This window comes from Xenopus laevis, chromosome 9_10L, assembly GCF_017654675.1.
Source record: "Xenopus laevis strain J_2021 chromosome 9_10L, Xenopus_laevis_v10.1, whole genome shotgun sequence".
Lineage (NCBI taxonomy): Eukaryota > Metazoa > Chordata > Amphibia > Anura > Pipidae > Xenopus > Xenopus laevis.
In genome coordinates, this window is record NC_054387.1 from 46,955,017 (window position 1) to 47,099,195 (window position 144,179).

The following is a 144,179-nucleotide window of genomic DNA, read 5'->3' on the forward strand; positions in this document are numbered from 1 at the left end:
TTTTATCCGCCTGTCCCGCTGTCCCGGAATGTGGCCTTAATGTCCCGCCACTGGGCATGAGGTGCGCACTCCTTCCCCGGCTCTCCGCCCGTAAAGTCACACCAGTAAGGCGTAATCTGTCAGCGCGGGGATATTAGGTCACGCGTATGCGCTTCAATAGGACGATTAAACCTGAGATTAAACAGAGGCCCAAACAGCCCCCACCAGCCCACTAAATAGTGACTTTTTATGGCACCTTATAGCAGCCCCTCTGGCATTTGCCAGAACCCACAGATTGCCAGTCCGGGCCTGCTTCTCTGTATATTTGTATTAATACATGTGGGTAGGAGTTGCCATATTGTTTCCTTAGACAGTACAGTATGAGGGTATAGCTTATTATGTGCCCAGAACATTCCTTCTCTGTATATTTGTATTTATACATATGGGTAGGAGGTGCCATATTGTTTCCCTTAGACAGTACAGTATGAGGGTATAGCTTATTGTGTGCCCAGAACATTCCTTCTCTGTATATTTGTATTTATACATATGGGTAGGAGGTGCCATATTGTTTCCCTTAGACAGTACAGTATGAGGGTATAGCTTATTGTGTGCCCAGAACATTCCTTCTCTGTATATTTGTATTTCTACACGTGGGTAGGAGTTGCCATATTGTTTCCTTAGACAGTACAGTATGAGGGTATAGCTTATTGTGTGCCCAGAACATTCCTTCTCTGTATATTTGTATTTATACCTATGGGAGGAAGGTGCCATATTGTTTCCTTTAAACAGTACAGTATGAGGGTATAGCTTATTGTGTGCCCAGAACATTCCTTCTCTGTATATTTGTATTTATACCTATGGCAGGAGGTGCCTGCCTTTCATGGGATAGTAACAGAGTACTTTATGATTGGAAGAACAACAAAATCATATATTTAAATATTCTGCTTCTATATGTCTTCAAACAGTGACTTATTTGGAGCAATTTCAGCCATCTTGAAAAATACACATTTTGGCACAGTCTGGTGAGTTTGTTGTTGCAGTAATGTTTATTTTAACATGTTAAATAAAGTTGTACCAAAACTATAAACATCTGTGTTGTTGTTTTGTCTATGTTGTTAAAGATGCCCTGCAGTAAATGTGCTGTTCTGTAGGGGAGCATGCCCTCTTTCCTTTCAGCAGAAGTTTGCATTGCTTTAAACTGGACATCGTTTTTATCAACATCAGGTATTTAAAGGGGTGGTTCACCTTCCAAACACTTTTTTTTTTTCACTTCTAGGGCAGATTTACATAGGGTCGATTATCGAGGGTTAATTTATCCTCGATATTCGACTGCCGAATGTAAATCCTTCGACTTTGAATTTTGAAGGAATAATCGTTCGAATCGAAGGATTTTAATCCATCAATCTAAGGATTTTCCTTCGATCAGAAAATTGTTAGGAAGCCTATGGGGACCTTCCCCATAGGCTAACATTGGCCTCGGTAGGTTTTAGGTGGCGAACTAGGGGGTCGAAGTTTTTTTTAAAGAGACAGTACTTCGACTATCGAATGGTCGAATAGTCGAACGATTTTTAGTTCGAATCGTTCGAGTCGAAGTAGCCATATTCGACCATTCGAAATTCGAAGTATTTTTTCTTCTATTCCTTCACTCGAGCTAAGTAAACGGGCCCCCTACTGTTTTCAGGTTGTTTAGCAGAAATAAACAGGTTTTTTTTACAGTTTTTTCAAAATCTAAGTTAAGTTGAATGTCCTTGTCTGTGGTGCTTCAGTCTTCAGTAATTCAGGTGCAGACTCTGAACGGTTACAATTTTGAAACATTTAGTTGATACATTTCTCAGCAGCATCTCCGGAGTATTAGCAACTATTGTATCAATTCTAAAAGCCACCCCGTGATTCTGCTCAGCAGGGACAAAGATAAGAAATGTATCCACTAAATGTATCAATGTAAAAGAGTTTAGAGGACCGGTAACCCCCCCCCGAGCTGCTTTAGAAGGTGAAAAATACATAGAAAATAGAGAGTAATTGTCTAAAAATGTCTATTTCTGATGAACAATCTGAAACCAACTGAACTTAAAAAAGTCTTGGAAGTTGAGCAACCTCTTAACCCTTTAAGTGCCACAGATCGTAAAATATACGGTCTGTGGATCAAAGGACCAAAGTGCCACAGATCGTAGATTCTACGTTCTGCAGCACTTCCGGGTTTGAGAGAGTGGAGGAGCGGCTGTTAGATCTGCTTGCTCCGTTCCTACACGATCGCCTGCCCCTAGGCAACGAGCAGAGCAGGGGATCGAGTGGCCCACATCATGTGCAACACTTTTCAGCTACTTTTCCAGGTTAGTGCAACAATAACACACACAAACACACCAACACACACTTATTACAGTAATACGCACTTACATTCACACTTACACACACACATACATTTTTGGGGATCAGGGGGGTCACTCACACTCACTGCACTCACACACATGTACACACGCACATAACATGTAATTTACCAATTGTACACGCGCACACGCACATACATGGCTTTGAGGTTTTTTTGGTTTTTTTTCTTATCGCATCGTCTCTTTTTTAGCTGAAATTTTTTATTATTGCCATTATGAATAGTGTATTCGCTAATCCTACTGTGCAATACCTTTTGTATGTTATTTCGGTTATTATACTGCAATTTTGGGAATTTTGGTGCATTTTTAGCCGTTTTATTAAATTTTTTGCCATTTTATTGCATTTTCAGCTTTGCATATGTTTTGTTCACTTGTTTCTGTCCGTATAACCTATTTGGCCCTGCTAAAATATTCAAACTGTGCTTCTGACAGCCGATTACACTAGTCTGGGAAAAAAAACGTTGATTTTTGTGGTTTTATTGGATTTATTTGCGTTTTATACTTTTCTGTCTTATTTTGTTTTGCCTTGTAAATTTTATCTACTATATATTCATGTAGTTTGGTATATCTATGCATATTGGGCATCAAAGTGTTCAGTAGACCCCTGGCGTTCCTATCTAGGATGTTTTATGCTGATACGTTATGAAATGTGGGGCATATAATTGGGTAAAATTCAAGCTTTCTGACGATTTTCAGAAATTTGATAAAAACCGTTACGTTCAGCATTGTTTTGCAGTTTGTCAGTTTGCAGTAGAAACACATATTAACGCATATTGGATTCGTCAGAATGTGTACTTTCTGTAAATATATGGTTTTCTAGGGTCTCTGTACTGTTAAGGGGTCTTATGTCACATAATACACATACCTGGGTGCTTATATTGCAGCAGCCAGCGCGTCAGCCGTGAAAATTTATATACACTTTTGTCATTTGGGCGTCTTCGTGCGCCAAATAGTTTGGTATATCTATGCATATTGGGCATCAAAGTGTTCAGTAGACCCCTGGTGCTCACATTTAGGATGTTTCATGCTGATACGTTACAAAATGTGGGGCATATAATGGGGTAAATTTCAAGCTTTGTGAACATTTTCAGAAATTCCTGGTTTCAAAACCAAGCATAATTTCATTTGCTGGTAGATGTAGCGCTGTATCATGATAACTGATGTTAGTTATGACCTGTACCCCAGCAATTACTGATGGTTTCACAAATCTCACTAACGGGTCCCTATATAATGTCAGCATGGCTGGATGCAAGACATGTACCATTTGAGCTTCTGTTTGCAGAAGTACATTAAATGTATTGAATACTGCAAATACAGAATGCAAAAATAAAATGCAAAATGCAAAAACTTGAAAACTTGTATTGTCTGGAGAATCCTTTTCTCTCTGGCACCGAGATGAAAACTTTGTTCTTCCTCAAATGTGCTGATGATGGGACTTCCGGGGGGCGTGCCCAAGAGATGGCTGCTTTTTAGTAAGCGCTCCTTGCCGCTTAAGCTTTATAATATCAATAACTTGACTGATTACAGCTATAACATTCAAAATGGAGGATAAACCAAGGGGATAAGAGAGCACGCTGCATATCGGCTACCCCTCAGCTTTGCAACCCCAGAAGTCTCCGCTGCTACATCTACATCGTGGACCTGGACCGGTGAAATTTGAGTGGGCAACCTAGTCGGCAAAACAGCTTACCAAGATAAAAGCTGCCAGACACAATCTGTCTCCACAACTGTAAGTCCGGTCACGGGAGGGCGATCATTTAGGGCAGGCAGTGGCTCCCCAGCAGGAAGCGCACAAACACAGCGGGTGAAATTGCGCAACTTCGTAGGCCTACCTACCAGAGTCTCCATTATTCTGGCCTATCTTTAAGACTGTGCGCTCACAATATTTAGTGCTCATAAAATACCAAGAGGGCTATATTGGCGGTTGGGCTGAAAAGGGGGAAAATAAAAAGCCAAGGCTAACACATTACAGCCCCAACGAGATATATAACAGGATTAACTGCGCAACCAAGGCAGACCCACCCACCAGAGACACCATTACTCTGGCTTATCAGTGGGACTGAGCGGACATAATATTCAGCACTCACAAAGCACCAGAAGTTGTTATATCGATTTTTGGGCTGGAAAAGGAAAAACTAAAGGCCAAGACAAATTTATTATAATCACAAGCTGGGCAGTGGACTATTAACACGCTGTTGGACAAAACAGCTATTATTGTGACTTATTTACACTGAATGGGAAGCATTCTACTGGCGGGAAAAATACTCTGATGAGTAAAAGACTGCTATTTTGTTAAAAACTGTCAGTTCTTTATCACACAGCAAAGAACATGTAAAAGATCTACAATACACACCCGAGGTCTCGCCCTACAAGTGATCTGAGTTGCACCATTAATATATTATCAGGCACCATTCAACCCTGATTGAAAACACAGAGAACAAGATATCTCTGCTGGAACTCAATAGTTCATCTTATCCCTCATCTTGAAGTAGGGACATGGATAAATATTTGGGCCATAACACAACTAAACCACAAAGAACAAACAGGACCAAAACAGGACACCAAAAAATCTGAAGAGCAATAGCAAATGGAGGAAGAATCAGATTCGCAACATTCTCAGGTAGACCCTCAACCTTCTACCACATCTGGTTCATATCCTTGGTCCTTTGCTCGATCAAAAATTAGCCCCAATAAAGGAATCCATAACGGAGGTCCTACAAGAAGTAACTAAAAATTCACAAAGGCTAACAGAAGCGGAGGACCACATATCATCTTTGGAGGATGATCTGAATAAAGCCCACAATACCATTGACACGGAACAGAAAGAAATTATCATCTTGGCAGATAAGGTTGAGGACATTGAGAACCGCAGCAGGCGAAACAACTGGAGACTCATAGGGGTTCCAGAAACCATTAAAGGCAAAGAGCTGGAAGATCTACTAACAGACTGGCTCTACAAAAAAAAAATTCTCAACAAAACCTATGGAAAAACCACAATTTTTTGAGGATCCGGATAAAGCGCTGGACTATATAAAAACTCATCAAAATGTCCAAGAGGGCTGATTTTTCAGTTCCAGTGGAGACATTGTTATTCTTCAGATATAATTCAACTGATAAGCTTCTGTTGGCTGGGAGCCCACTCAGTCATAAATATTTGCTTATCGATAGATCGTTTTTTGATGTCTAGATCTGGAGCTCTGGAAGCAATCGAATCTGACCATAAAGATCCAGCTTGACCCACCTATGAGAACAATCATAGGATATATCTTGATGGACTCAATACCCAGGAAACCATAAAAACATTATCTGGATGAGATCCAAGAATTTTCATTCGAGTTAGATCTAGGATCAGAAGGGCAATTAAGATGAGTAACATCTCCAATGGGAAAGGCTGGACTCAGAATACAATAATTGCTATTTTGAAATCAGACAAGTTATTTTACTTATTTTGTTACAGATGGGATAAAATAGATAACTGGTTTAACGTACTATATTTATCTAAGAATTATAGAAAATCTAGATTTCCCTTGAACGACTGATTTCCATGTTTCTGCTATAGTTGAAAAAAATTAACCAGTTAGTTTAAAGGGATACTGTCATGCGAAAAAACATGTTTTTTCAAAATGAATCAGTTAATAGTGCTGCTTCAGCAGAATTCTGCACTGAAATCCATTTCTCAAAAGAGCAAACAGATATTTTTTATATTCAATTTTGAAATCTGACATGGGGGTAGACATATTGTCAATTTCCCAGCTGCCCCAAGTCATGTGACTTGTGCTCTGATAAACTTCAATCACTCTTTACTGCAAGTTGGAGTGATATCACCCTCCACCCAGCAGCCAAACAAAAGAACAATGGGAAGGTAACTAGATAGCAGCTCCCTAACACAAGATATCAACTGCCTGGTAGATCTAAGAACAACCCTCAATAGTAAAAACCCATGTCCCACTGAGACACATTCAGTTACATTAAAGGGATCCTGTCATCGGAAAACATGTTTTTTTCAAAACACATCAGTTAATAGTGCTACTCCAGCAGAATTCTGCACTCAAATCCATTTCTCAAAAGAGCAAACAGATTTTTTTATATTCAATTTTGAAATCTGACATGGGGCTAGACATTTTGTCAATTTCCCAGCTGCCCCCAGTCATGTGACTTGTGCCTGCACCATACCTCCCAACTGTCCTGCATTACGCGGGCCAGTCCCGATTTTACTCGCCTGTCCCGCGGTCCCAGATAGCAGGGAGAGATGTCCCGCGGCGGTTTGGATTCCTGCACTCCTTGTCGACTTCCGGGTTCAGCACTTCCGGCGCAGCAGAGGGTCCGGGATCAGCACGTGAAACCCTAACGCTTTGCTGGTATTCCCCTGGTAACTAACTTGGTGCAAGACTCTTCTTTCAATATGCATAATTAAAGGTGACAAGCAGAAGTTTACATTTTTGTTTGTGTGGGTGTCCGTGGCATTGTTTGTGGAGTTGAATTATTTTACCCTAATTTGAATGACTTAGTTGTGATTTCAAAGTGATATTTAATGATACACCTAAGACTATCATTCTGCATCAGTTCCAGCCTCATAAATATGGGTCAGTGAGTGGGACATAGTTGTGTTCCCAGGTAGGGGACCATGCTCCCTTCAGATACACCATTAGACTGTCTAACCTCACTGGGTTACAGATTCAGCCAGTGCAGGGCGCGCTCCCCGCAAATGAGGGCGCCCGCGCGTAACCGTGCGCAAACAAGGGGCACGAGCGGAATTAATGGCACATGCGCGTAACTAGGCGCATATGAGGGCGCACAAGCATAATTAATGGCGCCCGCGTGTAACCGTGCGCAAACTAGGGCGCGCGGTCTGCACAAATGGGGCAGTGGATGTGCGCAAAAGAGCGCTGCTCTCTTTGTCGTCAAAGAGCTTAACCTTTGTCAGTGGCGGACTAGGGGTAGGCTGCTAGTGAGGTATGTGGCTGGCGCCACACTGGGTGCGGTTCCTCCCAAGGCTTATTGTAATATGTTATTTATAAATGTAATTGGTTTTGAAAGCAGAATCTGTTTATAGTCTGTTCGTGTGTGTTAGTATGTGTGTGTGTTAGTGTGTATGTGTTACTGTGTGTGTGTTTGTGTTACTGTGTGTGTTACTATACTGTGTGTGTGTGTGTTAGTGTGTGTTACTGCATGTGTTACTGTGTGTGTGTGTGTGTTAGTGTGTGTGTTAGTGTGTGTGTAACATACCATACAATTTGTAAAATGAACATGGTAATTAGGGGGTGTGGCCACAAAAATGGGCGTGGTCAAATGTCCCTCTTTTCATTTCCAAAATGTTGAGAGGTATGCTGCACTTTAGGAGAGACATGCTTTCTGGAAGGCTGCTGTTTTTCCTTCTCAATGTTACTGAATGTGTCTCAGTGGGACATGGGTTTTTACTATTGAGTGCTGTTCTTAGATCTACCAGGCAGCTGTTATCTTGTGATAGGGAGCTGCTATCTGGTTACCTTCCCATTATTCTTTTGTTAGGCTGCTGGGGGGAAAAGGGAGGAGGTGATATCACTCCAACTTGCAGTACAGCAGTAAAGAGTGATTGAAGTTTATCAGAGCACATCACATGACTTGGGTAGCTGGGAAATTGTCAATATGTCTAGCCAGATTTCAAAATTGAATATAAAAAAATCTGTTTGCTCTTTTGAGAAATGGATTTCAGTGCAGAATTCTGCAGGAGCAGTACTATTAACTGATTCATTTAAAAAAAAAAAATGATTTTCCCATGACAGTATCCCTTTAAAAAGGAAAAACAGCAGCCTGCCAGAAAGCATTTCTTTCCTAAAGTGCAGGCACAAGTCACATGACCAGGGGCAACTGGGAAATTTACAAAATGTCTAGCCCCATGTCAGATTTCAAAATTGAATATAAAAAAAATCTGTTTTGAGAAATGGATTTCAGTGCAGAAGTCTGCTGGAGTAGCACTATTAACTGATGCGTTTTGAAAAAAAACATGTTTTCTGATGACAGGATCCCTTTAAGATGTTATACCTAGGCTAACAGGGGAGACAGTCAGGAATGTCTTACATTGTGGACTAGGATGTGGACAAATTTAATGATCGCCTTATTCTCCTTTGCTGATCTAAATTCACTACTCTAGTACACAGCAAGACCACGGGTGTGGTACACTAGTGACAGCTGGACAAGCTGTCGCTAAACTCTAAGTCATGTAAATATTTCATGTTTTTTATGTTTTATTTTGAAATTTGGAATCTAAAATCTTTCTAAGCACAACACATTCCCCCATAACCTTATTAGGTCCAGGACCCTGGTCTGCTCGCTGGGACAGCCAGACTGGGCAAACTGTTAGAATCAATTCATATGTCTTCTTCCTAAAAGGTATAGGATAAATTAAAATGTCTGCCGGAAGTGATAATATGGATTATACATTCGGTAAAAACCTTGAAAGCATAAAAATTATCTCATGGAACGTGGGGGCTTAAACAGGCCTATTAAAAGACGTAAGGTACTTGATCATCTTAAACGAGAGAAAGTACATATAGCGTTCCTTCAAGAAACTCACTGGCGTAGACAAGATACAGTCTCTATGCTGGATAGGTGGATAAGTTCAGTAACAGCTGCTTCTTATACGTCAAAATCTAGAGGAGTGGCAATTGTAATAAATACTTACTTAAATAGCAAGATGGGGAACATTTATAAAGATAAAATGGGCAGATACTTAATTATAGACTTAGATATTCATGGGACAAAATATACCCTTGTAAACATATATGCTCCTAACAATGAAAACCAATCCTTTTTCACGGAATTGTTTCAGCGGCTAGACTCCTGGGGGGCTTCGAACCTAATTCTTGGTGGAGACATGAACACAGTGAATGACCCATATATGGATAAATCAGGTACATCGCTCATACACACTCTGAGATGGATCAAACCACTTCACACTCTTTGCAATCACCTTCTATTACAAGACGTCTATAGATTTTTATTTCCTGATACTAGAGATTATACCTTTTATTCCGCAGTTCACAACGCTCATTCAAGAATTGATTACATTTTTCTCTCTACACAACTCCTTGCCTCGGTAGAAGACTCTAGCATAGGCAATTTAGACATCTCAGATCACGCGCCTACGAGATTGATTCTAAAATTATCCAAATCACAACCCTATTCATTTGATTGGAGATTTCCAGCATACTTGTACCATAATGAAGACTTTAGAACATACATCAAACAACACTGGGCTAATTATATTGATGATAATTTAGTACACTGGGATGAAATGTTTATTTTATTGTGGGCTGCTGCCAAACTGGTACTACGAGGTCACATAATAGCCTATCTGATTAAATGGATAAAGTAATTCGATGAAAGGTATAGGTTACTACAAAAGATTACCCACTCTTAGAAAACTTTCAAACTTACTAATTCATTAACAGCAAAAAAAAAATACACAGAAACAAAGGCTCTTTTCAACACTTTATTGACAGAGCAAATGCAACATAAATGAAGTCACACGGCAAACAGATATTACCGCTGAGGAAACAAATCAGGGAAACTGTTAGCAAATATAATCAAAAGACAACAAGGCAACACTTTTATTCAGAAACTTAAAATACCCATGGGGTGGGCGCGCGATACATAAGACATTGCCACATTAATGACAACACATTTCAAAACACTTTACCAATGAGTTTCTGACTCTCCTGAGGCCGGTCTCCGATTTCTTCAGGAAGCCCATCTGAACAAACTCACTGTCCAAGATAGGGAAATTTTAGATGCACCTATTACTGAAACAGAAGTCTCAATGACCATCACAAAATTTAAAAATGGTAAATCCCCTGGTCCAGATGGATTAGGGGGGGAATTTTATAAGCTATTACTACCAGAAAAGGCACCACTGCTTACGTCACTATATAACGACATATTACAAGGTAATCCACTATGGGACAAAGCGGCTGATGCCAGAATTATTTTATGACATAAGGATTCATACTGATTCATCTTCATACAGACCAATATCACTGTTAAATAAAGATCTTAAAATTATGGCTCATATATTACAAAAAAATCTCCCTTCTATACTCACCTCTAATCAGAAGGGCTTCCTCAAGGATAGGCATCTGGTTCATGCTATCAGACAGGCTATTGCCACAATCTATCAGTGTAACCTAGAAAAAAGAAGACAAGGATTATTGCTAAACTTAGATGCAGATAAGACGTACGATAGGATTTCACATCCAACATTTTGGAATCCATATGCTTAATCTTTTCAAAGCCTTATATGATACTCCTCAGACTTTTAATGGTTACAATTCGGATTAATTTGAAATTCAACAAGGGACTAGGCAAGGCTGCCCCCTCTCACCTTTATTATTCAACAATGCTTTGGACCCCCTAATAAAACATTTACTTTTAAACAAAACATTTGCAGGCATACCCCTTGGACACATAAGACATAAGATAACAGCCTTTGCGGATATTTTATTAATCAGCCTCAAATAGAACTAGCTACAATTCTGGAAACTATACAGGTTTTCAGCACTTTCACAGGCTTCCGGATCAATCTAAATAAATCTGAAGCACTGGAACTCGGAAACCAAGGGAATACAATAAATAGAAACACTGATTTCCCCTTCAAGAAGGTGCAATCTCACATAACGTATTTAGGTATTAAACTAGCGAAGAAACATACAGAGATATACCCACTTAATATTCGACATACTATTGACAATATTCAACAAGATCTTAAAAAATGGGACACACTAAACTTAACCTTTTTGGGGAGGATTCACCTGATCAAAATTATCTAATTTCCTAAACTACTCTATCAATTACAAATGCTGCCTTACAGCATAAAACCATCAGATTACAAAAGGTTACTTAAAATGCTAGGAAGTTTTATCTGGAAACAGAGACGTCCAAGGATAAGTCTGTTCAAGTTGCAACAGACCAAAGCCTTGGGTGGGGTTAACTTTCCAAATATTCGGGAATATAATGAGGCAACGTTACTACGCTTTGCAGGGGACTGGCTATACAATAGAAATATATACACCTCAACAGAACTTGATCAACTCTTAACAGGAGATATATCCCTCAACTTTCTTCTGCATTCTCCATTAAAAGATATTCCCCGGGATATCTATGAACATCCCCTGTTTATAGACACTTATAGAACATGGAGCTCAGTAAAACGCAGATTTAAACTGACACCTTGTTACTCCACTTATTTTACCTGGCTTGGTAATCCAACATTTCCTATGGGGAAAAATAATAAAACTCTAGCGGAATGGCATAACCAAAATCTGAAAACAGTTAGACATCACCAGTGACACCTTTACTGTATTAACTAGGGAAAAGATAATTCAGAAATTCCCATTTTTGGTGAATGATTATATGCTGCTGAGCCAAATTATCCATTACGCTACAAAAGTGTTAAGATATCTTTCTCAGGCAGATAAAGATAATTCATTAAATGCATTGTGGCCCAGACATAATGCAGATAAAACTACATCTCCGATTTATCGTACCATTAGGACCACATTATCAAACACCAGATCCCTTTCTACTCAAATGGACCTCTGTAATCCCACAAATGGATGCCTCCCAAATACTTCAATACCATGCAAAAACAATGCAAGCTATCTCTGTCAGCAAATATCAAGAAATGGCTCTACAGGTAGTACTGCATAGCTCTTACCTTACCCCACTTAGGAGACATCACATGGGTACTCTAAACTCAGATAACTGTTTGAGACGTCTTCAATCCCGGGCTGACCTCATGCATTGTCTTTGGCTATGCCCTAGTATTCAACAATTGTGGGGGGAAAGTTCAGGAATACTGGAAATCTCTAACGCAACAAACAATGACTCAAAGACATTTAGCCGAAAGGTTAATGGCTGCAAATAGGAAAACCATTCTACATCATTGGCTTTCTTCATCCACACCCCCACTATCTCTGGTCAAACAAAAACTCCACCATATTTTCCATATGGATTGGGTGGAATCCACTACAAACAAAGAACAATTCACTGACAAGTTCTTCTCAACATGGATGAGTTACATACAATTGCTCCCAATACATATGAGACATCTTACATTCTATACATTTAGACATACTACATGGTAGTATTTATTACTACCACGTACTTAACAATACTATTGTCCAAGAAACAGACCAATACCTGTATATTCAAAATCTACATCAACCACAGGAACAGAGGCCCAGGAGCCACCATATAAATCAGATTTTAAGAACAAGGTATTATTAATCACCTACTTCAAAATATGTATGAGGGAAATAATGTTGTGCAGCATAATGTTTTATGTTTTAAAATTAACAGTTAACAGGACGCTAGTATTCTTCTATTATTAATGTATGCTGAAAACATACTGGTAAAGGAATCCATTTATCTTTTTCTTTTGTATTTCCAAATTCCTTTGTATTTTAATTTTATTTTGTTTGTTATAGAAAATTAAATAAAAACATGTATTAATAAAAAAAATGTGCTGATGATATAGGCATTCCATGTGAGCAGTGTCTGTTCCACTGCTTGGGGAAGTCAAGTTATATATCTATGCTATATGTCAGTCATGCTGACAAACTTTCGCATATCATATTTGTACTCTGTTACACCACATATTCACGATTAAGAACAGCCCAACTACTATTATAGATAGAGGCCATAACTACAAAACTTTGAACCAGGTTGAGGTTATATTTAAGGGGTTGCTCAACTTCCAAGACTTTTTTCAGTTCAGTTGGTTTCAGATTGTTCGTCAGAAATAGATATTTTTAGAAAATTACTCTCTATTTTCTATGTATTTTTCACCTTCTAAAGCAGCCCGGGGGGGGGGTCACCGGCCCTCTAAACTGTTCTACATTGATACATTTAGTGGATACATTTCTTATCTTTGTCCCTGCTGAGCAGAATCACTGGGTGGCAGTTAAAATTGATACAATAGTTGCTAATACTCCAGAGATGCTGCTGAGAAACGTATTAACTAAATGTTGCAAAATTGTAATCGTTCAGAGTCTGCACCTGAATTACTGAAGACTGAAGCACCACAGACTTAACTTAGATTTTGGAAAAACTGTAAAAAAACAAACAAAAAAAAAAAAAAGTTTATTTCTGCTAAACAACCTGAAAACAATAGAAGTGGAAAAAAAAAAGTGTTTGGAAGGTGAACCACCCCTTTAAATACCTGATGTTGATAAAAACGATGTCCAGTTTAAAGCAATGCAAACTTCTGCTGAAAGGAAAGAGGGCATGCACCCCTACAGAACAGCACATTTACTGCACGGCATCTTTAACAACGACGACGAAACAACAACACAGATGTTTGTAGTTTTGGTACAACTTTATTTAACATGTTAAAATAAACATTACTGCAACAACAAACTCACCAGACTGTGCCAAAATGTGTATTTTTCAAGATGGCTGAAATTGCTCCAAATAAGTCACTGTTTGAAGACATATAGAAGCAGAATATTTAAATATATGATTTTGTTGTTCTTCCCATCATAAAGTACTCATGTTACTATCCCATGAAAGGCAGGCACCTCCTCCCAGATGTATAAATACAAATATACAGAGAAGGAATGTTCTGGGCACACAATAAGCTATACCCTCATACTGTACTGTCTAAGGGAATCAATATGTCACCTCCTCCCATAGGTATAAATACAAATATACAGAGAAGGAATGTTCTGGGCACACAATAAGATTTACCCTCATACTGAGCTAATCCCAGCAGCAGCAGCAGCAGCAGAACACAAGAACAGCTGGTCAGACAGCACATCAGCAGAATAGAAAGCCATAGGGGCAAATTCACTAAGATGTGAAGTTGCGCCAGGCGCGACTTCGCCGCACTTCGCCAGGCGTAGTTTCGTCAACGCTTCGCAAATTCACTAAAATCCGAAGTTGCGCACAGGGGTAGCGTATGGTTGTGGAGTTGCGCTAGCGTTGTTTCGCTATATAAAGCGAAGTTGCGCTAGCGAAGGCTAATTTGCATACGGCGCAAAATTCAAATTTCAATGGAGGAACGCGTATCTGCACTACAAATGCCTAGAAAACCTTCAAATCTTCAAATAAAATTTTTATTTTGCCCTACACATGTGCCCACTGTCTAGGTAAGTTGCCATGAGTCAGGAAAAGTAGGGGGGGGAGGAAGGGGAGCCCCAAAAAATTTTCGATCTTTTTCAGCCTATCAGCCATCATGTAGAAAACACGCCAGCGTTTTTTGTGACTTAGAAAAAATTTTGACTTTTTTTGAAACAATCCCTATCTACTCTATTGCGCTTCGCCATGTCTGAGGTGGCGAAGGAAGTCTAGCGTAAAAGGTAGCGTTCGCTACACTGCGCAAGTTAGTGAATTTGCGTAGTTTCGTTGCTAGCGAAGATTCGCCTGGCGTAAGGTTGCCAAGTAACACTAGCGAAACTACGCCAGCGTTCGTTAGTGAATTTGCGCAGTAGCGAAAATGCCAAACGCTAGCGAATTAACGCTAGTGTTCGGCGCTTCGCGCCTTAGTGAATTTGCCCCAAAGAGAGGACCGAGGGAGTGATCATCAATCAAACTGCTGGCACATCCTCCAGAAAGACGATCCGATCGGCTGTGAAGTCTTGATGCAGAGAGAAGACTGACGTCACTGAATAAGCACCACCCACCGGAAGGAGAGAATCAATCTGCAGCGTGAGCGGAAGAAGCAAGCAAACCGGAAAGAGCCGAAGGGGACAACTGCTTCCCCCTCCGCCGCTCCGGAAACTGCAGAGAAAACCCGGAAGTAGCAAGGAAGATCGGGACATCTTCACCTGCTATCCGGGACAGGCAGGTAAAATCGGGACTGTCCCGCCTAATGCAGGACACTTGTCAGGTATCCGTGAGTAGAGACAAAAACACCCAGCCTAATAATAAAAGCCGCCCCCAAGACCATCAGGAGAATATATACCTTCTGTCTAATTTGTCAAACCGCAGTAAAAACGCCGTTCCCAGGTTCATTCTGCCCTTCTTCCTGTTACCTTCGTCAGGGCAGAAGTGACGTCACGCTGCTGTGCTGCTCATTGCCTTGTTTGTGTCCTCCATGCTCCAGACTGCCTTCGGTTCCCTTTCAGCAGAAAACTTTGTCGAGCCAATCGTACTGCCTAGGAATGCATTCATTCCCCCAGGGTCTAACCTGCAGGTAGTCCCCAACTGGCCTTCAAGTCCCTCAGGACCCGGATCTTCTTTCTATACTACCCCATCCTCAGGTAGGACAGGGAAATAACATGCTGGAGGAGGGGTTAAAGGCTGACTAATAATTGTTTTATGCTACCTGTCAGGAGGAACTGGAGTTTAACCCTGTGTGTGCTGGCTGTAGGACCAAATGGAATGCTCATTATTTAGGCTCTCATGGGGCCCTGTACCTCTTTGGCCCCCTGCAGCCGCAGGGTCTGCTTCCTCTGTAGTTACACCCCTGCCTGATATTATATATAGTTATAAATAGTTGCCTTGCAAATTGTATAGTAATCTAGGAGCCCCCATGCTCAGTCTTTGGCCCCAGTCCATGTAGTACTCAGGAACACCTTGCAAGTGTAATGCCCCTGCTACATTGACAGCCTCTTCCCTCCCTGACTGACTGTCACTGCTTAGTGTGCATTTAGTAGGGCGATTGATCTCCATTTGGCGTCATTTGGAGCAGTGTCAGGCTGAGAGGAGTTTTGTTTATTTTTTTTTCTACCACCTTTTTCATTGTAGGACATAAGGGACCACACGTCCATGTGCAGGAGGCCTTATGTGAGTGATCCCCAACCAGTAGCAACATGTTGCTTTCCAACCCCTTGGGTGTTGCTCCCAGTGGCCCCAAAGCAGGTGTTTATTTTTAAATTCCAGGCTCGGAGGCCAGATTTGGTTGCATTAAAACCAGATGTACTATCAAACAGAGCCTCCTGTAGGCTGCCAGTTCATATTGGGGCTACCAAATAGCTTATTTGGAACCCCAGGAACTTTTTTCATGCTTGTGTTGCTGCCCAACTCCTTTTTACATTTCAGTGTGGCTCACGGGTTAAAATAAGGTTGGGGACCCCTGCCTTATATTATAGAATGCAATTTAGAAAGTATAAAATGTAATGTTCCTGTTTCTAGAGTTTCAGTCTGGCAGCTCTGTGATCCAGGTGCATCTAAACTGTTACAATGTGCTTCATTTAATTGACACAATTAGTTGATACATTTCTGAGCAGTATCTGGAAAATTAGCAACTATTGTATCAATTCTTTTTTTTTAAAAAAAAACATGTTTTTATTTGTATGACATAATAAAGTTTGTTTTCATTATGCAGTTTCATACAGAGTAAGAATAATGAATACGGGTTCTACAACTGTTTTTTAACAATATTTTTAACAAGATATAGTAATATTATAAAATTTCCAGCTCAAAATAAAGTATATGATCCTACTTAGGATTTGGTGGGTATATAGCCAATAATCTATTTATTTGATGACTCCTGGAGGGTGCGAAATCCAATCTTTCTTGTTCCTGTAGCCATGTATCTAGGTATTGAGATGACTCCATGATAAGTGGGTGTTCTCTAAGGGTTTCTTCCTCATACCATATTGTTTGTCTAAAGATATAAACCGTTATTTATCTGATGTGTTGTGTAAGTGACGTTATGTATGTTATCCAAGTGTTAAAGAATGTTGTTGTGTTTTGTTATTTTCTGATTATTGCTTCCAACCAATCCATGTGAAATAGGTGATGTAATTTTTGTTTTACTATTGATATAGATGGCGAGTAAGGGATTGTTGTAGTATCGTTTTCCGGGCTGCTGCAGCTAGTCTCCAAATAATGTTTTTCTCTGGCTTTGATAGTTGGGTATAGTTTGTGGTTTTGCTAAATAGTGCCCCTTCAATTTGCGTTTGGATGGGTTTCCCAGCCATCTGCTCACCGTATGTGGTTACTTCTTTCCAGATTGTTTGTAATTTTGAACATGACCAGATATTGTGTATTATATCAGCTCCTGGGGAGCAGCATCTTAGACAGTTATCTGAGGAAAGATTTCCCATTCTGTATCTTCTGTAGTTAAATATGAATTATGAAGTATTTGAAGAGCCATCTCTTGATATCTGCTCGCTGGGAGTAAGTTCATTATTTTCATGTGTTGTTTAAGGATATCTGATTTTGTTGTGTTAAGGTGGCCATACACGGGCCGATAAAAGCTGCCGACAGACCGTGTTGGCAGCTTATTGGCCCGTGTATGGGGCCCCACGACGGGCTTCACCGATCAAGATCTGGCCGAAAGTCGTGAGGCAGAAGAGGAGATTTGACGCTTTTCTGTGACTTATTCACCTTCCTATCAAAGTCCTGGCTGGATTCCTCCAATTGCTATTACTCTGCTGTGTCTCTCTGTAGTTCCACAATCAGTTGTAACTGCTGTCATGTGCAAACATGTTCTAGACACCAAACACTGTAAGAATAAAGCCCCTCCTCTGCCAAGCACACCATCTCCTCCCTCTGAAATTCCTCTGAATTCTTTGAAACCGTGTTTACCTGCAGCGTTTTGGAACTCATTACTATGCTGCATCACCAACTGCACTGCTTGCCTAATTTTTAAGGTCTCTCAAGGGTAAGCTATACTGACACTAACCTGGGCTTCATCTATAGTTGACAGTACAGTATGAGGGTATAGCTTATTGTAAAACATTGCTTCTCTATATATTTGTATTTATACATATGAGATGGAGGTGCCATATTGTTTCCAATGGACAGTACAGTATGAGTGTATAGCTTATTGTGTGCCCAGAACAATCCCTCTCTGTATATTTGTATTTATTCACATGGGAGGGAGGTGCATAATTGTTGGGTCAGGCAATATGTTTTAAAACTATAACCCCAAACCCTACCTTTCTCAGTAGGTGAGCAAAAACTGCTAATCATGTTAAGTGAAATGCTTGGTTCTGATTTATCCTGAGCTTTTGTGCAGCTAGCACTGGGACTGTATGACATATCACCATGGAAACAGATGGTATTGGGCATATGCACAAGGCCTTATATATATTGCATTGCTGCAGCCATTGTAATACTTAATGCTGTATATAAGGACAGAATCAGGGACTATTCTTGGTCTGTTTCATAGCAGTCAAACTAAGTGCCATCTTTATTTATAGCAAAGCCCCAGAGTAAAGTCGACTTTTCAGGGCCCCATTATTTATACTGTTTGACCTTTGGCTGTTGGGTCACACCTTCCAACAGAGCCACCATCAGAAATGTTGGATTCCAATACACATTGTGATCAGCACTGTGGTTGCTTTGTAAGTGCAATCTGGGCCAAAAATGTTTTGAATGAGGAACATCCTGATATCTCTAAATCAAAAATGGGGGGGGCAGCATTGGTATCCTTGCTCCTGTCACCCTCAAATCCTTGTAGAATTACTCTGTCCATGCTCTTTGCCTATTTCTATACTATGTGTATTCCTATGTAATACTCTCACTGTCCTTTTAGTGCTATGTCCTTGCTCCTTCCACCTCTGACCTCTGTGTCTGTACATGACACTTGGCATTTTCTGCCTTGCACAAAACCGATGGTTATATTTAAGTCTTAAATCTCTTTTCTTCTTCTCCCCATGTACCAGTGTGCAGTATAGGCTGTTGTCCCAGCCTTTCTGATCTGCATCCTCAGAACCCCTTCTCCTTTGGTTCATAGATGCCAACGGCATCACCGTGAGACCAACTTCTGTACATGAAATTTCCAGAGTGGCTGGTGTCATGGAGCCGAACGAGAAAATCCAGGTAAGAGCACAGACAGGGCCAAAGATGTTAGCTTCTTAGGCTCATGCCTCACAAGGAGTGGGTTCATAGTTGTATTGCATAATGTAATGTGGTTTTGTTTGTTTTTTTCCCATTTATGCTTAAGGGGTGGTTCACTTTTTTTTCAAAAGGTAGGTCTTATTGTTTTACCAAACACAAAACAACCCAAAACAATTGACAGTTGTGATCAGTTACAATTATGTAGATTTGTTGTTCACCTTAGTTAACTTTTAGTATGGTATAAAATGGCTAATTCAAAGCAACTTTTCTTTTCTTTCCATTTTACAAATGGGGCTGTCTGACCCGATCTAAAAACAGGCTCTGTAAGGCTACAAATTTATTGTTAATGGTACTTTTAATTACTTGTCATTTTCTCAGGCCCTCTCTTATTCATATTCCAGTCTCTTACTCAAATCAGTGCATGGTTGCCAGGGTATTTTGGGCACTAGCAACCAGATTGCTGAAATTACAAACTGGAGAGCTGCTGAATAAAAAGTTAAATAACTCAAAAAAACACTAGTAATAAAAAATGTCTCAGAATATTGCTCCCTAAGTACCTCAGAATATTGCTCCCTAAATTGTACTAAAAGTTAATTTAAAGGTAAACAATCCCTTTAAATTATATGTATATATATATATATTGTTCTTTGATTCAGACAAGATATCACAATATTAATACATTTCTTTGGGTTCCAGTCTCACTTCTAGCCTTAACTCCTCTGTTGTTAGTAAAGCACCACTATGGCTTTTCTTTCTGAGGAAAGCAAATCTCCCCCCTTCTTTACTTGCACCATGTTAGTCCACATATGGGCTACCAAATACCAAGTACAGCCCTTACTGGACACCCCTAGGAACTTTTTTAATGTTTGTATTTTGTGCAATAGTTTTATTCCTCAAACTGTAAGATTTTCAAATGAACAGTTGCTTTTTTAATCTTTTCTATTTGTTTCATTAGTTATTATAATTAACATGTATTTATAGAGAGCCAACATATTGCACAGCGATGTAAAGTAAATGTGTCACATGAATTACATATATAGAACATACAGAGTTACATACATAACGACCAGTACAGAACGTGAGGAAGGCCCTGTGCAGAAGAGCTTACAATCTAAAGGAGAAGGAAATGATACAAAAGGTGTGGGATAGGGCATTATCAGATTGTTCTGCGCTGGTCGACAAAAAGTCAGCCTGTGCCTAACCTTTGCACGCCCTCTCCCAACCTAAAACAAACCCAGTGCACAAACATTACTTATATAGGTCTGTTATCCAGAATGCTCGGGACCTGGGGTTTTCCAGTTAACAGATCTTTCTGTAATTTGGATCTTCAAACCTTAAGTCTATTAGAAAATAATGTAAACATTAAATAAACCAATAAGGATTAATTATATCTTAGTTGGGATCAAGGACATGGTACTGTTTTATTACTACAGAGAAAAGGGGAATCCTTTTTAAAAATTAAGATTTGGATATAATGGAGTCTATGGAAGATGGCCTTTACGTAATTCGGAGCTTTCTGGATAAAGGGTTTCAGGATAATGGATCCCATACCTGTATACCCATGCCTTTAATGTGTCTGAAGGGGTGGAGTAAGTACAAGAACACAAATATTATACAAATAAGCAACATTAGAGGGGAGGAGATGGAATGCAGATGTTACAGGTGGAATCCGGCCATGAACACACTTTGGCCTATGACCCCGCTAAAAAGTGTTGCTTCAGCCTGAATCCTGCCTGCAGGTCCACATGTTTAAGTGTAGCCTCCACAACACTATTGTACATTAGGTTCACTATGGCCTATGGCAAAAAAAGGCTTCCCTGCCTATAGTTTTAGTTACCATGGCTCTTCCCGAGAGCACTGCAGCAATTAAAGTGCCCCAAACACTTCTCTCTTTAAAGGGCAACTGTACTCTATTTATAATCTGAAGTTATTCTAATGATCCATTGACCTGTGTCCATCCAGCTTTTCCTTTGCCTTTTTTTTGGCACAGCTTGATACAAGCTGGTGTATAAAAAAAAAAAGTCAATCCTGTGATTCTCAAGCATGTGCACAGATTAATCTTGAGGAGAGAGCTCTGTAGTGGACAGTGCAGAGTGGCTACTGAGCTATTTCATCTCTTTTCCTTTTGTTATGTTTTCGTATCTCACAGGATGGACTTGGCTCATGTGTGGGACTCACCACCCACCAAGCACTGTCCCGTCTGCAGGAGCAGCTGTCTGTGGAGCTGTCCAACCACCAGAGACAGAGGAAGATCCTTCCGTGGAAGGTCAGAAGGTGTCACCTATTTCATCATTTGTGTCATGTCTAATAATGGACTGTATTCAAAGGAGACATCTGTGCACGTGACCAGGCCTCCAGTCTGTACATTTCCTGGAGCCTTTTTAGGTTTTATAAATAGCCACATTACTTGCTTGTTTCCTAGGAGGAGGTTACACAGATGAGAAAGACACAAGGGTGAATGGTACTTGTGGTGTTTTGACCACAACTGTCTTTCAGACAGAGAACAGTCAATATGCCCCTGTCCACCTTTAACCACTCCTAAAGTTATTTAAAGGACAAGTAAACCTTTAAAATAAGGGAATGTGAAATTGATGAGGGAGCTATTCTAAGCACTTTGCACTTTTGCAATTTACATTGATTATTTATTTTTAATTCCAAGATATTAAGGGATACATGTAATGTTAATATGAATGACTTTTGTTACACCAGTGCCACTTGCTGGTCAGTTTCCCACCATTCTGACCACCAAGTAGTCAAGGAAGTTGTCAGAAGAAAGAGGCTGCTTTGATGTTCTTCTGCTTAGGAAAGACGTGAGAAAGGTTTATAGTTGTTTTTCCTAAGCAGAAGAACAGAGCAGACTTTTTTTCTTTCTCCTGACAACTTCCTTGACTCCTTGGTCAGAATGGTGGGCAACTGACCAACAGGTGGCGCTGTTGTAACAAAATTCATATTAATAGTACAAATGTATGCCTTAAAAGAACAGTAACACCAAAAAATAAGAATGTTTTAAAGTAATGAAAATATCATGTAGTGTTGCCCTGCACTGGTAAAACTGATCTATTTGCTTCAGAAACACTACTATAGTTCATATAAACAAGCTGCTCAGTAGCAATGGTGGAAACTGAAAAAAAAAGGCTATATGGCACATGATAAATAGTGGATAACAGATAACACCATTATGTTCTACAGAGCTTATCTGCTGTGTAACTTTAGCCTTTTCTCCTTTGAATAGCTGCCCCCATTGCTACACAGCAGCTTATTTATATAAACAATAGTAGTGTTTCTGAAGCAAACACATCAGTTTTACCAGTGCAGGGGCAACACTGCATTATATTTTTATTATTTTAAAACAATTTCATTTTTTGATGTTACTGGTTCTTTAATATCTTGGAATAAAAACAAAATAAATAATAAATGCACATTGCAAAAGTGCTTAGAATAGCCCCTCATCAATTTTACATTCACTTTATAGGTTTACTTATCCTTTAATGACAAGTGCCCTGGCCTGCATAAATGCCCTCAAAATGCCTTGTTTTTGCTGCTATAACAGTTAGGCTTCTGAGTATGTGAAAAACATTCTAAAATATCCTGATTATCCTTTCTCACACAGAACTGGAGGAGGAGTTTTTTGTATCACAAAAATCGTTCTTCCTGCTTCCACTGGCCGGGCGCTGCGCTCATGTTGCTCGCAACTTTAATGCTTCTCTTTTGTTTTGGCAGTCAACCACAGGGGAGGTGAGTTTAATAAATAATGAAATACTCTGGAATTAATCATTACTCCTATCTACGGTGACAACACATTTCTTGTGCCGTATGTTAAAGGCACATTTCCCCTCATTGAATGAAAACATTAAAGCTAAAGATGAAATCAAATTTGGGCATGTTCTATGGCTATCTTAGAATAGTTATTTACATTCTATAGTTATACTAGAACTCTGAGTATAAACTAAAATGTGGTGCCCATGATTCGGGGGTGGGCTCAGCTAACTTCAGACTCAACATGGCAGCCAACTGGGAGTCGCAAGCAACTCCTTAAGTTTCTTATAAAACTGCATTGCTTTTAGAGAGGAGATATACCCACCCATGCTCCTTTTTTGAGCACGTCTGCAATTTACATTGATTATGTTTCTTTTAGATTTCACAGTAGTGGCACTTGTTCACTGCTAATATCCTGAATGTGTAACAAGAGCGCCCTCTAGTGCTAGGGCAGGCACTGGACAGAAAATTAATTAGTGCCACGAGACGCTTCCTGCTTCAGTTTTGTTTGATATTTTTGTTACATATATAGCCATTTTAGTCACAATTTCTACTTGGATGTGCCAATCTACTGAAAATCGTGTGACCGAAATCAATTTAAAAAAAAATAATCAAAAAACAAAAACCAATATAGATCAGTCTTACGTTGTTCTAATTGTCATTCTGCGCTCACAAACTGTAGTCAGGGCAACCACGAGTCTTTTACTGGATGACTCACTGGCTGTATTCAACAGCAAATATAGTCACAATTAGATGCATCTGAAAGCAAATATGCTTCTTTGTTTTTGCTGAGCTAATTTTGTTTAAAGGGGAAGTAGCATCAATTTTAAGCTTTGTAATGAGATGTAGCAGCTTGTAATATACTGGAACTGGATTTTCCAATCACTTACAGGCAATACAAACTTCACAGAACCTACAGTTAGGTCCATAAATATTTGGACAGACAACTTATTTTTCTAATTTTGGTTCAGTACATTACCACAATGAATTATAAATGAAACAGCTAGGATGCAGTTGAACTATAGACTTTTAGCTTTAATTCAGTGGGTTGAACAAAAAAAAATTGCATGAAAATGTGAGGAACTAAAGCCTTTTTTAACACAATCGTTTCATTACAGGGGCTCAAAAGTAATTGGACAATTGACTCAAAGGCTATTTCATGGGCAGGTGTGGGCAATTCCTTTCTAATGTCATTATCAATGCAGATAAAAGCCCTGGAGTTGATTTGAGGGGGGGGGGTGCTTGTATGTGGAAGATTTTGCTGTGAACAGACATGAGGTCAAAGGAGCTCTCCATGCAGGTGAAACAAGCCATCCTTAAGCTGCAAAAACAGAAAAAACCTATAGAGAAATTGCTACAATATTAGTATTAGGAGTGGCAAAATCTACAGTTTGGTACATCCTGAGAAAGAAAGAAAGCTGTGGTGAACTCGGCAACACAAAAAGACCTGGACGTCCACGGAAGACAACAGTGTTGGATGATCACAGAATCATTTCCATGGTGAAGAGAAACCCCTTCACAACAGCCAAACAAGTGAACAACACTCTCCAGGAGGTAGATGTATCGTTATCCAAGTCTACCATAAAGAGAAGACTGCATGAAAGTAAATACAGAGGGTGCACTGCAAGGTGCAAGCCACTCATAAGCATCAAGAATAGAAGGGCTAGATTGGACTTCACTAAAAAAAAAAAAAATCTAAAAAAAGCCAGCACAGTTCTGGAAAAACATTCTTTGTACAGATGAAACCTTTGGACAGATGAAACCTCTACTAGAATGATGGCAAGAAAAAAGTATGGAGAAGTCGTGGAACAAACAGCTCATGATCCAAAGCATACCACATCTCTATAAAACATGGCAGAGGCAGTGGATGGCTTGGGTTTGCATGGCTGCCAGTGGCACTGGGACACTAGTGTTTATCCATGATGCGACAGGACAGAAGCAGCCAAATTAATTCTGAGGTGTTCAGAGACATACTGTCTGCTCAAATCCAGCTAAATGCAGTCAAATTGATTGGGAGGTGTTTCATAATGACCCAAAACATACAGCCAAAGAAACCCAGGAGCTTAATAAAGCAAAGAAGTGAAAGATTCTTGAATGGCCAAGTCAGTCACCTGATCTTAACCCAATTGAGCTGCATTTCACTTGTTGAAGAGTAAACTTCGGGACAGAAAGGCCCACAAACAAACAGCAACTGAAAGCCGCTGCAGTAAAGGCCTGGCTTTAAAAAGGAGGAAATGCAGAATCAGTTGATGTCCATGAGTTCAAGACTTCAGGCTGTCATTGCCAGCAAAGGGTTTGCAACCAAGTATTAGAAATGAACATTTTATTTTCAGCTTTTTAATTTGTCCATTTACTTTTGAGCCCCTGAAATGAAGCGATTGTGTTAAAAAAATAAAATAAAAAGGTCTTAGTTCCTCACGTTTTTATGCAATTTTTTTGTTCAGCCCACTGAATTAAAGCTGAAGTTCAACTGCATCTGAGTTTAAAATTTATTGGATTATGTACAGAACCAAAATTAGAAAAAAAAGTTATCTGTCCAAATATTTATGGACCGAACTAATAAATAAACCCCTAAGTGTTTATATACAAAGTCCGAATGCCAAAAAAATCGAGTTTTTCGAGATTTATTATACCTCGAGGATGAAAAAAGTCAGAATCTGAAAATCTGGCATCATAGTCCTACCGAGGTTGTATGTAAGTCAATGGGAGAGGTACCTGTCCTGTTTGGAAGTTTCTGTGGTCTGCACTGGAATTAGCCTGAAAAAACTCTGAAAAAACATACGATTCCGATTTTCACTCTATTTTTCTGTGTTTGTCCCCGATCCAATTAAATTGTGCTATTTTTTTTTCCTTAAATAAATAAGGTCCAGTTGTGGATTCTAGTTTGGTCAGACTTTTTTTTATTAAAATACTATACTATAAATTTGGATTTTTATAAATATGCCCATAAGTAAAGAGCTCTATTCCAATGAGGAATTGAGGTTGTCCCCGTCACAGATTGTGTAATGCACTGCTTTGTTCTTTACAAAGTCAACCTAAAGTATCAAATCTAGTTATAAAGTTATTCTTTGAACTGTGGTTCCAAGGGAAGAAAACCATTTGATATATTCATGAGACAAATGGCTAAACGCACCACAAAGAGTGGAGTGCCGCTCGAAACGTTGCATTGTGCTGCTGTCCTACAAAAAATAAAGACGGTTTTATTATAATTGGAGTGCTGTCTATTGGGAAAGATTTATAAATGCAGCCCATACATGGTAATCTCATACGTCACCCCTGGTTTGGTACCTGGCTCTTTGCAGTGGTGGTAATCATCATCATTTCATGAGGACATTTGATTTTCAATGCTTGAGAAACATCAAGAAGTTTGAAGCAGTACAAGAGAATTGTGGGGCTCCTAGTGCACAATGTTATCTCTTTGTACAATTTCATCACTTTCTATTCTGTCAGGGATACAAGAAACCCACATTAGAAGGGTCTGTGTTTGTGAATAGATGCAGGAATCCTTATTTGACTGCAAAATGTATCTCGCCAATCTATTTCTAATGGATGTCCGTCAGTCTAATGTCAATACCAACTTACATGCCATATTGGGAGAAAGGCATGCAGGTCATGAATATAGTATTGTTCTAATAAGTGGTGATAACAAAAGAAGAACCTTGGGAAATGCCACTCCTCCCATAGGTAAGAATTAAAACAAGATGAGGATAAATACATGAGCATTGAGAACCCAAAACAGTCCGATGTTTGCAGACGAGCAACTGCTGAGTGGGTGCTGTGGGTTATTATATTATATTATATAACCTGAGCAAATGTTGCACCTTTTTATTACATTCCCTGCCATATGCTATTTTCAAGGACTTTGTGAAGGACAAACTGAGTTGCAATGCTCCTTAGTATCTCATGCTGATGTAGAACAAGGAGCAGGCAAGATGCAGTTGGATTGTAAATGGAGACTTGTTAAACTGCCTGTATTTCTTCTCCAGCCAGGGCTCGGAGGTGGGTAATGCCTGTGCCCTGCTAATGCTGCTGCTTCTTGATCTGTTCCTGATGAGGCGACTGGAGATCCTCAAGCAGCAGGAGGTGGAGAGGAGACTGATAAAGATCATCAATGACATTAAAGGTCACTGCTGCCTAGGTTTTAGTTTCTTTTAGAAAGCAGATATTACAATTAACTTTGTGCCTTCAAAACTGCTGTATACTACAGTTGGCATAACCAAACTCTTGCTCTGCAGAATCAGGGCATTATTAAAGGGCACCTATCATAGGAAATTTGTTTCCCCCCACCAGAGGTGCTGGATTATAGAGCCTGCACAACAGTTGGGGGGAAACTACTATTTTGAGTATATAATGCTTGTAGGGAGCATTCCTTGCTTCCCATGCTTGTGGGAGCTCCTAGTGTAGACTACTGTTGGGACACTAAGCTAGACTCCCAGTTAGCTCATTTATGCACGTTTGTGACATCACACGCTGTGCACAGTGAGAAGGTGGGACACTCTCTTATTATTTGCATGTGTCGCCAAAAATGGGCGTCTGCACCTGCATTGGGCAATAGTATTGTTTTTCACCCAACAGAAGCGTGAGCTCTACCTGCTCACACCTCCAGTGGGAGGAACAATTTTCCTATAAAAGGTGTTTTTTTTAGGGAGGTCAGCAGGAGTAATTGCATCCCTCTGCACTAAGAGCAGTAAAGCAGGAAAAGAGCAGTAAAGCAGGAAAAAAATTTAAGTTGCATGTCAAAGAGTGGACATGTAGATAATTTATAGGTATGTTGCAAAAGAAAAAAAAAATCATATTTCGTCTTAAAATGGAAATCTGATGCATCCAGTGGCGGCCATGGAAATTATGAAATGCTAGCTTAGCATTGCAAATTATCTCATACATGAGAGTATCCTTTATCCAGGCAGTAATAGCCATACAGAAAATTTTATTTTGTAAATGTATAATGGCTCACTAAACTGTCCTTGTTATACTGTGCTACTGAGTGGTGTAGGGTGGAAAGAAAAAATGCAGCACTGTGGATTGCTAGAGTCTCTTTATTGCCCATAAATGGAGGGGTACAGCTGGTTGGCCTGAGCAAGTGTCTCTGTTAAGTGGTCTTTCAGCCATTTCTGGAGAGTGGTAATTGTGTATGAGGCAGCCACAATTCTGGCACTAGATTACTACCCCATCATTCATTATAATCCCCACAGCCTGTAATGCACCAGGGCACCCTTGGTAGTGACAGGTAAAAAGGAACCTTTAATGTGCTGCTCTGCAGATTTCTGGAGTCTGTAGTGAGAATCTGATTAGTACAATGATTTCTACCTATACAGATATCCTTAGGAGAGGACTTGTTTGGGGGGATGCTCTGTATCCTGATCTCTACATGCCTTCAGCCCCTTCATGGTCCCTGCATTGGGCTTATCGAGATGGGCGACTTGTGAACTTACCGGTCAGCCTGCTGGTGGATGGAGATGTGATCGCCCTGCGACCTGGGCAGGAATCGTTTGCCTCTGTGAGGGGCATAAAGGTAACTAGATCTTTAACTCTCCTTTGTGCTTGATTACAGGGGAGCCCCAATTTGTAAAGTAGCATATATCTAATCCAAATCCTCTTCTACGTCCATTCAACAGACCTTGACGGAAAAATTATGAATCTTGGTTTTAACAACCCAGAATGCAACAGTCTAAAGCTAAAAGCCAGTGATTTTGGTTATCTTGCTGCAAATTTAATCACTGACCTATCTGCATTTTTTGTTCCCCATGTTAGGATGATGAACACATAGTCCTAGAACCAGGTGACCTCTTTCCCCCTTTCACTCCTCCGCCATCACCCAGAGCTGAGGGCAAGAGGGTCCCTCAGGATCCACAGCAGCATCATCTGTTCCGTGTCAGCAAAACTCCGGTTCTGGACAATGTCAGGTAAACCTTCCAGAATTCATGAGGAATTCTGGTCAGAAGTGATAGTAAATACATTTGATGATTGTATTGGCATACAGTATGTATATGAAAATCAGAGCGAAATCTTTTCCTCCTACTTTCTGGGTAGGGAACTTTCCAGGATGTGGACATCTGTCTGTATTGGCTAGTCACACACAATATAACCCCTTCTTGTAGTCTGTATTTCCCCTTTAAAGTGCATTTAGCTCATGTCTTTTTGCAGTCAGTCTTATATGTATTCTTTAGATAACCTGGGGATGTTGACTGCAGCAAAAGGATAAAATCTGTGCTGGACTAAAATCAAGAGCTTTAAGTGATGAGGGGGTTGGTGTCACTTTAAATACACGTAAAAAGAGTCAGAATTTCGTAGGCACAGAAATACATGGCATGTGACCTCCCCTCCCCCCCAGTAAAAATAAAACACTTGGTTTGTGTATGATAAAGCCATTCTAGAGTGACACTTCTAACTGCGTGAAGAGCTATTGAGACTAACAGGCAGTACAAATACCTGGTTATGGGCCGCAGCAAGTTCTAGCACAGCCTAAGGCTTCTTAATGAGCTCATTTGTGCTTTTACATTGTGGCAGGTGAGGTGTGAGTACGTAGGGCAAGTAGCAACCAGAATTTCAAGTGCATTGACAAAGCAGCTGTGTACAACCATCACTCCGTGTCCAATGATTTCCTAAGCTCTCCCTGAAGCAGGATTTGTTAGAATTACTCAGCCACTTATTACAGAAACCTGTTGCAATGTTGACGTCTGCTGCTGCTGCTGGCAGTGGTTTAACTAGGCATTACTGGACCCGGAATTTTCTCCTCTTCCTCATCGCTGTTTATTTATGTCCAGAATTCCTTTAGAATCTCACAAAACATTGGGCCTTTCAGAACATGATCTCCGATCCTTAGTCTATTTTACACAAATGTCATCACTGTTTCCCTTGGAGATCACTTTAAAGGCTACTATTTCAATCTTTTCATAGTCCCCAAGAAGGGTGGGTCATTCTGCCCAGTATTGATCTTTAACAATAGAGTCCCTCAGGTTGGTCATAGTAGCCATGATACCGGACAATTCGTTGTGGCTCTCGACATAAAGGATGCATATCTACACATTCATACTCTCCATCAGAAGTACTTAGAATTTGCGTTCTGGAACAAGCAATATCAGTTCCCAGCACTCCCATTTGGCCTGACATTGGCTCTGCGAGTCTTCACCAAGGTGATGGCAGTGGCTACTACTGTCATGCGCAAATCTTTATCGGCTAAACCTGTTATTGGGCCTGGCATTTTTACCAGCAGTGGTATTCTAACTTTCACTGGGACTTTAAGGAGTTTTCCCTGCCTTACATAATGAGTTTGCTGCTCTCAATGTGACTCTCCTTGTGGTCTCTCAAATCTGGGATTTCGTCCGTTAGACGTCTTTCAAGAGCTCCTGGCTGTTATTCTGGATGCTAAAACCTACAAGGGGTAGACTTCCTTGTCCTTTCTGTGAGACCTGGTTCTACGAGCACTCCGAAGGCATCCTTTTGAACCTATGACCTTCATGCCTCTCCCTTGGCTTGCCTGGAAAACTGATTTCCTCATAGCAATTACCTTAGCAAGGCGGGTCTCTGAGCTCAGTGTCCTGTTATATAAGACCCATTTCCTGGTCTTTCATCCTGACAGTACTATGCTTTGCCGTTTATCTACCCAAGGCGATGTTCCCTCAAATTCCTTCTCGGCTACAGTATGTGCACTAAAAAAAGTATTTTGTGCCCACATATTAAACTTACGGTATGCGTGCATTTTTAAAAACTGTATGTGCAGGTCAGCATAAATGCAAAATTCTTTTGTGCGCACCTCAATTTATTGTGTGCACTGGGATCAAAATTTGTGTGCTCATGCACAAGCGTACAGCTTCCAGGTAACATTGTCCCAAGGTGTTATCAGTCTTTCATCTAAATCAGGAGATAACTTTTCTGTCCTTTTTTCCAGCCCCTCGTAATCTGAGTTGGCCCTTCATTTGTTGGATCCCTCAAGGGCCTTCAAGTTCCTCCTACATTAGACCGTCAATTCTGACTCAATGGGCTGAAATGAGCTTGCTGAAATATGAAAAGCCAATTTCAGCCCCTTTGTATGTGCTGTAGTCAACACAACGGTCGCAGATGTTAAAAGAAGGGGAGGCTACTGCCCTCTGAAATTGGCCTGCTTATTTCAGCCCCCGTGTGGCACTAGCCTTAATGCATCTATCTTTAGATATATCAAGGAAGCTATTCAGCATGCCTATATTGCCCATAGGTGAGGCCCTCCTTCCAAGCTCTACTTCCCGCTCCACTAGGGGTGTGAGCACTTTCTGGTCCTTCCAAAATCAGGCTTCAGCGGAGCAGCTTTGCAAAGCAATTCTCATGGACGTCCGTCCACTCATTTTTTTAATTTTTATCAGTTTTAAGTTTTTTACAGTATCTGACACTCGCTTTGGCAGGAAGGTTCTGTTCTGCAGGCTGCATTGAATACTTCCACGTCCCCCAAGATGATGTTGGAGCAAGGGATATTTTGTGTATTCACCATTAAATATCTTTTTCTTCAATCACTTGGGGGCCTCCCTGGATTTGAGGCCTTTGTTATTTTTCTTTCTTGTTCCTTTTGCTACTGGTTACCTAATTTCCTTAATTTATCTAAACTCCTTTTACTTTGGTACAAAACTGTTACAAGGTCTGCATGACTTGAAGGGGAGCGGGTTGATCTAGCGTAGAAGAAGCTAAGTTCTTTCATTTTTGCATCCTGCCTACTAGTGTTACAGCTATACCCCACTGTTCCTGTGTCCCCCAAGTGATTGAAGTGATTGAAATTTAACTGTGAGTACAGACGATATCCTTTGTGCTTTAGGTCTTGTAACAACAAGCAACCAATCAGCAGACCACATTTTCTAGTATAATTGTTTGCTATTGGTTACTAGCCGCTGAGTAAATTTGGCGTGTAATTATATTACCCTACAATTAATGAGTCTTTCAACTCGTTAAGCTGTCTAAGTGCTTCTTTGTCCCTAAACTCATGGAAGCCTGGATTTAGTTTCTACTTTAGTCCTAGTGACCCTGGGCACATTATGCTAGTTCACCTAAAAACAAATCTTAAAGCATTTTGAAGAAAGAAATAATGTACCGGTTCCTGGGTATAATCCTCATATTCTCTTCGGTTCATATTAGGAGCTGGTTGGATCAGGCCTTGTCTCGGCCAGTAACAGCCTTGGATAATGAGCGATACACCGTTCAGTCAGTGATGCTAATGCATGCTGTCCCCAGCATTGTGGTAAGTGGTAGATATAATGTGCTATTAAGTTACAACACTGATTTTCCTCCATGTGTTAAGTTGTGACTGTCTGTTTTGTCACCTCCAGGCTGCCTTCCTTATCACCAATGCTTTACGTCTTATCTTTAGTGCTCCCGGCATCCCACCATGGCCCTATGCTCTGCTACAACTTCAGGTAATAGCATTTACTTTTATGGGCTTTGTCTTAATTGTTGGTAGCATACTAGCATATAGGGAAATAACCACAGAGAATATACAATGTTAAATACTCATATAAAGAGTATAGTAGGTGGGCTGGAAAGGCTCAATGGCTGGGAAACCTCTCTGCAGATTCCAGCACATGGAAATCAAATGAACCAAAGGAATAAACCAGACTGAATAGCTGAATAATTTGGGGTCAGGGAATTCTCCTCTGCAGTTTCCAGTAGGCACCCACTAAAGGGATAACTAATGAAATAAGCCATCATTCATAGCCACAAAAAGTGGCTGGGTAAATGTGACTGCTTAAAGCTGCCAAGTCTGCCCCTTGGACGTACTGTCCAATGTCTTGCTGGCTTGAAAATCCTGTATTGGTTTGTATTGATTCAGTTCTCTACCAGTGTGGCTCCATGGCCTTTAATAGGATGTGATTGTTGGCCTAGGCCCAGTGCGTTGTTAAAGATCTGCTTGTTTGCCAACCTGCTGAATGAGCAGATCTTACCATGTATGACCAATTTTAGGCACTGGGTCTCTCTGCAGTTACCAGAAATCTAACACACAGCAACCTATTCAATGTTGGCAGGTAAATGCAGTTCTCCCTGTTCTGCCACTTCTTTTCCCCGTCATGTGGATCCTGGTCACTGCACTTGGGGAAGCACGAGCACTGGCACAAATGAGCATGAACTCTCCCACCTCCCTGGTGAGCCTGATTGTTGTTAATATTTGTTATTTACTGCTCATTTGTTACTTCCTCTTTCTAAGGTATTAGTATGGCACTTCTCACCCCCTGCAGATAGCCAAGTTTTCTGAAGATACCCTCAGCAGCTATACAGAGGTCGTGTCTACACAGGTGAGCACCAGTCAGAGGAAACCAAGCAGCCAATAGGTTTAAGTTCTTATCTCAGGAGACCCTTTTTCATGAGACATATTTTCTTTCACAGGAAATGATGCGATGTGTGTGTTCCCACTTCCTGCAAGTCCTAAGAGGCAAAAGCGAAACTCTGGCCTACACATCTAGCTTGTTGCATGGCTTGGGATCTGTCACAGTGAGTGAGAGAATCTATTTTGGTCTGTTTGTGACCTACATTGAATGTGATGTTTGTGCTGGTGTTGCACATCAGGTCGGGGCAAGGCTGAAAACTGGGGGCCACAATGTTAGAAAAAAAGCAGATGGGGTCATCTTGCACCTGAGGGGTGCTGGGTTGTGGTACGACAGCGTCAGGGTCTCCCTGCACGATTAGCAGCTGATTGAGTGCCATATTACTAGGGCTACCCTACGTGATCAGCAGTGGATTCCGTACCAAACTGCATGATGAGCAGCTGTCAGGGCAATATTACCAGGACTTCCCTGCATGATTAGCAGTTAATTCAGTGCCATATTAATAGGACTTCCTGCATGATTAGCAGTTAATTCAGTGCCATATTAATAGGACTTCCTGCATGATTAGCAGTTAATTCAGTGCCATATTAGTAGGACTTCCTGCATGATTAGCAGTTAATTCAGTGCCATATTAGTAGAGCTTTTCTGCTAATGGTCCGTTACAAATGGCTCAGGGGTTATAAATGAGTACTGATGCTCTTCTAGGTTCTGTGCTGTGTGGATAAGCAAGGGGTGCTTTCTTGGCCCAACCCTAGCCCAGAGACTGTCCTGTTCTTCAGCGGAAGGGTTGATCAGACCACTGACAGGCATGATGATGGCACTGATCAGATGTCCCTAAGATCCTACTGCCAGGCTGATCTTGAGGAGGAGGTGAGGCGATGGCCTAATATTCTTAGTCCTTATGTGATGCTCATAACTTATATATATGTGCCTTTTAATTTATTATCCCCTAAGCCACAAGAGATGGTGGCTCTGTTGGCAGACACGGATGCTATGCAATTTGTGAATGAGCAGGAGACCCCAGAGAAACAAGGGGATTCTAAGACTTCTGACCCTACACGCAAGGGACACAGCAGGACCAAACACACTTCGGGGTCCAATGTCAGCTTCAGCCAAGAGACAGCAGGACCGGTGAGATGAACTAGGAAACCATGGCCTATTTAAATGCCACCAGGGAGGTCTCTATGCTGTTGGACAGTGCCTCTGATTATGTTTTACTTTTCCTAGGGCAATAGTGAAATGGATGATTATGTGTGCGACTGCCATCTAGAGATGCTGCGCCTTTCCCAGGACCAGCAAAACCCACAGAGCATCCAATTTGATGAGTCCAACTGGCAACTGCACCTTAGCTCCCTGAAACCATTAGGACTTAACGTACTGCTAAACCTCTGTAACCCAGCAGTGACCGCCACTCTCTGCCGTTTCTCTGATCATCTGAGACACATTGCTCTCCAGGAGATGCACTGCTCGGTATTGCCGGGGCATATTCCTTGGGGCCTCTGCGATTTTTCCAGATTGATTGGTGAGATGTAGTAAATTCTGTTCCCAATAGGGCTTTTATCATGTTTAGCTAATTTGGTTTTATAGTCATTTTTGCATTTGCAATTATTTGCGATGTACCGCCTCTCTGTAAACCTGCCCCTCAGAGCCCTTGCTCTTTATTGGAGATTCCGTTTCCTTGATGTAGTGCCCTTGCTTCTTCCTAGAACATATCCACTCTGTGAATTCTCCCCTACAGAACCTATTATCTTTCCTTGGAGAGCTTCTCCACCATGCACCCTTTCTCTTGATTGAACGCCTCCATTCCTGGACATCCCTTTGCAGAGCACTTCTTGCTCTCTGAGGAGCTGCACTGTGAATTATAGTGATAATGGCATAATGTGCCTTGCTCCAGTAACCCACACCAGCAGATTTACAGTTTACTTTCATTGGTCTAATTCAAGAAAAATGTTATTGGTTGTGATGTTTTCCTCGGCCGTTGGAGAATTATGACAACTTGACTATATAATTGCAAACTTTTGCTTTATGTCATCTCTCATCAACAATTCATCTTTAGGATTTACCCCAGGAGCCAAGGACCTTTTTAAGTTGGAGAACCATGTTGCTCTCTACCATCTACCGAGCGACGAGGCTGTGAAAGACAATCTGCTGTCGAAGCTGTCCACATCAGCCAGGCGAAGACCCCCTCTTAGTCACATGATCAGCCTCTTTGTCAAGGATGTTACTACTAGTGAGTTCCTTGCACCCAGTTCCCTAATGCCCCCAACCACACCTGTTACTGCTATGAGTTTTGTCTTTGTCCTGCTTCTCACTTTGTCTGTTCTTTCCCATATATTGTGGTAATTCCCCCTCAGACACCGAGCAGATGCTGTCTCATGGATCTGCAGACATTATCCTGGAAGCCTGCACAGATTTCTGGGATGGAACTGACATTTATCCTCTGTCTGGCTCTGACAGGTAAAACCTCTTAAAACAGCTAACTTTTTCAAATTATTTTAATAAACCCCGCCACATCCAACCTTTTGCCACTCATTGTCACGTCTCCATATTTGTGTCCAGACCATATCCTAGCAATGAGCAGAACTATGCCTATATTTAGTAAGCTGTAGAAAAAATGCTTGCTATCTTCATTCTCCGTGCACTTCGCCGCTGATTGGCTGCTTTGCCTCTTTGTGTGCCTATATCTTTCTGTACAGTGCTTTCAGTTCTGCCATTTTTCCTGTTTTAGGAAGAGGGTGCTGGATTTCTACCAACGAGCCTGTCTGTCTGGCTACTGCTCTGCTTTCTCTTACAAACCCATGCACTTCTCCCTTTCTCCTCAACTGCATGGAAAGTGCATAGAGTTACTGCATGCCCCGGGGCACAATGCCCTTTCTGCACCATGTGATCTTGTTGGCAGCATCGCCCTGAAACCTGGAGGCAGACATGACAGCTGGAGCTCTGATGGTAAGTGTCTTAGCTTCATACTGCATGAGAGCAAATGCTCCCCCTGGGATCTCATTTGTCTCTCTTACACCTTACACAATGCCTGACCATTCTGGCCTTCTGCTCTCGCTAGTTCCTCATTGCCTCCTCTGATTCTCTCTTCATCTATCCCTTATTACTGCTCTCGTTTTCCTGTACACTCCCCGTACACCCAGAGGGTATTGGGGAAGTGATAGAGGATTTCACACAGGCTCTGAGTGGCCAGATCTTCATGGGAATGGTCTCCTCACAGTATCAGGCTCGGCTGGATATTGTTCGCCTTATCGATGGGTTAGTAAATGCCTGCATCCGATTTGTATACTTCTCTATGGAGGACGAGCTACGGAGCAAGGTGTGTAATGACATACTGTACATATAGGGCCTTTTTTGTGAGCTTGATGGATTTTGTGACATCATGAATTATTTTCTATTCTTGTTCTTACTGTCAGGTCTTTGCAGAGAAGATGGGTCTGGAGACAGGATGGAATTGTCATATATCTCTGACCCCAAATGGGGACGGACCTGGGTCTGAAGTGCCCCCATCTAGCCCAAGCCATGCAGGCTCTTTGCGGGATGATCTGCACCAGGGTGAGTAATAATTCCTAGGTTGTTCTCTCCTAATTCCGGGCAGAAGTGCCAGCCTTAAGGAGGCTATACATGGACCAATCATGTACTCTCTCCAGCCAATCAGCCCACAGATGAAACAGACAGAGAATGTGCAAGGGCTCATACACCGTATAGTTGCTTTTTTTGTTCTGATTGTTTGAGAAAACATCCTAGTAATCAAATGAAATGTTATACTTAAAAAAAAAAAAAAAGTTTGGGTAGATTTTCCCATTCTTTCTATTACACCTGACTACCTTGTCTTTAAGGAACAAACCCCCCACTTATGCTCAGCCATGGAAAGAGAACAGCTTTATATAGAAAACTGGAGATTAAGTAGTGGGATGAGATTGATTTAGGACAATGGCAGACAGGGTACTTTGTCTTCTGTGGGAACAAACTGCCAGAAAAATACATTTACATTGTGAGGCATGGGAATTGCCCGCTATCAATTTAAAAGCAACAATCTGCACAACAATACTTCCCACATGTATGGTATCAATTAGTAAATTAATAGCACCTCTTACTTAGCATCTGATTTATATGGTGGCTCCTGGGGGCGACTGTGGATTCTGATTCTGTGGACAGTGTAGATTTTGGATATATTGTTCCGTCTCTTGAACAGTAGTATTATTTAGCAGTATTTCTGTATCATACCATGTAGTATGTCTAAATGCATACATTGTAAGATGTCTGATATGTATCGGTAGTGAAGATATGTAACCCATCCATGTTGAAAAGAACCTATCAGTGAGTTGTTCTGTTTGTAGTGGATTCCACCCAATCCATATGAAAGATGTAATGAAGTTTTTGTTTGACCATAAACTTCTTTCTTTTGCTGATGAAGAAAGCAAAAGAAACTTTTATCATTTTTTTTTTTTTTTTTCTACTAACCCCTTACTAATGCCTCTCTACTTTTAGCCTCTCGAGAGGATGCTGAAGGGCTACTTCTCATGGAAGATGAAGGTCACTCCGATATGATAAGTTTCCAGCCTACAGACAGTGATGTCCCAAGCTTCCTGGAGGATTCTAATAGGGTTGGTGAACAAAGGTTTCTCTTTAGGGGAATGTTGCTCCACTAAGCTCCAATTTGATTGAACACCTTAAGATCTGCATTAGTTTTATTCTACATAAGTAATCAGTTTCTATGCGATATCAGCCCATGTACAGAACTGTTGTCTCGTTCATGAGCTTCTCTCTTTCCATTTTTCAGGCATTTGGTAAGGGTCTTGTCCTTAATAAGGAGGAGGAGGTTTGGGTTGGTTTTATATTGCACTTTGTGTGCGGTGCATAGTTCTGCTGTTTTATAGCCCATATAATTTAATGTAATTATAAAAAACCCCAGTCAACACTTTCAGTTGGGCTGCATCAGATTTGTATACTTCTCTATGAGCTCTAACTGAGCTCTGATGGGGCTATTGCAGTGATACTTTCAGCTTTTCTACCTTTAAAACAGAAAAAATGTTTATGGCCATGATGAGTAGAATGGCTGTGGAAAAACATAATTTCTTTGCCGTAGAATTGTTAAACTATGTCAGTATAAGGGGAAGCATGGTGATGGTACTCTTGTGTAAATATTTCAAATTCCTTTTGCATTTAGGCAAAGCTTCCTCGGGGAATCCACCAGGTTCGACCTCACCTGCAGAATATTGATAACGTGCCTCTGCTGGTCCCGCTGTTTACAGACTGCACACAAGAGAGTAAGATGACTGAAGAGATGGATGTGACTGGGTGGGGATCATGGTCAGGCTGTTTGTAATGTTTCTTTTTTTTTGTTTCTTCTCAGCCATGTGCGAGATGATCCAGATCATGCAGGAATACAGAGAGGTGACATGCAGCATAGGGAGCTCGGCAAGTATCCGGAACAGCGGCCTGTTCTTAGAGAGTGATATTAGGTCAGCTATTTGTCTTATCTTGTTATTTTCCTCATTTACCTGCTTTCCTTGTGTTATTGCTTCAGCTCTATCATGCATTTTATTCTTATTTATTCCCCATTTATGTCCCCAGAATTATCCCCTGTCAATTCAGCCCTTAGTACAATTTTGGGGTATTTTCCGTTGCACCCTGCATTGGCACTAGTCATTTATCCTATTTTCTTTATACTATTTACAGTTAAGTTGGCCACATGCGGACAGATAAAAGCTGCCAACTAGGCACTTCCAGACTTGACAAGCAGAAAAATATGAGTCTCACTTTAATATAAAGTTCTTAGCTTCGCATTGGAGAATGGCAGCCTAGAAAGATAATACAAAACATTCTCTCTTCATGACAGCCATTTTGGTAGTTGCTCCATGCAACAACAACCTTCCCTCCTGTACTGTGCAATGTGTATCACTGGTCTTGGCCTTCTCTGCGCTAGAGCTACAATCTCACCCCCTTAACTGCCCTTTTATAAGTCTGTCCGCACCATCATTTCTCTGACTGATACGTCTATCCCTTGCAGTATCTGTTTGGACCCTTTGTATCCATCTCGTTGTTCTTGGGAGATGTTTGGGTATGTAAGTGGCCCCCTACAGACAACAGCTTCAGAAGAACTTTCCCCCCTTCAGATTTCTGCAGCCCTGAACTGCCTGCCCTGCTCCATATCCTTCCGGCAAGAGGAGTGTGTGGGCATTATCCGGCTTATTGAACAGGTCAGATGCTTGTCTGTTATGAATCTTAACTACTCTCCTTTTCCAATCTAAGGCTTTAGTTGTCTCCACTGTATCCAACCATGTTCTGAATGTTGGTGCTTCTTCTGCCTTTTCTAAATGTTAAAAAATGAGACATATAGTACAATTGAAAATCTCTCCCATCTTGTAGGTGAAGATGATAATGAACTATATAGGTTACTGGTTTCACTTTGGGCTAAAAATGATCATCTTCTTTACAAATGGCTTCTTTATTGGAACCATAGTCCCTGCCCGTGTTTCATGTTCTAATGGTCCTTGCCAGAAACAGTAGAATGGGAATAGCCAATCACAGCTCTGCAGTCACACAAGCAAAGACAGGCTTTAGTTCCCCATCAGGTCAGCCTAGCTGCTGGTTGGTTCCTATCAGACAGTGCAGTGTGTTTAAAGGGCATGTAAAGGGAAAAATATAATAAAATCCAATTTTTACTTTCTTTAATGAAAAAGAAACCTATCTACAATTTACTTTAATTAAAAAATGTGTACCATTTTTATAAGAAACCTGCAGTGAATTTCTCCCTTCATTTACTGCTGTGGACAGGAATTGTCAGATGGTCCCTAACTGCTCTGCAGGGAAACAATCATACTTATGAACAGCAGGGGGAGCCCTGCCTTACTTCCCAGCCATGCAGAACTCGAGCAGCTTTGTTGAGGGCCAGATGCTGACCTCTAGCTGATGGAAAATCAATCCTGCCTAGGCGTCCCCCATACATGGGCAGATTAGCTGCCAAATCAGTCTGAAGGGCTTAAAGGGCAAGTCAACCCCCAAATAAACATTTGCCTAATATAAGAAAACATTATAAGCATATATGTATATTGCAAGATTTAATCTGTCCATGTATTGCCACCTTTATACACAACCAACAATATGTTGCATAGCAAATTCTGTGGACTGGCAAAGTTTTGTACAAATGTTTTTCTAATTTATATGTGTATTATTATGCTTATTTGTGCTTTGCATCCCCCAGGCACGCCATTCTACGTACGGTATCAGGAAATGCTTTCTGTTCCTTCTACAGTGCCAACTCACCCTTGTTATTGTCCAGGTAAGAAAACCTAAGCCTTGGAACAATCCTTGCCTGTCAAAAGGGAAAAAATACTAGACAACGCCTATCCTTCAAATTTAGGTCTGCCTCACTGCAATGTGTATGACCTTCCATATAGAACTTTCATACACAGTGGCAATGTCCATAACAAACTGCCAGCTGACATTAAGTGCTGCCTCCAGATTGGTTCTCACCTTTTCCACATCTAATCAGCAGGGATCCCTAAACAGAAAAAAACAAATTCAATAGATTCCACGATTCCACTGACCCTAAACATTCTCACTATGTGGCATTAATGTGTTTGTCTATTTTCTCTTAGTTTATGGCTTGTTTGCTACAGCTGCCTCCTATTCTTAGTACTACAGACATTCTCTGGTTGTCCTGCTTTTGCTACCCCCTTCTCAGGTGAGATGAGTACAATGAGAGTTTGTTTATTCACCGCGCATTGTGTGACCACACATGTTATCATGTTTTTTTTTACTTCTCTTGTTGCAGTGTGTCTTTGCTCGGGAAGCCTCCAGATAATTCTATAATGGGTGTAGCCACTGGAAAAAACCTTCGTTCAATCCCAAAAAAGGTAAAAGTACCTTCAGAGATAATAATCAATGCAGACATTTTGCCAAATAGATTCTAGTATTGGTTGCCTTAGAGCACTATGCCCAACTAGTGGCTTGTGAGCAACTTACTCCTTTTGCTCCCAATTTCACTTCAAACAGCTTCTTGTTGGTTAGCAGTCCACATGAGGCAAACAGCCAATCATAAAGCTTATTTGGCAACCCCCAACATTTTCTACATCTTAATGTGGCACCCAGGTAAAACATTATTGGGGGCTCTGCCTTAGACAACTCCATGGTGAAGCTGCAGCTACTTTAGTATCCTTTCAATGTATCCATACCCACATTTTTTCCCTTGGATTTTGAGAATCCACGATCATTTGTATGACGTGGGCATTTTCTCTTTCGATAGACGCAGCACTACTTTCTGCTCTGCTTCTTGCTCAAATTCCTTCCTTCCTGTTGCTGCTGTTTGGCATGCTTCTGGTTCTCACTGCAGAGATTTTGCGAGATCTCCTCCCACAGCAACTCCACCAATTGCTCAGGAATTGCCACATACAGGTAGGAGAGGGCAGTCATGGTCTCATTTAGAAATTTTCTGTTTAATGGAGTGTTTGAGTTCTTGTGTCTCATATTTAACTTAACAAAAAGCTCGACCTATCACCTTGTCCCTTCCTGCAGTTACTCTGCCGTTGCCCCGGACTGGTTTGGTTCCCTTTCTGGTGCTCTGCTGCTTGCACAGAAGCTCTCCGCTTGTCTCATTGTTTTGCACATTGGTGAGCAAAGATACTTACAGTTTGAAAAGTTAGGGCTTTATCCCCACAGATATTCACAACAGTATCTCCTCTTTCTCAGTATTTATCTCCATCAGTCACGTGCATCGTTCCAAACCGCTGTGGAAGGGAAGCCCCTTCAGCAATTGGTGGTGGAGTGCAACTATTCTTGTGCTGTGAGTATGGAGCTTGCAGAAAAATGGAGTAGGTAATAGTCGCTTTCCCAAGTCTGACCAACTCTTGCTCTTATTTAGGGTTCTGGCCCAGGGACTACAGGCTGGTCTTGACCTGCAGCTTTGGACAAACAAGGACACACCCCTGACCTTTCACCTTTGGGACATCCCTCTTTTGACCTGGCTACTGGGGACTCTTTCGCTGATTGCTATCCTTGTCATTAATGAGTTGGTCAAATTGCATGAAATCAGGTACAAGTCTGTCTTTACTATGACCTTGTTTATGTTTCAGTTGTTTTACTATAACACCCAGCACACAATATTAGCTATAAGATGCTGTAAGTTCTAAATCAACAGCAGGTGGACACTGCCTTTGTCCTTTTTACAAGCTCAGACTTTGTTGTCTTTTCCCTCAGGGTACGAGTGCGATACCAAAAGCGGCAGAAGCTTCAGTTTGAAACCAAACTTGGCATGAATTCTCCGTTCTGATCCTTTTTTCAACGTGCTGTCCATGAGGAATACTTCTCGACCCCCTTGACGGATGAGGAAGGAGGCAGAGAGAGCTGGTATTGTTTAATTCCAACAATCCTAGAAGATGCAGCTTTTCTTTCACCAAAAAGCCAGCCCTCACCACCTGTGCCTCCTTCCCACCTTCTGTGCCTCTGCACTCTCCCTGCTTGTTTACAGACAGTTGGCAGCTGGAGAGTTGTCTGCAGCTTTTCTTTGCCCTAGCGCAGTCCACGACCCCTTTGCACTGATAACTTGAGGGGAAGATAGCATTTCCCTCTTTTAACCCTCCCAACAACCTGCAGCATGGATTGTAATTGTATTGCACAGCGACTCCTACCTGTGCCACATGCCTGCATGGCTTATCTAGTGAAATATGAACTTCAGTGTCCTTTAGAACCACTAGACCTCACCATGGTCAGCATGAATTGAACAGGCTACTTTTTTAATGATTAATATTTTCTATCAATTGTGGATAATGTGCTTTGTATAAAAACTACTTGTAAATAAAATATATATATATATATGTGATTACACACGGGTGTTGCAGATTGAGCTACTGAATGCTTTTACATACCCCGGGCCACAGCCACTGTAAAATTTAGAACTGTTAAATAACTCCCAGCATCCCTAGTCTTGCAACAAAACTTGCTGGGTTAACCAGGGCCTGATTTACTTAGCAGGCGTCCCTAGGCCTGCTGCTGTTCATTGCCCCTGTCCCCTTCCTTTGTGCACATGCGCAAATGTTCAGCATCAGGTCCGGGCATTGGTGCACAGGAGATTTTAAAGACTATTGCATCTCCTGCAAATCGCCCAGTGCTTCCAAACCAATGCATGTGTGGTTGGGTGGCATGTTGCCTGCCTAAAATTCTGCTGCCCTAGGCCCAGGCCTTTCCACAAATGGGTCTTCCAGGAGGAAAGGATACTAAAAAAAGAAAAAGACAGTCTGCAACCCAGTTCTTTGATTGTCCTCATTGGAGGTGGACACTGCTCCCTTTCTGTAACATACTAAAGGTTAATGTAAAGGTGAACCACCCCTTTAAGCACCTCTTATCCAGCGTGAACAACCCCAATTTGGCCAGTCTTTCCTCATAGCTAAGATTTTCCATACCTTTTACCAGCTTAGTTGCCCTTTTCTCTAGTCGGCCCTCCTGTCAGTGCAGACGTCAGGGTTTTGTCTTGATTCACCTCTGGAGGCAGGACAGAAAGATTGATGCCTCTTGGCTCCTCCTCCTCCTTAATATAAGTGCTGGCTCCACCATCTTCCCTCATTTCTGGGCCCTCTCTAATTCAATAATGTCCTGTTTGAGCACTGGAGGCCAAAATTGTACGGCATATTCGAGGTGAGGCCTTACCAGTGCTCTGTACAGTGGAAGAATGACCCTCTCCTCCCTTGAATCAATGCCCCTTTTAATACAGCTCAAGACTTTATTTGCCCTTGATGCTGCTGACTGCCATTGCTTGCTACAGCCAAGTTTATCATCTACAAGGACTTAAGGTCCATTTCCATAATGGATTTACCTAGTGGCTTGGATATTTTTACTTCCCAGGTGCATGACCTTATATTTATCAGCATTGAATCTCTTAACTGATGGATTCTAATTCAGGAATAATCAGCTGGAGTCCAAAGGACTTTGTTGGGGTCATTTACAAATTTTAGGGAAGGGTGTAAAGTACAGACAAATGTTGCTATGTGTTTGCACATTGTACCCTTCCCCATTGTGGTCACTGGAGTGCAAGGGTCTGAATAAATACAGTGCTGCTTGCATTTAGCAAGGTTGTCCACTCCCTAACTTGCAAGTCATTCAGATGTGGAAGGGAGAGCTGTGGTGTGTACAAAATATAAAGGAGCACAGGGCTGCCTTGTTCCTGCTAGCACTGCTCTCTGCGCTCGATTTTAAATGTCAAATAAAAAGAAATTCTGCATAAAAAAATAAATACCTAACTCATATGTTTACCTTATATATTACACTGGCTTAAAACAAGGCAACAGATAAGACTGATTAGTAACCATATTTATAGATATGTAAATATAAAAGCACTTTTAACATAAAATATTTTCTTAACAAAAACCACACGTCTTTTTACAGTTTTCCAGATATTTGCATTCAAGCGTTAACATTGAGCGAAATGCAAACGTGGAAAGCGAAACAGCAGCGACTGATAACTGTACTGTGAAAAAGGCAGCTATTAACAAGCACGAAATAGAACTTGTTAGTAATCTAGAACCCCCCCGTGACACCCGGATACTGAGCACTGCATTACCGCAGTGGAAATAACTTCTCCTTTAGGCACGGTCAGGGTTTCTGGCAGTTATATTTATCTCCGGCCATATCCGGAGCCATTAACTGACTTATGTCTCTGAGCAGAGTCAAGAAATAAAATAGGCCTCAATCCAACATGGCTTCCAGTTGCTCAGCTAGGTCGTCGAACATGGTGCTGATGTCGTCAAGGATGTTCTTGGTTAGTTGCACAGTTTCCCTGCAAGAACAAACAAACTGTGAGTGTTTCCTAGTGTTCTTATTTCATGTTTATTTTTCATCCAGCACTTCGGAATGAACGACACTTGACCACAGTTCAAACCATTGTACTCGCCACAGCTTACTTGGTAAGTGCAAATGTTCCATACAGTATCTAATACTCAGGCTCTATGTACTGGCTGTGGAGTGTGCTTCATTCTAACAGGAGGAATTCTTATCTAAGTGCTGATCACTTTCCAGAGGTAGCGCACAAGTGGCCAACACTCCAGAGAAAATAAATTGCACAACTAAAGTAATGCTGGCAGTAAACCAAAGCTAACAGTACCTAAGATATCAATAGAAACCTTACATAAACTGCAGCCATTGCAAAATAGTGCAGGACTTATGGGTGTAAGCTTGTTTGGTGCTTGTAAAGGTGGCCATACAATTAAGAGATCCGCTCGTTTGGCAAATCTCTCCCCGATATGCCCACATTGACGGGGGAGTTATCAGGCTAGTCCGATCATGGGCCCTAGGGTCCAACGATCGGATCATAATGCAGGCAATACGGGCGGTTGGATCACAAAACCGCATCAACGACGGGATTTCTAACCCTGCCTGATCGGCATCTGGCCTACTTTCGGGCAGATATCGATCAGGGAAGCCCATCTGATGGCCCCACGCACAGGCCAATAAGCTGTTGACTCGGTCTGTCGGTAGCTTTTATGGGCCCTGTGTATGGCCAGCTTAAGTGTAGCCCCAAAACTATTCAGCACCCTTGGAACTGACCCAGCCAAACAGAGGTACATCCGAGACATTATTAAGTGGCCTTCTTTCTACAGTAGTTTGAAGTTACTGGAGATCAGAGTAGAATAGGAAGAAGCCCTAAAGAATCATGTTGTATTGTGACCAGGGGTCCCAGCAAGAAAAGTTTTTTGTGAACACAGCAGACTGGTTTCTAGCCAGTTCAGAAATGGTAAGAAGGGGTTCTATGCCTCCTAAAGAAGAAAAGACGTATAATGGATCCCCCAGATCTCACCTGCAACTTTTTTCCCTAGGGTCTTGTAGTTCCCCTGTGTTCTGTAGCGAACTGGTAAATACTGGAGGTCCCTGGTCCGAAATGGAAATGCTCTGCTGAGAAATGCAAGTCCGTTCCCTGCTTGGGGCCACTGACTCTTTATCCCATAGAATAGACCCGGCAGGGAGCAAAGGACCAGTTACTGCTCTAGAGGGTTTCTGTAAAACTTGCTGGGGGCCAGAAATGACAAGATGAGTCTGAGAGACGGAGATACCTACAATGACAAGACACGGTTAAAAGGGTTGTAGGGTTTCAAAAGAATGTTCATTAAAGTGCTCTAGCTGCCATACCTGTGCTCCTTGTATTTATTCCACTTGTTTTCACTGGATCCTCCACTACCTCAAAGCTCAAGAGTCTTTTATCTATATCTGCTATTTTGGCCCTCAAAGTATCTTGCGTCAGGGGTTCTTGTGGTGGAATGAGAGATGAAGAACTGATTGCCAGTGCTGCCTTGGGACTCTCTTCTTCCTTTTCCTTCACCCTTGGCCTCCTCTTTACTGTGTCTGATTCTGTAAGGTTAAAATCGTGCTCCACATTCTTTGGTGTAGATGTGGCTGGCGGTGCCCTGGCCCCTGTATCTGGCTTTGGCCCAATTTGGGGTTTGGCTGCTATCTGAGGTCGGGGCTGTGGTAAGGCTACAGGGACAGGTTTAGCGAGAATGGCAGAGGTCTCTGAATGAAGCTGAGTCTCAGCAGACTGTAATTGTGACTCTTGAGTGGAAATGAGTTCTGATGTGACCTCTTGCTCCAACTTGGCCCCAGGAGGTTTGGGGCGCTGTTTAATGGTGAGATTACCCTCTTCTGCAAAAGGAATGCTCTCACTAGAACTGTTTTGTGAAGAAATAGGCTCCTCCTTCCTCTCCTCATCTTTTTTTGTGGTCAAAGGGAGGGAAAGTCTCCCACTGTGTCCAGCAGCAGACTCACTCACAGTCCTTCTGCGTGTTCCAGAAACATCCAGCACTTCTGTGTGGGGGGCTTTGCTGGTGCTGGCAGAAAATCCTGTCCCGCTTCCCATATCCTCTAGTTGTGCAGCAATGGTCCTTACTGAGCTCTGTCCTTCAGGAGATTGTCCCTCTACACTGGACATGGAACTGAGTCTTTTTGGAGGTGGCGGAGGAGGCCCCTTTCTACGTGCTCTAACCGCAAATGATTGGCTACGTTGAACCTTTTTCTCCGGCTGCCCATTAGTCAAGGAGCTGCGCCCAGGACGCCTAGTTAAGGTGGCGTATGAGCTAAGTGTCGCTGTGCCAGGTGTAGCTATTTTCTTCTCCTCCTCTTCTTCTGGTTCTCCATCAGACAATGCATAACGACAAGCACTGAGAGAACGCTTTTTAAGTGCAGGCTTGGGTGGGGGTGCAGGTGGCTCTGGCTGAATCAGACATCCGTTGGTCACCTGGTGGTGATGAAGGGTCTGGTCTGTCCCTTCCGGGTGATTCCTTTCTGGAAGGTTTACATCTACTCCTTGAGGGTGAAGAGGCAGAACAGGAAAAGAGGAAGCGGATTCCTGGGAATGGCCGGAACCCTGAGAACGAGAGCTAATGCTCTCCTGGCTGAAAGACCTCCTTCCTGTACACAACGGTTCATTCCCCCGAGTCAGGGCGCTTTGCAGCTCACGGCTCAGTTCTGCTCCTTGAAAGGTCAGCAGCTTGGGTGTGATTGGGAAATCTCCATTTTCAGGTGACTCCACAACAGCAACAGTGTCTTGGGACCCTAGAATCCTCCGTCTTAGTGTTCCCCCGATAGGGTAACCCTTCTGAAGATCAAGCAAGCGTTTCACGCCCAAAAGAAGCTTCTTTTGATGCCCTGTAATCAACAAAAAAAGATGCATTAGGGTCCTAAATTCCCTTGAAACCTCATTGATAATGTTCATTTTAATAATATTCTACTTTTGAAAACCACTGCCTACTTGTTGACCAGCAACTGGAAGATAGAGATGGACTATACATCCCAGAACCCATGTTGGAAAAGTACTGGTACTTCAGTAATATATAATAAGCTGTCACTAGGCAGAACTTATCTACACTAGCGATCACTGTGTTTACAGCATCTACTGCCAAAACAAAGGTCAGCTGTAGAACAAGGTCTCGTGTTGGATTCTTCTGTACAACAGGTATACAGCCATGCCTCTTTATAGAGAGGTTAGAGCTTTAACACATTCTTCCTATGTGTCCCAAACAGGTCGGGAGAGAATAGTGCATACCTAATCTGTGGATCCCAATCTCCTGCAGTCCCTCCCATGTTAGTTCTGTCACAGTGCTCAGAGATTCATAGCCATTTTCAGATAGTTGCTTGTGGTACTCTGGCAACCCCAACTGAGAAAGCCAGTCCCATAGGTCCACCTAGTTTTGGATAAGGAGATACATTTTTCCGGCGCAAAAAAAGACAGGGAGAAGGTAGACATGATATAAAAGCAAGGTCAATATGAACTTGGGACTGCAGAACTAAGAGAACATATATACTAAGCAGAACTTCTTAAACTAACAAAGGACCCTTACGGGTGTATGCTGGGGTAAGCCATCTGCTACTATCAGCTTGCCGATCTCGGTGGAAATCTTTTTCCTGTGTCCTGGCTTTGTCACTCCAATGGCTGTCAAGTCCTGGGGAAGGTGGAGAGGAAGACAGTGAGATCTAAGAAATCTAAGGAACAGTAACACCAAAAAAAATGAAAGTGTTTGAAAGGAATGACAATATCATGTAGTGTTGCCCTAAACTGGTACAACTGGTGTGTTTGCTTCAAAAAAACTACTATAGTTCGTATAAACACGCTGCTGTGTAACCATTCGGGCACAGGTTACACAGTAGATAACAGATACTGCCTGAAAATCCCATTGTATGCTACAGAGCTTATCAGTTATCTGTTGTGTATCCTGTGTTTGGAATGGCTGCCCCCATGGCTACACAGCAGCTTATTTATATAAACTATTATAGAGTTACTGAAGTAAACAAGTCAATTTTACCAGTGCAGCACAACAATACATTATATTTTAATTACTTTTAAAAGACTTTCATTTTTTTGGTGTTACTGTTCCTTTGAGGAATATGGGGTAGTTGGGCAGGCTAGTTCTCACCTCTGGGGTCACCCGCATGATTGTTGGAAGGTCATAGCCGGCCGAAATAAAGTTTCCCACATATGTTTCCATCTGGAAGCCACGTAGCCAGCAAAATATCTGCTCAGCATCCTAAAGATCAGGAGAAAACAAGAGGATACCACTCAGCCATGGATACAACTCTGATTGGGGTCAGCATTTAATCCTCTTGTTTAAAGTGAGGCATTATGTGGCTCCTCCTAAGCCTAGTGAGGTTATGAGTCAATGTTTACACAATGCACTTGTATTTTTATTCCCAAGTTCTCCCTTTACGTATAGTTACATATACTTGCCTTTCCTTGTGGATAAACCCAAGGGTCTTTCTCTACTGGTAGAATGGTGGACAGGTGGAGTCCTAAAACAGGGCCTTAAAATCAAAGTACTAGGTCAGTGTTCGTTGTATAAACCCTTATAGGCAGAAAGGACACAGATCAGTGACATTTGGTCTCCTCACCTGGGAATGTTTGGCAGTTCTGCAGATTTTCTGAGCCAAGGTGCATCGTCTGCAGGAAACAAACGGAAACATTAGCATTAGAGTGATGTTTTACAGCAGCAGAACACAAGGATTCAGAAAAGAACATGTTCACTCCCTAAACACCATCCAAGAGAAGTCTATAGTGGTGGCAATCAGGGATAACTGATTTGGTCCTACACAAATGGTCCAAAACAGCAAATTGAAGGAGTAGAGGGGATAGCAGATAAAGTTAGGACTGATGACAGCAACAATACAACCTGCGTCACTTCAGTTTCTTTAAAGGGATACTGTCATGGGAAAAAAGGTTTTTTTTTTCTAAACATAGTTAATAGTGCTGCTCCAGCAGAATTATGCGCTGAAATCCATTTCTCAAAAGAGCAAACAGATTTTTTTTATATATTTAACTTTGAAATCTGACATGGGGCTAGACATATTGTCAGTTTCCCAGCTACCCCAAGTCATGTGACTTGTGCTCTGATAAACTTCAGTCACTCTTTACTGCTGTACTGCAAGTTGGAGTGATATCACCCCCTCCCTTTCCCTCCCCCCCCAGCAGCGAACAACAGAACAATGGGAAGGTAACCAGATAGCAGCTCGCTAACACAAGATAACAGCTGCCTGGTAGATCTAAGAACAGCACTCATTAGTAAAATCCAGGTCTAACTGCGACACATTCAGTTACATTGAGTAGGAGAAACAATAGCCTGCCAGAAAGCAGTTCCATCCTAAAGATGGCTGCCTACACACCAATATTACAACTAAAAAAAAATACACTTGCTGGTTCAGGAATTAAATTTTATATTGTAGAGTGAATTATTTGCAGTGTAATTTAGAAATAAAACATCATACAAATCATGACAGAATCCCTTTAACAACTTCATTGGTTCTGCAAAGACTGTTGGTGCTGGGTTTAGAGTTATATAGGCCACCTTTTCTGGAAAAAAATACCGGCCTTCCTATATATCTTTTTTCCTTTGGGATCAGCCATAATTTTTACTGGCCAGGCCTGTAAAATACCGGCCAGGTGGCAACCCTAGCTGGGCCCCAGCACAATTAAACATAGCCCCTATCAGAGCTGTAGCCTCTACACTGTAATACAAGAGAATGTCTTTGAAGCAACAGATACCTGTGCATTTTCTATGAGCAGCGCTGTGTTTACCAGCTGTCCCTCGCAGCTCTGGCCACTGCCCGCACTCCGTACACTGCTCTCACTGCCCACACTGTGACGGTCGCCAGCTGAAAAGGAAAAATAATTGGTCAGACGGGGGAGCCCACAAACTAGTTTTCTGTCATAAATAACTGCAGGCACATGGGCATGGCTCATCCCTCTATCACTCACCTATTGATGTTTCAGGGTTAATGCCAAGCTGAGAACCTGTTATTGGACTGTGCTGAATTGGCAGAGTGAGGGCAGTCTTTGCCACGCGCTGATGCGAAGGCACGGTGATGTTACGAGACAGTGTAGAGCCTATGGGGAAATTTGTATAAGATAGGGACAAGTCAGTTGCAGCTGTTCGGAAAGTCCTTATTTATTCAGGAAAGTAATTGTTACATACAGTAGGACTGTCTAACCTAGTGATCCCCAACCAGTGGCTTGTGAGTAACATGTTGCTCTCCAACCCCTTGGATGTTGCTTCCTGTGGCCTCAAAGCAGATGCTTATTTTTAATTTCCACGCTTGAAGGCAGGTTTTGGTTGCATAAAAACCAGTTGCACTACCAAATGAGTATCCTGTAGGTTGCCAGTCCACATAGAGTCTACCAAATGGCCAATCATAGCCCTTATTTGGTACCCCCAGGAACAATTTTCATGCTCCCCAACTCCTTTTACAACAGAATGTTGCTCACTGGTAAAAAATGTTGGGGACCCCTGGTCTAACCCAAGATACCTTAAAAGCCTATTAGTCTTACCCAGCCTTTTGCTGATAACCTCAACAATGGATGGAGGAAAGAAACCAACACGGTCAGTTCCTTTCTGAGGATCATGAATGTGACCCTTCCAGCGGCCATCAGGGTGCTGCTCCAAGACCTGCACCAGAAAGCAAGAAGTTGCAGTGAACAAAATTCCAGTGTGTATTTTCATAGGAAATAGTAGAATGGGGTCAGTGTTTGGATAAAAAAAAGAAGGAACAATCACCGTTATCAGATCTCCAGCTCGGACGTTTAGGGCTGTTGGGTCATGAGCGTTCCAAAAATCCTTCAGCGCTCGGACCTTCAGTATGCCAGATGCTTCTGTGGAAAGGAGGGGAGTAAAAATAAGAGGATTCCAAAGTGAGGTACTACCATCACCTCCCATAATGCAATAGGCTGTGCTTGTGGGTACCTCTGAGAAGCTGCTTGATGTCAGTACTGGCGTGGGTTGTAGTAAACTGATTGACTATATCCAGTGCTGTCTGATTGTATGTGTTCCGAATATTCACATCGACGCCATTCTGTAAAAGGGGAAGAATTGATTACGTTCCAAGCAGAACAATTTATTTCCCTCATTCAACAAAAACATAAAGAGGGATCATTTTTTCTGGGGTCATTTATAAGGATATGTTGGCTATCTAATAAGGTCAGTGAACTGCCTAAAATGTCTGTAGGTGTAGTAAACGCTTTTGTATACTTTCCATTGTGCCCAGCAGAACCGGACCAAGAAGCCTTGAAACCCAATGCAAGAGTGGCAATCTGCACACCCCTGGGGTCCTTTTACACAGCGTAGGAGAGATGACACAGAGAACTAGCAGCTCTTTCACTGCCACTCACCTCTATCAGTAGCTTCACCACTTCAGTCTTTCCACAAAGGGCGGCCTCGTGCAAAGCAGTGCCCATCTTGGTCACCTTGTTAATCTCAATGCCTGATTTGAGCAGCAACCTGTAAGAGCATACCATGGATGAGTCCAGCTCACCTGAACCCCAAATTGCCAGCAGCAAATGTCACATCTAAACAGCCAGCTTCACCATTATTAACGTGAACACGCAAGTACCTGATTACTTCCAGGTGACCATTTTTTGCAGCCAAGTGAAGCGGTGTGGTGAAATTTGTATCTGTTGGATCTTTAGTAGTGCCTTCCAAGAGAGAGACGCACAGGTGACTGTTTAACAGCAGATGAACCACCTGGTAAACATTAAAAATGACAACAGTTATTCTAATTTTTTGGCTTTAGAAACCCGTCTCCACCAGTGCAATATTAGGTCATCCGTTCTATCTGTCAACTGTTACAGTTTCAAGAAGTTCTGGTCAGTGCAGTTCTTACATTTCAGCAATATCTAGAACAGGGATCCCCAACCTTTTGAACCCGTGAGCAACATTCAGATGTAAAAGGAGTTGGGGAGCAACACAAGCATGAAAAATGTTCTTGGGTGCCAATTAAGTGCTGTGATTGGCCATTTGGTAGCCCCTATGAGGATTGTCAACCTACATTGAGGCTCTGTTTGGCAGGACACCTGGTTTTTATACAATCAAAACTTGCTCCAAGCCTGGAATTGAAAAATAAGCTCCTGCTTTGAGGCCATTGGGAGCAACATCCAAGGGGTTGGAGAGCAACATGTTGCTCACAAGCTACTGGTTGGGGATCACTGATCTAGAACAAAACTCCCCAATTGAACTTCAGGCTGGGTCCCCTTAGCTCATAACAAGGTTACAGATGGTAACAGTCACCCTGCTATAATTCCAGGGGTACCCAGGGCACAAATAAACTCTCACCCCAAATCTCAATCTAACTGGCTTTCATGCTGGGTCCCCATAGCTCATAACAAGGTTACAGATATAAAGAAACATTGGGGTAACACTCACCCTGCTATAGTTCCAGGGGTACCCAGGGCACAAATAAGCACTCACCCCAAATTTCACCCTAACTGACCTTCAGGCTGGGCTCCTTAGCTCATAACAAGGTTACAGATATATAGAAACATTGGGGTAACAGTCAACCTGATATTATTCTAGAAGTACCCAGGGCAGAAATTATACTCATCCCAAATCTCACCTTAACTAACCTTCAAGTTTGAGCCCTTTATATTCACTGCCATAGGCCTACTCACTGCTGTTTGCTAGTAAACTGTGAGCAGGGACAAGCAACCATACCAACTTCCCTGCTTCTGCTGGTACGTGCCACTAAGAGAGCCCAGCTTGGTCAATACATCAGCATCACAGTTGGCTGCACACTGCATAATTAGTCACATTTTGGTGACTCCACTCTGCATTTTAATCACTGCTGGAAAACCGCCATGTGACACAAGTGAAGTATCATGTAATTAAAAGGGGAGAGAGAATTAACAAGGTAAAAGCGAGCTGCACCCAACCCTTTCCAGCTTACTTTCACTCTTCCGAATTCACAGGCTAGATCCAAGGGGGTTTTCTTTCCCTTGTTAACATAACAGGGGTTCGACTGGTGCTGCAGAAGAGTCTCCGACTGTTGGGGAAAAAAAGTTAGAGAGATAATTTACAGGAAGTGAACTAGTGATTTGCATGACCAGTGCCATTATATTTATGTCTGTATATGGTTGCTATTCAATGAGCCATGACAACAAACATGAGTAACACTCACCACTTCATAGTGACCATACTGGGCAGCCAAGTGCAGTGGGATCTGTCCATCATTGGATGCAGCATTAACACTGGCAGAGGCTCGAAGCAAGAGGCGCACAGGTTCTGGTTGGCCCTGCCAAGCTGCGTAATGGAGGGGTCGCATTCCTGTAGAGGTGGGAAACCCCCTTTTAATGGCATCAAAAAAGGCCTGGCCCACCCAACTTTCTTACACTAAAGCCTGAAAGTGAATATGTGTGTCAGTGCTGGTACTATTACAGTGAAGAACTAATGATATAAAACAAGGATGTTGAGCTGGAGGCCTGTAGTCCAGCAGTGACCCTCCAAAGGACTTTTATGGTTCCAACTCTGCTCTATAGGCTTCTACATAGGACATCACTATGTAAATATAATCCGGCCCTCGTCCGGTTACAATTTTTCCAATGGACTCTTACTGGCCTGCAGGGGTGCTGAATGGCGACAACATTAGGGGAGGGAAATATGACATCATTGGGCTGATCTGTGATGTCATGAGACAGGAAATGAAAGTGGTTGAAGGGTAGCAGGGCAGGCAGGGGAGAAATTGATAGTCATTTACTGGACCCAGCTCTAACCTGTGCTTTACTAGCTAGGCTGCTGCTGCTATAGGCCCCTGTAGTAGTAACATCTGTATCCTCTGGGACAGTAGACAGCTGAGACAACCAAGGTGTGGTACTGAGATTTCCCACTCTCTTTATACTTAAAATACCTGCTTGGCTATACCCAGGCTCAGGGCAGTCCCCCTGGCCTGGATATTAGAAAAAGTATCTGGAAGCTTAAATTAAATTCTCACCGTTCCCATCTTTGATGTCCACGGAAGCCTGCGTTTCCAACAGCAAAAGGAGAAGCTCTGAGTTTCCAGTGAGGGCAGCATGGTGAAGGGCAGAGAACCTGCACAGTGAACAAGAACACAGGTAAGAAGAAAGGAGGTTTTGGGGTCTTATCTTCGGAAATGGGAGAAGACTACAAAGCTTTCCAGGCCGTGGAGTAAAAATAGTTAATCTAGTCCTACAGTTTAAGGAATTCTCCTCTCCCAGCACAAACAGTCTGGTTACATGCATATGGGGTTTCTTAGTGATGCCCTAGAGTAGCTGCCAGGCAGATTTGAATGAGTGCTGTGTTCTGAGGGTGAGATCTGCCTCCCACCACCGCCTCCTCCCCCAAATTTTATCTGAAACAGAACAGAGCAGGCAGGGCTCAGAGAAGTTGGCAGCCTGAGAGAGAAAGAGCAAAGGAAAAATGGGGACAGAGTGAAAGAAATTACTTTTTTTTTATAAAGATAAAATCTCAACCATAAAGCAGGACAGGACTGTTGCTTACAATGGGGATCAGATAGGATCTGTGTCACTGTGACAGAATGCTCTGTTATAAAGATAGCTAGAATCTCAGCCATAAAGCAGGGCAGGACTGCTGCTTACAATGGGCATTAGATTGGATCTGGGCCAGGTTAATTGGGATAACCTTAACAGGTTTTTGACATTTTTGTTCTAAAACAATTTGCTGTTGATCTTAAAGTGATAATGACACTAAAAGACTAGTCTTCAGAATATTAATACTTATAGGTCATGTTGATCACTTTTACTGATAGGTCTTTTCTCAGTAATTGTACTTAAAGTTCCTAAACCTAAAAATGGCTAGCCGATATCCCAGACCTCGAAAACGAGGAGTGGGAGGAAGCAACAGATAGAGGTTATAGTCATCTCTACTCTATACGTGACAAATTGGTTCAATTTAAATGGCTTCATCAATTCTATATCACCCCTGTGCGATTAAAAGCCATGGGAAATAACCCAACTGCAAAATGCCATAGATGCGGGGCTGAAGGGGCCACCTTTTTACACATGGCTTGGTCGTGCCCACCAGTCTCCATGTTTTGGACCGAAGTCATGGATATCTTAGTGGAAAAGTTAGATTTCCCTAGGCTGCTGACCCCCCCATTAGGAGTCATAGATGAAATCATTATATACGCTAATCATGCCAGAGTTAGATACCGTACACTGCTGTACTATGCTAAGAAATTAATTGCTATGGCATGGATGGGTCCCCAACCACCCACGGTACAAAACTGGATAACGTTGGTGAATTAGAATCTGCCTCTCATTAAAGGAATAGTTCAGTGTGAAAATAAAAACTGTGTAAATAGATAGGCTGTGCAAAATAAAAAATGTTTCTAATATAGTTAGTTAGCCAAAAATGTAATGTATAAAGGCTGGAGTGAATAGATGTCTAATAAAACAGCCAGAATTCAACTTCCTGCTTTTCAGCTCTATAACTCTGAGTTAGTCAGCGACTTGAAGGGGGGCCACATGGTACATTTCTATTCAGTGAGTTTGTAATTGATCCTCAGCATTCAGCTCAGATTCAAAAGCAACAGATATGACCCATGTGCCCCCCCCTCAAGTCTCTGATTGGTCACTGCCTGGTAACCAGGGTAACCAGTCAGTGTAAACCAAGAGAGCTGAAAAGCAGGAAGTAGTGTTCAGACCGACATGTTATACATGAAATCACTCCAGCCTTTATACATTACATTTTTGGCTAACTAACTATATTATAAACATTTTTTATTTTGCACAGCCTGTCTATTTATCTAGTTTTTATTTTTACACTGAACAATTCCTTTAAACTCACCTTACTAGCCAGAGGCTCACTGCAAAGATTTGAGAAAATATGGAGTCCATGGTGGGAAGCGGGACTTGGGGGTCAGGGCTCCCGAACGTGAAAAGAAGTGTTTATTTATACTGTAAAAGGCAGAAATCCTTGATTCTATCTAGTCACTGTCCAGTATGTTGATGATAGAAATCTTGGAGGCAACACTCACATCTCCCTGTACGACTGTTTGAACTGTGTTTTAATTCTTGAAGTGTATCAATCACATTACTACACAAATTGATATGTACACGTTTTATTTCAAGCTCTGTAATGGTACCTCAACTGCATTTCCGGCATACGTATATTTTGTTTTTTTGTTTTTTATGTTTTAACATTTTACCTTTAACCTTTTAAGTGCCAGCAGAATTTCACATTTTGGTTACGCGAAATGCCAGCCGTTTTTGAAACATTTTGTGCTCTCTCACTTTAGGGGCATTTTCTGAGGGGAAACCTATAGTTTACCTAGGAAAACTATACATAGTTTTTTTCGGTAGAAACTGAGCTTTCTAAATCTGCCTGAGTTTTCATGTATTTCCACCTGTGAAAAAAAATTTATAGTGCTAAATACCAAAAAAAAAAAGAAAAATTACCATTTTTCATCGTATATCAATTTATACCAGAAAAATATTTCATTTTATGGAGGAAAATCCAACTGATTTGGAAAGCCTTATGTCTCTCGAATGTGCCAATACCAGATATGTATAGTTTTAGGGAGATTTAGGACTTCTGTACCTCAAAAACTCCCGGCAGTATATTAACGAATTTTGAAAGCACTAAGGCAGAAAACGGCATGCTTTAGATTCCAAGGCAAAAAATCCTGAAACCGTAGGTTTACCCCAGAAAACCATACATTTTTGAAAAGTACACATTCTGCCGATTACAAAATGGGTAACTATGTCTCTCTACTCCCAACTACCAAACATAAAAGCTTGTCTGAACATTTTTATGGTTTTTCATAAAAAAATTCAAAATTCTGAAAAATCATTTCAAAGGTTTTATTTTGCTGCTCCGCATATCCCAAACTATATTAGGTACCAAGAAAAAGCACCTGAAATATGATTGCCAGGGGTCCACTGAACAGTTTGATACCCATTATGCATAGGTTTACCAAAGTATCTGGCATTTAGAGACACCAATATGAAGTTAGCACATCCAAATTGTTCAGGACTTTACTTCAGCTACTGAGAAATCAACACATTGACTGCATTTTTTGTGGGGTAAAAACACAGAAATATATGTTTACCCCCCAAAACCCATATATTTTTGGAAAGTACACATTCTACTGAAGCTAAAATGGGTACCCATGCCTTTCTGCTCCAAACTACTGAGTCGCAAGGCTTTCCCAAAATTGTCGGTTTTGGTGAAATATCTGAAAATTGCCTCAAACCTTCAGCTTCCCAGCACAATATCGCCCATGTATCATTACGTACTAAGAAAAAGCACCCTAAATATGATTGCCAGGGTTCCTCTGAACATTTTGGTAGTCATTGTTCATAAGTTTACCAAAGTATCTGGCATTTAGAGGCCCCAAAATGAAGTTAGCTCATACAAACAGTCCCATGGGTAACTTCAGCAAATGAAAGATCAACACATTGACTGCATTTTTGTGGGGTAAAAACACAGAAATATATGTTTACCCCCCAAAACCCATATATTTTTGGAAAGTACACATTCTACCGAATCTAAAATGGGTACCCATGCCTTTCTGCTCCAAACTACTGAGTCGCAAGGCTTTCCCACAATTGTCGGTTTTGGTGAAATATCTGAAAATTGCCTCAAACCTTCAACTTCTCAGCACCATATCACCCATGTATCGTTACGCACCAAGAAAAAGCACCCTAAATATGATTGCCAGGGTTCCTCCAAACAGTTTGGTGGCCATTGTTCATAGTTTTACCAAAGTATCTGGCATTTAGAGGCCCCAAAATGAAGTTAGCGCATACAAATAGTCTTGTGGGTAACTTCATCTAATGAAAAATCAACACATTGACTGCATTTTTGTAGGGTAAAAACACAGAAATATATGTTTACCCCCCAAAACCATATATTTTTGGAAAGTACACATTCTACTGAATCTAAAATGGGTACCCATGCCTTTCTGCTCCAAACTACTGAGTCGCAAGGCTTTCCCAAAGTTGTCGGTTTTGGTGAAATATCTGAAAATTGCCTCAAAGCTTCAACTTCCCAGCACCATATCACCCATGTGTCATTACGTACTAAGAAAAAGCACCCTAAATATGATTGCCAGGGTTCCTCTGAACATTTTGGTGGCCATTGTTCATAAGTTTACCAAAGTATCTGGCATTTAGAGGCCCCAAAATGAAGTTAGCTCATACAAACAGTCCCATGGGTAACTTCAGCAAATGAAAGATCAACACATTGACTGCATTTTTGTGGGGTAAAAACACAGAAATATATGTTTACCCCCCAAAACCCATATATTTTTGGAAAGTACACATTCTACCGAATCTAAAATGGGTACCCATGCCTTTCTGCTCCAAACTACTGAGTCGCAAGGCTTTCCCACAATTGTCGGTTTTGGTGAAATATCTGAAAATTGCCTCAAAGCTTCAACTTCTCAGCACCATATCACCCATGTATCGTTACGCACCAAGAAAAAGCACCCTAAATATGATTGCCAGGGTTCCTCCAAACAGTTTGGTGGCCATTGTTCATAGTTTTACCAAAGTATCTGGCATTTAGAGGCCCCAAAATGAAGTTAGCGCATACAAATAGTCTTGTGGGTAACTTCATCTAATGAAAAATCAACACATTGACTGCATTTTTGTGGGGTAAAAACACAGAAATATATGTTTACCCCCCAAAACCATATATTTTTGGAAAGTACACATTCTACTGAATCTAAAATGGGTACCCATGCCTTTCTGCTCCAAACTACTGAGTCGCAAGGCTTTCCCAAAGTTGTCGGTTTTGGTGAAATATCTGAAAATTGCCTCAAAGCTTCAACTTCCCAGCACCATATCACCCATGTGTCATTACGTACTAAGAAAAAGCACCCTAAATATGATTGCCAGGGTTCCTCTGAACATTTTGGTGGCCATTGTTCATAAGTTTACCAAAGTATCTGGCATTTAGAGGCCCCAAAATGAAGTTAGCGCATACAAACAGTCCCGTGGGTAACTTCAGCTAATGAAAAATCAACACATTGACTGCATTTTTGTGGGGTAAAAACACAGAAATATATGTTTACCCCCCAAAACCCATATATTTTTGGAAAGTACACATTCTACCGAATCTAAAATGGGTACCCATGCCTTTCTGCTCCAAACTACTGAGTCGCAAGGCTTTCCCACAATTGTCGGTTTTGGTGAAATATCTGAAAATTGCCTCAAAGCTTCAACTTCTCAGCACCATATCACCCATGTATCGTTATGCACCAAGAAAAAGCACCCTAAATATGATTGCCAGGGTTCCTCCGAACAGTTTGGTGGCCATTGTTCATAGGTTTACCAAAGTAACTGGCATTTAGGGGCCCCAAAATGAAGTTAGTTCATACAAATAGTCCTGTGGGTAACTTCAGCTAATGAAAGATCAACACACAGGAGAAAGCTCTCTGTTTAGTGCTGAATTAAGCATTGAAATTCCTGTTTGAGACAGGATTTTTTGTTATCACTTGGTGTGTGAATGTGTTGTCCACTTGGTGGGTGAAATTTGGGAAGTTTTGAGTTGATTTTCTTTACTAAAAATCGATTTTTCTTTTGACCCTGAAGGTGAGTGATTCTTAGCCCAGTTCCCTTCACTTGCTCTGGGCTACAAACTCACTGTTAGATCCCCTACCCCTCCCCCGCACCTGGGGTGTCAGTTTCATTTGCATTTTTCTCTTGTTTCAGCACAAATTGTTTAATTTTTGTACAGATTGAGTGGATATTTTGATTTTGCACTCAGTTCTGTGAGGAGAGAAAGCTAAAGGGAGAAGGATTTAATATAAGTATAAATATAAAATCTTTTCCAGCAGCAGCAGTGCAGCTCCCAGGCACCTGCTCACATTAACCCTCTCCCTGCCACAGCTTCTCAACTTAAAACTTACTTTTTTGTTAATCAATAGTATAAAGCTTTCTTTTTGTGTGGTGTTGTGTAAAATAATGGGAGGGAATAAAAAGGAAAGTTATAAAAAAACATCTCTTGGTTCTAAAGCAAAAGGACCTGAAAAACCCAGCTGTAGCTCTGCAAGGAAACACCAGTCAGAGCCCATGTCAAAAAGCCCCACTGCCTCTACTTCTGCTGCTGCAGCCAATGTGACCCCTGCTAAAACATTTGCACACGCGGTAGCTACTGGCAGCAACCCTAGCCAAGTCACTGCTGGGGTAGAGAAGCTTACAAGGAAGCATGGGGTCAGATGCCTAATGTCAAGCACTCATGGCATAGAGGCTTATATAAAGGCTGCAGCTGAAGTGGTGGGCCACTCTGCAGTAGTGGCAGCAAGTAAAATGTATGGGAAAGCCATAATCTTTGCCCGTACTCTAACTGCAGTGCATACTCTGGTACAGAGGGGTATCACAGTGGGAGGGAGTTATGTCCCTGTAGAACCCCTAGAAGGATTGGGCACAAGGGTGGTTTTATCTAATGTGCCCCCCTTCCTGCAAGACCACTTATTGTACCCCCACCTGCAAGCCCTTGGGGAGTTAAAATCAAATATGTCTAGAATTCCCCTGGGATGTAAGGAGAGCAGACTGAGGCACGTCCTTTCCTTTAAAAGGCAGGTGCAACTACTTTTACCTCGGGGGCAAGACACTATTGAGGGGTCTTTCGGGGTTCCATTTGAAGGGGTGCTGTATAAAATTTTTTACAGCACAGAGGAAGTGAGGTGCTTCCTTTGCAAGAACCTGGGGCACACTCGCCAGAGTTGCCCCAAAGGGCAAATTAAGACCACAGCCCCTGTTCCTGCTCCCAGTGCCTCAAATAAAACATCTTATCCTGCTGGGACTATTTCAGCAGGGTCCTCAAAGGGGATATCTCCTTCACTAGAGGAGGTGGCTGTTACACAACCCACCTCTACAACATCCAAACCTCCTCCTTCTTCACTGAAGACATCTAAGGCTGCAGCATGTCTTACAATTGCGGCAAAAGAGAAGGGGGGAAAACATGTCAAAGCTTCCCCCAGGGTCACAGTTGTTCCTACCACAAAAAAGTGTACCCCTGTTATGGGCACCCCTGAAGGTGTGGGGGTACCCATGATTGCAACACCTGGTGGGGTTGGGGCAGATAGTGGCCTTTCCTCTTCAGATGCCAAGAAAAAGAGGAAATTTAAATCAAACTGGCTGGTACCTGAGGAATGGGCATCAGTGGTTAATGATGGAGCACCCCCATCCAAGGGTAAAAAGGGCAGCAAAACTTCTGCTCCTCATGTGGTGACATTGTCTGGCCCAACTGTTGGTCACGATCAACCTGTGTCAGACCATGCACTCTTGCCTCCAGACCAGGTGGGGAATAATGAGGTTTATGGTCTGCATGGCCTTGAACATGGCAGTGTTGGTTTCCCCACAGAGTCAGGGGTGCAGTATCTGCCTCAAAATCATTTGGAAGATCTTCCCTTGGAGTGTAAAGAGATACCTAATGAGACTCCTGCAGAGTGGGCAGTCAGTGTTCCTGAGGTGCTGATATTTGGCAAATGCAACCAGCCTCAGTTTTTAGTGCCTCAGGGTATTTCACTCCAGGAGGGGGAGAATATTGGGCTAACCCCCATACAGGACCCTGCAGATAAAACTGCTGGGAAGGATGGTGAGGGTGGAGTTGTAAATACGGTGGAGGGTAGCCAGACAACCTCTACTGTTCATGCTAAAATCTCTCCTCCCTTGTCTTCAACTGACCCAAATGTTATTGCCATCCAGAAAGCACAGGAGGTAGTAGAGAGGGCAGAGGCTAACCATCGAGCCTCCAAAGCTCTACCGGTTGCTGGGGAGCTAGTTGGTTCTGTTGCTCCTGTGTCAAACACTTCCAAATGTGTTTCAAGTGAAGTTGAGGGAACACCTGAGCCATTGCAGGGTCTCCAGAAAAGTGATTCTGATACTTTTCCTGTAACAACTTGTGGAGAGATTCTCAAAGCTCTAGTGGAGAGGGGAGATTATCAATCCCTTAGCCAGGAAGAGCTCATGGATGAGGGGAACATCGAAGACGAGGTTGACATAGGAGTGGCAAATCCTTCTACCCCAATCATCCCTGCTGAGGAACTCAAAAAGTTTCTTGAGAGCACCCTTGGTGTTAAATTAGAGAAGAAGATGCACATGGCTCTGGAGAAGTGGCATGATTTGCCTTTAGTTATCAATTCTGTGAGACAATACATTAAGGTCATAAAAGAGGCCAAGAACTATGGAACAGCGGAATATCTCCGTATAATGAAGTTTCACAAAAAATGTTTGTCTCATCAGACCTTGATGAAGGTTAAAGCACTTCCTAAGACTCAGTAATGGCCTTGAGTATAAGCACACTTAATACTAATGGCTGTCGGAATCCTTTCCGAATGTTTCAGGTACTCTCCTTTCTTCGTCAAGGAGGGTACTCTGTGAGTTTCCTCCAAGAGACCCACACCACTCCAGAGCTTGAAGCAAGCTGGAATCTGGAGTGGAAGGGAAGGGTCTTTTTTAATCACCTCACTTGGACATCATGCGGGGTGGTGACCCTTTTCTCAGATTCCTTCCAGCCAGAGGTCCTGAATGCTACCTCTGTCATCCCTGGCCGTCTATTGCATCTTCGGGTCCGGGAGTCAGGTAGAACATATAATCTAATGAATGTGTATGCTCCTACTACCGGACCAGAGAGGGCACGGTTCTTTGAAAGTTTGTCAGCCTACATGGAGACAATTGACTCTGATGAAGCCTTGATTATAGGGGGTGATTTTAATTACACCCTTGATGCTCGAGATCGCAATGTACCCAAGAAAAGAGACTCGTCTGAGTCCGTTTTGCGAGAACTAATTGCTCATTTCTCCTTGGTTGATGTCTGGAGAGAACAGAACCAGAGACGGTTGCTTTTACCTATGTCAGGGTGAGAGATGGTCATGTTTCTCATCCCTGGATTGATAGGATATATATATCGAGCCATCTCATGTCACGAGCCCAGTCGAGCACCATTAGATTGGCACCATTCTCAGACCACAATTGTGTATCCCTGAGAATGTCAATCGCACCATCTCTGCCAAAAGCTGCTTACTGGCACTTTAACAACAGTTTATTAGAAGATGAGGGTTTTGCAAAGTCAGTCAGGGATACATGGAGAGGCTGGAGGGCCTTTCAGGATGAATTTGCCACATTGAACCAGTGGTGGGATGTAGGCAAGGTTCACCTAAAGCTCTTGTGTCAAGAGTATACCAAAAGTGTGAGCGGGCAGCGCAATGCAGAGATTGAGGCACTGAATGGGGAGGTGCTTGATCTTGAGCAAAGGCTATCAGGCTCTGAAGACCAAGCCCTTCAGTGTGAATATCTAGAAAGGAAAGAAGCGCTGCGTAACATGGAACAACGACAGGCTCGTGGTGCCTTTGTGCGAAGCCGGATGCAGTTACTTTGTGATATGGATCGTGGTTCCCGATTCTTCTATGCTCTGGAGAAGAAGAAGGGGAACCGAAAACAAATCACATGCCTTTTTGCGGAGGATGGAACCCCCCTTGAGGATCCGGAGGCTATCCGGGACAGAGCCCGGTCCTTCTATCAAAACCTTTTTTCTCCAGATCCCATCTCTCCAGATGCCTGTGAGGAGCTATGGGATGGGCTTCCAGTGGTCAGTGAGAGGAGAAAAGAGAGGTTGGAAACACCAATCACTCTAGAGGAACTCTCTCAAGCACTCCGTTTAATGCCCCACAATAAATCTCCTGGGCTTGACGGACTGACCATAGAGTTCTTCCAGTTCTTTTGGGATACTCTGGGCCCTGATTTCCATAGGGTCCTAACTGAGGCCTTCAAGAAAGGTGAGTTGCCACTTTCGTGTCGTCGAGCAGTGTTATCACTACTTCCTAAGAAGGGGGATCTCCGTCTTATTAAGAACTGGAGACCAGTCTCACTGCTTAGCACAGACTATAAGATCGTGGCCAAAGCTATCTCACTTAGGCTCAAATCTGTGCTGGCAGAGGTGATTCATCCTGACCAGTCCTATACAGTCCCCGGTCGGACAATTTTTGATAATGTCTTTTTAATCCGAGACTTACTACATTTTGCGAGAAGGACTGGTCTATCTCTTGCTTTTCTCTCTCTGGATCAAGAGAAGGCATTTGACAGGGTGGATCACCAATATCTTATAGGCACTCTGCAAGCCTATAGCTTTGGCCCACAGTTTGTGGGCTACCTGAAAACAATGTATGCCTCTGCAGAGTGTTTAGTTAAAATCAACTGGTCTCTGACTGCACCTCTGGCCTTTGGACGAGGAGTTCGGCAAGGATGCCCCTTGTCGGGACAACTGTACTCGCTGGCCATTGAGCCCTTCCTGTGTCTCTTAAGGAAAAGGCTCACGGGACTGGTGCTCAAAGAACCTGACATGAGGGTGGTTCTCTCAGCCTACGCTGATGATGTAATTCTTGTGGCCCAGGACCTAGTTGATCTTGAGCGGGCACAAGAGTGTCAAGAAGTCTACGCTGCTGCCTCATCTGCCCGGATCAACTGGTCCAAGAGCTCAGGCCTTCTGGAGGGTTCTCTAAAGGTGGATTTCCTGCCTCCTGCTTTTCGTGACATCTCGTGGGAGAGTAAAATCATTAAATATTTAGGCGTCTACCTATCAGCTGAGGAGTATCCTGTCTCACAGAATTTCATTGAACTTGAGGAATGTGTTCTAACGCGCCTTGGAAAGTGGAAGGGTTTTGCTAAAGTACTTTCTATGAGGGGGAGAGCTTTGGTGATTAATCAGCTGGTGGCCTCTCAGATCTGGTACCGGCTGATATGTCTTAGCCCAACCCAAGAATTCATTGCTAAGATCCAGAGAAGGTTACTGGACTTTCTCTGGATAGGAAAGCATTGGGTTTCTGCAGGTGTCTCAAGCCTCCCGTTGAAAGAGGGAGGGCAGGGAGTCGTGTGTATACGTTCTCAAGTGCACACCTTCCGTCTCCAGCAAATACAGAGATACTTGTATGCAGATCCTTCTCCACAGTGGTGTACTCTAGCATCGAGTTTTTATCGCCAGGTACGAAATATGGGATATGACCGGCAATTGTTTATAATTGAACCTGAGGTTTCCTAAGAAACCTTTCAACCCTGCCGGCTTACTACCAAGACACGCTAAAAACCTGGAGCATGGTATCCGTGTTAAGGCAAGGAGCCATTGAAGGGGAAGACATTCTAAATGAGCCCCTACTTTACAATCCATCTTTTAAGACTAGGATGTTAGAATCCATCAGCATCCGACGTCGCCTTTGCCAGGCTCGGTTAACCAGAGTTGGAGATCTCCTGGATTTTGAGAAATCAGATTGGGTGGACTCTCAAGCAGTTATGCAACGCATGGGATTCCTCACCACTAGGGTTCCACACCGTCTTCTCAAGGAAATCAAGGACACAATCTCTCCTGATTCTCACACCTTCATTGATGGGGTTTTACATTCTGGAGAGCCACGTCCACCTTGGAACTCCTCACCTCCAGACATAATATAGCACCTAAAACCCGTCAATCCCCCCAAGCACCTCCTTCCCCCAACTTGAGCCAGTTGGAGAATTTTCCATTGACACGCTTTCATGATATAACAAGAAAGCTGTTGTACTCTCTAATGCTTCACACTGTACACTTCCTTGCCCTCATCTCCCGATATGATACCATCTGGAGACGTGTGCTTAATGAGGGTGAAAGACCTCAGTGGCAAGCTCTTTATTCCAGTTTGGTGCCTAGACCAACTGGAGACTTGAGTTGGAAAGTGCTGCATGGTGCATTGAGCACAGGAGAGTATTTAGCTCGTTTTACAGACTCCCCAGCTGCTTGTCCATTCTGTGGCAAAGGAGAGTCTGTGTTTCATGCTTATTTTACGTGTGCCAGACTGCAACCTCTATTGGCTCTTTTGAGGAAGCTTTACCTGCAGTTCTGGTTACACTTTTCCCCTCATGTTTATATTTTTGGACGCCCAGTATCCCGGGACAATAAAGAGAAAGACCTTCTCTCCAACTTGCTCCTGGCTTTAGCTAAATTAGTCATCCATAAATCTAGAAAGCAATGTTTGGAAGGTGGGAATCCTCTGCCAGCAGAGGTCTTGTTCCGAGTGCTGGTGCGTTCCCGCATCCGAGCAGAAGTACACCCAAGCAGTGTTTACTGGTCGGTTGAAAGAATTTGCTGACCAGTGGGCAATAGATGGGGTACTTTGCTCAGTATCCCCAGACCTGGTTTCTGTTCAGACAATTCTCACACTCCATATTTAAGTGCACTTTAATTTAAGTGACAGTTGTATTTTAATCAGTTAATTATCTCCTTTGAGATGTGATTAACTTTGGTGAGCAATCACTCACCTGCAATTTGAATAATATATCAGCTAATGAAAGAAAACACATTGACTGCATTTTTGTGGGGTAAAAACACAGAAATATATGTTTACCCCCCAAACCCATACATTTTTGGAAAGTACACATTCTACAGAATCTAAAATGGGTACCCATGCCTTATTGCTCCAAACTACTGAGTCGCAAGGCTTTCCCAAAGTTGTCGGTTTGGTGAAATATCTGAAAATTGCCTCAAAGCTTCAACTTCCCAGCACCATATCACCCATGTGTCATTACGTACTAAGAAAAAGCACCCTAAATATTATTGCCAGGGTTCCTCTGAACATTTTGGTGGCCATTGTTCATAAGTTTACCAAAGTATCTGGCATTTAGAGGCCCCAAAACTAAGTTAGCGCATACAAACAGTCCCGTGGGTAACTTCAGCTAATGAAAAATCAACACATTGACTGCATTTTTGTGGGGTAAAAACACAGAAATATACGTTTACCCCCCAAAACCCATATATTTTTGGAAAGTACACATTCTACAGAATCTAAAATGGGTACCCATGCTTTTCTGCTCCAAACTACTGAGTCGCAAGGCTTTCCCACAATTGTCGGTTTTGGTGAATTATCTGAAAAATTGCCTCAAAGCTTCAACTTCCCAGCACCATATCACCCATGTGTCATTACGTACTAAGAAAAAGCACCCTAAATATGATTGCCAGGGTTCCTCTGAACATTTTGGTGGCCATTGTTCATAAGTTTACCAAAGTATCTGGCATTTAGAGGCCCCAAAATGAGTTAGCGCATACAAAACAGTCCCGTGGGTAACTTCAGCTAATGAAAAATCAACACATTGACTGCATTTTTGTGGGGTAAAAACACAGAAATATATGTTTACCCCCAAAACCCATATATTTTTTGGAAAGTACACATTCTAACCGAATCTAAAATGGGTACCATGCCTTTCTGCTTCCAAACTACTGAGTCGCAAGGCTTTCCCACAATTGTCGGTTTTTGGTGAAATATCTGAAAATTGCCTCAAAGCTTCAACTTCCCAGCACCATATCACCCATGTGTCATTACGTACTAAGAAAAAGCACCCTAAATATGATTGCCAGGGTTCCTCTGAACATTTTGGTGGCCATTGTTCATAAGTTTACCAAAGTATCTGGCATTTAGAGGCCCCAAAATGAAGTTAGCGCATACAAACAGTCCCGTGGGTAACTTCAGCTAATGAAAAATCAACACATTGACTGCATTTTTGTGGGGTAAAAACACAGAAATATATGTTACCCCCCAACCCCATATATTTTTGGAAAGTACATATTCTAACAGAATCTAAAATGGGTACCCATGCCTTTCTGCTCCAAACTACTGAGTCGCAAGGCTTTGCCAAATTTGGCGGTTTGGGTGAAATATCTGGAAATTGCCTCAAAGCTTCAACTTTCCAGCATCGTATTGTCCATGTATCATTACCAGCATAAAGCATCCTAAAAATAAACATAGGGGTCTACTAAACAGCTTTGATGCCCAATGTGCAATAGATATACCAAACTATGTGGCGCTCAGAGACCCCAAATGACAACATGTATAGACATTTTCACCGCTGACGCACTGGCTGCTGCAATATAAACACCGGTGTGTGTATTATGCGACATTAGACCACCTAACAGTACAGAGACCCCAGAAAACCATATATTTTCAGAAAGTACACATTCGGACGAATCCAATATGGGTAAATAAGTGTTTCTACTGCAAACTGCCAAACTGCAAAGCAATGCTGAACATAACGGTTTTTATCAAATTTCTGAAAATTGTCACAAAGCTTGAATTTTACCCCATTATATGCCACACATTTGTAACTTATCAGCATAAAACATCCTAAATATGAACGCCAGGGGTCTACTGAACACTTTGATGCCCAATATGCATAGATATACCAAACTATGTGGCGCACAGAGACCCCAAATTACAATAGTGTATATACATTTTCACGGCTGACGCGCGTGGCTGCTGCAATATAAGCACCTGGTGTGTGTAATATGCGACATTAGACCCCCCTAACAGTACAGAGACCCCAGAAAACCATATATTTTCAGAAAGTACACATTCTGACGGATCCAATATGGGTAAATATGTGTTCCTACTGCAAACTGCCAAACTGCAAAGCAATGCTGAACGTAACGGTTTTTATCAAATTTCTGAAAATCGTCACAAAGCTTGAATTTTACCCCATTATATGCCCCACATTTCGTAACTTATCAGCATAAAACATCCTAAATATGAACGCCAGGGGTCTACTGAACACTTTGATGCCCAGTATGCATAGATATATCAAACTATGTGGCGCACAGAGACCCCAAATGACAATAGTGTATATAAATTTTCACAGCTGACGCGCTGGCTGCTGCAATATAAGCACCTGGTGTGTGTATTATGCGACATTAGACCCCCTAACAGTACAGAGACCCCAGAAAACCCTATATTTTCAGAAAGTACACATTCTGACGAATCCAATATGAGTAAATAAGTGTTTCTACTGCAAACTGCCAAACTGCAAAGCAATACTGAACATAACGGTTTTTATCAAATTTCTGAAAATAGTCACAAAGCTTGAATTCTACCCCATTATATGCCACACATTTCGTAACTTATCAGCATAAAACATCCTAAATTGAACGCCAGGGGTCTACTGAACACTTTGATGCCCAGTATGCATAGATATATCAAACTATGTGGCGCACAGAGACCCCCAAATGACAATAGTGTATATACATTTTCACGGCTGACGCGCTGGCTGCTGCAATATAAGCACCTGGTGTGTGTATTATGCGACATTAGACCACCTAACAGTACAAAGACCCCAGAAAACCATATATTTTCAGAAAGTACACATTCTGACGAATCCAATATGGGTAAATAAGTGTTTATACTGCAAACTGCCAAACTGCAAAGCAATGCTGAACATAACGGTTTTTATCAAATTTCTGAAAATCGTCACAAAGCTTGAATTTTACCCCATTATATGCCACACATTTTGTAACGTATCAGCATAAAACATCCTAAATATGAATGCCAGGGGTCTACTGAACACTTTGATGCCCAATATGCATAGATATACCAAACTATGTGGCGCACAGAGACCCCCAAATGACAATAGTGTATATACATTTTCACGGCTGACGCGCTGGCTGCTGCAATATAAGCACCTGGTGTGTGTATTATGCGACATTAGACCCCCTAACAGTACAGAGACCCCAGAAAACCATATATTTTCAGAAAGTACACATTCTGACGAATCCAATATGGGTAAATAAGTGTTTCTACTGCAAACTGCCAAACTGCAAATCAATGCTGAACGTAACAGCTTTTATCAAATTTCTGAAAATCGTCACAAAGCTTGAATTTTACCCCATTATATGCCACACATTTCGTAACTTATCAGCATAAAACATCCTAAATATGAACGCCAGGGGTCTACTGAACACTTTGATGCCCAATACGCATAGATATACCAAACTATGTGGCACACAGAGACCACCAAATGACAATAGTGTATATACATTTTCACGGCTGACGCGCTGGCTGCTGCAATATAAGCACCTGGTGTGTGTATTATGCGACATTAGACCCCCCTAACAGTACAGAGACCCCAGAAAACCATATATTTTCAGAAAGTACACATTCTGACGAATCCAATATGGGTAAATATGTGTTTCTACTGCAAACTGCCAAACTGCAAAGCAATGCTGAACATAACGGTTTTTATCAAATTTCTGAAAATCGTCAGAAAGATTGAATTTTACCCCCATTATATGCCACACATTTCGTAACGTATCAGCATAAAACATCCTAAATATGAACGCCAAGGGTCTACTGAACACTTTGATGCCCAATATGCATAGATATACCAAACTATGTGGTGCACAGAGACCACCAAATGACAATAGTGTATATACATTTTCACGGCTGACGCGCTGGCTGCTGCAATATAAGCACCTGGTGTGTGTATTATGCGACATTAGACCCCCCTAACAGTACAGAGACCCCAGAAAACCATATATTTTCAGAAAGTACACATTCTGACGAATCCAATATGGGTAAATATGTGTTTCTACTGCAAACTGCCAAACTGCAAAGCAATGCTGAACATAACGGTTTTTATCAAATTTCTGAAAATTGGCAGAAAGCTTGACTTTTACCCCATTATATGCCCCACATTTCGTAACGTATCAGCATAAAACATCCTAAATATGAACACCTGGTGTCTACTGAACACTTTGATGCCCAATATGCATAGATATACCAAACTATGTGGTGCACAGAGACCCCCAAATGGATATATAGTATATAAAATTTACAAGGCAAAACAAAATAAGGCAGTAAAGAGTGAAATGCAAAAAAATCCAATAAAACCACAAAAATCAATGTTTTTTTTCCAGACTAGTGTTATCGGCCGTCAGAATCACAGTTTGAATATTTTAGCTGGGCCAAACAGGTTCTACGGCTAGAAACAAGTGAACACAACATATGCAGAGCTGAAAATGCAATAAAATGGCTAAAAATTCAATAAAATGGCTAAAAATGCACCAAAATACCCAAAATTGCAATATAATCACCGAAATAACATACAAAAGGTATTGCACAGTACGGATAGCGAATACGCTATTCGTAATGGCAATAAAACATTTTTTTCAGCCAAAAAAAGAGACGATGCGATAAGAAAAAAAAAAAAAAAGCCACAATGCCATGTATGTGCTTGTGCGTGTGTACAAATGGTAAATTACATGTTATGTGTGCGTGTGTGCGTGTGCACATGTGTGTAAGTGCAGTGAGTGTAAGTGACCCCCCCCAATCCCCAAAAATGTATGTGTAAGTGTGTGTAAGTGTGAATCTAAGTGTGTATTACTGTAATAAGTGTGTGTTGGTGTGTTTGTGTGTGTAATTGTTGCACTAACCTGAAAAAATCGCTGAAGACTGTTGCAGGCGATCAGGAAGAGCCCCTGGAAGACATCTGCCTCGTGGTTCCTGTCTGTGTGCTGTGGGGGCGGAGATCGACGATCCGGTGCAGGCTGCAGCAGCAGGACACGTAAGTAACACGTGCCTGCTGCTGTTTTTGGGCCCCTGGGCGATCGCGCCCCAGGGGCCACTCGATCCCCTGTTCTGCTCGTTGCCTAGGGGCAGGGGATCAAGCAGGAACGGAGCGAGCGGCTCTAACAGCCGCTCCTCCGCTTCTGAACCCGGAAGTGCTGCAGAACGTAGAATCTACGTTCTGTGGCATTTCAAGTACCTTTGCCACAGAACGTAGATTCTACGATCTGTGGCATTTAAAGGGTTAAAAAAAAAAAAGTTCCTAAACCTGACTGTTTCTCCAACCTGACTGCCCCTTCTCAACCTGTCAGATAGAGATTCTAATGCTATTGGACTAGTGCTGCACAAATATGGCAGCCTCCTCCTAGAGGAACATGGGGTATCAGATGGGTAGTGTAAAAGCATCGGGCAAATACTTTTATGGAAAAATGATAAAAAGCATACAAAGACATTGTTATGATATATGCATAAAGTTTTAATTTCTGGTGTCAGTATCTCTTTACATTTTCTTTATATTTTTGTGATATAGCAGTTTAGCTACATTATTCCTTGGGTCACTAAGTCTAGCAACTGGACAACAGACAATGAATAAAAGAGAACCCAAGCAGAAAATTAAGTAATAAAGAAGGGTATACTTTAGCCACATGTTCAATGGGTTTGCAGTTATTTGTAAAATGCAATTGCTACAGAAAGCTGTATCTTTTGTCACTTGGTACTCTTTACACTGTTGTTTCTGACTACTGCAACAATGTAGCCGAAGCCAGCTCATTAACAGATCTGTGGGAAATAAAATGATAACAGTCACTCACCCGTCGGTATCCTGGTGATTTACATTCAGTCTTTTGGTTGACCCCAGGAGCTCTGAAGAATAAAAACAAAAAAAGCAATTATTCCACAGTGCCCAACTACTGTCACACAGCAATAGTACCCCAAGAGCTTGCACTCCAAACCTGCTATAATGCTGGGCATACAAAAGTAAAGTTAGCAAAGATAAAGACAAATGAAAAAAACCTACGGTGTCTGGATACAGTGCAGAGTAAAACCTGCCCCATGTGGCCAAACTCAGGATAAACAGGAAGAGGGGAGCCAAAGGATCACACGATCACCTACACAGCAGCTGTAGTGCAGCGAATGGTCCAGTAGACAGTTTTCTGTCAGCAAATCCCCATTTATACTCCCCCCTTAAAACCCTACTGTTTTTGTCCCAGATCTATTCCCTTAGCCAATGCCCTGATATTTACCCCTTATTGTCTATTCTGCATTCTTTACCCTCAGCTTGTTCTATTCACCCTTATTTCTTCAAACTTGTTTCCCTAACTCCCTCATTCTGTGCCGTTATTTACCCTCACTCCATAATGATGTGCCTTACTATCTACATATTATTGCCAGTATGTGCCCTGCTATTTACCCCTTAATCCTTCAAATGTTTCCCTGCTATTTACCCCTCTTTTTGGTATCAGCTTCCTATTCCCTCAGTGTGTGCCCTTCGATCTACCCCTTATTCAACTTGCTATCTGCTTCCTATTCCCTCAGTCTGTGCCCTGATACTTACATCTTATAGCTTCAATCTGTGCCCTGTTATTTACCCCTTATTCCTCTAGACTTTTTCCCTGCTATTTACCCCTCTTTTTGCTATCTGCTTCCTATTCCCTCGGTGTGTGCCCTGATACTTACCTCTTATAGCTTTAATCAGTGCCCTGATATTCACCCCTTATGCCCCACTGTCTGTGCCCTGATTTTTACCTCTTATTATTCCCTCTTATCTACCTAACCATCTGCCTCCTATTCCCTCAGTCTGTACCCTGCTACTTACCCCTTATAGCTTCAGTCTATACGCTGTAATTCACCCTGTATGCCCCACAGTCTGTGCCCTGTAATTTACCCCTTATTTTCCTCAGTCTAGAACCTGCTATCTGCCAACAATCCCCTTGGTCTGTGACCTGCTATTTACCTTATTATTCCTTCTGCCTCTGCCTTGCTGCCTGCCTCCTAATCCCTCAGTCTCTGCTATACAATTTAACCTTTATTCCTTCCAGCTGTCACTACTACCTGTCTCCTCTGGCCTCTGTTTGTGCCCTGCTAACTACCTCTAATCCCTCAGTCTGTCATTCCCCAACTTCGCTTTCTCTCTTTATGCCACTGGCCTGTTTTTGTTCTCATTTTCTTCCCACAGAAATTGGTGACATTTTCCACACACAGAGACAGTATTGTTCAGTGGGACAGCCTAGCACCCATGCCAGTGTGGGTCACATGTTCCTACAGAGACAGAGCCAGTGGTGCAACTGTAACTAACTGGGCCCCATATACATTATATATCAAGCATATCATCCCATAGCCTACAGTATATAAAAGATTTGTCCTCTAAGATGGTGGCCATGTTTATGCTTAAAGGGATACTTTTCAAAATGCATGAGTTAATAGTGCTGCTCCAGCAGAATTCTGCACTGAAACCCGTTTCTCAAAAGAGCAAACCAATTTTTTTATAATTAATTTTGAAATCTGACATGGGGCTATACATATTGTCATTTTACCAGCTTCCCCCAGTCATGTGACTTGTGCTCTGATAAACTTCAGTCACTCTTTACTGCTGTACTGCAAATTGGAGTGATATCACCTCTTCCCTTCCTCCCAGCAGCCTAAAAACAGAACAATGGGAAGGTAACGAGATAGCAGCTCCCTAACACAAGCTGATAGATATAAGAACAGCACTCAAACGTAAAAATCCAGGTCCCACTGCGACACATTCAGGAGAAACAATAGCCTGCCAGAAAGCAGTTCCATAGTGCAGCACTGGCTCTTTCTGAAAGCACATGACCAGGCAAAATGACCTGAGATGGCTGCCTACACACCAATATTACAACTAAAAAGAATACACTTGCTGGTTCAGGAATGAAATTTTATATTGTAGAGTGAATTATTTGCAGTGTAAACAGTGTAAACAGTGTAATTTAAAAATATAAAAATACATTTATATAAAAAATAAAATACATACTAAAAATCATGACCGAATCCCTTTAATTTCTCCTGAATTCCAAACTGAAATGCCTAAACTGCAAGGCCTTAGTGCAGTGACCTTAGTGGGATCAATAATAGAACTAAAGAGCCAGTATAAAGGCAGTGTGCCAGTCCCCACAGATCCCAACGACATGTTGTCACACTGTTATGTTCTGCCAAGGACCAGACTCTCCCAGTTCCATTTAGGAAGTGATTTCATGGCTCCACATTTAGAAAAGGAAATAGAAGGAGGGGGTGACACTTCCCAGCTTCCCACTGATTATGTAACAGGAAAGGCAGTCTCCAACTGCGAGATGCGGGAAGAACAACTTCCCCACATAGGGGAACCCAGATAAAAAGAATAAGGAAGGAATGTTGTGAGGTCATAGGAGCATATAGTTCAACTATATAAATATAGTTCAATAGGATTGGAATGTTTCATGACACCATGGGGTCATATTTATTAACGCTGGAGACGAACATCACCGAAGATATTGCCAACAGTAACCATCTTTGCTTTTGTTTTCTAACTTGAAATTGACTTTACAAATTAAATTGCTGATTGGTTGCTATGGGCAACACCGCCGGGTAATAAATAAATACATTAATAAATACACCCTCTAGTATAATGTAATATTCAGGTATGGCATCCGTTATCCAGAAACCCATTATCCAGAAAGATCCTAATTATGGAAAGGCCGTCTCCCGTAGAGTCCATTATCCAAATAATCCAAATCTTTTAAATTATTGTCTTTTTTTCTGTATTAATAAAACAGAACCTTGTACTTGATCCAAACTAAGATATAATTAATCCTTATTTGGAAGCAAAACCAATCTATTGGGATTTTCTATTAGGGAGGAGACACATTCTCAGATTTGGGGAGATTTAGTCGCCTGGCGATAAATTGCCTCTTCTTCAGGGGAACTAATCTCACTGAACTGCCTCCCGCCGGCTAGAATCAAAATTGCCGGCGGGATGGCACTTGGGGCACTTTGTTTATCGAAGTGGCCCAAAGTTTCCTCGTGAGGCAACTTGGGGCGACTTCGGAAAACAAATCACACTGATTGCCATCCCGCCAGCGATTTACATTCTAGTCGGCGGGAGGCAGTTTGGGGAGATTAATCGCCCCGAAAAAGAGGAGATTTGTCACTGGGCGTGTCTCTGCCCTTAGATTTAAGGTATGAAGATCCAAATTATGAAAAGATTGGTTATCTGTAAAACCCCAGGTCCCTAGCATTCTAGATAACAGGTCCTATACCTCTATTAAGGATTCACCAAATCAATTTTTTTCCAATCAAATCCCAAACCAAATTTCTAATATTTTACATATACAAATTAGACTAAGCAGGGGTAGGGAATGTGAACACGTGCTGCCTGGAAACAATTTTTTGCAATCATTCTGAACTAAAGTCACGTGTTTTAAGGGTTTGGTCCAGCCAGGCACAGGGATTCGTTCGAGTCCTGCTGAAAAAGGCTTGAATTTGGCAGACTCCTGAACTGAATCTGAGAGGAGAGAGTTTGGAGGGGATGAATTTACCATTATTAGTCTATACTTTATAGGTCCTCTGCTCCCTCTTTTCTATTTACACCCCAACGTACAAAGAATGGTAGAAGTATCCCTAAATTCCAAGTGTAGGCATGGAAGAAGCTCTGAAAAGGATCAGAGTGAATAGTGTACGTCAGTACAGTACGTAAGTGGTGAAGAATGCGCGGGAGAGTCACAAAGAACTAATGTATAAAGCAGAAGGTGCTCAGTGCTTTGCATGGGAGAGGGGGTGCACGATCAGGGTGGGCTTAAAGCAACAGTAATACTAAGGTAGTTGGCTTGTATATAATCCTGTCACAGTATAGGTTCAGATTTAATTTATAAACTATAATTTAAAGCTTCTCAGCCAGAGCTCTTCTGTCTCTAAGTGACCATAGACATAACAATTACAATCTTTCTTGAAAAAGATCATTCCAAGAAAGATTGTCAGTTTCAATACACACGTGTAGAGCTGAATCGTCAGATATACAGGTTGAAACAATAGAATTCTACCTGTATCTGACAATTCAGCACTAACAATGGGCGATGTTTGGGTGCCTTCAAAGGCATCCGGCCAAAATTTTCTGTCCAGCCCGATCTACGAACCGACCGATATCGAAGTCTTCTGCCGATATTGGTCAGCTCTTTTCCCACCATACACGCACGAATATTGTACGAAAATTTGTTTTGTACGATATTATCTGTGCGACTATGTCCACCTTTACTCTTAGTTTAATCTGTAGGCATCATCTGTCAGCATCAGTATCAGACACCAGCCCTGATACTGATTTATAGCTATGATCCCAGCCATAGCAAGGCTAGCAAGGCAAGGCTGGACTGTGGTTATTGGGCAGGAAGGAAGGAAAGACTGTTACATGAGTACCAGAAAATGCATTCCCCCACAAAAGCAAATGTATCTTTTTTCCTAGTTGAAGGCTATTTTCCCAAGTTATACTGGATTATGACACAGGACAACGAAAAAAAACAAACCAAAGATCAGATATTGAATATTCAAGGAATGTGAATCTGTGAATATAGGAATATGCATTTTCCCATGCTGTGTTCAAGCAGCAGTCCCCTATAGCAGTGCATATGTTGGTGACTTAGGGAGGAAGTGTGCACGGCTGTTTAGGGAGGAGGTGTGCATTTGTGGTTCCTGCTCAGACTTGCAGAGTCTCTCCAGAACCAGTTCCTGAGCATTCCTCTGCGTGCAAAATCCTGCACAGTGTAGATGACCGGATAATGCATACTGTGTTTATATGTGTATCACCCGCGTGCCTGCCAGCTGGGCAAGGAGGGGATTGGCACAGCAACTCAACAGCCTGGCACAATCCTTATAAGGACAAAAACCCTTACATTCTTACTAGTGCCTGTGAAGGGCTACGGGGCTTTAGCAGGCAAGGTTAACACTGTGAAAGGCTGCAGGGATCTAGCATGCAAAGGGTTATACTTTAAAAGGGCTGTGGATTCTTGCAGGGAAAGGGACAGGGTTATACTGAAGGGATGAAGGGTGCTAGAAGGAAAGGGTCATGCTGTAAATGGCAGAAGGACTCAATCAGGGTAGGGTTATACTGAAGGGCTACAGGGTTCTAGCAGGGAAAGGATTATACTTAAGGGATGCAGGGTTCTAGCAGGGAAGGGTGATGCTTTAAATGGTTGCAGGGCTCAATCAGGGTAGGGTTACACTGAAGGGCTGCAGGGTTCTAGCAGGGAAAGGAACATAATTATACTGAAGGGATTCAGGGTTCTAACAGGGAATGGCGATGCTGTAAATGGCTGCAGGGCTCAGGCAGGGTAGGTTACACTGAAAGGCTGCAAGGTTCTACAAAGGAAAGGGACAGGATTATACTGAAGGGATGCAGGGTTCTAACAGGGAATGGCGATGCTGTAAATGGCTGCAGGGCTCAGGCAGGGTAGGTTACACTGAAAGGCTGCAAGGTTCTACAAAGGAAAGGGACAGGATTATACTGAAGGGATGCAGGGTTCTAACAGGGAATGGCGATGCTGTAAATGGCTGCAGGGCTCAGGCAGGGTAGGTTACACTGAAAGGCTGCAAGGTTCTACAAAGGAAAGGGCAAGGATTATACTGAAGGCATGCAGGGTTCTAGCAGGGAATGGTGATGCTGTAAATGGCTGCAGGGCTTAAGCAGGGTAGGTTACACTGAAGGGCTGCAGAGTTCTACAAAGGAAAGGGACAGAATTATACTGAAGGGATGCAGGGTTCTAGCAGGGAAGGATGATGCTGTAAATGGCTAAAGGGCTCGAGCAAGGAATTGTTAGGGCTGCAGCGTTCTAGCAGGAAAAGGGACATAATTATACTGAAGGGCTGCAGGGTTTTAGCAGGGAAATCTAAAGAATTATACTGAAAGGATGAAGGATTCTAGCAGGGACAGGTGATGCTGTAAATAGCTGCAGGGCTAAAGCAAGGTAGGGTTTCACTGAAGGGCTGCAGGGTTCTGGCAGGAAAGGGGTTACACTGCGATTAACTGCTAAGAATGTTGCATTCCAACAAAGCAGCAGGGAAAGGGTTATGCCATGCACTTCTGACCTTGCCCACTAGCCACATGCTACAGACCTGTCATCCTGAGATGTACAAGTGAGGTGGGACAAGAGAATCCGGCAGGGGGTAGGACCCCCACTGTGAGGATGGCTGAATTATCTCTCAGAATAGCATAGAATGGCATAGGTCCACAGTAATACAAGCTGAGCCTTGCTGTATATCAGGGATCCCCAACCTTTTGAACCCGTGAGCAACATTCAGAAGTAAAAGGAGTTGGAGAGCAACACTAGCATGAAAAATGTTCTTGGGGTGCCAAATAAGTGGTGTGATTGCCCATTTAGTGGCCCCTATGTGGATTGTCACCCTACATTGAGGCTCTGTTTGGCAGTACATCTGGTTTTTATACAACCAAAACTTGCCTCCAAGCTAGGAACTCAAAAATTAGTACCTGCTTTGAGGCCACTGGGAGCAACATCCAAGGGGCTGTAGAGCAACATGTTGCTCACGAGCTACTGGTTGGGGACCACTGCTGTATATAAAACAACACAGTGCAAGAGTTTACCGCCAGCCCCACAGTTTCTGTTAGTTTGTGCTAGTGAAAATAGAGGTATTGTCACCCAAGCATGTATTCGCTCCAGCAAAATGAACAGAACTGTTTTTAATTCATTGCAAATGAATTGAACTGGATCAACCGATTAACACTCAATAACAGTGACATCCACATTTTCAAGTGCACATTGAGGATCCAGGAGATTTCCAGGAAAATCATATCCACTAATAATACGATTTAAAAAAAAATGAATATGTATAAATGAAAGTAAACCATATAGGGAAACACAATACATTTATATAAAAGGGCAAGTTGTACCTTCAGCTTTATGGCACAGGCCTGTTGTATGCCTGTGTTGTAAGGCCCACTGAGACATGGTTACACCCCTGCTCTAACACACAACATACCCCATTATGCCACAACTACCACCCCCTCGCACCTTGGCATCTCTTTGGATCCCTCTTTGCCACAGGGCCTTTGACTGGAGTAACTCCCTGTCCCCCTAATGGCAGCCCTGAAGCAAACATAGTCTGCCACCCTGGGGTGCAAGCATGCTTTGATCCAAATGCCCCTAGGCTGGCACACTTTATTTACTCTATGCCAATAGAAACTTCAGGACAGCTTTGCCAGGGTATGGGGAATGCCTATGGCAAAAGACCAAAAAAAAAATGCAGCGACCGTAGTCTTTCCAATGTCTTCTAATTATTTGGATCAAAGGGAGCGGATTTATAGCATTAATTCCTTGGTGACACCCCAATTTATACAGCAGCGCAGCACTGAGAATAATCCACACTCAAGGAAGAACTGGGCGGATGGAAAACATAGGAGTGCCTGCAGATTAGACAGCATATAAAAGCCACAAAGCAGCAGGTGTTTGAGCAAACGTGTTCCCCGGGTAGCCCCAGCCTTTCAATGAGACATCCATGTTTTTCCAGTCTTTTATTGTGTGTCATTACGCTGTATAAATCTCTATTTACATTGGACCATTGCTCCCCGCCTCTTCCCTCTGTAGTGGTTACCTGCTCTCAGATGATTGTGTTACTGCGGCCTTGCAGGCTCTAATGTCACGACAATAAAAAAATATGCAGCAGCTATGGAGACAAAGCAACAAGCACGCACGGAGAGACAACGGTGACTCAGAGACAAACATACAGACACAAAACAGACGCACAAAGAGAAAGAAATACCGGAGGTGGATTCCTGGAACAAACGTTTTCTGCTCTGGTTAACGTCAACTGGAATATTTAGGGGGAAATTTATAAGGCCCATGGTACACAGCCATTATACAAAAAAAAATACCCATGTGTCACTGGCCAGATTCCGGTGCTTTTGTTTTCTCTGCATCAGCCTAGGTTTCTTATCTCTCCCATTTGAATAGTCACTGACAGCCAGAGTGCAGGAGATATAACACATGGCCAAAAGTATCTGGACTCTCTATCTTCAAAGACATGCCCTCAGTTGGAACACTCTTTTCTGAGCTCCAAACTGTCCGCACAAGAACTATTCATACAGGAAGTGGTGTTTTTATGGCAAATCCTAACATAACCATAAGTAAAGCTTTTGTTGGGACAGTGTAAATGTCACCACCATTGGACAGAAGAACTTAACTGGCATGGATAGAGCCCTGGCCTCAACCTAACTCAACACCAATAGGATGAACATGAACCATAATCAAGCCTGATCCCCATCAGTGCCCAACCCTTTCATGCATGAATAGAAACAAATGCCAGCAACAATGTTCCAACATCTAGTAGGAACATTCCCAGAAGAGAAGGAAGGAGCTGTTATAGAAGCAAAGGGAGGGGCTACGTCATGTTAATACCCCAATGATTTGGGAAGGAGATGTTGGACTGGGAGGTATCATACATGGGCAGCATAGTGGCTCAGTGGTTAGCACTTGTCTTGCTGTGCTGAAGTCCAGAGTTTGCTCCTGATAAAACTGCCCCTACTCTGTGTGAATGTGATATGGACCTTATATTGTAAGCTCTACTGGGGCATTGACTGATGAGCAATAGTCAGATGTATAATCTCTGGAAAGTGCTGCGTAAATGTGTCAGCCCTATATAAATAATAGCTAAAACATAATAATATATAAAGCTTGGCATAAGATTTAAGATCTGCTTAATTGCCATGATCTTAAACCCTATTTGGCCACCCACATACTGTGCCAAACCAAGATGATCTGACCAATTGAACCCAGGCTAACGATTAAATGATAATGGAGGGGCTGTGGAAATAAATTGGGAGAGGAACAAACCAATTTCTGACTAGATGATGGTTGGGCAGTAGTAAGGGCCTCATACAGTATGTGGTCCAATATGATTCTGATTCAGTCTGCTTCTATTGTCCCCTATATAGCCAGTTTAAATGACTACACCAGATAAAGACCAATGAACCTCGTGATATTTGTTCTGATCATCTGCATATATCTAAAACATCTGACATAAAGCAAAGCTATATTGCTGTTTTAGGCCAGAAAGGAAAAAAAAGACAGTCACATCATTACCAGGTTTTATATCCCCTCCCCCCACAGTCACAGACAAACACACAAGGACAAAGTGAATCACATTTTTAAAATGTATTTTCACTAGTAATGCATTAAACAGGGGTACTGCTGTAATCACGTGAGTTGACAACTCTCCTTAGGCGGCACCACCCTGCAAGTTACATGGGGTGGCAAAAAAAAATCAGAATTTCAGCTATTCGAGTGCAAAGAGCGTACTTTGCACAGGCAATGCATCCCAATCCGACCACATGAGTAAAAAAAAAAAAACGTATTGGGGGGGGGGCGTCATCGACTTGGCTGCTTTACTGAGCATTGAAATGGCACTGTAATTAAAGTGTCATTTCTGACATTTCTGTCCAACCATTTGGATGGCTTTCTGGAATCTGATGATGCCCCTTCCTGCTCAGTGTATCATCCCACTGGCCAGATAACTCAAGGTCAGCCTATGTCTGGCTAAGATCACTGACTGAGCCAAAACAAAGAAAACACTGTACTTTTAAAACATATATAATCTGAACCTCTAATGTGGTGGAAAAAAACTATAAAATAATCCTTAAACTCTTAAAGAAGAATATGGCTACAAATGTTATACATTAAAGTTAGTGCCCCGGCTCAGAAGTTCAGCAGCCCTATAACAATAATGACCCATGTCTTTAACTGACCTCAGGAGCTCCCCATCTTCTGATCTTGTTAGGCCTTCTTGTGAGTGTCAGTGGCACTGCACATGCTCAGTATGCTCTGAGCAGCTGTTGAGAAGCTATGCCTAGGGGGTTGTTGGAAATCATCATGCAAAAACTGAGGCTTGTTTACAGTGCCGCACTTCCACCTCTCCGGCACCGCACTTAAAAAAATCAGCATCTGAGCGGGTCAAATGGGGACAGCGTCGCTAGTGCATTGAGCAAAATGGAGCTCTCTGCACTAGCAAAGCCGAATTTCCGGATTAAAACACGGAAGTTCGGCTCTTAAAGTTACAAGAGGCGGCTTTTTGCCGCCCCTTGTAACTGGCTGCTCGCTGCCGCCTGAGGCAAGGTTCTCACCTTGCCTCATGGCAGAAGTGGTCCTGTTTGTTTATCATCAAACTGAATAAAACTGTGTATTATCAGTCCCTAAGCCCAGGTACCTGACAGTGGCCCAGTAGGGTTGCCACCTGCCCGGTTGTGACCCGGACAGCCTGTTTTTATTTTGAAGGCTGCCCAAATCAAAACTGCCTGCCCGGGTCAAAACTGCCTGCCCAGTTTTCCAAATTAGGAAAACCGGGTAGGATTTCCTATAATTGACGCGGCGACCGGCCAATGGTCACTGTCCCGTCCCCGCCGTATCACGGCCTCATCCCCTGCCCGGATTCCTCAGGGCGAAAAGTGGCAAACCTAGGTCCAGAGCATGTGCTGTGAATCAGCAGAAAAGAAGATGGGGAGCTGCATATTTGGAGGCACAGTTCTTCCCTGCTAAAGGGCTGTTGTGTGCCGGGGCTGGTAAGAAAAAAAAGATTGAAAAGAATGAACAAATAAAAGGGGCTAATGAAGAGATGACATGATTGCCATTAGTCATACACACCCACAAAATACAAATTACCAGAGGAAAACAAGCTGTAGACAGTAGTGCAGTGAGAAGGCTGACTGGGAGACAGAAGGGTGCTCCCTCACATAGAAAATCATTGTCACCCAGGGAGAAAAAGGCTGTCATTGACACTAGCAGCACAACACTTCCTGCTTGGCTGGATACTGACGGTCCAGGCTCCGGTAAATGTTTAACTGTTGTTCTGGTAAAAACTCAGTTACTCAGGTGACAGTTGTGCGTTACGTGTGCCAGGGAGTGCGTGACACTGAGAGCGTTGCTCTTCATCTGCCCGGGAAAGTACTTGGGTTTCAGGAACACCTGATATAGAACTTTCACCTGTTTACGTGTCCAGCCCAGGGACTTTGGTCACACAAACAGGTTCTTTTATTAACACTGCGGAGAAAAAACTGCCCCTGTTTAGCCTCCCATAGCAACCTATCAGTCTGCTGCAGTTGAAAACAGATATCTGATATCTGGTTGCTAGGGGTTACTGCACCGAAGATGTTTTGCCAGGTCTTAGTGTAAAAGAGCCCCAGACCTGCTTGTTTGTCCCCCTTAAAACATGGCTGTGACAGGCACTCTCCAATAGTATATCCAGGCATTCAGCCACTAACTGGCCTTCAGCCTGGCCCCACCCCAATTCACTGCCTTCGACTCATTGGGGGGCACAGTTTTGGAACCACTGATTTACATAGTACTGCATGCAGGAACAATTTAAAGTCTTTCACTGCTTTCATATGTTTACATATTAAAGGGGTCGTCCACCTTTAAAATAACTTTTAGTATGATGTAGAGGGTTATAATCAGAGACAATTTTTAATTTGTTTTCATTTTTGATTATTTGTGGATTATAAGGTATTTAGCGGCTTTCCAGTTTGCAATTTCAGCAATCTGGTTGCTAGAGTCCAAATGACCCTAGTAACCATGCATTGATTTAAAGGAGACTTATTATGTAAAAAAACAAGAGTGTGCCAGTGCATTATACTCTTTTAGATATAGAAGGAATGTGCTTTAAAAAAGCTGTGTTTGTGAAAATTTCTGGAAAACCCTACTAGACCCATCCATCTGTCCCACTTCCTGCTGCCTCTTTCCCAGGCTGACAAGCAGGCAGCACTCGGAACACTGCACTGTAGAACAGGAACCAATCAGCAGCTAGCCTGACCTGATAGGGAACTGAATCCTGTCTTTGCTTGTTTGACTGCAGGGATGTCCCCTTCTAATGTGCTTCTGCCGGTGACTGCTAGGACACGCTCACTCCTCATTGAGAACATCTATGAGGAGCTCGAATAAAGGGAGCATTTTTAAAGGCAATATTAATTTACCCCCAAAACCAGCATCATATAATATACATTATTGCCTACAAAATTAGGATTTTTTATTTATCCTATATGTCTCCTTTAAATAAGAGCCTGGAATGTGAATAGGAGAGGGCCTGAATAGAAAGACGAGTAATAAAAATAGCAATAACAATAAATGTGTAGCTTTACAGAGTATTTGTTTTTTAGATGGGGGTCAGTGACCCACATTTTAAAGCTAGAAAGACAAAAACAAAAAATAAAACAATGAAGACCAATTAAAAAGTTGCTTGGAATGGGCCATTCTAAAACATAAAAGTATTTAAAGTAAAGGTGAACTGCCCCTTTAAAGTTGGAGCTACCATAGTGCTTGCCCTGACTTAGGCATTCTGTATAGATTAGAACAGCACAATATATTCTTGACATATAGAAGCATGTTTTTCTTGATGGCTACGGAACATCTCACTGCTGACAAAAGCAATGAGGCATCTCCCTCCCATATGTATAAATAAAGAGAAAGAGATAGGAGGAATGTTCTGGGCATATAAACAAATGGGAGAGGGAGAGAGGTCCATACTAAATATATTGCCCAACATGCATCTGTGGTGTGTGGTTTAGATGTGTAGTGTTCCAGCCCACAGATTTCATGTGCACATGACGCCATCCATGTACGTGGGGAGATTCTGAATCGTTGTTATGTAAACAATGCAGTGACATTTGATAAATCACATGCGTTGAGCAAGAGCCTTTATACATTCTGCTCAGTGTTTACACAGCATCCCCCTCTGCTCACCCCATTAATGGTACCACCCTACCTGTTCTCTCCTCTGACCCTTACACATTCTCTCCCCCCCACACACTGAAACTACAGATTGATTATTTTTATTAAGTGAGATACTTACTACTTTTGGGAGTTCGCACTTTCGCCAGCAATTTTTGAACGGTACCAACATCTCCGCTTTTCACAGCCTGAATCAGTTCATTCTCCCGACCCATCGCCACGTGGGCTACACAGTCATGTGAGTCTCAAAAATTAGCCATGGCATGGGAAGCAGGGTTATAACCCCCCAAAAAATATCCTCAGGGGTCCTCCAGATGAGATATTTGTAGTTTCACAGGTTGAAGAGGATTTTCTTGCCCCTGGTCAATACAGACTGGAATATCAAAGCCAATGGGTGACGATCGAGTGACTTTTTGTTTTTTGGGGGGCTCCCACTTAGGTGTAGTGTTCACTTGGGGATCCCCCATACCATACGTAGTTCCATTAAGCCTGCTGTAGGATTTCCTCTGCATTTGTCACATTGTTGCTGAAGCTGAGAACTGGGGTGGAGTTGGGGGGTAGGATTACTTTTGGGGGGTTGCTGGGAAATGTCTCTCTTTAGACTGTTGCAATAAAAGGCTCCTCTGGGGGGAAATCTGCACAAAGTAGATGAAAAGGGGTGTTAATGTGATGATCCTGCGTAGTTGAAACCTTGCAGGTGAAAGTGATGAGGGTGAATCAGAGTCCCGTTCCCTTACTATAAGGGCTTCCCTGGGTGCTGGAGAGTTTACGTTTGGGGTGGGGACAAGGTGTGCTCTACCTGTCTATGTCAAGCCTCACATTGCCGTCAGTGGAAAGTAAAATCCCTCCCACGTAAACATTTGCACGGCAGTGCTTTTCAGTAAAGCCTGAGCTCATTCAGACGTGGCTCTACAGGCCCTACTGAACTATAATACCCAGCATTCTCAGTCATTTCAACAGATGCTCATGGAAATATGCAATAGAGAATGTGGTACACCATAGAAATCATCTTTAAACTTGATCTCCTGCATTAGTGTTACATTAACAGCTGTTAGGAAGCTGGAAGTTATAGATCAGCGTCACATCCAAGAATGTTTCCAGCCATAGCATAAATATATAATAGCATTGTTCTGCAAAGGCACCCCTTTCCTGCTGGATCCTGCCAAGGCAGACAGGAAGGAGTTTACAGGTGGCACAATGACTTCCAGTTCCTGTACTCCCAGCTGGATTCTGGGACCCCATTCATAAATCCAGGGTCAGGAAGCACAATGACAACCCCCCCTACAAGTACTCGCATAGTAACACAGGCAAAGAGAAGCTGGGGCCTGCCAGAGGGCTATTTTTATAGACACAGACTAATGGCTCTGACAAGTGTCACAGAGATACAGACCATGAGTGCCCAGAACATGTCTGTTTTTCATGCCAGGACTTCTGTGGAGTAATAAAAGGAGAAGGTGTCTATAGTAGCAGTGGGGACAATAGTTTCTAGGAATGGACTATGGCTGTGGGATAGCAGGTATAGTAGGGAGAGATGGTGCCTATAGTGACAGTGGGATAATAGTCTCTGGGAAGGGACTGTGGGATAGCAGGTATAGTAGGGGGAGATGGTGCCTATAATAAGAGTGGGGATAATAGTATCTGGGAAGGGACTGTGACTGTGGAATAGCAGGTATAGCAGGTAGAGATGGTGCCTATAGTAACCGTGGGATAATAGTCTCTGGGCAGGGACTGTGACTGTGGGATAGCAGGTATAGTAGGGAGAGATGGTGCCTATAGTAGCAGTGCAGTGGGATAATAATCTCTGGGAAGGGACTGTGACTGTGGGATAACAGGTATAGTAGGGAGAGATGGTGCCTATAGTAACAGTGAGATAATACTCTCTGGGAAGGGACTGTAACTGTGGGATAACAGGTATAGTAGGGAGAGATGGTGCCTATAGTAGCAGTGGGATAATAGTCTCTGGGAAGGGACTGTGGCTGTGGGATAGCAGGTATAGTAGGGAGAGATGGTGCCTATATTAACAGTGGGATAATAGTCTCTGGAAAGGGACTGTGACTGTGGGATAGCAGGTATAGTAGGGAGAGATGGTGCCTATAGTAACAGTGGGATAATAGTCTCTGGGAAGGGACTGTGGCTGTGGGATAGCAGGTATAGTAGGGAGAGATGGTGTCTATAGTAACAGTGGGATAATAGTCTCTGGGAAGGGATTGTGGCTGTGGGATAGCAGGTATAGTAGGGAGAGATTGTGCCTATAGTAACAGTGGGATAATAGTCTCTGGGAAGAGGCTGTGGCTGCGGGATAGCAGGTATAGTAAAAACTGTCTTGGTGCAACTCTGTCTAAAAGAAAGAATATGGCAGCTTCAACCTATATGCAATATATACATATTGTGGTATCACATGAAGCAATACACAGAATATAAACTGTACCTAGAAAGCAGGCACTCTCGGGTTTCAGTGCCACACACAGGACAGCAGTGCACCAGCCCAGCCAGCTTGTCACAATGCTAACTAAAACAAGGATTATGCACCTCATTAGCGAGGCAGACGATTCCCAGTAGGGTGACTTGGCTCTGAAGCAGGTGAGGCTGGCGCCAGATTTTCCATTATACCTGGAGATTATTTCATGTTTCGCCATGTGCCTGAAGCTGTACAACCAACCAGTAAGGAATTACTATTGTATGAACCATTCTGCTCTTTGTCTTATGTCAGAGGGGTGCAGGGCAGTGGGGTAGAGGGACCCCTTAGAAATAAAATGTTCTTAGTACAATGATGCATTACAGTATTTACTGATATTATTGGTATCTCAATCAGGGAAGTTCTTACTAACAACCTCCAGCTGTTAAACTGCAATTCCCTGTATTCCTTTTTTCCATATATGAGGATACTGGGAGCTGCTGTTCACAAACAGCTCAGGAGAGACAGCCCAAATAAAAAAGTAGAGCAGACACAATGTTGTATTTATACACACTACTACTGCAGTTAAAGTTCCTTCCCTGACATGTTTGTGTCTAACTATACACACTACCAACAAACAAAAGCAAAATTAATGATCTGGCAAAAGAAAAGCGAAGTACAATTAAATCGCTGGGAGGGATAGGCCACTATCTGACCCCCAGTAAATTGCAGTTTGTACCAATTCCCCCCACCCTAGTGGTAGGTAGGTGCACCCCCCCAAAAAAATATAAACATGTAAAAGAACAGTAGCGTAGGTTTCATTTCTACTAAAACCTTTTCTGTGCCAGAATGAATTGGATTTATGAACACGATAAGGGGCTAATCCCATCAGAGAAGGAAACCCCCATAAATAGGTGAGCTTGTTGCTTATTACTAGTGTGCCTATACAGGCAGCCATGGCAACACAAGATCCTGGATGTCAGTTCTGCCTTTCCGAGTGCAAGCTCTTGGGGTCAGGGGTGCAGTGACATCACATGCCAGGGAAGTTGGCTAGAGTGCACGTGTATGTAGCAAGCAATAGTTAGTGCTCTTCTCACCCTGGGCTCACAGTGCTTGTGCAGTTCATCCCTAGTCTGTGCCCCTCCTTCCCCCCTTCCCGTGCTACACCCCCCTTGAACTAAACCCCCTAATAAGGAATGTAGGCTAAATGCTGAGAATCACGAGTTTAGCGGAAGGTGGGGGTCTTAGATCTTACCTGGGGCCCTTGAGAGCACAGTGGCCCCTTCAGCCTCCCAGCCCGGGACACTTTCTCCCAAGTTTTAGAAGAAGTAAGACAGCCAGTTCTCCCCTTACCCTGCGGAAATCCCTCCCTTTCCTTGTGTTGCTTCCCTTCCTCCTGTCCCTGCTCCTCCCCTCCTTATCCTCTTGGAACAGTCCAGATTTTGGTCTGTATCCAGCCACTCAGTGGCCCGCCCTTCCCTGGAAGAGAGAAAGTGGGCACCTGGAGGGAGGGGGGTGCTCTTGGCACAAGACAGTGTCACTTTTAGAACTGTATAAGTCAATAAGATACTGCCAGCCTGTAATTCTGTTCCAGCCTGCGATTCGTACATCGGATAGGCGTCTGCCATTGCAAATACTTACAAACCTTATGTTTGGCTAAATGTTGGGATGGATAGATAGATAGATAGACAGAGCGATAGATAGACAATAGATATATAGATAGATGATAGATAATACAGATAGATGATAAAAGATAGATAGAGAGAGAGAGAGAGAGATAGACTGATGATAGATAGAGAGAGAGAGAGATAGTTAGATAAATAGATAGATAGATAGATAGATAGATAGATAGATAGATAGATAGATAGATTGATTAGATAGATAATGGATTGACAGACAGATAGATAGATAATAGATATATAGACTGATAGATAGATAATGGATTGATAGATAGATAGATAGATAGATAGATAGATAGATAGATAGATAGATAGATAGATAGATAATAGATAGATAGACAAATACATAGACAATAGATATATAGACTGATAGATAATGGATTGATAGATAGATGATAGATAGATAGATAGATAGACAGACAGATAGATAGTGGATTGATAGATAGATGATAGATAAACAGATAGATAGATGATAGATAAACAGATAGATCGATAGATAGATAGATATACAGATAGTCAACAGATAGATAGACAATAGATAGATAGATAGATAGATAGATAGATAGATAGATAGATAGATAGATAGACAGACAAATACATAGACAATAGATATATAGACTGATAGATAATGGATTGATAGATAGATAGATAGATAGATAGATAGATAGATAGATAGATAGATAGATAGATAGACAGATAGACAGACAGATAGATAAACAGATAGATAGATCGATAGACAGAAAGATAGATGGACAATAGATATACAGACTGATAGATAGATGATAGATAGATAGATACAGTAGATAGATAGATAGATAGATAGATAGATAGATAGATAGATAGATAATAGATAGATAGACAAATACATAGACAATAGATATATAGACTGATAGATAATGGATTGATAGATAGATAGATAGATAGATAGATAGATAGATAGATAGATAGATAGATAGATAGACAGATAGATAGTGGATTGATAGATAGATGATAGATAAACAGATAGATAGATGATAGATAAACAGATAGATCGATAGATAGATAGATATACAGATAGTCAACAGATAGATAGACAATAGATAGATAGATAGACAGACAAATACATAGACAATAGATATATAGACTGATAGATAATGGATTGATAGATAGATAGATAGATAGATAGATAGATAGACAGATAGACAGACAGATAGATAGATCGATAGACAGAAAGATAGATGGACAATAGATATACAGACTGATAGATAGATAGATAGATAGATAGATAGATAGATAGATAGATAGATAGATAGATAGATAGATAGATAGATAGATAGATACAGTAGATAGATAGATAGATAGATACAGTAGATAGATAGATATACAGATAGTCAACAGATAGATAGACAATAGATAGATAGATTGATAGGTTGATAGATAGATAATGGATTGATTGATAGATAGATATACAGATAGTCAACAGATAGATAGACAATAGATAGATAGATTGATAGATTAGATAGAGATTCATTGATGATACATTGATGACCGATAACAGTGGGGTGATAGATGGTAGATAGATAATAGAGCTGTATACATAGATGATATAGTTCCATTATTCTAGATATATAATAGAGGACAAACAGATGGTAGATAGAGTTTCATTATTCTAGATAGATTATACAGTATATTTAGTTTCATTATTCAAGATAGATAGACGAGAGTGACTGAATAGGTGTATAAAAGTTGTTAGAGAGAGATTTGATAGATTCAGGGGTGTATCTACAAAGGAAGCAGACGCTGCAGCTGCAGGGGGGCCCAGGAGGTATAGGGGCCCCATGAGGCCCTAATTCATTCTGAAAGTAAAATCCTAATATGTAAAATCACCACTGACTTGCACACAAAGTGGCATCACAAAACAAGAGGTAAATGTTTGCATTGGAACCAATGAAAATTATGTCATGAAAATATGTCATAAAAATAAGCTTATTGTTGTGGGCAGCAATTAATCCCTGAGCTTCCAGCTGATCTGCTCTTTGGTAACTTTATTGCTGTTTTACAGCTGTAAATGGGGTTTATCAACAATATTTTATATAAAGCTGTTTTTCTTTTTTTCCTCTGCCCAGTGGAGATGCATTTCAATAATGCTTTGTCGCCACCCAGTGTTACAGGCAGAGTCAGACTGACCCACTAGGATACCAGGAAAACTCCCGGTGGGCCCAGGTGTCAGTGGTCCCTCATGCTGCTAAAAATTTGGCCTATTTCATGGCCATTCCCTATTTCTATGAGAAGAAAGAGGATAAATAAATGGAATAATAGATTATAGTATGTAAAGAAAACAGAATAGGCAAATAGAGGTTGAGTGAGAAGAGGAAGAATAATAGAACTGATAGTGGGCCTCTGGTCTAAGGTTTTTGGGTGGGCCCCTGGTGTCCCAGGGGACACCAGGGTTACAGGTCTGGAACATCTAGCTGGTACAGCACCAGGACCTATGTACCAGGTCCAGAAATGGGCTGCCAATCTATTTAGGTTGGGTTCACCGCAATCTTCATTTATCAGAGACAGAATATCTCTTCTTTGCCAGCCCAGATCACTCTTTATACAGTCTGCTGCTGTCAGCACGTCACTGGCCCCATGTGTGATCTCAGACCCGGATTTGTGGGAAGGCCACCTAGGCCCGGGCCTAGGGTGGCAGGATTTTAGGGGGGCGGCATGCTGCCCAACCACACCCACATTGGTTCAAAAAACTGGGGATGCGCAGGAGATACAATCTCCATGAAAATTTGCATGAATAAAGGTAGGGGACAGGGGAGACAAACGGCAGTGGGCCTAGGGGCGCCCTCTATGTAAATCCGGCCCTGTGTGATCTGGTCACTGGCCTGGTGGCCTAGATCAGATGCAGGTTCTAACCTTATGGCAGAAGCACTACTGGCTTTGTTGTGGATTGTTGTGATAATAACTTTATACAAGGAATAAAAGAACCCCTGATATAAATTATAAGGATATTAGAAGTCACTGAGGGGTTCTGTGACCATATAAAGGCACAAGGCTGCAGGCTGAGTTATACAGGGAACTCTGAGTATCACTCATGTATTATAAGGGATAATGTACCCCCTACTGTAAATTATAAGGATATTAGAAGTCACTGAGGGGTTCTGTGACCATATAAAGACACAAGGCTGCAGGCTGAGTTATACAGGGAACTCTGAGTATCCCTCATGTATTATAAGGGGTAATATACCCTACTAGATCCTTCTTAGTTAAGGAAACTCCCAACACACAGCCATTTAAATGCAAGTTAAATGCAAGTTATACACTAAATGGCACTGTGTTGGGAGTTTCCTCATACTGTGGCTACTAAAGCAAATAAAGTTCCATCTTGCATAAAAATGGCATAAATTCAATGGTTGAAAACATAATTATGCCTCTTTATAGGTCTCTGGTAAGACCTCATCTGGAGTATGCAGTGCAGTTTTGGACTCCAGTCCTTAAGAGGGATATAAATGAGCTGGAGAGAGTGCAGAGACGTGCTTAGAGTGATTGAAGACTTAAATTTTGAGGGTAGATTGTCAAGGTTGGGGTTGTTTTCTCTGGAAAAAAAGGCGCTAGCGAGGGGACATGATTACACTTTACAAGTACATTAGAAGACATTATAGACAAATAACAGGGGACCTTTTTACCCATAAAGTGGATCACCTTACCAGAGGACACCCCTTCAGATTAGAATAAAATAACGTTCATTTGAAGCAATTTAGGTGGTTCTTCACAGTCAGGACAGTGAGGTTGTGGAATGTACTGCCGGGTGATGTTGTGATGCTGATTCAGTTAATGCCTTTAAGAATGGCTTGGATGATTTCTTGAACAGACATAATATCAAAGCCTATTGTATGCATGTATGTATAACTTTATTTGTAAAGCAATGTTAAGGAGCCGCAGCGCCGTACAGTGCATAAAAGTATAATATATATATATATATATACACAGGTAAGACAAATCACATAAATATATACAGAATCATCAGGACAAAGAGCTGTGGTAAGAGACATAGTGGGAAGGAGGTCCCTGCCCCCTAGAGCTTACAGTCTAAGTGGATGGGAGGCTAACATACAGGCACCAACTAACTAAACTCTATAGTTAGTATAGATATGCAGGCCCGGACTGGCAATCTGTGTGTTCTGGCAAATGCCAGAGGGGCTGCTGTATGGTTCCATAGAAAGTTACCATATAGTGGGCTGGTAGGAGGCTGTTTGGGCTGGTAGGGGGCTGTTTGGACCTCTGTGTACTTGGAATGGCAGGGCCTATTTTGACTCCCAGTCCAGGCCTGTAGATATGGGTATATATACTTTATGTGAAAGTAGGGAGGGGTGTGTGTATGGATGCTGGGTTTTCATTTTGAGGGGTTGAACCTGATGGACTATTTCTTTTTACAACCCAATTTAACTATATAACTATGTACTGTAAATTATAAGGATATTAGACATCACTGAGGGGTTCTGTGACCATATAAAGGCACAAGGCTGCAGGCTGAGTTACACAGGGGACTCTGAGTACCTCATACCTCTTGCAACTGACAATCCTGAGAACTGCAGTTCAGCAGAGCTGGGGAGCCTGCGGCATACAATGAGTTAAACATTCCCACATCCATACTGTGTGATAATCCTCAGTCTAGACAGTGCCACCCTAACAGAGTGAGTAGTGGCAGTGCCCACAAAATCATCACAATATAGCAGAGGGCTGTGAACATTCCAGAGACAAGGGGCAGTAAATAATGGATGTACAAGAATAAACTGTGTAATTGTTATGGGTGTATAATATTATATTCTATGAATGGTATATGTCACAGTGTAAATATGTTGCTGGCACGGTGGGTGGAATTGGCACAGAGAACTGATTCTACCATTGATCAGAAAGGTTACACGTTTCACATGTGTCTTGTGTTACATAGTGATGATCAGTTCATGCCAATCATAGTGCACGTAGCACTAACGTGTCACACAAAAGGGAATTCCCTGGCCTGTCAGTGCAATGGACACAGAAAAGGGATTCCCTCAGTCTGACTCTGACAAGAGGGGCTCTCCAGCCTGTCAGAGTCACACATAGAGGAGTGGGGCTCTCACAGTGAGTGTCACACACACACAAAGAAGGGGGGCTCTCACAGACTGTCAGAGGCAGCCATGCACAGTATTTAGGGAATGATGAATTTGTGACTTTGTAATTCACTGTACACAGAAGCTGCATTCCTGAACCCTATGGAATGTCCTCTTGGATGAACAGCTGGCAGGGCACTAAAACTGACATTCTGCCTGGCTTTCTGTCCCCTCACATTTGCACAGATACATCACTGCCCCGTGAGTAATGCGGTGTGTATCTGTCATGTCTGTGCACTGTCACAATTATGGCAGGCCTGTCAGATTGGTTCTCTCGAGCTGTTATTAATGATAGGTCACAGCATTTTTCCCCAACAGCTGCAGGGCACCAAGTGAAGTCACCCATGGCTAGAGAAATAACCACCCTGACTTGTATATACAGACACATGGGAAAAAGTAGAGACCAACTTTGGCTTTTATATACATAAACATTATACCAATTCCTACATGTTATACTTAATGCCTAACCAACCTCCTGCCAGCCACCCTGCTCAATGATCACACTGAGAGCAGCCTTCATGCCACTCTGGGGGGAGGGGTTGTCGTGCCAGAGCAGTATTGCACTGGCATTATAGGGGTTAACATTGGAAACATTTGGTCTCAGGCTCTTGATTAGGTATCCCACCAGGGGGCTGGAGAAATGTCACATCCATATCTGCCTTCTGAGACAATTCGGAGTCACACCATTTGGGCAAGAAAGCTGTTTTCTTTACCTGGTGATCAAAGAACAGAGCTGTTGACCTAGAGCAGCAGGGGGGAGTAGTTAAGAGAAAATATGTGGATTATAGGAAGGTATCCATATCCCCTCTATTATATGGTTCACCCCCTCATAAACCACATATTGGCTATGAGGAGATTACCTGCTTCCTAATGATACTAAGGGTGGTGGCTACTGGGGGAGATTAGTCGCCCAGCGACAAATCGCCTTTTCTTCGGGGCGACTTATCTCCCCTAAATGCCTTCCCGTCGGCTAGAATGTAAATCACAAGCGGGATGGAACAATTCATTTTCCGAAGTCGCCTTAAAGGAAAACTATACCCCCAAAATGAATACTTAAGCAACAGAAGTGAGGAAGCAAAAGGCAGAACTCTGTCTGTTAATTGGCTCATGTGACCTTACATGTGGTTTGTATGTGTACACAGTGAATCTTACGATCTCAGGGGGCGGCCCTTATTTTTTAAAATGGCAATTTTCTATTTATGATTACCCAATGGCACATACTACTAAAAAAGTATATTATTATGATAATGGTTCATTTACATGAAGCAGGGTTTTACACATGAGCTGTTTTACTCAGTATCTTTTAATAGAGACCTACATTGTTTGGGGGGTATAGTTTTCCTTTAAGTTGCCTCACGAGGAAACTTTGGGCAACTTGGAAAGCCAAAGTGATCTGAGTGCCATCCCGCCAGTGATTTACATTCTAGCCGACGGGAAGGAATTTAGGGGAGATTTGTCGCCCGAAGAATAGGCGTTTTGTTGCTGGGCGACTAATCTCCCCCAGTAGCCACATCTGCCACAACCCTAAACAGGGCCAGCCAGCCTATATGCACCAGTTAGGAGGGATGGTTCCTGGGGGACTGGCACATGAGACACGAGAATCTTGAAAATAACAACCCCCTACAGGGGGGTCGTAAATGAAACGTTCCTGGGTACTCCTACCTCATGCACAAGGTAAGGAGGAAAATGTCCCAGCAGGCAATAAAAAGGTGACAAATCCAATACCATACAAGGAGGCTCCATATCCGAGGATTGTATGCCCAGTTTTTCCCAACTCTTGCCCCAGAGGACCCAACAGGAAATTCCTAAACTTGGTTAAGTACCTGGGGTTTTCTTAGTGTTTTTATTTTGTTTTGCAATTCTATGTTTAATGTATGTCTTCTTTGTAACATATTTTTTATATACATGCAGGGAACTAGGGGTAGGCAGAGAAGCACGTGCCTAGGACGCAAAGCTGGGGGGAGGGGGCAACAGGCACGTACCTCCTCTGTTGCCTACCCCAAGTCCGGTGCCCTCTCTGCCCGACTCTATGTTTTTTTTCACGTTCTTGCGCTTCTGCGCATGCGTGCAAACTCCAATTCGCGCATGCGCACGCAAATCGACCCTATCTATCTATGTGCATGTAGGCTCTGACCCTGACTATCACCACTTGAGAGAGTGTTTGATGCCTTGTTGTATTGTGAGTTATTACATGTGATAGAAGGCTGGGGAATAATCACATTAGGTTCACCTGTTAATGACAGAGGGTGGCTGCAAATTTTCTGGGTGTTGGTGTGTTTTTATTTTTTGTGAGTATAACTCCTGATAACCAAATCCCATTTCCATGAGGGGCAGTTATAAAGGCTAACTAAACTATTCCAGGTTGCTACAGATCTATACATCAGTAATAACTCTGATTAAATACTTTACATCCCCTTTAAAATGTTTGGTGCTGGTAAGATATCTGCCTTCTAACTCATACCTAAGCAGAAGTATGATAGTCCCTAAGGATATTTAGGGCTCGTTAACAACAGCAGTACCATAAACATCTGCTTAAATTGCAATGTTTATTTTCTCATAATGCAACATTTGTTTTTCGATATTTCAGCAAGCAGGTGCACTTATTGCCACAATTTACATTGGGAACCATGGAATTACCATGCTCTGTGCTGCCAATCAGGTGGAAGCAACATATTTGTGAATCTACATAAATATTTCATTTTTCAGATCATTTTATAACCTCGGAATGTGAATGTCATTGTGTGTTATTCTCCTGCTCCCATGTGGAAGTGTCATGTAATTGCACAACGTATCATCCTGCCAGTCAGAATCCATGTCCCTGGATGATATTTGAGATTGTTTAAAGACAAAAACTGTTTTGCTTTATTTTGTTTGTTTGTTTTTATATGAAAGCAGTATTATCCCTTTCTGTTCTATGCTTCAGTTGGGATTACATTTTCTTTAATTGTGCAAAAAAAAACAACTATTTAGGTAAGGAGATTCTCTTTAAATGGGGGCAACTTTAGCTAAAGGCTTGGCCATCTGCAGCTTGCCAGCCTAAAGGTGGCCATAGACACACAGATAATATTGAATGAAACAAATTTTCATACGATATTCGGTGCATATATGGTGGGAAAAGAGCTGACTGATATCGGCAGAAGACTTGAATATCGGTCAGCTCGTCGATCGGGCTGGATGGAAAATTTTGATCGGGTGCCTTTGAAGGGATCCAAACATCGGCCATTGTTAGTACTGAATTGTCAGATACAGGTAGAATTCTATTGTTTCTACCTGTATATCATCTACCTGTATATCTGACGATTCAGCACTACACGTGTCTATTGAAACGAACGATCTTTCTTGGAAAGATTTTTTCCAAGAAAGATCGTAATTGTTACGTCTGTGGCCAACTTAAGACTGAGCATGGTTTGTTCAACATTCAGACAGCATCCACTAATCAGGACTCTGTGTACTTTATCCTTCCCTACATATACATTTTGCTTCTGAATGACTCTGTGGTGGTTTATTTCATTATGAACGTCTGGTTACCCTTAGCCTAGAAATGCTGAGACAATAGGGGCATTATCCAGTATATTATCCAGTAGGGGTACCTGGTTAGTTAATCCGGCCTGCCTGTACCTTAGCCTAAATACTGGTTATGTATTAGGCTGGTGGTCACCATGTATGACCAAATGACATCCACTTAGGGCTTTGCTGCTGTGATTGGCAACCATGGGCACATATAGTGAAAAAAAGTGAATCGCTGAACACCTGTAATTCAACTGTAGACTGCAATGGTGGTGCAGGTTTTCTATTTGGTCAGCTAAGTCCTTGGAGTGCAGTAGAGTTTTTAACGGAGTTGCACACATGCGATTAGATGCATCCTGATCTTAACGAAGGGAAGCAAATTGGCAAATTTATTCGCTGACGGCGAAACTTGGAAATTTGCCACGAATTTGCACCTGTCAAATAAATCTGCCCATCACTATTTTTGACTCCCTGCCTGACTCTGATCTTGAAAGTACTTTATGCCTGCACAGGCCACAAACACCAAAAGCTGGTCATAGAGCAGGTCCCATGTGCAAGACTCTGTAAAGCGCACTGGGGAACTGGCACATGCTCCTACCTCATGCTGGTCCCTCCTTGGTCTTCCAATGACGCCATTATGTTGCAAAATCTGACATTTAAAGGCCCCTGTAGCTTGTAAATATTGCCCGAGCTGGCTCTGTGTTGTAATGTTCATGGTTTTTGACGAGTGATGGACCAATTTGTCCTGTTTCGCTTCACCACGAAATTCGCGAAACGCAAACTTTGCCACCAGCGACATTTCCGACACCGGCGTTGGAACTGTTGTTGGCGTTAAAACATTTTTGACGCCTGCAAATCTTGCCAGCAAATTTTCGTGGCAAATTCACAAATCTATTTGACGGCAAAACATGGAAATTCGCTGCGAATTTGCACCTGTCAAATAAATTCGCCCATCACTATTTTTGACTCCCTGCCTGACTGATTTTGAAAGTACTCAACCTGCCCTGGAGTTTCTTCACAATTCTTATAGGCATTGTAAAATGTATCGGTAGTAATTTAGGGTATCATTTATGTCACTGAAGCCAAACAGATAGAGGCTCACAGAGGCAGAGGATCACCATCCGGCAACCAGGGCCACAAGGTGAGAACTTTGCCTCAGGAGGCAGTGAGTGGCCAGTTACCAAGGAAGAAAATAAGCTGCCTCTGGTAACTGTAAAGGGGGAGTAAAGTCTAAAATAGAATAAGGCTAGAAATGCTGTATTTTGTATACTAAACATAAACATGAACTTACTGCACCACAAGCCTAATCAAACAAATCATTTATGTTTTGAAAGTTGGCCACAGGGGGTCACCATCTTGTAACTTTGTTAAAAATCTTTTCAAGACCAAGACTGTGCACATGCTCAGTGTGGTCTGGGCTGCTTAGGGATTGTCATAAATTATCAAAACAGCACAAGTCAAATAATATCTGTAGAAACCAATACAGCAAGACTGATTAATAATCAGAATATACAGACTGCACTGGGTCCTGTGTTGTCATGTAATTTAATTATAGTTTTTGTATTGTTTAATACAAATTTCCTCTAACTCTGCAGAACCAGTGGCTGCAGCAACACACTGTGGTCTGTTTTTGAATGTGTTAACATGAATTTTGCTGTGGTTAAAATGCACAAATAAAAGTAAGAAGCTGTGCATGTTTCTAATTTACATGTAAGAAAGTAAAAATTGGATTTTATTTTTTTGCCTTTACACGCCCTTTAAGGCTGAATTTCAGTATTTCAAAACGGAAATTTGGCTCCGCTAGTGCAGAGAGCTCTATAGCACTCATTGCACTAGTGCTGCGGCTCCCCTTTGATCTGCTCTGACACTAAAGTTTTAAGTGAGCAGGATTTGGGGGGGCATCACTAGGGTAGAGCTTTCGATAGTGCTTTAGGGTTAGTTCACACGAGGAGATTCGGGGAGATTTTGTCGCCTGGCGACTAATCGCCTCGTCTTCTTGTCGACAATCTCCCCGAACTGCCTCAGCGTGTCTTCCCATAGGCTATAATGAAAAGACTTTTTCACACTTTTAATAAAATTATTTACTTGCACGAACAAACACTGTTTGCCAGATATATTATACTGTGTAATTTTTGTAATAACACAATTTTTGAAGTAACACACTTTCAGATTTTTTCAATTCACACAGATTAGATTTAGTCAATTTAAAGGCTAGCGCACGTGACAAACATTCAACTCTGAGGAAGTGCCGGGAGAGTTAGGGCACGAAACGCGTTAGTTTCACCTCCAACCCACTGCCTGTTTCAACATGGTGTGCACAATAAAGCCGCATCTTTGAAACTAAGCAACTGTCTCCTGTCAGTATTTCGGTCTGCGCCGAACAGCGGGTAATTTCATGGTATAATGAAAAGTCGCCTGCGCTAAAGCACACACGGCGATGCGTTTTCCATGGTCGCCCAATGCAGGAAATTTCGGAAAACGGAGCACCGCGTGTGCTTTAGCGCAGACGACTTTTCATTATAGCCTATGGGAAGACACGCTGAGGCAGTTTGTGGAGATTGTTGACAAGTAGAATCGATTAGTCGCCAGGCTACAAAATCTCCCCGAATCTCCTCGTGTGGTCTTACCCTTACGCATGAACAGTAGAAGTGTCTGAATAAAGGATTATTTCCAGCCCTGATGCTTGTGACTGATTTATCTGGGGGGGGGGGGGGGGTTTGTATGAAGAAAAAGTGGGCAGGACAAACAAAATCAATAACATATATATTATAGTACTTATATGAATAATACAATACTTGTAAACTCTCTCTCTTTTATCTTTAGGATATATCTAAATTTATATAAAATATGTGGACAATATGATGACATTCAATAATCAGCAGTAAAATGTTTAATAAGTTCACGTTAGAACATAAGAAGGAGAGAGAAATGTTGGGCCTGGAGGAGAGTCGTGTCCCACGTGGGATGGATGGAAATGCCCTGAGTGCGCACATTTCCGCGCTGGGTTGAGCTTTTGAGTCCCGGTAGTTGGGGCTGTCATTTCCCACGCTGTCCCCGCCTGGGAGAAAGCGACTAATCGCTGCTTGCTGGCACTCCTCTTGGCTTGCTTTAGCTACGTGTCACCTGCCTGGGGTGTACGTTATATTCACAATTGGCTCGGATGCCGCGCACAGACAACTTTCACGATGCTCAGGTGAGAACGGAGACGGGAAACCGTTTAGGCCGCAGAAGCCGGGGACTTTCCTGAAAGCCGACACCGCGCCTGGTGCCTGATTCCTCGCATACTCGAGCCGCGCGTTAGCAGGCAGCCCCTGAGCTCCACGTACGGGCATTGAGTTTCCCTAGACTGAGGATGAATACGGGGCTTGTTGCAGATTCCTTCCATGTGCTGTCACAGTAGAACTTTATTATAGTCCTGTGTATATACATTATTTGGCTTTATGTTAAATATACAGACTCAGTCCAGTAACTGAAATAGCTGCATCTCTACTCCTCAATTGGTGCAAAGACTGAATTCATCCACTCTGCAGCAATGCTCCCTGTGTCATAGGGTTAAAGGGGAATTTCTCTAGGGTTTACATAATAAAAATCTACATTATTCATTTGTTTTCTGTGCTTGTAAAGTCATTTAACATCTGGTAATCTTGCTGTATCAGTCACGAGTGGAAAGCCCATCTGATGATCAAAAATTTGGATGTAACTAGGGTTGCCACCTTTTCTGGAAAAAATACCGGCCTATATATATTTATCTTTTTCCCTATTAATAACATTGGAATCAACCATCATTTTTACTGGACAGGCCAGTAAAATACCGGCCAGGTGGCAACCCTAAGCTTATTGGGTTCCAGGTTTAAAACTTTATTAACTTGGGTGTTAATATTTGTATTACCAGTGCCTTTGTAAAGTAGCAATGTCTATCAAATAAAGTGTAGTGAGAATCATGTTTGTATTCTGCATTATTTACAGTCCGAAGGAACTGCTTGCTGCGCGGAACCGTGAGAAGAGCCTCCCTCAGCTTTCTCATGGCCAAAAGGACTTTATAGCAGATGGCTTGGAAATTCAGAAGGAGAAGCTGCAGGTGTGCCTTGCTGAGCAGTGGGAGCTGCTAAAAGAGGAGCGTGTGGAGCGATTGTAAGTGTTTCGGGATGCCTTTTAAGTGGAGGGAGAAGGGATGTTCAGGGTGGCTGTGGGTAGGTTTGCCACCTGGCTGGTATTTTAAGAAGCTCAAAGCTGGTGCACTCAAAAACACGTATAGCGAATAAAAAAACACTTTTTTGTATAAAAGAGACCTGTAAGTGCGGTTTGTTTGTATGTGTATGTGTGTGTGTGTATATATATATATATATATATATATATATATATATATATATATATATATATATATATATATATTTGTGACAATGAGCAGACTGTACCTAAACCCCACTGCACTCTTTTTTTTAAAGGTAAATTTTATAAAATCTTACAGCAACAATCAGACAAAATGCAATACAGTGTCTGGTAGAATGGTGTTGGCTTGATGTCAGGTCTTATACAGACAAGAGGATACTGTCACTGAAAGCTGTAGTTGTCAATATACACATAGCTATAGTTAGTGGTATAGAACAGGTCACATCAAGTTTAAGAGAATGGGTTATATATCCAGAGAGTCATGATTACACCAGTCCACAACAAGTCAAACTTCTTCTTGTGTGCCCCTTCATTTCATAGGTTAATTTAATAAGGGGAAAAGCTCCATCCAGCAACTGTTTCCAGAAGGTTAAAGGACTATCCCATCCAGTGCATAATTACCACTTTTTTAGCATATAAAATGATCATGCGTAGCCAAACGCTGTCCATATTGGTGAGTAGTACATCATCTATTACCCCTAACAAGCTGACCACTGGGTCCACTATCTGTGGCATGCTGTAAGGCCCGAGGGCCCCGAGGTAGTAAGGACCAAGGAGGAGGTAACAAAGTCCGAGTTCGCAGTACAGAAGGAGTAGGCAATAGAATAGTCATAAACAGGCAGTAGAATCAGTTCAGGCAGACGAGGTTCAAATACGAGAGTTCAGGCAAGGTCGGTACACAAGATAATCAACAAGAAACACACCCAGGAATCAGCAAGCGAAAACCTATAATTGGGCACTGAGGAGACTCTGAAGCTGCTTTAAATAGGCCTGGGTTTGGCGCCAATTTTGGACGCACTGACGTCATGACGCGGGCGCCGACGCACTGACGCCAGCGTCCTGACGCCGACGCACATTCTGACGCCGGCGTCCGTTCCGACGCCGGCGACCAATCCGAGGGCGTAAAGACGCCGATGTCATAGTGCTGCGACCAGCAGGATCCAGGAGGCCGCCATCTTGGCCGCCATCTTGGGGAGGATTATCGGTTTCCATTACAGTACCCCACTCCTTAGGGGGGGCCTCAGGACCACCTGGGCTGGAAGTGAATTGTCGATGAAATTTTTGGACCAAGAGAGGAGCATGGACATCGGAGCTTCTTACCCATGAGCACTCCTCAGGACCGAATCCCTTCCATTCAATGAGGTACTGCAAGGTGCCTCTAGAAATCCGAGAGTCCAAAATCTTCTTTACTTCGAACTCTCGATGCCCATCCACAATGACAGGAGCTGGGGAGGAAGAAGAAGAAGAAACTGCAGGTTTAAGCAAAGAAACATGGAAGGCATTGGGGATCCGCATCTCAGGAGGAAGTTGCAACCGCACAGCCACAGGATTGATGATCTCGGTGATAGGGAAGGGACCAATAAACTTGGGACCGAGTTTAGGTGAAGGAACTTTGAGGCGAATATTGCGAGTAGACAGCCAGACCTTGTCACCGGGAACATACAGAGGGGAAGAAACTCTTCTCTTGTCAGCAAACTTCTTCTGTGCAAGAGAACTCTTCTCCAAGTTGACAATAGTAGCCTGCCAGATGGCCGACATGTGGGCAGCTTGATCGTTGGCGGCAGGAACATTTGTGAGCAGTAGATCTTGAGGAAAAGCCAAGGGGTTAAGACCATAAACACAAAAAAAAGGAGACTTTTCAGAAGAAGAGTGCATGGCATTATTATGTGCAAATTCGGCCCAAGGAAGGAGATCAGCCCAATCATCCTGAAACAGGGATACATGACACCGGAGGAACTGTTCAAGAGCCTGGTTAACTCTTTCTGCCGCTCCATTAGACTGGGGATGATATGAAGAAGAAAACTGAAGGGAAATATTAAGGGCTTTACAAAGGGACCTCCAAAACTTAGAAACAAATTGGGACCCACGGTCAGAGACAATCTCAGCAGGAAAACCATGGAGACGAAAAATATGTTTAATAAATAATGAAGAAAGTTCTGGAGCTGAAGGAAGTTTCCGAAGAGGAATAAAGTGTGCCATCTTACTAAATCTGTCAATCACCACCCAGATGACAGTGTAGCCAGAGGAAGCAGGAAGATCCACGATGAAATCCATTGCCAAATGGGTCCAAGGGCGGGATGGAACAGGCAAAGGTAAAAGTAGGCCTTTAGGAGGAGAATGTCCTGACTTGGATACAGCACAAGTGGAGCAGGAAGAAACAAAGTCTCTAACATCTTTTCTTAAAGAAGGCCACCAGACGAGACGAGATAAAAGTTCAGTCGTTTTTTTAATTCCAGGATGACCGGCCTGCTTCGAACTGTGAGATTGGACCAGAATGGAATGACGAAGCTCAGGAGGAACAAAGGCTACGCCTACAGGAGTTTCCACAGGAGCAGAAGATTGAATAGACAAAAGATGAGAAGCAAGGGAAGGAAACAGGGCGGCAATGATCTTTGTAGGAGGCACAATGGATTCTGGGTCTTCAGAGATGGGATTTTCAGGGATAAAACTTCTGGAAAGAGCATCCGCTTTCTTGTTTCTTGAACCAGGACGAAAAGTTAAGATGAAGTTAAAACGTGAGAAGAACAGTGCCCATCTGGCTTGTCGGGGATTGAGGCGCTTAAGGGTCTGGATATACTTGTGGTCGGTGAAGATGGTTACAGGGACCGATGACCCTTCAAGTAAGTGTCTCCACTCTTCTAGAGCAAGTTTGACAGCCAGTAACTCACGGTTCCCTACGTCATAATTTCTTTCGGAGGAGGAAAATTTTTTGGAAAAGAAGGCACACGGATGCAGTTTACCATCAGAAGAGGATCTTTGGGATAATATTGCTCCTGCTCCGATATCCGAGGCATCCACTTCGATGAAGAAAGGTTGGAGAGGTTCAGGGTGCCTAAGGATTGGGGCAGACGAAAAGGATTCTTTAAGAGTCTTGAAAGCTTCCAAGGCTAGAGGAGACCAATGCTGAGGTTTACCCCCTTTACGTATAAGAGCAAGAATTGGAGCAATCTTTGATGAAAAACCTTTAATGAATTGTCTATAATAGTTTGCAAAGCCGATGAATTTTTGAACAGCCTTGACACTGGTGGGAAGAGGCCAATCTTGAATTGCTGAAACCTTGGCTGGATCCATCTTGAAGCCTTGTTGGGAAATGATGTATCCTAGGAAAGAAATGGATGATACTTCAAAGGAACATTTCTCCAACTTGGCAAACAGATTGTTTTTTCGTAGACGGGAAAGAACTTCTTGAACCTGATGACGATGTTCTTGGAGGTTTTTGGAAAAAATAAGAATATCGTCCAAATAAACGACCACATATTGCCCCAACAGATCCCGGAAGATATCATTAACGAATTCTTGAAAGACCACAGGAGCATTGCAAAGGCCGAAGGGCATAACCAAGTACTCATAATGCCCGTCACGAGTATTGAATGCGGTCTTCCATTCGTCTCCTTCTCTGATCCGGATAAGATTGTAGGCCCCACGCAGATCTAATTTCGTGAAGAGGCTTGCACCCTTGAGCTGGTCGAACAATTAAGAGATGAGAGGAAGAGGGTAACGATTTTTCACCGTGATTTTGTTTAAACCCCTGTAGTCAATGCAGGGCCGCAAACCGCCATCTTTCTTTTCCACAAAGAAGAATCCAGCCCCGGCCGGAGAGGAAGATGGACGAATGAACCCCCTTTGGAGATTCTCCTGGATGTATTCCTTCATAGCAGAGGTTTCGGAAGGAGAAAGCGGGTAGGTGCGGCCCCTAGGAGGCATGGATCCAGGAAGCAGTTCAACAGGACAATCATAGGGACGATGAGGAGGTAAGGTTTCAGCAGACTTCTTGTTGAAAACATCAGAGAAGGCTTGGTAAACTGGAGGTAAAGAAGAATTCGGGGTCACAGAAGAGACTTTGATAAGAGATTTGACAGGCAGACAGTTCTGTTGACAAAAAGAACTCCAGCGGGAGATCTGAGCTGAAGACCAATCAATGACTGGATTGTGAATACTCAGCCAGGGTAGACCAAGCACAATGGGAGTTGAAGGGCAATCAATTAAGAGAAGACAGTCTTTCAAGATGCATCGTTCCCACAGTGAGAGAAAGTTCCAGGGTAGACTGTGAAATAACAGCAGAAGATAATGGACGATCATCAATGGCTAGAACTCAAAGGGGAACAGCCAAGGGTTGACGAGGAATGGAATGTCTTCCAGCAAAATCTTTGTCCATGAAATTCCCTGCTGCGCCAGAATCGAGGAAAGCTTGGGAAGAAATCTTTTGGGTTCCAAACCGGATCTGTACTGGAAAAAGGAAACGTAGAGTAGAAGAATGGGGAGAAGGACCAATTCCACCCAGGTAAGTCTCCCCAAACATACCTAGGTGTTGGCGTTTCCCGGCTTCACAGGGCATTCATAGGCGAAGTGGGCCTTGCCCCCACAATAGGCAAAAGGCAAAGACCAGCAGCCCTTCTCCGAAGCTTCTCCTGTTCAGAAAGGCGAGCCCGTCCTATCTGCATCGGTTCTTCAGCCGGAGGAGAAGAAATTGCAGGAGCCGCAGGAGAAGAAGGAGAGGGTGGGTGAGAAGCCAAACTGGAAAGAAATGGCCTCTGAAAGCGAGGAGCCAATACTGGTTGAAATCTCTGGAATTTCCTTGCCCGCTCTCGATCAACTTGATGCTCCCTCTGTCGGGTATCCACTTTCACTGCCAAGGCAACGAGGTCTTCCCAGCGTGGAGGCATTTCACGGGACACCAGATCGTCCTTTATGCGCATTGCCAGACCATTATAGAAGGCAGCATGATAGCTATCGTTGTTCCACGAAGTCTCAGCCACCAGGGTACGGAATTCGATGGCATACTCAGGAACTGTACGAGTGCCTTGCTGTAACTGGAACAAGCGAGCAGAAGCAGAAGTGGATCTGGGGATACCTGGGGATACCTGGGGAATCGAACACCGTGCGAAGGTCACGGATGAAGGCCTTGGCGTCGTCAATGACCGGATCCTCCTTCTCCCAGAGAGGAGAAGCCCACTCCAGAGCTTTCCCTTGCTGGCGGGTGATGATATAGCCCACCTTCGCTCGCTCCGAGACAAACTGACCTGGAAGCAGGGTGAACTGGATCTCACACTGATTGATGAAACCACGGCATGATTCCGGATCACCGCTGTACAGAGGAGGTGCAGGGATGCGAGGTTCGGAAATCTGGAGCGGAGTAGCTGGAATAGGCGGATGAGCTGGAACCCCTGGAGACAAGGCAGACAATTTCTCCAGGATTGCTTCTAATGCCTGGCCGAAGTGGGTTTGTTGGGCTTCGTAGGACTGCATGCGAGAAGCCAAACCACAAACGGCTCTGCCAACATCCGTAGGAACTTGAGGCTCCTCAGAAGGGTCCATGGCCCAATTATAATTTAAGGCCCGAGGGCCCCGAGGTAGTAAGGACCAAGGAGGAGGTAACAAAGTCCGAGTTCGCAGTACAGAAGGAGTAGGCAATAGAATAGTCGTAAACAGGCAGTAGAATCAGTTCAGGCAGACGAGGTTCAAATACGAGAGTTCAGGCAAGGTCGGTACACAAGATAATCAACAAGAAACACACCCAGGAATCAGCAAGCGAAAACCTATAATTGGGCACTGAGGAGACTCTGAAGCTGCTTTAAATAGGCCTGGGTTTGGCGCCAATTTTGGACGCACTGACGTCATGACGTGGATGCACTGACGCCAGCGTCCTGACGCCGACGCACATTCTGACGCCGTCGTCCGTTCCGACGCCGGCGACCAATCCGAGGGCGTAAAGACGCCGATGTCATAGTGCTGCGACCAGCAGGATCCAGGAGGCCGCCATCTTGGACGCCATCTTGGGGAGGATTATCGGTTTCCATTACACATGCCAACTCATCTGCTAGGGTCTCCATTGTTTTAGACCAAAACAGGGCCAGGCCATATGCCTTAGGAAATTTGCATCATGGGCAGAGGTCATCCTGCCTCCTACTGAATTTCATCAACTTAAAGGGAGTTATGTAGGTTTGGTGGAGGAATTTGTACTGTATATTTGTACTGTATAAGTCTATCTTCTATCAATATGCGATGCTTTAAAGAATGGCTTGGATGATTTCTTGGACAAGCATAACTTCCAACACTTTTGTGATACTTAAATCTATATTTAGTATAAATATGGGTCTATATAATTTATGTGATGGTATGGAGAGGTCAGTATGTGTATGTATGGATGCTGGAGGGGTTGGTTGGTTTGAGTTTCAGAGCCATAGCCCATGTTTTGTGAGGAGTCATTAGGGTGTTTGGCAAGTTGGCCATGTCTGAGGGGTGGTGCCTGTAGGGCTAAGTGCCTAGGCCTTCTATTAATTGGATGATGGATGCTTAGAAGAAAAACACCAATGTAGATAGTTAATTGGGGAGGGTAGGTAGTAATAGTAGAAGTATGGAAAGACCAGTTCCCCTTGCGCAGAGTGTTGTTTGCCCAAATAAATGGAGTTATGATTTTATGGGTTTTTTTTATAAAAAAAAGAAAAGTCAAGGAATAATGAATGTTATACCAATTTAATAATTTTTACTTTTCCCCATAGTGGTAGCTTGGCCCAGTTCTTAAGAGTTTGAGACAAGGAGTCAATTATGGGTCTAGATTGAGTTGAATTTTTTTAGGGGAACTAGTAAAAGAATTACCCTTCTCTTCCCTTTGTTTTTGTTGGGTTGCCTTAAAACTACAGATAATCTATCCTTCCCAGAATTTGGATTTGTTTTGTGCATATTAATATAAACCGCCATCAGAACCAAGAGTTTATTTTATTAAGTCCAGTTTATTTCCTTGTTATACCTACTTCTTGTCAAACCAGAATAGCAATAAGCAAATAATACATCAGTTCATACAAGAGACAGTGGGATTAGTATGGAAAGGCTTAGTTAGTTGTATTAAAAGAGGGCAGTGCTCTTGAACCAAATCCAGTGTATTATATTCAGAACTAAAAACATTTCATGCACAAAATGCACCAGGCATGTATTTTGGCTTAAATCTACGTATTAAATGTTAATGTCACAATCCAGCAGTTGAGCTGTGATGTAGGTGGTACCCCTTTATTTCTTTTGTGATCGGCATTGGAATGAAGACTTACTGGGCATGCATCTATTAAGGAGGCTAGAGGATCTGCCTAGGGCAGTGCCAGGTTTAATGTAAAATGTTGCTTTTTGTGCCGAAATCCACAGAGTGGGTGCAGGAAGAACAGTGGGGGAGCAGATTCTCGGCCTGCGTTTTCACCATCATCTGGCTCTAGCCTTTGAGTTGTTGTTCAAGGATATCTCTTCCCTTTTTTGCCCTTTCAGAAGAGATGAAATCAATGTAAGCCCTGAAGTATTATGTACATTATTCACATTTTTCTTACAGAGGCCATGCCAAGTGTCTTGTATCAGTTCTAGACAAGTCTCCTCAGCTGCCTTTTTTGTTTTTTAGGGGCAGTCTGGTGAAAAGTGTATGGAGACCAAAGGAAGATTTGGTGGAGCTGACATCACCTGCAGTACGTTGTGGTTAGGTGAAGCTGTAAAGGGACATTATATGCTGAACGTTTATGGTCTTAGAAAACAACATGGGTAGTGGCATATAGGGCTTTTTTTTTTTTTTTTTTTTGTTAATGGTAACTCACTACAGATCTCTTCCCGCATGAATGGAAAACGTCAGGGACTACCTGTTCATGTGGTCATCACCCCATGTATTCTTTGTGCAGGGTAAACTGTTATGTAAACCAGTCATGTGAATGAGAAACTGTTCTTGGCAGGTAACCACAATAAAACAGAGTGCTAGACATCTGGGCACAAGTTATTGTATGTCCTTCAATGCCCAGACTGGCCAAGGTTCTTCTTTGTTCTGCAGATATGAGTTTCTAACGATCTCTTGTGTGTACAGGGCAAGTTCTGGCAGACAATGGGTTTTACATACCAAGGGAAGCAATGCCTTTTGCCCGAGGAAGCTGTCTACCTGTTGGAATGTGTAAGTACCATCTGGAATCCCGCATAATCCCTTGCCCTTGTTGTTTAAGGGAATTGTAATCTTTAATTACAATTAATTAATTAATTTTTATTTTATCTATCAACATGAGCCTTTAAATACATTTGATTGGGTCATTGAAAATGACACACCTGCTCTTTAAAATTTGTATCATTGATAAAGTGATTAACTGCAATAACCCTATGACTCGCTGATTCTTTGTCCCTCATATATGGTGATGTGGGGTTTACCTTGTGTATGCCCCTTGGTTGCTTTCGTACACCTATATAATTTCTTCATCATTATTTTGTTTGTAGGGTGCTGTCCAGATATTTTACCGTGATTCACCACTATCAGTCCAGGAGGCTTATGAGAGATTGCTTGGCAACCAAAAGTTCCCTGTCTTGCACTATCAGGTTTGTGCAAACATAAATAAAACTTTCTCCCATACCCAGTTATAAGTTGTTAGATCCTGCATAGATCCTCTGGCAGGACAAAGAAATCATTTTATTTTTTTAAATACCTTTGTAGAGGCTGTTACAGGACTTTCACACTAAATAAACCTGGCCATACACTAGACCAATTTCTTGATGATCTGTGCATGCAGTCATTTTATATATAGGTCTGCATAACCAATGTGATCTGATTAATGGCTTGTAAAGATTGGATGCTTAACTCTATACAGAAGACCCCATTACTAATAATCACATGACAACTGACCAGGGGTCTGGGTTCAGCCCACTCAGATAAATTAAACAAGGTTAGCATACTTGATAATGGTACTGCAACCAATTTGATTTATCTTGAATATAAGCATTTTTTTGGTGGGGTTAATGCAATTGTCAAAGACGGGTCATGGGGGCTTAAATTCATTCTTGCATCTTTTCAGGTTTATAGTCATTTGAAGAGGCTGGGGTACATCGTGACTCGGTTTGATCCAAGGTGAGATTTTCTGAGCAGTTCTGTTGTTCTAGTTCTATCATCTTCTTATGCTATGTTCTCCCTCTCTATTGGGCTATATCTTGCATTTTCTGCTTTATACTCTATTATTTAAGTTGGTAACCTATTGAGTAACCCGCATATACATTTTTTTTTTTTTTTTTTTTAAAGTATTTATTTTTAATTTTCAAAACTTAGGGGGTACAGAAGAGAAGGGAGGGGGTTGTCCGGTCCGCACATACATTTTGAACCTCTGGGACCCCTATACCACCTGGCTTCTCAGCAGTCACATGGTCTGCTCCCCCATTCCCTTATTTTCTCTCTCACTTTTCACTACTATTCCTCTTATTTTTATATTCTTACAGTTCTGTTCAGTCTCCCTACCATAGGCAACTAAATCTGGAGAGCTTTATTAGACCTCAGCGGAAGCGCAAGCGAAGCACCAGCCCGGGGTGAGTAAATGATTAATGTGGGTGAGTTTTACCCTAACATTTTAACACGAAATTCAGTTATCTCTATCTGGGGACATTGAGTATGTTTCATGTAATGTGTACTCATTTAGTGAGACCATTGAATGAGTGGATCTGTAAAGGAGTGCTTCAGCTTTAAGTTAACTTTTAGTATGTTTTGGACATTATATATATATATATATATATCTATATATCTATATATCTATATATCTATATATCTATATATATATATCTATATATATCTATATATATCTATATATATCTATATATATATATATATATATATATATATATATATATATATATATATATATATATAGTTTTTTTTAAAATCTTTTGCCTTTCTCTTCTGACTCTTTCCAGCTTTTACATGGGGGTCAGTGACCCCATCTTAAAAACAATTGCTATGTAAAGCTACAAATATATTATTGTTACTTTTTATTATTAATCTTTCTACTCAAGTCCTCTCATATTCATATTCCAGTCTCTTATTAAAATCAAAGCATGGTTGCTAGGGTAATTTGGACCCTAGCAACAGGTTGCTGAAATTGCATTGGAAAGCTGCTGAATAAAAAGCTAAATAACTCCAAAAAAAATAATAAAAAATAAAAACCAATTGCAAATTGTCTCAGAATATCACTCTCTACATCATACCAAAAGTTAACTCAAAGCTGAACTACCCCTTTAAGGCAACTGCATGGTCAGCTATTAGATCACGTGTGGCACATGACTTATTACAATTCATAGATGATGTAATAATTTTGCTTTCTGCTATTTTTTTTATATATTGTACAAGTATCAGCCGTAACACAAACATCTTTGTGGCAGCAACCCATATAGTTGGAATGTCGATGAAATTTACCTGGCTCATTAGTGAATTAAGAACAAAAGACTCAGTATAGTTTTATCATCAGACCATCTGGGTCATGGGAACATGGAATTTGACAGGCAGAATGGTTGGCCTTGAATGAATCAGTCTCTGAAATGTATGTTAGGAGAAGAAGGAGAAGCCATTCAATCAAGTGTGCATTGCTAATGACCCATTAAAGGCATACTGAATTTTAACAAAATATTCTGCTGTTTCAACCCATGGCACGACATCCAGGGGAAGGCACTATTTATTCTTTTGAAATCACCAGATTTTTGGAGCTGGAGCCTATAAACCTAAACCTGGCTTCTTAGGAATTGTGGCTGTTGCATACTCCCATAGAGAACAGAAATCAACACCCTTATTTTGGAGCTGATTTTCAGTTTCCCATAAAGCTGGCCATAGACGATCGGACTTTCCCATCTCCCGACCCGCCACTAACCATTCAGATCAAAGTCTTACCAGTCAGATTAGTTAAAGACAGCAATCCCTGACAGCAATCGTACGATATCTATGTCCAACCAAAGCTAGTGACAGTCTCCCACTGAAAATCGTACGATCAGCAATACATGCAGAGATATTATCGGCAGCCAACAGAACATTTTCTAACCTGTCAGATCGACCAAACGACCGATCTCCGCCGGATGAAAAATGTCGGGACTCTCCACACACGGTTCGAAAATCATACGAATCCTCGATCTTTGCGTCTATGGCCAGCTTTAGACTCAATCAAATATTTGCTTTCATCCTCTACTGATGAAAACTAGCTGATCATTGGTTCCTTTGGGTAACATCCAATGGTAGAATTTAGCACTTACAGTATTTTAGTAAACCAGACCCATGATACAGTCCATTGAGGATTCAGTCCTAAAAGATCAGAGGGACTATAGCCCCAAATGTAGGGCAATTTGCGATGCCTAGTATATCTGTTCCTAGGGCTGACATAGAGATTCTGCATCCCTTTAAGCAATCATGTTTGGGTCACAGTAGCAAATGAATGAATGAACGATCCTTGACATTTGGAAGTGAAAGCACCATTCATATATTTTCATTAGTGATGTGCGGGTTGATAAAGTTTCAACCTGCACCCGACCCTAACCCGACGCTGTATGCCCCACACTGCTGAAAAAATTGAAATGCCAATACCTGCATCAAAAGTGGGGTGTTCCCAGGTTTATTGAAGTGCTCAAGACACGCAGGTCATGATCAAACTTTTCAGGACAACTGCACTTCCCCAAAACATAGATTTTTTGCACATATAAATAGACGCTGCCTTATTTGGAAGTGGGTCACAATTAGGTCAGGAAGGCCGGCAGGGGCAGCAGGAAGAGCTTGGCTGGAACCTGCCCAACCTGCGTGCTTCGGGCTGGCCCGCGCATCACTAATTTAAATATATGTATAGTTTGTTTGAAAATGTGGCACCATTTCTATAAGACGTGATCTTTCAATTTTAATATACCTATGATTTTCCTGGCAGAGCTTATGGCAGGCAGTTGTTTATTACCCTTTATTAATATAGCACTGACATATTCCACGGTGCTGTATAGAGATTATACATCATTCACATCAGTCCCTGCCCCATCAAATCCTGTTCACACAGGATTGTATGTTTTTGGAGTTTGCGAGGAAAGCCATGCAAGTATGGGGAGAACATACAAACCCCTTGTAGACTGTAGTGGAATCAAACCCAGGACCCCGGCACTTCAGGCAGCATTGCTCCACATTGCTTACACAACAGATAAAAGATGGCAGATAAATAGGCTTCAATAGAAAACAACATAACTTATTTGCAATTCATTTCTATGTTGACTTCTAGATTAGAAAACCGAATGAAGCCAGACACAGCGAGAGGAATGAAGAAAGAGGAAAACCACAATGGTGCAGTTCCAAGTGATCATTCCTCAGCAGATAAGTCTGTTGTGTGTTCTTCAGAACTTGCTGTAAGTGAGCAGGATACTGGGGGACTAACCAGTAGCCAGTTAATGAGTGGAGATCACCATGATACACAGCTACCACATAATGATTCCCAAGCCAATGACGGTTGGAATTCTGAAGCTTCCAATGTGTCATTGAGCTCAGCAAAGCCTAAGCTGCAGAAGACTTTCCACTGGGACTTCTCTAAAATTTGTCTTCCCAATTGTGGCTCTGACCATCCCTGTATTCAGTTACCTGCACCAGAACCCTCATTGCTTCCTGAAAATTTAGCCGGTCGAGAGGTGGATATATCGTGTTGGGTGAGCAAGCTGAACAGGCGGCTGGAAAAGTTATCCAGGAGAGAGCGAGAGCAGATTGAGTGGGAACGCAAGTACAAGAGCAGCGTCAACAACGACCCCAAGGTGCAAAAATGTACCAACTGGAAGGAGTACAAGGAGCTCCTTCTGGAAAGAGGCCGTTCCCAAAAACAAAAGAGGCCTCCGCACCTTTGGGAAAGTACAGTTACTCCTCTACTAAAGCCAGGACCCAGCAACACTACAGGTGAATCTTTAGCCTCTGACATGTATGATGATGTATCTCTTCAACTGAATAGTGCCCCCTTTGTAACAATGCAATTTAAATATTATTTACACCAACTCACTGATCTTGTCCTGTTCTAAAGTCTATACATGTATCTCTAACCCATTTTTGGGTCATCCACTCTGAAGCAATGGTTCCACAATGTGGATCTTTATACTCTCAGTCCCGTTGTTCCACATATAGACTACACAATAAAATACCCTAATTGTGCTGACTGAACTACTAACCTTGTTGCCTAAATGATCAAGTCGGTGGGTTTCAGCCCACAAACAAGCAACATGACTATGCTGAATAACAGCAATAAGATGTGGGGCAATACATTTTCTTTGTCTATAAAGTGCTGAGCTTTAACACATAGTTTTATACAATGTGTTGGCTGGTATCTTGACTCTACATTAAAATTTAATTTCTCCCTCTGCAGCTTCTGTCCTTGAGCAGATCAGTGTGATGGAACAGTCATTCCTATTGGACGACTATGAGAGGTGAATATATGCGCACATTTAACAACCTGCTGCCATTGCTAAATGAGTTAAAGTAGCCACAAGCAAGAGAGGCAAGCAAACCTCATAACCTTTTAAAGGAGTGGTTCACCTTTAAGTTAACCTTTAGTATGTTATAGAATGACCAATGCTAAGAACATTTTGCACTACAGGAGTTTGAATAACTCAGTCAGAAATGAATGAATCTCTCTCTCTCTCTCTCTCTCTCTCTCTCTCTCTCTCTAGCTGGCCACAGAGCTATAAAAAGGCAGTGCCACAGATTATCTTCAATGTTCATCAGGCCGACGGAGCTTCAGAGTTCAAGAAATCCAAACCAGGGAAGCCATGTACACGGATGTGTGTACGTAGGTAAGGGAAACATGCACACATCTAGTACATAACCTTCCTTCAAAAATCATTAGTGGAAGGCTTGGGGTAAATGCTCATTTGCTTTCAGAATTATCCCAATAAGCCCAGCCTGAAGACCAATTAGAATTTGTTTCAGCTCATGCTTAGGGAAATAGGGGGATCCTGAGTCACAACCAGCAGTGCAAAAATAGAATGGGATTATTAAATATCCTTCAAACCACTGAATATTTGTTGTTGATGTATACTGGAAAGTTTTTTTAGAATTCTATTATATTTCATTGTTTCATTTAGTAATTATGTGGCATATATATATTATACTTCGAGAAAGAGAAAAATTGCCAGCAAACGGTTTGCCTTTAAAAATAATTATTACAAAATTAGTTGTTCGTAGCACACTTTGGCCAAAATATGTAAGCTTACGTGCCATATCAAGCCCCCTCATTGTACGTGAGTCCTACACTATTTGTGAGCATTCTAAGTTTGTCGTGCATTTAAAGGGCATGTAAAGGCAAAAGAGTCCGATTTTTACTTTCTTTAATGAAAAAAAAAAATCTATCTCCAATATACTTTAATTAAAAAATGTGTACAGTTTTTATAAGAAACTTGACTATGCAGTGAAATTCTCCCTTCATTTACTGCTGTGGATAAGACTTGTCAGACGGTCCCTAACTGCTGGGCAGGGAAACAATCATACTTATGAACAGCAGGGGGAGCCCCCACCTTACTTCCCAGCCATGCAGAACTCAAGCAGTTTTGTTTGTTTCTCTGTAGAGCAGTCGGCGACTGTGTAGAGATTTGTATTGGATTTTATTTTGGCTTTCCATCCCCTTTACCATTACCAACTTCAGCTGCAGGGACAAAGATCATGAATCCAGATTTAAACAGATAAACTGGAATTCTATTTATAGGATTATTTTGAGGCAGCCACTGGTTCTGCAGAGTTGGAGAAAGTTTGTATTAAACAATACAAAAACTATAAAATCCACATTAGATTACATGACAACACAGGACCCAGTGCAGTCTGTATATTCTGATTATTTATCAGTCTTGCTGTATCGGCTTCTGGCAGATATTATTTGACTTGTGCTGTTTTGATAATTTATGACGATCCTTGAGCTTAACCTCCGAACTGAAGCCCAGACCACACTGAGCATGTGCATGGTCTTGGTCTTGCAAAGATGTATAACAAAGTTACAAGATGATGACCCCATGTTGCCAACTTTCAAAGCATAAATCATTTGTTTGATTAGGCTTGTGGTGCAGTAAGTTTATGTTTAGTATACAAAATACAGCATTTCTAGCCTTATTCTATTTTAGACTTTACTTCCCCTTTAAAATCAAGTCCCCCACAATCAATGTGACTTAGTAGTAAGACCATTGTACATTTATCCTTAGCTCAGGAGCTCTAGGGAGAAAGAGCTTTTACGTCCCAGCCAATTAACATACTATAAATAATTCCCTGTTTTAACGGGAACCTGTCACCGAAAAAAAATATTTCAAATCCTATTTTATCATGTTAGTCAAGCAAAATGAAATTTAATTACACTGTAAAAATTATTTGGATCTTGTTTCATAATTATAGTAAGCAGGCAGGAGCCATTTTGTGGACAGGTCTGCTTTAAAGGCTGAATGGCAGCTATAGGCAATATTTAGCTACAATTTGTAAATGAAAAATGACAGCTCTTGCGATTTTTTTTTCTGTGTTTATCTTATATATTATACTGTCTGTCTAGTTTTGCTGATCAGGTTCCCTCCCTTTGGACCGTGAAGATGCTGGCCTACCAGAGCGGGGACATCCCACTGATATTTGCCATCGTAGACAATGGAGAAGTTGCCTTTTACTCTTTCAAGGAATTTGACCTCCCTGTGGATGTGTACCCCTAAGGGTGGGGAACAGGGAGATTCCAATAATATCTTTATTTAAACCTGCTTCCTGAATTCTCTGGAGCATTGCCTTTAATAAGGGATTTTAGATGTTCTGCAGCCTTGGACAATTAAAAAAATAATAACAAATGGCTTGCTTCAAGAGAAGAGTCAATTCTATTTTCCATGAGAATATAAAGCATTTATTTTATGAAATATTGGGAGAAAGGGAGCAAATATGTATCTTATAAATAAAATGGGCCTAAACAGTCCTACATACCATACCGCTTCCAAGGAATTTTTGTTTTGATTCATTGTCAACTGCACTTGGTCACTGCAGTGTTTTCCTCCAGGTGTTGTTGGATCTTAAATACATCTTGCAGCATCCCACCAACAAACAAAAGAGGCATGTTTACTAACAGTGGAGATAAATATCTGGAGAGATTTCAGGAGATGTTGTCCATAACAACCAATCAGATCTTTGCTTTTTTTTTCCCTAACCTATAGATGGCTGTTTTAATCGAATTGCTGATTGGTTGCCATGAGCAACATTTCCAGAAATCTCTCCAGATATTTAACACCAATGTTAGTAAACATGCCCCAAAGGCTGTCATGGGATAGGTAGGATGCTGTAAGTTGTAGAACACTATTTAAAGGGGGCAGGTAGCTACCCCTGACTTCAAGTCTGCTTCCTGATGCAAAGTCATATGGCTCCTCTAGGTCTGGAACAATGGAATACAGTTATTTAAGGCTAAGTGGGCAAATATTGCAGGATTACCCACAAAGGTGTTTCAGCTCAATAATGTACCCATGGACAAAGCCAGGTCTGTATAAAATGGGTTTGCTGAGATGAGCGACAGCTATTATAGCAACAGTGGGGGGATGCCATTCCACTACTTAATCAGTAGTGAGGTACCATATGAAACATGACAGGGATGCTGGGAATTATATTTTATCTATAGCTAGGTTAGTTATCCCTGATAGTGTATCAAGACTTTAATAATCTCTTCAGTCACTGGTTCACATGGGCCAATGCATGAATTACTGAGCACTTGGCCGACTCTGATATATCAGGCAAAAGTCTTCCAATTTCCTTCTTGACCCAAAAAGGTAATCGTACGACTTCAAGGATAAAATATCACTGCAAAATAATTAAAATTTATATATAACCAGCTGATGGACTCAGTGGTGCCATAGATATTTGAGGCTACTTCTTTAAAATTACAGAATAATTTGACTTGTCAGCTACTTGGGCTACTTTGCTATACTACTCAGGAATAAAGGTTTTGTGCTTATGTGCCGTGATACTACTGCAGCCTGGGGATTGTCCGGTACCTGCAGTTTCTGAGTTTGACTATGTGCCAATTTTTGCTACCTGCTGATATTTGAAAAATAAAAATTTTAAATAAAAAAAAAAAAAAAAATTACAGAATAATTTGAAAATACAGTCAAAATACTGAGAAATACTGCTGAGAATGCTTCAATAGTATAGAATGGAATGCTGCAAAACTAGGGAATGCTGCAATTTTATTGGTCATCTAGGTAGGTACCCAGGGTTGGCTGGTAAACCGTTTAGGTTTACCACCAAATAAACACAATAACCAAGCTGATCCATGAAAACCACTAGGTGAATGTTTTCTCGGCAATACACTGCTGAGTAGTTCTCTGATGCTATAGAATTATGAAATATTGTTGCTTTATATGGCATGCTTGTAATTTTTGGATAAACTGAAGCTGCGTACTTTTGAGAACCTCTAGGTACATATTTTATTACATTTCTTTGTACAATATAGAATCCTGAAATCTGATTGGTCAGACAGATTAGCGGCCATTGCAGGTGATGGACCAATGTTTTGTCAACAAAAATAAAGTCATTAACCTCTCTTCAGATAGACAGGAGTCCTTGAAACCGCGCCGGGCCAACCCAGACAGACGCCCTAGGCGAGTGCGCAAAACAAAGATATGCATTAGAATGAGAGATTGCACACGTCAGCCAGAGCAGGCACCGGACTAGGGGGTGGGAGAGGCAGAGAAGATGCATGCCTGGCACCCCTCCAGCTTTGCGCCCTAGGCACGTGCCTACTCTGCCAACCCCTAGTTCCGGCCCTGCCTTGAAAAGTTTTACACCTTCTCCCCCTCCTGTGCCTGCATCTGATGTATACACGTAGTGGGTGGTGGGTAGTTGTCTGTAGGGGTTGTTCACCTTCCAAACACGTTTTCAGTTCAGTTGTTTTCAGATTCTAACAGCTGCATGTAATAAAATTCAGGGATTCTGCTCAGCAGGGACAAAGATGAATAATGTATCAACTAAATCATCAAGTATCAATGTAGAACAGTTTACAGAGTCAACAACCTCAACCCCCCAGAGCTGCTAAAACAGTCACACATAGAAAATAATTGGAAAAAGTATTTATTATGGTGAACTACTTGAAACCAACTGAACTGAAAAAAAGTGTTGGAAGGTAAAGAACCCCTTTAACAACAAATGAAAGCCAAATATTTCAAAGTTTCCTCTGTATACAACTACTGCATTAAAGCTGCAGGCATTAGTTATACATGCCTACTGTAAATTATAAGGATATGAGAAGTCACTGAGTAGTTCTGTGACCATATAAAGACACAAGGCTGCAGGCTGAGTTATACAGGGAACTCTGATACTCAGTATCACTCATATATTATTAGGGATAATGTACCCCCCTACTGTAAATTATAAGGATATTAGAAGTCACTGAGTAGTTCTGTGACCATATAAAACCACAAGGCTGCAGGCTGAGTTATACAGGGAACTCGGAGTATCACTCATGTATTATAAGGGATAATGTACCCCCTACTGTAAATTATAAGGATATTATAAGTCACAAGGCCGCCAATACAAATCACAGGGGCCCCAAACAACAAACTTTTTTTGGGCCCCAAGCCTAGGGTTGCCACCTTTTCCCCAAAAAAATTCCGGCTGGTGGGGGCGGGTACAAAAAGGGGGCGTGGTGTGACATCAAAGGGGCGGGTTTATGCTGAAAAGGGGCAGGGCTACGGCGCGGCCAGGAAAAGAACCGAACGACAAGGTAAGTTTACAGGGGATTGGGGGCTGTCCGAGGGGGTCTTTTTAAGTTTTTACATATTTACCGGCAGCTACATTGCCGGTAAATTTGTAATACCGGCCCCGGCCTTGGCAGGTGTTTTACCGGCTAGGCCGGTAAAATACCGGCCGGTGGCAACCCTACCCAAGCCCCACCCCAGATCCAGCCACACCACAGTTAAAAGACCACACAGACATCAGCACTAAAAACGATAACCCCCCCACACGTTATAAAAAGCCATTGATGGCGAGGGTCCCCTTATAAGTAAAATAAAAATCGTGGCGCCTAGGCCCCCCATAAAAGTTTTTTTAAAAAAAATATTGGTGGTCAGGACCCCCCTACAAGTTAAAAAAAAAAATTAGTCACCAGGGCCCCCTATAAGTTAAACTAAAACATTGGCACCAGGGCGCCCCATAAAAGTCTTTTAAAAACAAAAATATTGGGGCCAGGGCCCCCCATAAAAGGTTTTAAAAAATCATTGGTGGTCAGGGCCCACCATAAAAGTTTTTTTTTTTAAAAAAAACATTGGCATCAGGGCCCCCCTTTACAAGTTAAAAAGAAACAGGGCTCCGGAGAATTTTTTTTTTTAAATTGGTGGCAGGGGCCTATAGAGTATTAAAATAATACATTGGTGGCTAGGGGTTTAATAATAAAAAAAAAAAACACATTGGTGTTCAGTTGTACTGAACTCGTGGCTTCAGGACTTCAACTTCGGCTCCTTTTGTGGCTTCAGGTCTTTTTGCTGCTGGGGGACTTCAACTTCGGCTCCTATTGTGAATTTGGTCTTTTCGTGGCTTCCGGACTTCAAATTTGGCTCCTTTTGTGGCTTTGGGTCTTTTCACAGCTTCGGAACTTCAACTTCGGCTCCTTTCATAGCTTTGGGTCTTTTTGCGGCTTCGGTACTTCAGCTTTGGCTCCTTTCGTGGCTTCGGGAGGGGGCGGGGCTTGGGGCCCAGCTGCATGGCCTGCACCCGGGCCCCGCTCCCCCAAATTACGTTACTGACTTTGGCTGTTTCAGAACTTCAACTCTTCAGTGGTTCAGGACTTCGGCAGGTGAGGCACGGCTTTGGCGCTGTCAAGGGGGGCCCAGCTATTTCGAAAAGTGCAGCACAGCTAGGCCCCCCTTTAGGCCCGGGTCTGGTACAACAGTACCCCCTCTGCCCCCCTAATGGCGGCCCTGAGTAGTCACTTGGGGGACCATATAAAGGCAAAAAGCTGCAGGCTGAGTTATATAGGGACCTCTGAGTATCACTCATGTTTTATAAGGGATAATGTACCCCCTACTGTAAATTATAAGGATATTAGAAGTCACTGAGGAGTTCTGTGACCATATAAAGGCACAAGGCTGCAGGCTGAGTTATACAGGGAACTCTGAGTATCACTCATGTATTATAAGGGATAATGTACCCCCTACTGTAAATTATAAGGATATTAGAAGTCACTGAGGAGTTCTGTGACCATATAAAGGCACAAGGCTGCAGGCTGAGTTATACAGGGAACTCTGAGTATCACTCATGTTTTATAAGGGATAATGTACCCCCTACTGTAAATTATAAGGATATTAGAAGTCACTGAGGGGTTCTGTGACCATATAAAGGCACAAGGCTGCAGGCTGAGTTATACAGGGAACTCTGAGTATCACTCATGTTTTATAAGGGATAATGTACCCCCTACTGTAAATTATAAGGATATTAGAAGTCACTGAGGGGTTCTGTGACCATATAAAGGCACAAGGCTGCAGGCTGAGTTATACAGGGAACTCTGAGTATCACTCGTGTTTTATAAGGGATAATGTACCCCCTACTGTAAATTATAAAAGCCTGAGGGGTTCTGTGACCATATGAAGGCACAAGCCTGAGTTATACAGGGAATTCTGAAGAAAAATATGATATATATATATTGGTATCAATTAAAACGCATTCGTTTCAGTGATCCACCTTACAGCGATTGCTATACGTTTCATAAAAAGGGAGTGCTATGTATACACATATGACACCTTACCTCCCTATTACCTGTCCATTTCCCAATCAAGGACTATTTAAACAGAGCGCGGAATGTTACGGGCGGGTCTGTGCTGAAAGACAGGTGTGCCAGGTATGCGGAGTGATCAGGGGACGAGCGCTGAGGCGGCTTATACATTATTCATAGGGACGGGGCGTGGTTTGGAAGCTGGTTTGTCACGTGGCAATATAGGCGCTGCCTGCTTGGTGAGGGCCTACCGCTGATTTGTCATTCATCCCAAAGGCGTCAGGAATATTTAATTAGCCGGCCCTCCCAGGTGGAGGGAACCAGGAAGCTCTTGCGGCCCTAGTGCCTCCCGCGGGACACGGTGCCAGGGAATTACCGGACAAAATAGAGCAGGTGAGGATACTGGTGGCGGGTTGATGGGGTCGGGCTCGGAGTCTATAGAATTCTGTCAATGCAAAGCGAAAGGACGTAGGAGAGAGTCTTGTCTTGCAGTGTTTTGCCCTCACCGCCAGGGGGTGTAAACGGGTGCACCTGGCAGCTAGTGAGGCGGGATGTGCAGTGGTGTCACTACAGGCAGAGCTCAGAGAGCATTGTGGGTACAACAGGTGCATATGCCAACAGGTGGGTGGGACTACAGGTGTGCGTGGTGAGGGGCCGCTGGGTGCAGGTGTGTATAGGGGCAGCAGTGGTACCGACGTGTAAAAGTGTTCGGGAGACAGACTGGCTGCTGTCCCCATTGATGCACAGTCCTTGTACGGGTACCTGTATAGGCCTGAAGGTGCACTTCATGGGGAAGCTGGTGTGTGAGCCCATAGGTGGCTGATCAGGTTGGCATATCTCTGGGTGCTGATGGGGGAAGGTATGTGGGCATACAGGTGGGCATACAGGTGCTACTGGGGCAGGTGTGTGGCAATTCAGTTGTGATCAGAAGGCAGGTGTATGAGCATCTAAGTGCTTGTGGTGGGAATGCAAGTGTATGGGCATGCATGTGTTAATGGTGGGTGCGCAGATGTGTGGGCATGCAGGTGTTAATGGTGGGCAGGTGGGTGGGCATGCATGTGCACAATGTGGGGGAAGGTGTGTGTCAGTCTATGGGTAAAAATGTGATGGCACAGCTGTACATTCTGTGTGTGTCTGTGTAGAAGGGTATCAGGCCAATTGAGTTGTAGGTGTACTTGTCTGTATGACTGGGCAGTTTTTATATAAGGGGTGTAAACACAGTGAATGGATTTGTTGTAGGGCAATTTAGTGCTACAAGCGTTTGTTACTAAAGACTGTTAAACTGGGAGTGTTGTTGGTGTTTGGTAGGTGGAAGCAGCAGTGGGTAGGATTTGTGTGATGTAGAGGGGTGAGTGTGTCCAGGATGTGCGAGTGTTTCGGTGTGCACTGGCCACTGTGGCAAATGTTATGTGACGGGGCAGCTCCTTTGTCTCATGTGCTGCTCTGTTAACACATTGGTGAGATCTGCTCAGTCTGTTCAACTGAGAAAAGCAAATAGTATAATGGCTGGAACTGATCATGTGTTGTTGCTTCCTGATGCTTTGGAGGTAGCTCATAACAAGGGTCTGATGCCGTGTGACAGATGTATGAGCCAGGGGACCCTGTGTATAATGTTTACAGTAGTCTTTAAACTCACGTAAAGTTCTCCATCCACTTTTTGTTGTGGTAGTGTAAAAACATGATAAGCATACATACATTAGGAGTGCATGGACTGGATACATGTTAGCCAGGCATCAAATCATCCCTAAAAGATTTAGCCAGCACCCCAATTGTATGAAAGCTGCAATTTGCATATTCAGATATTAGCAAAAATGCATTACTTGTTTTAAATTCACCAGTGCTTTTAGGGGATGTGATTTTACAATTTGGGGTTGGCTCTGCTAAGCACTTGCTTTTTTTTAAACATGGGTTCCCAGATGTTGCCAAAACACAACTCCCAGTTTGCGGTAAACTCTGATTGTAGGTGAAGGAATGCCGGGAGTTGAAGTCCAGCAGCATCCAGGTACCAAAGGTTAAGAAACGGGTCGCTAAACACTAAGGATTCAGCCTGTGATATGTGCCTAGGATTTATTGATGTGCTTCGTGATTTAGAACAAAACTCAACCTGCACCCAACCCCATCTCTGTGCATAACGCTCATTTCTGGATCCAAGACAGAGAATGTTCAGGAGCAGCAGAGTTTACTTCTCACGTCTGACCCACACTGAATCCGAAATAGTCAAGCTAATTTCAACCCAAACCTACCCACGTGTCACTACTAGGATTCATTGGATTGAATCCTGGTTTCGATGCATCACCAATATGTTAAAGGATGAGTCAAGTCATATTTACTGGGAGGTGCCAGTCGTTAGGCAGGCAGCACCCTCTGGAGCACCCTCCATCCCTATCAGAGTCGCACACTAGGGTCACTTTCAATGGGAGCCAATTAACCTACCTGTATGTATTTGGAATGTGGGAGGAAACCAGAGCACCCGTTGGAAACCAACCCAGACGGGGAAAACGTACCCACTCCTTGCAGATAGGGGCACGTGCCAGCCAGTGCTCTGTTTGCTTATAGGACAGGTAGGAATAGTGTATGTACAAGAGTAAGAGTAGAAAAGGAGAAATAAATGTAAAGACAATTGATTTCATTGTGTAGTGACTCCACAGGCTATTCACTCCTTATCTCATAAGCAAGTCGGGGTTAGAAGTTATAATGTAACTATCTGTACAGTACTTTCCAGTTTTATCCTGTGAGACACTTGTTGCATGTTGTGAAGGAAACTAATAACATTGTTACTGACATCTAGCAAGTTGTTGTTGTTATATAATCGAAGATTAACTGTCTGGCTTCTTGGATTTCTGTGAGTGCTGGGGCTGTTGGGAGTTGTAGTTAAGAAGGGATTTTTTTTTTGCGTAATAGGTTACTGGGCACATGAAGCCTTATTTACTTGTGTGTGTTTATATCTGTGAAGGCAGCCATAATTGCTCTGACAAGGGAATCTAATCTCTTTCCTCATTGCCTGATTTAACTCTTACACCCTCACCCCCCCCCCCATGATTGATACCTGAATAGATATTGATTGGTGAGTAAATTGTACTAATGTGGCTGTACATGGGGGTGATCGAACACTGGGGTTTTGGCCCATGTATGGGGCTAGGGTTGCCACCTGACCGGTAAAAATGATGCTTGATGCCAATGTTATTAATAGGAAAAAACGTCAAGAATATAGGATATATAGCCGCTATTTTTTTACAGAAATGTGGCAACCCTATAGGGGGCCCATCAATGGACCTGCCTGACCTATATCTTCAGAAAGTTTGAAAATCCTGTTGGATTGATGCATCATCACCCCAGTGTATTATACTATCGTTGGCCCTGGCAAATGACCCCTATTTGGCCCTGCATGTAGACTGTCATCTCTTATTAGTGAGGCCTTTTTGTTTTTTTTGGTTTTTATTATTATTTACAAAGCCTGGTGGGGCAACCTGCAGGCGGGATGCCGGGGCCTGCCAGTCTCCGATGTAGTCTTTATTATGACATTAAAAAATGCTGGGTTGCTTAGATTAGTCCACCCCAGCAAACAGATGGCAAACTGGATATCAACAGGAAGTAGAAGGTTAATTGAAAACAACCTAAAAAAGGTTAAAACTGCTGAAAGCTCCACATGGCACTGAAGTGTATTTTTAAGCTGAAATTCCCCTGCTAAGCTGACTATCCTTTGAAGTGGGAGACTGAACGTCTTTTCTTTCCTGCAGTGTTGGGTGGTACCAGGCAGAGGGTCTCAAAATCAAACATTATTTGCAGGTTGGTCACTGGAAAGGAAGTTCCTTGGGGGATGTTGCTGAGCTATTTTCTGTTTTTTTAAGTTTTCCTATAATTACAGCCTTAAAAGAAAGGTTCTGACTTAAAGATGCATGTTTGTTTTGAGTAAGCCAGTTGTAACCCAATCCTGGGATTTATTAGGGCACACCCCTTTTCCACTCCACTTACAAGGATGGTCCTAAAAATTCTGATTAGTTTGTGAGTATAGAAAGCAGAAAAGAAAGAAAAAAAACTCAAAATGCGATTACTTTTTTTGATTTCTTTTTACAATTAACTCTTTAGGGTTCATGCACATGGGCAGATTCAGGGAGATTTAGTCGCCTGGCGACTAATCGCCTCTTCTTCGGGGCAACAATCTCCCCGAACTGCCTTCCCCCTGCATGCCATCTGCTATAAAGAGAAAACGCCAGCGCCAATGCACTCGTGGCGCTTCGGTTTCCGAAGTTGCCTCACGAGGAAACTTCGGGCGACGTCGGAAATGCATTGGCACTGGCATTTTCTCATTATAGAAGGGGGAAGGCAGTTCGCCCTGCGAAAGAGGCGATTAGTCGCCAGGCGACTAAATCTACCCAAATCTGCTTGTGTGCTTGAACCCTAGACAAGCTTCCACATGAAATGCCGTCTCTGTGGTTCTTTGTTCGTGTAGAAATCAACCATATGCAGGTTTTTTATTTATTTATTTATTTTTGGCTACAGAAGGGCAATCCTGTCAACCTCAGTGGAATTGTCTGCTCTCTTGTTAAAGGCCAAATTGACCCACTTTGAAATAATTGTGTGGGGGCAGGGTCGGTGATAGAGGACATTTGTATTTGGTATCATTGTGAGAAACAAAGGGCAGCACTCTCTTTGGTTTCTTTATAAATATCAGGAACAAAAGAGGTCATTTAACAGTTTGGCGAGGGTATAAATGTCAGGGCTGAGAAAGGTGATATTATGTAGATAAGCTCGTTTTTGGTACTACTCTAAAGGCCTGTAGGTGGTTATGTGTGGTTAAGAGCATATTGTTTGTAAGGAAGCACGTGTGATCAATATACGTGGGATAAAATATGCTGGGTAAAGTAGAGGGACGCTTGGTATGTGTGGGATGGAATAGTTTCTATAGAATGGAAGGACAGAATAGTAAGTATACATTTTGTGGCCACACCCCCTAAATACTATGTCCATTTTACAAAATTTGGCCGCTTATGGGAAGTTTGAACACATTTCTGGGTGTTTAGAGCCATATTTATGTGTTATTACAGTTGTGCTAAGCTGCAAGTATAATTTCTCCCAAGAGACCTGATTATCTTAAATAGATACATTAGTAACTATTAAAGATAAGCAAAGAAACAATTCTATCAAAGTGCAGATGCTTAGAATTCTGGGTTCTCTGCCAAAAAATCTCTTATTTAATTAAGTTTCAAAAACGTTGTATCTTTTTTCTGGCGACAGTGCAGGAAGGTAAATGTGTGACATTTCAGTAACAATCCAGGACTGCGGGCTAAGATGTCAAAATCGGGACTGTCCCATTAAAAACAGGACAGTTGGGAGGTATTTTATGCATGGGAAAGAATGTTCTGGGAATGAAAGAGATTGAAGTAGTGTTGGGAATGAGAGAGATATAATGATTAATATGTGTTTGGTAGAATAGTGGGGATTAGAAGGATAGAATGTTCTGTACAGAGCCATGGGAATGAAAGGGATTAAATGTTCTGGATAGGGTGATGGTAATGAGAGGAATAGAATGATTGCAGTGTGTGGGACAGAATTTTTAGACTGGACAGAATTAAAATGCACAGGATACAATTTATAATTATTCTGTCTTCTAACTTCTAAAATATTTTAAAGACTAGAATAAAACACAAAACTATAAAGTACTAGTGTCCCTCTGATTAACTTTCTGTTGCCGGGAAGTTCCTGCTCCCACTGTAATTTCCCTGATCGGGAGGATGTGGCTCTGCAGGACAGAGAGAGGCTCTGCTTGTGGGTGTAGGTGAAGGGAAAAGGCCGAGTCAGACACACACCCAGAAACCCCCGTGAGGAGCTGGCTGCCTGCCAGAGTATACTGTACTCTGATACCAAGTCCATGCACCTGCCCTGTGTCTGTGGGAATGTGTGCTAGACAGGACTGCTTGATTAAAGAGAAAGTACTCCTTATACACGTGTGTGACTTTTTATAGGCAAAACTGTATGGTAGTTGCTGTATTGCAGTCTGTGATATGTTTATACCATTGTAAGCAGCAGTCATGTCCTGCTTTATGGCTGAAATTCTAGCTATCTTTATAACAGAGCATTCTGTCACAGTGGGACAGATCCTATCTGATACCCATTGTAAGCAGCAGTCCTCTCCTGCTTTATGGCTGAGATTCTAGCTATCTTTATAACAGAGCATTCTGTCACAGTGACAGAGATCCTATCTGATCCCCATTGTAAGCAGCAGTCCTGTCCTGCTTTATGGCTGAGATTCTAGCTATCTTTATAACAGAGCATTCTGTCACAGTGACACAGATCCTATCTGATACCCATTGTAAGCAGCAGTCCTGTCCTGCTTTATGGCTGAGATTCTAGCTATCTTTATAACAGAGCATTCTGTCACAGTGACAGAGATCCTATCTGATCCCCATTGTAAGCAGCAGTCCTGTCCTGCTTTATGGCTGAGATTCTAGCTATCTTTATAACAGAGCATTCTTTTTTAATTTGTTTGCAGATATGGCACATAAGTATCACACACGCACATGCAACCTAGTCATATTAGTCATATCTTCCCATAGCAGCCGACTGTAGAAGAGCCAGGAATACATCTGTATCTGAAGTGGAATAGGCCTATATTTAGGATCCTTTCATGTGAAGCCACCATCCTGCAGGAACCAGGAACAAAGTACAAGTAGGGAAAGGAAAAGCCCCCACCGAACTCCAACTGTGCTTTAAAGGGACACTAAAATGTTTCTACTTGCCTTTTTAAAAATGCATGTGTTTTGTGACTGCAGCAGAGTACAGGTACTTTCTTTCACTTTGCTAAGCTTACATAACTCTGCAAATTAATCGTAGAAGTTCTCTGAGGAACTGCTGAGAGTAAAGCATATGGCTGTATCCTGCTGCCAATTGTACATTACTGATTTACATCATTGCATGCTTTTGAGATTCTAACCAGATGAATTAGCAGAGTCATAAGGAAACGTAGCCAAGAAAAAGAAACCACTTCACTGCAGTTGCAAGACGTGCATTTCTAAAAAGGAAAGTGCAATGATGTTAGTGTCCCTTTAAATAATAGTTGGAGTTCTGTAGGACTTGTCCTTTCCCCACAGTAAAGTTAGTTCAGCTTTTAAGTTTTACTGGAATTTCAGCTGCTATCTTTTTGCTAAGGTCCAAATTACCCAGGCAGTGATTTGAATGAGAGACTGAAATATAAATTGGAGAGAACCAGAATAGAAAGATAAGTTATAAAAAGTAACAATACAGTTGTAGCCTCACAGAGCAATGGCTTTTTGGCTGATGTTGTCAGTGACTCCCATTTGAAAGCTGGAAAGTGTCAGAAAAAAGAAGGCAAACAATCTAAAAGCTACAGAAAAATGACCAATTGACAAGTTGCTAAGAATTGGCTATTTTATAACATATATAGGCTGAGGGCACACAGTGTTGGCTCCGCTGCTTTCAGCCTGCGCTTTATTTGTTGCAGAGATGTGGATTTGCTCCCTTCCCCAACTTCGTTGATCTGCTCCTAAAAGTTAAGCTTGTGCACAGGTACATATAGCAGAGTGGAGTGGAGGTCAGCCTAAAAACACTAAAGCAGACATTTTTGGGCCAACCTCCTCTCTTTGTACCTTCGCTCAAGCGGAAGCCGTACTTTTAAATACAGATCAACAGAGCTGGGAAAGGAATGGATCGACTTCTTTCAGCCTGCACTTGGCTTGGGCAATGCTTGGGTGTAATATACAGGAGGCTTTCTTGCCCGATCCAAAGCTGCAACCAGTAGTGAATAGTATAGCAAATATGGGGAAAGATCCATCTCCTCTTCTCATCTATAGCTTGGGTAAATGCTAGATGCAGGTTAAATATTAATGGGTGCTTGGCTTGTTTGCATGATGTCCGTGTAGTGCTGATAATTTGCGTGTTACTAAGAGTGTGGATAATTGTATATATGTCTTTGGTGGGACACTTTCTCCATAGAAGCAAAAGTCTTTCCATTCATTAGGTAGGGCCTCTGCTAGTAGCCTTAAGTAGGGGGAGGAGCTTGGGCCTATTTTGCAAGATGTACATGGCCTGACTTTCCTGCATTATCATGTCTTCCCTTTTTGCCTTGCAGAGTGTTAAGGAGTCGTAGAGATGAAACGTTTCCTTCGCTCTGGCCATGACTCTGTGAGGGAGCGGCTGAAACGGGACCTATTCCAGTTTAACAAGGTGAGTCAGAGACCTGCAGAGAAGGACAACTGTTGGGACTGGTGACCAAGCCTTTTAAGCTTTTCCTGGAGCTGCGCTGCAAATTGTTAGCCCCTTTATAATGAGTGACATAAGCGTCCTGATCTATCAGGCTGCACACAGCCTACACCCGACGCCATAATGCAGAAATTGAGCTGAAATCTGCTCAATATGATTGCACTTGGGCAATGCAATAGATCTGGGTGCAGGCGCAGAGAAAAACTGATGCCAGTGGAGGGTCAGAGAATCGACTGTATTGGGCATTAGCCTTAAACCTTATAATTATAATATGAATGTAAACTTCTTATCAGCCTTTTAAATGTCTTATTTCTCTGGGGCCGAACTTGACATTTTTGAGACTTCTAACCTGTTGTCAGGCTCAAAGGGCTTTCATTGAATGATATACTCCTAAGACTGCAGCCATGCCTTACATCAGATAACTGTTTCATTATTGCAATAACAGTTGTTCAGTGCTGCATAGAAGCAGGAGTCCTGTTTTAAGGGTGGCTGGAATCTGTTCTGGTGGTTGAAGCTGTCCACCATGTTTCCCACTCTGTCTCAGGTCCATTGTTTGCACCGGAACTTTAGATATTTACATTTTCATGACTTGGGTTGACCATGTCTACAAAGTAAAAGATCAGATGCCTTATGTGCTGCAGGAGATATAAACTCAAATGCAATATTATAAATCACAAATGAGCTTTTGTCCTAGTTCTACAATATTGAAATGACATGGTTTTTAGGCAATTTAAAGCCATCTTGCAGGTGATCATATTATCTTTCAGTTAGAAATGCAAATGCTGAAGACAGTAAGCCTGTAAACTAAATGGATTTTTCTGTACTTCGCATCCAGAGCCTCAGAGGGAACTGAGCTATCTGTCATAGTTCCAAGCACCCTGTGTGGCTGACCTCTCTCTCATACCTTCCAGTGTAGTATCTGCAGACTTTGGCTGTGCCAAGAGAGAATGGGTTACACTGCCAGACAAGAATCAAGTTCAGGCTGGAAACCAGCTTGACTAGTTTAGAAACATAAATAAAGGGCAGATGAGAGAAAGCTGGTGTTACAAGAGCTGGTAAGGCAGGCACAGGCAACAAAATAAACTCACCCCAAATCTCACCACTATTCACACATTGCCCCTAATCACCTGCTCTAGTTTTTGCAGTAATTTCGTCTTACCGTACTTTGAATGTTTAGCAAAATATATGGATCCTGGGAAAGTCATAATTACAGAGCCGAGAAATAACCCCCACGACACAACAAACCAACTACTGCCTTGTATAGATTTAAGGGGTGGTTTACTTTATAAAACATTGTAAAATTTAAATGTAATGTTTTAAATGTTATATAATAGCCAATTCTAAGCAACTTTTCAAATGACCTTCATTATTTATTTCTTATATTTGAATTATTTGCCTTCTTCCGTCTTTTCAAATGGGGGTCACTGACCCCGTCTAAAAAAATAAAAAAAAATAAAGGCTCTGTAAGGCTACAAATGTATTGCTATGGCTACATTTTATTGCTCATCTTTCTATTCAGGTTCTCTCCTATTCATAAAAAACCAGTCGCAATTTGTCTCAGAATTTCACGCTCTACATCATACTAAAAGTTAACTCAAATGTGAATAATCCCTTTAATATGTGCACAGAGGTTAATATGTGGGGCGTTGAATCAAATTTTTTTTTTCCTAATGCTTCGATGGTAGTATTTTAGTTTTAGTTGTGCAATACCATGTTGTCCTGTTGTTAAACTAGACCTTCTTCTTGGCAGTCAGAACCACTCTCGTTTAGATGTGAAATGATAAAAATGTCAGATGTAGTTTCACTGGTGTGTCAGAGCGAGAGAAAGGTATGCTTTAGTCAGATTCCTTGCACAACAGTGTTCTGTGTAAGAGGGGTGTGTGTGTCTGTGATTCATTCCAATATAAAAAACAAGACAAATTTGCTGGGTATTGTTGGGTCATATAATATCTGGGAATAAATGCTTATTTTCCTGGATACATATATTGGCACTAGGGATATTGTAGTGGAAATACCAAATCTGAAATACCAAAGGTTGCTTGCCCTTGTTACCAAGTACCTAGAGATTATCTAGTGTGGGGTGTCCAACTTGCAGCACTACAAATGCCAATTAACTTCCAGCAGTTCACAATGTTTCTGGACTAGTTTTAGTTCAGCAGATGGAAGGCCCCATATTGAATATTTTTGGTCTTGCTGAGCTGTGGAACCTCAATTATAAACGAATAAACTGCTAAAGGTCTCTGTTTTTGTCTCCTCCAGACAGTGGAACATGGCTTCCCCCACCAGCCCAGTGCTTTGGGATACAGCGACTGCCTTAGCCTCATGGCGATTGGAACTCGTTCTGGAGCGCTCAAAGTGTATCCTTTCACTCCAAGATGTATTGGTGCAGCCAATATGCCTGGTTTAAAATAAATGAAAAAAGGTGTCAACCTTTTTTTTTTTTATAGGGCACTAGGTATTGGCACAGTCTGACGTGCCACCTTCCTTAGCTGGTCCCATATTGATATCTGAGGGGGACTTAATTTTCAGTGCAATGAGCAATGGCTGGGAATGTACTTTAGCTGAAGATCTGCCCCCCACCCATGTTTACATTGCAGTTTTACATTGACTTCTGGATATAATCCAGACCTTGGCTGTAAATTACACCAGTTGGTGCTGTACAGTAGGCAGTTCCCTGGGTGGTGGCGTGTTGCAACAGTTTGCCTGTGTGAGGTTACACTTTCTCTCCTTGCTTCTTGCTGATGCTGTCCTGTATGCATTGATAGAGTACCCCTCTCAGTTCTGCATCATCTGTGCCGCTGACCTTTTCTTTGGCTACCCTATTGCCGCTAGTCTAACCATTTAAGGATCAATGGCATGGTGCTACAGGCTCAACTCATGGGAGATTACAGACTGTTTGGCATTAGGGGAGATGGTACTGACCCACCAAGCCAATCTTCCATCTTTTTTTTTATTTTTTTGCCTCCCCTGCCTTGTGTATTGCAGTTCTATCCTTTCCTTGGTTTCTTCTTCACCTGCTGTGTATATTGTTTTTCCTCTTCCACCCTCGCCCTGTACATTGCTCTTCCCATCCTTTTTTTTTTGTCTCCTTCCTCCCCTCGCCATGTTTCCTGTTTCCTTCCACTTTCGGCTCTTATTTCCTGAACATCTTGGCACCCTGTTGGCTTTTTCCTATAGTCTGGCTATATCGATTGTTCACTGTTCCAGAGATTGAAGTGTCTAAATCTCAGTGTTTCCCTGTGTATTGTTTTCAGACTGGTGCTATCTGTCTCATAAACTGCTTCTAAGTTGCTCTAATTTCTATACATTTATTTTACACTTTTGAGGATTAAAGTGCAAATTCCAGTTTAAATCAGAGTAATTTGGCAAATCCTTTTAGTAACAGAACCTGAAATATCCACCCTGCCGCAAATCCCGTCCCTTTATGTAACTTTTAAATATATTTACAAGGATACCTTTAACTACTATTTAATTTTTTCAACTTTTTAATTAGTGCTTATTTGAAAACTGCTATGGTCTTGTTTTTTCCCTTTCTAACTCCATCCAGTCAAAGCATCAATATTAAAATTTTTGATTGTGTTCTATTACACAGATAGCTAGAATCTCAGCCGTAAAGCAGGACAGGACTGCTGCTTACAATGGGTATAGAAGGATCTCTCCGGACAGACAAGGCAAAGAAATTAAAAATACTTTGGTTCTGTAGGCATTACACATGATTGTTAGGTGGAAAATGAAAGGTAGACTAGTGGTCACCTGTCCTGCTGATCAGTACTCTGCATTTTCCATTGTTCTATTGTATAATCCAGCCATAAAATGGTAATTAACATTCCTTTTTGTGTAAAGATCTGTTTTTTGAATTCTTTAGTGAAGTCCAGCTAAGCCTCTGAGACATGCCCATCCATGTCATACAGATTTAAACATCATTTAACCTGTTGATGTTCTCTTCATTCAGTAATCCTATGTCTATCACAGAAATGAGGATTGACAAGAGCATCTGGCTTTGTTTGCTTTGTTTCATACAACTCTGCCCCGCTACTCTCAGCCTGTGTATTTTCGCTGAGAGAAGCGAATCTGCTCCGTGCCCCTGCTCCATTTATATGAGCCGCTTCCACTTGCTAGTAGTCGCACGCAGTGGAGCAGAGGTCGGCCCAAAGATGCCTCATTTCTCTGTCGTCTAAAGGGGGACACAGGGACTCTTGGGGTTTAAGCTCCACCCTCCAGGAGGCAGGACACTATTAATAAAATTAAAATTAAGTGGGCGTGCCCATATAGTGGCTTAACCCCACATGCTGTAGCATTCCTTCAGTTTTTAAAGTGTCCTGCTTCAAGGAGGATGGATACCAGCTTCAACACAGAAGCATGCTATGGGGTGTCACCAGGGCAGGACTGCCTGTTCCTTTGTGTGTACCCCCCCCTCGAGGGATCTCTCACCGGGGTCATATGCTAGCCCTCTAGGCTATAACCGACCTGCACAGAAAAGATTCCTGCAACCCGCTGGGGCCAGCAGATGTTCTGACCGGTTGAGACGCCAGCAGTGAGTATGAGTTGTTCTACTCGTGTTCTGGCCTGCTCTCCCCCCCCCCCGGGTGGGGACCCCCCTCAGTCAGCCCAGACCTAGCTGCATTCAAGGTGGCATTGTCTGCTTTCTCCGACGCTCTTCCACACTGACGGGCTGCTTAGTGAGTGCGCGCCCTTCTCCTGCACGCAGTGGAACGCATCGCGCTGATGCGTTCCAGGCGCCATTTTGTTTTTTCGGCGCGAAGCGTACAAGTGGCTTCAGAAGGCGCCTCACTCCTTCCCGCCACTCTACACAGCCACATTAAGCTGACGCTTCCTCATTCTGCCAGCAGCACTTCAGGAGACACGGGAGCCTCTCTTGTTTTTGGGGATTAGGCTCTACCTTCAGGCAGCAGTCTAGGATTGCCTAAAAGCACTCTTACAAAGCATATCTGCTGACTGACATTCCTCAGCAGGTACCTCAGCCACTGTTCGTATGGCAGAAGGTAAGTCAGGGGGACTTTTCCCCAGGGCTGGGGGGAGAGCACCAGCAGCACAGGTGACCTATTTTACCTGCAAAAACTGCCAATTAAAAATCCCTGGGGGCCAGGCTGACCCACTCTGCAGTTCTTGCTCAAAGGGGCAGAGACCAGCGCCCACCCAGGGGCCCATCCCAACGGTCCCTGCATCTGGGGAACCCACACAGGATTTGGATGCAATGGATGGGGTAGCGGGCACTTCCTCAGAACCCCCTGCACCCCTATGGGCAATTCAGCTTTCCCAATCTCTGGCATCCCTGCAGGGCCTTCCTTCCATTGCCACCAATTTGGGAAAAGCCCTAGCCAAACTAGGTCATCACTCCAGTGGAAAGCGGAAACGGCTTCCCAGCTCCAAGGGTGACACTGACACCCATACCCCCTCTGACGTCTCGTCAGCTGGGGAAGACCTTTCTCATTCAGAGGGGGAACTCCCGCCTTCTGATGCTTCCTCAGAAGTTGAGGAGGATAATGCGGAGGATTCCAGAAGCAAGGAACTCCCTCACGACGTTGAGGGTATTATTAAGGGGGTGTTGGACGTGCTAAAAATCACACAAACACCTGACCAACAGGCTTCCTCTTCCAACCTGTTTAAAAGAAAACACAAATCTGCTACATGTTTTCCTTCACATGACCAGCTACTTAACATAATACAAGAAGAATGGAATTCTCCGGAGCGAAAGTTCCAAGCTACCCGAAAATTTTCGAAATCGTATCCCTTTCCCAAAGACCTAGTGGAAAAATGGTCACTGCCTCCAACCGTGGACGCACCAGTTTCGAGATTATCCAAATCCACAGCGTTACCAGTCACGGACGCTGCAGCCTTCAAGGATCCCTCAGACAGACGTCTAGAAGGTTTCCTCAGGGCAGTCTACTCATCTGCTGGCTCCACTCTTCGGCCGGCTCTTGCCTCGGCCTGGGTGGCGCGAGCCATTCAGGCATGGGCAGAATCCCTCGTGGCAGACATTCAAAATGGCATCCCCAGAACAGACATCCTGTCCTCCGCACAATCCATCACGGAGTCGGCGGCTTACTTGTGCGACGCTTCTCTCGATACAGCACAGATTACAGCCCGCACGTCAGCGCTCTCCGTCGCAGCACGCAGAACACTCTGGCTGAAGAACTGGTCTGCGGATGTCAGTTCCAAGAAGTCCCTTACCTCACTACCCTTTAAGGGACAACGACTTTTTGGTGAGGAACTCGAAAAGATAATCTCACAGGCCACGGGAGGGAAGAGTACCTTTCTTCCCCAACAAAAGTCAAGGCCCACGACCTCCCCCAGACGTGGTCGGTCCTTTCGTGGCAACACTGGACGTTTCTCCAGACGGCACAGTCCTCCCCAACGTTCTCAGTTTCGCTCTAAACCAAACGACAAGGGACGACCATCATGGAAGACCAACAAATTCCACAACAAGTCCACGGCCGACAAGGCCGCTTCCGGATGACGGGTCACCCCCTCCGGGGTCACGGCAACCACTAGGGGGACGATTGCTGAGATTCCGGGAGGTGTGGACACGATACTCGTCAGACGCTTGGGTAACCGAAATCATTTCCGAGGGCTACCACCTGGATTTCGCCTCCCTTCCTCCCAGGAAATTTCTCATGTCCAGGGTTCCTTCAAACCCAGTCAAGGGCCGAGCCTTTTTGGACTGCATTGCCAACATGGAACAGACTGGAGTGATCACTCCGGTTCCCCCGTCAGAAACATTTTGCGGGTTTTACTCCAATCTGTTCCTGGTTCCAAAGAAAGACGGGTCCTTCCGACCAGTATTGGACCTGAAGTTCCTCAACAAACACATACGATCGGTCCGGTTCAAAATGGAGACTCTCCGGTCTGTCATACGGGGCATGGAACCAGGTCAACTGCTGATGTCCCTCGACATCAAGGATGCGTATCTTCACGTTCCGATCTGGCCTCCTCACCATCGCTTCCTCAGGTTCGCATTCCGAAATCGCCATTACCAATTTGTGGCACTCCCGTTCGGTCTCTCCTCTGCCCCCAGAGTGTTCACCAAGCTCATGGCGGTGACGGCGGCAATGCTACGGCTCCAAGGCATCTCGATCACTCCTTACCTGGACGACCTTCTCCTGAAGGCTTCCACGCTCGAGAAGAGCCGAAGGGACATGCAACAAGCGATTGCACTACTTCAGAGTTTCGGGTGGACCATCAACTGGACCAAATCCAGCATGACACCCAGCCACCAGATGCTATTCCTGGGTCTCCACTTCGATACCCTGACCCAACGTGTTTCCCTGCCCATGGACAAACAGAGGAAGATCAGAGCGCAAGTCACTCTCCTTCTTCACGACCGGCTCCCCACAGTCCACCTCGCAATGAAGGTCCTCGGTTTGATGGTCTCATCCATCGAAGCAGTTCCCTTCGCTCAGATACACTTGAGACCTCTACAAGCCAACGTTCTCTCGGGATGGAAGGGGGGCCCTCTGTCCCAACGGATTGTTCTACAGCAAACAACCCGGGAGTCACTCCTCTGGTGGCTGAATCACCGCAATCTGTCGACAGGCCAGTCTTGGGCGACTCCGGACTGGACCGTGATCACAACAGACGCAAGTCTCCTCGGATGGGGCGCCACGTGGAACACCTCGTCGGTACAAGGCCGTTGGTCGCCAGCAGAAAAGAGACTACACATCATCGTCCTGGAGCTTCGGGCAGTCAGGCTTGCCCTCAGACATTGGTCTCCACTGCTCCAAGACAAGTCGATCCGCGTACAAAGCGACAACTCCACCACCGTCGCGTACATAAACCGGCAAGGAGGTACCCGCAGCAAAGCATCCCTGGCGGAGGTGGTACAAATCCTAGCCTGGGCGGAACTCAGCTCAGTCAGACTATCTGCCATCCACATTCCGGGAGTAGACAACACCCAAGCAGACTTCCTCAGTCGGAACCAGCTGGATCCGGGAGAATGGGAACTTCATCCCGCAGTGTTCACAGACCTAGTGAAACGGTGGGGAAGTCCTCAAGTCGACCTCATGGCCTCCAGAGCCAACCGCAAGGTTCCGGCCTTTTACGCCCGTTTTCGGGATCCGTCGGCGATGGGAGTGGACGCCATGACACAAGTCTGGGATTTCCACCTAGCTTACGTCTTTCCTCCGTTTCCAATGCTCCCTCGGGTTCTGAAGAAAATCAAGCAATCCTACACGACAGTCATAGTGATAGCTCCGTATTGGCCCCGGAGAACGTGGTTCACGGATCTTCAGGACATGTCCATAGCTCAACCAGTTAGTTTCCCTCCCAGGTACGATCTTCTCCAGCAGGGTCCCATACTACACCACAATCCGGGACTGTTCGCTTTGACGGGATGGCTGTTGAGGCGGCCATCTGGAGACGGAAGGGTATAGCGGAAGATGTCATTGCCACTATGCCGCAGTCACGCAAAGCTACCTCTTCCAAAGCCTACCATCGGGTTTGGCGCAGCTACTGGACCTGGTGCGAGGCATCCGGGTTTTCCTTCCATGAATGCGATGTTCCCAGGATCTTATCCTTCCTACAGCGAGGATTTCAACTCGGTCTGAAGCTCAGTTCCTTGAAGGTACAAGTATCTGCTCTCTCTGTCCTTTTTCAGTCTCGTCGCGCCCTAGACGATTCGGTCCGCACCTTTCTGCAAGGGGTACAACATATCGTTCCTCCTTACCGATCGCCAGTCCCTGGATGGGATCTTAATCTCGTTTTGGAGGCTCTCCTTGACCCCCCCTTCGAACCTCTGGGAGTCGTCTCAGAACAGTGGCTTACATGGAAAACGGCCTTCCTCGTTGCCATTTCATCTGCTCGCAGGGTATCGGAAATAGGTGCCTTATCTTGTGATCCATCTCTGCTGGTTTTTCATAAGGACAAGGCAGTCCTCAGGACTGTGCCTTCCTTCCTGCCTAAGGTTGTGTCATCGTTTCACGTGAACCAGAAGATTGTGGTTCCATCTCCCTGTCCGGAACCCAAGAATGACAAGGAACGGAGATTTCACAGTCTGGATGTGGTCAGGGCACTTCGCTGGTACCTTGACCGTTCCAAGTCCTATCGGCGCTCTCAAGCCCTTTTTATCATTCCGTCCGGTCATCGGAAGGGTCTGTCAGCCTCCAAGACCACTATCGCACGTTGGATCAGAGAAACCATCAGGCAAGCCTATCTGGCTAAGGGCAGACCTCCTCCTAATAATGTTCGAGCTCACTCCACACGATCCTTGGGAGCTTCCTGGGCCTGGCGCAACTCGGCCTCCTTGGACCAGATCTGCAGAGCGGCCACCTGGTCTTCGGTTCATACATTCACTAAATTCTACAGCCTTGACACGTTCTCGTCAGCGGATGCCCTTTTCGGCCGCAAAGTACTACACTCTGTGGTACGGTAACGTGTCTCTACCTTATTAGATTCGCTCCCACCCTGCTGTCTGGGGCTGCTTTGTTAAGTCCCCAAGAGTCCCTGTGTCCCCCTTTAGACGACAGAGAAAACAGGATTTTTTGATACTCACCGTTAAATCCTTTTCTCTGTAGTCGATAGGGGGACACAGGGCTTCCCGACCCTGAGCGAAATGTTGACCACTTGGTCTCAAGGAAAAGTTTTCCTGATTTACGGTTTTGCAAGTTGAGTGTTAATACAGTTTGTCTTTCAGCAGTCTCTTTGGTACCAACTGAAGGAATGCTACAGCATGTGGGGTTAAGCCACTATATGGGCACGCCCACTTAATTTTAATTTTATTAATAGTGTCCTGCCTCCTGGAGGGTGGAGCTTAAACCCCAAGAGTCCCTGTGTCCCCCTATCGACTACAGAGAAAAGGATTTAACGGTGAGTATCAAAAAATCCTGTTTTTGCATATTTGGGTTGGCTTCCTCTCCGCTGCATGTGAGCGTACACAGGTGGATCTAATTCAAATAGATTGAGATGGGGCATGGAAGGGGTCTGCTTCTCTCAGCCTGCAAAAAATACAAAAGCTGGGGAGTCTGCGCTCCTTGTGCCCGTGGCCTTACTCTTGTGGTTAAGGCTAATGCTGCATGTGTTTTTCTTCTTTTCCCCTGCATCCATTGGTTGCAAGTTACTTTCTTGTCTTTTGGCATTGCCTCTTTCCATCAGTCATTATATTTATCTTTCGTATATATTGGGATATTCTACTTAAAATTCCTCTCATCCAGTTATGGCTCCCCAGGAGTAGAATTTATGGGTCTCCATGATGAGAATAACTCCGTGACAAAGATCAGTTTCATCCCAGACCAGGTAAAGATGACTCTCACCTTGTGGCCTATTTGTTGGCTTTTATGAGCTGGGTAGGGTGGGGGTATGGCATGCCCAATTTTGTGACTTTTCTCTCTCTTCCTCAGTGCCAACTTGTCACTGTACTTGATGACAACAGCCTTCACCTATGGTCGTTTCAGCAACATGATGGGGTCTCAGAACTACAGGAAGAGAAAAAATTCACCTTACGTGGGCCCCCTGGGTAGGTGGCAGTGCCAAGTTATTGTTGGTACTTTCTTGGTGCTATCTGTACTATTATATTTCTGTACAGTTATGATGAGTCTCCCCTCTGTTGCTCTAATTGGCAGGTCTCCCCCAAGTGTGACGCAGATTAAGGTGCTGTTGCCGCACTCTTCAGGGGAGAAGCTATACGTAGGCACTGAGGGGGGCAGCGTGTTTACTCTGGAGCTGCCATCTCTGCGTGTTTTAGAAGAGAAGACGGTCGGGCATGAAGCAGCACTTCAAGGGTAAGAAACATCCGGACACTTTTTGTTATGCAACATTTTGACCCAGACGATTAAGCATATTCTCCTCCATGCAGTCTGCCGGATGAATACAGCAGTAGGAGAGCATTCGAGTCTGTAGAGGCCTTGCAGGAGAATCCCCGGAATCCAGACCAGCTTTTGATTGGTTACAGTCGTGGAATGATGGTGGTCTGGGACTTGGCGAAGGGACGCAGCATGCAATACTTCCTGGGCAAACAAGTAATGACTTCTCTGGAACTTTCCTTCTCTGTATATTTGTATTCATACATATGGATAGATGCTGCCAGATGCTGCCATATTGTTTCCCTTAGACAGTACAGTATAATGGTACAGCTTTTCCCCTGGCCAATTCCATGTCATACTTCACGGGATAGCCCAGCCCCAGTTAGGGTTGCCACCTGGCCGGTAAAAATGATGGTTAATCCCAATATTATTAATAGGGAAAAAAGATAAATGTATAGGAATGCTGGTATTTTTTCCTGGAAAAGGTGGCAACCCTACATGGAGTTGTCCAGGAAAGGAAAATCACGGTATACATGGTACAATTTGGTATGGTACAATTTTCCCTTATTGTGTGCCCAGAACATTCCTTCTCTGTATATTACTGTATCTTCTATATGAATAACCATTTGAATGTCTTGTTGATAATGGAAATTTAACATCTTGTTCCCTGTTAGCAACTAGAGAATGTTTTCTGGTGCCGAAATGGGCAGCAGATAGTCAGCTGTCACAGTGATGGGGGGTACAACCAATGGGAGATCTCTGATGAGCTGGTGCAGGATTCTCCCATGGAGAGCAAAGTGCCATACGGTGAGCTGCACTATTTAATGCTGGTGTGTGGATTAAGCTGGGAAGAAAACGGGCTCTAATGTATCCGTTCTGTCTTCTAGGTCCTCTCCGGTGCAAGGCAATCTGTAAAATAACCTGGCATACCTCGAGAAGAAGGTGAGCCCTGGGCAGCTGCTGAAAAAGGATTTAAATTACAGTAGTGGAAATCTCCTCCTCATACCTTCATAGGCTAGGGCCATACAGGATTGAAATCAACCTGCTGAAATCAACCTACAGAAATATGCTGGCCAATTTCAGCCCCTATCGCGGGCAGTAGCCTCCCTCCCCTGTTCACATGTGAAACCATTTTGTCGGCTTATTTCAGCAGGCTGATCTTGGCCCCAGAGCTTTACACAGGGAATGCAATGGATGCTTGTTCTTGTATTTACATGGTAACACAGGTGAAATAACGGCAGTTTAGTCAAGCTAAACCTGCATGCTGATGCTCCCTCGCCTTATTAAAAATTAGGATATACGTTCAGTTCCAAAGCTCAGTCCTAAACCTATTAAACTTATCATTCACAGCCGCTCTCCATATGTCGTGTTCCAAGGGGGCATGCCTATGGCGAGCTATGGGGACAGGCACATCATATCCGTCGTACATGGACACCAGCAGACTGCTTTTGACTTTACCTCACGGATCATTGACCACATAGTGATTGCTAACCCTGATCCCTCAGCAGGTGAGTGAGCACAATGGGATAGTACAATACAGAGAAGTCTTTATCTCTATATATTTTCCATCAGTGTCTTTACTACCTTTCTGACAAAAAAACAGCAGTCCTGACTCATTGGGTTATGAGAGTATATTATTTATGTTTTTTAAAAATGCTCTCTTACCAGTTACATGGATTTCTCTTCTTCCACTCCAGAATACGATGACCCTC

General features: G+C 42.7%; 5 protein-coding genes and 1 long non-coding RNA gene across 14 annotated transcripts in view; 4 read left to right on the forward strand and 2 right to left on the reverse strand.

Moving 5' to 3' along the window:
* Positions 1–9,821: 9,821 nt before the first annotated feature.
* Positions 9,822–15,433, reverse strand: LOC121398319. The gene is made up of 4 exons (XR_005964243.1): positions 15,304–15,433; positions 13,763–13,819; positions 10,444–10,525; positions 9,822–10,144 (listed from the first exon to the last, which is right to left on the reverse strand). It is a non-coding gene; the product is annotated as an uncharacterized LOC121398319 (long non-coding RNA).
* On the forward strand, positions 15,029–42,989 carry tmem94.L (transmembrane protein 94 L homeolog). 6 transcript variants are annotated; one of them, NM_001091116.1, is given in 32 exon segments: positions 15,561–15,601; positions 18,959–19,115; positions 21,283–21,399; positions 22,744–22,868; positions 26,876–27,012; positions 28,205–28,401; positions 28,641–28,792; positions 31,986–32,088; positions 32,177–32,263; positions 32,870–32,986; positions 33,080–33,136; positions 33,228–33,332; positions 33,872–34,036; positions 34,121–34,297; positions 34,394–34,688; positions 35,223–35,396; positions 35,521–35,623; positions 35,895–36,112; positions 36,307–36,482; positions 36,580–36,718; positions 37,655–37,770; positions 38,334–38,433; positions 38,520–38,628; positions 39,177–39,366; positions 40,371–40,448; positions 40,768–40,853; positions 40,944–41,025; positions 41,415–41,563; positions 41,684–41,778; positions 41,858–41,951; positions 42,030–42,200; positions 42,365–42,989. In NM_001091116.1, coding segments are annotated over 31 exon segments (4,011 nt in total). In that variant the 5' UTR covers positions 15,561–15,601; positions 18,959–19,091; the 3' UTR covers positions 42,438–42,989.
* Positions 42,990–44,454: 1,465 nt separating this feature from the next.
* On the reverse strand, positions 44,455–89,719 carry caskin2.L (CASK interacting protein 2 L homeolog). 2 transcript variants are annotated; one of them, NM_001136167.1, is given in 21 exon segments: positions 44,456–44,936; positions 45,954–46,206; positions 46,283–47,794; positions 48,192–48,330; positions 48,487–48,588; positions 49,060–49,170; positions 49,371–49,444; positions 49,532–49,580; positions 50,679–50,788; positions 50,892–51,020; positions 51,462–51,579; positions 51,688–51,782; positions 51,874–51,982; positions 52,299–52,407; positions 52,520–52,650; positions 53,849–53,944; positions 54,080–54,225; positions 54,890–54,987; positions 73,045–73,096; positions 86,066–86,579; positions 89,595–89,687. In NM_001136167.1, coding segments are annotated over 20 exon segments (3,618 nt in total). In that variant the 5' UTR covers positions 86,160–86,579; positions 89,595–89,687; the 3' UTR covers positions 44,456–44,845.
* An 11,881-nt stretch (positions 89,720–101,600) lies between these two features.
* Positions 101,601–118,591, forward strand: tsen54.L (tRNA splicing endonuclease subunit 54 L homeolog; the record flags this gene model as incomplete). The annotated part of the gene is given in 11 exon segments (NM_001093228.1): positions 101,601–101,844; positions 102,618–102,782; positions 110,419–110,482; positions 110,869–110,952; positions 111,267–111,365; positions 111,839–111,891; positions 112,254–112,340; positions 115,043–115,701; positions 116,162–116,222; positions 116,466–116,588; positions 118,322–118,591. Coding segments are annotated over 11 exon segments (1,554 nt in total). The 3' UTR covers positions 118,473–118,591.
* Positions 118,592–123,729: 5,138 nt separating this feature from the next.
* Positions 123,730–144,179, forward strand: part of llgl2.L (LLGL2, scribble cell polarity complex component L homeolog) — a 29,073-nt gene continuing 8,623 nt past the window's right edge. Inside the window, exons 1-11 of one of the 3 annotated variants that reach the window (XM_018234501.2) lie at positions 123,730–123,889; positions 131,583–131,677; positions 133,973–134,070; positions 141,880–141,961; positions 142,066–142,181; positions 142,288–142,446; positions 142,521–142,683; positions 143,142–143,274; positions 143,355–143,409; positions 143,818–143,975; positions 144,165–144,179. The exon at positions 144,165–144,179 is cut by the window's right edge and continues 203 nt beyond it. In XM_018234501.2, coding sequence (XP_018089990.1) covers positions 131,603–131,677; positions 133,973–134,070; positions 141,880–141,961; positions 142,066–142,181; positions 142,288–142,446; positions 142,521–142,683; positions 143,142–143,274; positions 143,355–143,409; positions 143,818–143,975; positions 144,165–144,179 — 1,054 coding nt within the window. In that variant the 5' untranslated portion in view covers positions 123,730–123,889; positions 131,583–131,602. 3 annotated transcript variants of the gene reach the window in all.
* LOC121398305 lies at positions 138,349–140,103 on the forward strand. Its single transcript, XM_041577370.1, has 2 exons — positions 138,349–138,757; positions 139,055–140,103. The coding sequence occupies exons 1-2, from the start codon at positions 138,349–138,351 to the stop codon at positions 140,101–140,103; spliced, it is 1,458 nt and encodes a 485-aa protein (XP_041433304.1).

What these genes read in the sequence shown, in the direction of transcription:
- tmem94.L (XM_018234226.2), top strand. Translation starts at nt 19,092, where the DNA reads ATGGAGCCGAACGAGAAAATCCAG. An exon ending in TTATCCGGCTTATTGAACAG is followed by an intron (nt 39,367 to 40,370) that starts GTCAGATGCTTG and finishes TGCATCCCCCAG; the next exon opens with GCACGCCATTCTACGTACGG. An exon ending in TCTCATTGTTTTGCACATTG is followed by an intron (nt 41,779 to 41,857) that starts GTGAGCAAAGAT and finishes CCTCTTTCTCAG; the next exon opens with TATTTATCTCCATCAGTCAC.
- caskin2.L (XM_018233951.2), bottom strand. Translation starts at nt 54,223, where the DNA reads ATGCGACCCCTCCATTACGCAGCTTGGCAGGGCCAACCAGAACCTGTG. An exon ending in GATTGGGATCCACAGATTAG is followed by an intron (nt 47,795 to 48,191) that starts GTATGCACTATT and finishes TGTTGATTACAG; the next exon opens with GGCATCAAAAGAAGCTTCTT. An exon ending in AATAAATACAAGGAGCACAG is followed by an intron (nt 46,207 to 46,282) that starts GTATGGCAGCTA and finishes TTGTCATTGTAG; the next exon opens with GTATCTCCGTCTCTCAGACT.
- LOC121398305 (XM_041577370.1), top strand. Translation starts at nt 138,349, where the DNA reads ATGTCCAGGGTTCCTTCAAACCCAGTCAAGGGCCGAGCCTTTTTGGAC. An exon ending in CTCTGCCCCCAGAGTGTTCA is followed by an intron (nt 138,758 to 139,054) that starts CCAAGCTCATGG and finishes TCCTTCTTCACG; the next exon opens with ACCGGCTCCCCACAGTCCAC.